Source organism: Ictalurus furcatus, chromosome 3, assembly GCF_023375685.1.
Source record: "Ictalurus furcatus strain D&B chromosome 3, Billie_1.0, whole genome shotgun sequence".
NCBI lineage: Eukaryota > Metazoa > Chordata > Actinopteri > Siluriformes > Ictaluridae > Ictalurus > Ictalurus furcatus.
In genome coordinates, this window is record NC_071257.1 from 22167142 (window position 1) to 22311320 (window position 144179).

General features: G+C 39.7%; 1 long non-coding RNA gene across 1 annotated transcript; it reads right to left on the reverse strand.

The window, feature by feature from the left end:
- Positions 1–17377: 17377 nt before the first annotated feature.
- LOC128605749 (uncharacterized) lies at positions 17378–108529 on the reverse strand. Its single transcript, XR_008385594.1, has 3 exons — positions 108248–108529; positions 68796–68832; positions 17378–17621 (listed from the first exon to the last, which is right to left on the reverse strand). It is a non-coding gene; the product is annotated as an uncharacterized LOC128605749 (long non-coding RNA).
- Between the last annotated feature and the right edge of the window lie 35650 nt (positions 108530–144179).

A 144179-nucleotide genomic window follows, 5' to 3' on the forward strand; every position in this document is an offset into this window, starting at 1 on the left:
ACCGTGCACCCAATTATCTTGACTCATTACTCAGACATTTAAATATAAACTTTTATGCTTTGTGACTACGTGGTACTTACATCCTAACATATCAATCCCTTCACAAACATGATGTTGATGGGTCCTATATTTCCTACATGCCCCCAACACTAGCCTGCTGCATGTGCATAGCCTAACTGTGTTACAAATGCAAATTCAGCTTTGCACTCACCCTTTTTTATTTGCATGATCATATGCAAATGTACTAATTAGCACATTGTCTGGTTTGCCTTAATAGTCAGCATTTTTGACAGTGTTTAACGAGGGTGTTTTGTTTTTTTTTGTTTTTTTTCCAGCTCAGAGTCTGAATACTGGCAGAGGGACTGCAGTGGCAGTTTTCTCTCTAGAAAATACAGCTTTTGGAGAAAATATATATATTACATAAATGAATGAATACACAATTCTACATATTGCTCTCTCTCTCTCTCTCTCTCTCTCTCTCTCTCTCTCTCTCTTTAGATATTTTACATCTACCCCATAACAAACTCGACCCCATATTAAGATTAAAAATTAAACAATGAATTTTTAATGGATATTGATGATGATAACCTAAATGACAAGCAAGGACAAAAGATCAAAAATGATAATGTTCCAAGGCTCATTTCTCAAGCGGAGCCACTGATTGGTTGATTATACCGTGTTGTCTCCCCTCTGAGAATCTACTTTAATAGTCTCATAATGTTGTCAGAGTCCACAATGAGTAAAACTCAACCAATTAGAATAGTAATAGAGCTAATTAGTAACAACAACAAGAAAAAAAAAAAAAAAGATTTTGGAAAGGATGTTTTTTTTTTTTTTTTGAAAATTCATCATTTCAATGTTCATTAATGTTTTTGGTGCAATCTCACTATCCCATAATTTATGGCTGTCTCAGAGGCATCACATCACATGCCTCCTCCACATATTCTCCTTCCTGGTCTCATGCTTCCACAAGATAGACAATATATGAATATACACATTGTTATTTTCACTGTTAAATCCCACTGCATATATAGATGCATAAATACATACATAAATACACACATACAGTAAATGCTATACATAAATACATTGCTTCTTCACACTTCAAACATTCAAATTTTCCCCATTCAAATGCATGCTGTGCTAGACAAATATTACATGGTCAATGTTTACTATTATTTATCCTTCTAAAATTAATTTCTTTCTGTTCTTGAAGTTACATTGTGTAAATGTTCATTTAGTGTTAGCTTCTACTGCCCAAACACTAAACCTGCTTTTTTGCTTTCTGCTCTACTATTTTGTTTTTTTTGTTTGTTTGTTTTTTTTTAAAATTGCATTTGTCTCATATTAATGATTCATTTGACTTAAAACAGAATTACATCATTTTCTACCTCAATGTGTTTGAACTACAATGTGTGTGTGTGTGTGTGTGTGTGGGGGGGGGGGGTAACTATTTACCTCCTCAAAACAGTGAACTGTATAGTCAGTGTTATAGATTTAACCAGCTGTGTTTGTGCCTAAAGCTATTTTGAGTGAACACATGTATCTACATTTGTTTACTGCTGATGCTGTGAGCAGCCATGTTGACTTCATTTGCAGAACTCAGGGTTGACGAGACCATCCTGAGTTAAAGAGCCTGAATTCTAAATTGAGGGAGTGTTTTCTTTGTTTTCAACCTACAAGTTAAGACCTTTAGTTGTATGTATCATAATATCATTCGTATAAATGCATGGCAACCTCTAACCAAATATGACAGCTGAGATATGAGACTTCCTCTCACAGGAAGATCAGGCCTTATCAGTTAGAGCAGTGGTCATCAACCCTCTTCCTTGAGATTTACCTTTCTGCAGGTTTCATCTCCAACCAAAACCTAACACACCTGCTTTAATTGGTCAAGAACTTCTTAAGGCAATGATTAGATGGTGGCCACAAGCATGGTTGGAGCTAAAGTCTTTAGGAAGATAAATTGACCAGGAACAGGGTCGGTGACCACTGAATTAGAGTATGCAGCTCAGACTCATCACATCATCATCATCTCACATCTAGACCACTGTGTATGTGTACTGCAGCTCCCTACAGCCTGATATTTCAACATGCACCAACTGGTCTTCAAGCAGCATGTTACACCGTTCCTCGTCTCACACCATTGGCTCTCAATATTCAAAGCTCAAATGCTCACCTCCAGCTGTCACTGGAACAGCACCCAGCTACATAGAGGTACTTATTTGAACGTACATCCCATCTCATCCAGTCTACAAATTTTTATTTTATTTTCTTCTCACACATGGTTCCTTCATGATCTCTTGCCCCCTTGGAGAAGCATCTTAAGACTTCTTGAACACATGATTTGGCCTCATTGCATATTTTGTAATATTTGGTTTCTATACTCTTTCTTTCTTTTTTTTTTTTTCCAATATATTACAGCTCTTGGCATTGCACGGAAGTTTCGTTGCTTTACTATTACTGTCTATAGATCACTGAAACATACTCTGACCCTCATACTGCTTGGATGATACTTGCCTCACTATAAGCAAGTTTGGAGCAAAGTATAAATGTAAATGTGAATGGAAATGTAATGGCATCATGTAACATCCTTTGCCACACTTCTGCATGATCACTCGCTAATGCAGTTTTCCATCTCACACTGCAAGCCTTCATCATTATTGTATTAGAAAGTGTTGGACTGCTCAGAGAACTGAAAGAAAACTGCTCTCTAGTTTTTAATTCACTATACATGTGATGGAAACCAACACGTTAGCTGCCGGAGTTGGATTTATAACAAGATTGTAGTGTAGATATTTCCTCCTGAATGTGAGGTTTTTAGGAAGGATATGGAGCTGAGTAAATTCATGCATTCATGCTTCCATTATTAGCTGATACTATGTGCTGTATGTCGATAGAAAAAAAAAGTGCTTATTGTCAATGACTGGGTCATGGGTGTGTGTAGAGACTATTTTTTTTTCAGTGGCATTTAAACATCAATTCATCAATAATTTGCAGCCATGGTTTTAAAGCGAGTCCCATGGTTCAACAGCTGCTCTGCTCATAGCCTCAGGTCACTTGAGCGATTTCACTTAAGAACTGCTGCACACAGCCCTAACAGCATACACAATCCTGACAACACACTGGGAAATTCTTCCTCATTCTATCTTTTTCTCTCTGCCTCTTCCACTCACCCCCTTCCCCCACTCTCTTTCCTGTACTCTCACAGTCTGTGCAAGTGTTGTATGGTGTTGCAGGCTGTGCTGTGCATTTTTTTTCTGTAAACCTGACATCCTATTGCTCTTAGCCAGTGCCTGTCACAGTTTGAGAGATGCCGGCAAAAACAAAACCGAACAAAAAGGACAGCAGGTAGCATAACATCCCCTGCTGGCAGTAGAGTCAAAGCCACCAGGTCGCCGTGTTGGAGTCACTGCCATATGGTAACCTGGGGCGAAGCAGCTTTTCTGTTTACTCAGGGTCATGTCAGATTAATTTCTGCTTAACCACAACATGCTTTCTGGTGCCAGCTTCTCCCTCCTACCACTTCCCCTGTCATGCACTGTCCAGGATGTAGAAGGGTAGAGTGGTGTGTATTAGGTATGCACCTCAACACAGTGGAGAACTTTGCAGTGTAGGTCTAGCCCCACAGTAAGTACTATGCCATTCTTTTTAAATCAGTAACAAAGTGGTCATCATAGACTGCCAAGCCGTAATGCACAAAATACATTTAAGTAAAAAAAAAAAAATTCAATCACACACAAACAGGTGCTAATAAAAGCAATTCATCAATTACTTTTGCTTGCAGCCACTAAAGTATATTTAGCTTCCAGGAAGCCTCATGTGACATTTTCCCCACAAATCATACCCAATGGAAATCAAAATATGATTAGTTGATTCCACTGTCACTCCTTAGTTATATTCAAATATTAAAGCATTAATAATCAAACAATGAAAGCATTAAGTTATTTTGTACAGTTCTTGTGTAGTATTAACTTTTTCAGCAGTTTGTGCAAAGATAGCTTTTCTGTGTGATTCTGTGGGAGCCTTCCCTCCCCACACACATCAATGAGCCTTGGGCACCCATGATCCTGTTGCCGGTTCACCGGTTGTCCTTCATTGGTGCACTTTTGGTAGGTACTAACCACTGCATATCGGGAACACTGCACACGACCTGCCATTCTGGAGATGCTCTGACCCAGTCGTCTAGCCACCAAAATTTGGCCCCTGTCAAAGTCACTCAGATCCTTACACTTGCCCATTTTTCCTGCTTCCACATCAACTTTGAGAACTGACTGTTCACTTGCTGCCTAATATATCCCACCCTCTGACAGATGCCATTGTAACGAGATAATCAATGTTATTCACTTCACCTGCCAGTGGTTTTAATGATATGGCTGACTGGTGTATGTATGTCTCTCAATGTCCACTTTAATAAGAACACCTGTACACCTGCTCATTTATAGAGTTATCTAATCAGCCAATCACGTGGCAGCAGCACAATGCCTAAAATCATGCACATACAGGTCACGAGCTTCAGTTAATGTTCACATCTCATTCATACATACTATGAGAGTGAAAAACTGCATTGTTAAGTATTGTATTGATGGCATAGAATCACAAAACATAATTCAGAAATAAGCAGGTAGGCTGTCTTGTAAACCAAAGTATTTAACTCCATAATAGTAAATGGTCTAACTGGAGTCAGAGCAATTTATGGAAGAATGGAAGGACAACAAAACATAGATTTTTTTAAAGAAGCAATTGATGTATATCAGCATTGTAATATATTAAGTATGACACATTTCTGCAACCTGGATAAATTGATGCTGGTTACGGCCCTGAGTACAATAGAAATGGAATATACACATGGTGACTCTTTGAAATAAATACATTAGTAGAATTTTAGGATTTTTATTTCCACAAAATACTCAGGCATTCTGTGAAGTGTGCCCTCTGCCTTACAGTCATCTGCTGGTTCTCTGGTGGTTCCCTGTGCATTTCGGGAAAAAGTAGGGTTTTGCCTTGTGTGCATAAAATGCTATGGGCCAGGCACTCTTTTCTATCAGCAGTCAGAGACAATTTCCCCTGGTCTACCTTCCCTTTTAATAAAGTAATCTCCATCTTGGAGTCCAAGAGGTAAGCAACCTTATGGGATGTTGTATTTCTAATTGTGCTGTCAGCTCATCCACTTAATTATGTCCAATCAATCTCCAAAGGGAAGATGGCCAACCATCCTAGTGTGTGTGTGTGTGTGTGTGTGTGTGTGTGTGTGTGTGTGTGTGTTTCTGAGTATGCCTGTTTGGACATATCTGCCAAGTGTCACATCAGGGGAGCATTTGGAGGGTGAAGAGTCCTCTTATTAGGTCACAAATGATCACAAGTGACCTTTCCTTCTTCTCTGATGCCCATGGCTCAACATCAACTCGCATCAGTCAGGATTCCCATGGTGTGAAAAATCATATGGCAACTGACATAGCAAGCTCTCATCAGTGGCCATGCACAAACTGCAGTGTCTTGAAGTCAACATGGCAGCAGGGTTTTTTTGGAGAACTATTGGTCTCATACTGTAATTAGAGCTTTGGCTGAATTCATCCCATATGCTTCTGTATTTATGATTTAGTTTTGAACATGTTAGTACCAGATGAGTTTCACTGTGCAGACTGCACACACATAGAAAATGCATACATTTATTAGAGAGCAGTAACAAGTGTTTACATGTGCCTGATGGCACATTGCCACACCACCCGCCATCTTGGCAGCCAATGCCACTGAACCTCCCGTCCCATAATCGCTGGCTCTCAGCACCTCTAATTAATTTACTTAGCTCTACAAAGTGGTGCGTTGCAGGACAGCCTACATCTCTGAGCTCTAACAAGCCTGACTTGACAGCATTGTGTTTATTTAACTATTTAGTCACATTATCAGTGTAAATTATGCTATCTTCTAAACACCCTCCTAAACTGATTTGATAAGCCAGGGTATTCTATGTGATGGTGGCAGTCTGTAGAGATGACACCAGCATGTCCACGTGTGGAAAGCAGATATGGTCAGAGACCAGACAATGTTCAATCTTGCATGCTATGTGTGTGTGTGTGTGTGGGTATGTGAGTGTGTGGGTTGTAGCTGTTCTCAGTGAAAGGGTGGAGGACCATATCCCCTTAGCATCAGACACGACAGGCTGACACCCACCCGCCCACCCTTTTTCCATTTCAGATGCAAAGCCAGTGAGCGCTGCATGCATATAGTCACAGCAGCAATCTCATCTATGTCCAATCTGTCATGCCACTGCTTTTCATTATTCTTATTTGGAGATAGGGAGTCATATTTTATAGACACTTGAGCTGCCGAGCGCGGCCGACTGCTCTCTGGCCAGGCAGACGTGCCACTCTCTCCACATGAATCTAGGTCAAGGCGAGAGTGAGAGAATGAGAGAGAGAGAGATGGATGGGTAGATGGATAGATGGATAGAAAAAAGCTTTCTATCTGAGAGACAAATGAACTCATGAACATTTTCAAATTTGATCCTACTACAAGTGGCCAAGAAAAAGCTTATGGTCAGTCTCTGTTCTTCATCTCATCTTCCATCCTCTCACATCTCTCTCTCTCTGTCTTCTACTTCTACTTCTTTGTCTTCTTCTTTTTCTTACTTTCTTACTTGTTTAGGCACACATCATGTTACAAACGTATGCCATATAAGATGGTAAACATGCAGAAGTCTTGAAGGTTGCTGCAGTGGCTGTGCTGTCAGATCAGTCGACTGGCTGCATCCCATGCACGCAGCGCTGAAATAATTCTGCCATAGCTTCACAGAGCAAGTGTGCTTTACATATATACATATATCATCCAAACATATGCTTTTCAGCTCTGTGCCAGCAATGGAGCAGCTTTGGATATATGGGTGTGTGTGTGTGTGTGTGTGTGTGTGTGTGTGTGTGTGTGTGTGCTGAATCCAGATGTCACAGCAGTCTCTCATTCTGTGGCTGTCATTGAAGCAGCAGTGGGGGTAGGGTTAAGGTGACCTGTTTTAAATATAGACTTGGTTGTGATGACATGCCACGCTTTCGACTTATACTATAAAACATATTTGCCTATCAGTCCTTTAAGATTTTCTTTCTTCTCATTTTAACCATATCCTTCCATAATCAGGGAGAAATCGACCAAAACATTGTCAGTTAAATATTTTAATCAGAAGAGTCTTAGAAAAAGTTGTTCTTTTTATGATTCTATAAGGCTTATACAAAGTGCAGCACCAGTACAAGCATTTCTGTCCATGAATATCATTAATACAAAGGCTATGTAGTTAAACCAAGTGATTCACTGATATATATATATATATATATATATATATATATATATATATATATATATATATATATATATATATTTATATATATATCACATGATACAGTGGAGGAAATATGGTAGTTACTTATGTAACCCCAGATAACCACAATCACCTGGCTTCTATCTTTCTGCCTGCACATGCATGCCATGATCTTCCAACAAAGTCACATAATGATGCATGATGCAGATATTCGCAATAATTACCACCACTGTCTTTTCCCAGAATTTTTTCACTGAGCTGGGACAGATTCCAAATAACAAGACACCCTGGAGATTATGCAAGGTTTATAGAAACATTAAATACATAACTAGTACTTCATTTAACCCTTCCTACCTGTATAATGTTTGACAAATATGTCAGGAGGAACCTTAGGACTGCCTTGAAACATGCTCAGAGATGACCACTGCACTCTCTCACACACACACACACACACACACACACATACACACACGCACACACCAATGGCAGATGGAGAAACTACATCATGAGGCCTGTGCAGAAGCAGTGCAGACTTCTCAGCACAGTTGCCCAACTCTAGATAGGGTATAGAGAGACGAGTGGTTTCTCTATAATGATTAAGACAGGTCTTCTATCCATGGGTGTAACCTGGCCCTGGCATTTGGGGCTGTAGCACTGAAGATTTTTTCTTTAGCCCCGAATACTTCTCCACTTGGAGCGGTTTGTCACTATGTAACTGAACACCAGTAAAAGAAGACGGCAGCTGACAGGTCTCTAGCTCACATAGTCAGTCAGTGTGAGGGAGAAATGGATGTATGGTAAAAAAAAAACACCTGAGGCAAGTTTTATGATAAATCCAACATTTTGTCCAATTTTCACATTTTTAAGCAATTAGACATATGCAAGAAAAAATTGCACAGAAACATTCCTAATTTTTTTAAGGGTCTCATACAATAGGTTTACATGCATCCAAGGTCAAAAAACACTTTAATTGTCTCATCATTTACGTTGCAGCATCACCTCTTTTTCCCAGTCATTTCCCAATGACCCGTTCAAGGATCCATTCACTCTAAACTTCTCCTTTCAGAGAGCCTACTCTGCTTTAATTGGTCAGATGTCCCAGTCTGTTGTGATTGGTCTACCGCTCACAGCACATGCCAGAAAGGAAATGCCCATCAGCATATAGGAGTTTCAGCTCCGTAATGTCGGTTTTACCGTACCAATTTGAGCCCGAGTCTGATAATGATGCATCAGAAGATAAACCCGAACCACCATCGCGATGAGAACAGGAAGTTTATATGTAGTTTAGCAATAACGCGAGGTAGCCGGTTAACAGAGCTAAATACTAGCAGCTGTGCACTGGCTATACACATATACAACAAAAAGCCATGCACTTAGAATACTCGGTAGACAATATATACATAAATAATTAATCATACTTACAGGTTGTGATCCAGAGGTGCAAGATGGTCCAAATAAAGTGGGGATGGCCCTATCTTTAATGAATAATTGTTTCGCAAATCCCGCATTGGTGTCAGCTAGATTTGAGAAGCAGTCATCAGTGAAATGACGAGAACACAAAAGGTCAGAGTTGAACTGCTGTGGTATCGTTTTAAAATGAATTCTAACCACTGATGCTTTACATCCTCATCCTTTGGGAGTCCATGCAAAGTGATTTTACTTTCACAGCACAGAAAGCAATGTCTTCTAGACATGAAAACAACTCTTTCAGGATGCAACTACAACTGTAATGTTTGAGAGTGGGTCAATGTACACGTTGTTCACGAGTAGCCAGTGAAGACCAGAGGTGGATTTTTGTTACAAATCCTACGTAGGTTAGTGCAGGAAATAAGTCTGGAATTACTGACGACTCATTTCAGGTGATCAGAATCGGTTGTTTCTTTTGGGAGTCAATAACTCCATTTGTCATCCGCTTTTGATTTTTGAAACTTTGTAGACTTTTTACATTCACAAACAGCTCTATAACACGCTACATGAAAGGTCATATCTGAAAAAGCATAATAGGTGCACTTGAAAAAGGGAAGAGCTGAGTATCGCTCACATATGGTGAATAAAATGATATAGCGCAGACAAAATCCTTATAGATGAACATCGCAAATGCAGAGCGGTGTGACTAGATAGCTAACAAGGGAAAACTCACTCAAAGCTAACAGACTGTGTAGTGTTCTACAAAAAATAATGCAATATCAAATAAAGCTCACTTACAACAGTTTTAAAAAAAGAACAAGAAAATGTTATCCCCAGCTTTTGAGTACAGGTCACTTGTAGCTCCAACTCTGGTCACATTTCACTTCTTTCAGTGTTTTCATTAAAACCATGCCTCAAACAGAAAACTTAAACAGAATTGAAACCTATAGTCTTTTTTTATTGATAAATTAATTTAACTTAAATTAACTCCTATATCCTATCACGTTACTAAAACTATACTCACTATACTGTAGTTTATGTGAAGCCTTTGTGTCCTGTGCATCTGTATCTCCTCCAGTTCCACCTTTAGCCAGAAACTTGTTCTACACTTAGGTCCTGAGTAGAGTTTTCTACTCAGTAACCGTCAGGTTCATAATCTGCCTTATGAGAATGCACTCACTATCTTCACAAACAAGAGGAAGAAGTAAAGAGAACTGATGAATTATTGAACCAAGTGTTCTTGGAATTCGCCTTCAGCCTGACCATACAAGCAATGGGGCAGGAGTGTGACCAAAACACGTATTAACCACCAGTCATGTTTCAGCTCTATGATGAAATGAGTATCTGTCAGCTTCCCGACAATTGTCTATCTCCATGTTTGACACATAACAGTAATTAAGCCAAATAATAATCCTAAATAGTTAGTGTGCATTAGTGCTAGTAAAGTGCATTCTCTGGAGCGTCAACATTCTGTAGCGTTTAGCACTGCTAAGAGAGGAGAGAAAGAAAGAGAACTTCACACACATATATATATACACACACACACACACACACACACACGCTGATGGAGACTGGCAGGCTACACTGGATGATGGTGACAGGCGACTCACTCTGGGTGGTTTTGGGAACAGCGTTTGTGATGAGTGACATAGCGGCACTCCACTCCATCACTTTTCTCCTCACTCCCTGCTGGAAGTGTAAAAGAGGGCCATCGTTATGGACTCATCCTCATAAGAGCTCTCCTAATGAGGCCAGAACAAGCTTCTGATTAGGACCATGGCTAGAACCCATGCTGCATCACTCTCAGCAGCCTGACCACATTAGGAAATTGTGATTAGGCCTTAATGCCTTCATTCTGGTAAACTATGTATTTTGTTGTGGCACAAGCTACAAAGTGCTGAGTTGTATTTACTTTTTTGTTTGTACCCATCCTTTCACTAATATACAGTAAAGCTGGTAGAAGTACACAGATTATTCAAGTAAAATAACAAATATTTACTTAAAAAGTACCCTGGTAAAAGTTCCAAATTCCTGACTCGAGATAAAGTACAAATTGTTAAACTGACAAATTATGATGAAATAATTATATAAAAGTGCCCCACCCCAAACCTGTCAAGTACGGATTGCGGCTATGAGGTAAGATAAACGCTATCGGCTATTTGTAAAAGGCTAGGACCCACTAGATATATCCCATCCAGACTTCCTGTTTCAGTGGAAATTACATATTGAATAATGCTGCCCATTTCAAGTCACTTCACGGGCATCTAGTTTCTCTAACATTAGCTAGCATGCTAAAACTTCTAACAATAAAGCTGCTTGCAGTTATTGAAGCTGAATGAATGAATGAATGATACAAACTGACTAGTTAAAAATAAAATGTCAGATAGATATTTGTAAATATACATCAGAGCTTTTTTAGACTGAAGAAAAGACATTTGAATGCCAAGAGGTCTTTTTTTTCTTTCCAGAAACCACATTTCATTAAAAATAAATAAATAAATAATAATAATAATAATAAACAACATTTTTGAAACATACTATCTCAACTATTTCAGCAATATGATCTGGCGTACCACTGGTTTCAAAGTTATTTCAAGGCCCTTTTGCAGCTGCTTTACTCTGTAATTTTGTAAGGCATTTTGTGTGTGTGTGTGTGTGTGTGTGTGTGTGTGTCTGTATGTGTGTGTTTTACTGATGATAAAGATGTCTGATGCACAAATAATCTTTTTTTTTTTCTTCCATATTTTTATGATTTATAAAAATCTGTAAATGCTTAGCAGGTATGGTGGTGCAGGGGGTACTGTTGATGCCTCACAGTTCCAGCTTGAGATAGGGGGCTTTCATACTGGCAGTTTGATCTGAAACAGAGCACGGTTTGCATGAAAAATGAATGTGATGTGAAAGCTGTCATGCAGATCAGCAAGCGCACCATGGTAGCAAACACGAGACTGCCTGTAGGAGGTAGTCAGAGTTCGGTTGCACTGGAACTGTGCTGTGATTCGTGTGAATGTGAACGCAACTAGTACTCAGAAAGAAAAGTAACCTGCGCATGTGATTTAGCCGATGACGATCGTTAGATTCCACAACACACGTGTACCATGAGTGGAGGGGGATTTTGCAGGATAAGGAAGAGGTCCACTGCTGCACATAATAGCGCCAAAATACTACAAAAAGGAAAAAATATGATGAGTCGCGTTGTGTTCTAAATGCACATTTGTGATGAGCGCAAATGCACCGGGGTTCGATAGAATCAAATGAGTCTGAAACCAGACCAACGTCTGCACTGGGAACAATCGCAATCAGATTCGGGACTGCAGCGAATGTGCCCAGTGTGAAAACCACCTTACAGCTCTGGTTATTGTCTTTGCAGCGTTTCACATGTCCCTCCCCAGTGTCCACATGGGTTTCCTATGGGTTCTCTGGTTTCCTTTCAGCTCCCAAAATCATGCAAGTAGGTTGATTGGCTCGGTGTGAATCTATGTGTGTGCATGGTGCGCTGCAATGGACTGGTTGAATTTCTGATATGCCCCCAGTGTCCCAAGGATAGGCTCTTGATTCACCATGACTAAAGATGAATGAACGAATGAATGAATGAAAATTATGCACTAACCAGGGTGTGAGTAGAAAAAATAGTTATTTTCTCTCCTTGAAACATGTGAGCCAGATGTCAATATTCTTAAGTTAAAAAAAAATCAACTAAAGCCCAGATAAGTCTATTAATGAAGTCATTTCATATTTCCCACCTCTTGCTAATAGCGTACTCTGTGTATTCTATTAGCTTTAGTAAAGAGTAGATCAGATGCCTGGATGCTTTTCCTGTTTGAAATCTGCAGGTGTCATTGATATAGGCAATCTGCGTCCTCTTGACTCCGATTCCATTAACTCGGTAACAAAGGACACAAAGTAGCAAGCACTCCACTTTGTTAGCCAAGAGAATTACTATGGGTGCTGGGTCAGTTAGGCTGTACCGACTCATACAAATTACTGTACCACAAAGTGAATCAGTATGCCCTTTCGTCAGGAAGAACTCATTCCTGTTCAATAGCTGTGATAATGCAGCGAGTCTGAGTGTGTAAATGCCCCCTTAGGTTTTAAATTCATATTAAATCTCATAGAAAAATGTTACATGGGCGATCCCTAAAATTTGATAAGGTGGGTATTAAACGTAGGATTAAGGATCCGAATCTCTCTCTCCATGCTCATGTCTCTCTCCCCACAGGCTGAAACTGGCACTTCCACCATTTTCCCCCGCAATTGTTTGCCCTCTCTTGATGCCTTCATCACTCTCCTGTCCTTCCTCTCCGTCCCTGTCTCCCACCCTCCTTCTTCTCCATTCCTTGGCCTGCCATCAATCTTGCTAAAATGACAGCCGACAGATGTTAGCCTTTGCAAAGATCAAATCCGTGGCTGGAGGGCTGCTCACTGCGGAGCATACTAGTCACTGGGAAGACGCAGGGCCACAGCCGTGGTGTGCATGCACATACAAACACACACAAACACAGACACGACTATGGCATCTTTCCTCTTGGTTGTGTCTTCTCTGTGACCACACACACACACACACACAGACCCACTCATACACGTTTCATTCAGCAGTGACATGCAGTGCTGATGGCTAAATATGATGTGACATCAGGCCAAGGCATGGGAGGGAGGGGTGACAGGACAGTCAGCATCAGAAGGGTGGAGGGCACACACACACACACACACACACACACACACACACAGTGCCAAATCATGATGTAGTAAACCTAGGACCACAATTCTACACTCACTCTATTATTTCTTCCTTAGAAAATATCTTTATATATTTCCATTAATTGTACCTGGCTGTCTTTATTTAGCTGCTTCAGGCTAGCCTGCATATTTACATTAGTAGAGCTCTTCTTCACCGATCCAGTTTGAGCTGTAACGACTCATGCAGCAAGAAAGGTGAAGCGATGGTGGTGTCCCTGCTGGCCATCGTCCCTTATCTCAGTCTGTGTCAGCTGCTCAGTGTGCCTCAGTGTGTGTGTGTGTGTGTGTGTGTGTGTGTGTGTGGTTGTGTGTGAGTGTGTATGCGTCCGCATTCTGCCCACAATGCATCACAGCATACCCAGAGTAATGCAATCCTTATGCATTCAGATGTAGATAGTAAGTAGTTTGACTGAGGCCGGATAATGCTGAGCTAACGGTATCGCCTCGACACCCATCTCTCACTGCAATACAATAGCTGTATGTTCACGCTTATGATTGATTCTCCACTTCCATAATCTGCTTCAGCTCCATTGTTGGTGCGCTCATGAGCCCTGACTACGATTCATATAGTTTTATGATCCGAAACCCTGCCTTCCATCTTGACATAACTGCTGTCTGGAAAATCTTACAGCAGAGAAACCTTAGCCTGTTTTTGGGGGGGGTTTCAGATAAATTTTTCTGCCACAAGTTATTGCTTAAGATAACACACACACACACACACAAACACACACACACACACACACAAGAAAAGTTTCCTGTTAACAGGGTGGCAGATCGTAGCTCTCACAGGAACATGTCATCGCCTAAAACAGTGGAAGGACTTGGCATATTAAATGGACATCTTTCTTCTTTACACTCACACACACACACACACACCAAAAAAGAAGAAAAAGTAGAAAAAAACAGACACAAGTGTACTTTGCGGTTTGGTTAGCAAGTCAGGACGGGACTGATCAGAAATGGCATAGGAATGTGGAAGGCCACAACTCTCCACTGGTTATGAATGTAGACAGAACAACAAAGTGGAGTTCAATGTTTGGGTGCAGAACCCAATGCTTTTGACATTCTTCTGTGTCTCGATTTCCTTCTCACCATGTCTATGAGTAAGTGAGTTGGTTAGATGTCTTGGGAAGTTGGGGTACAAAAGCAAGGAGCACTTTCCCAGCAGATGTCACTAACAGGCAGTGGTGGTGTGTGATACACAGTGGAACAGTGTTAGGAACACACACACAGTCTATAAACACTGGCAGCTTCAGAGGGCAGTAATGTAACTATCCAAATCCACATACTGTCACACACTTAAGTTTGTCTCAGATCATCTAAATATCCAGCATGGAGTCTGTCCACACTAAATCAAACATTCCTCTATGTGAATGTGGGTATAAATTTAATAGGCTGTTTCTCCACTCAAACATGGCAAACTGTACACACCCTTTAACCACTTAGCACTCACAGACACCTGTGACACGGTGCATCACAGCAACAGTGCACAAATCCATATCGCATATCCCTCTTAAAGTGAAGCACCACTGCAAAGCAAAAGTTATTCAGACTGTTCACCTTTATCCTATTATAAACATTACTATCCTGATGCGTGTGGTCTCTTCCAGGATGACTCCGCCCCATCAACAGGAGATCAGGCCTCACTGAATTGTTTGATGATGATGGTGATGAACATGGTCAGTCATATGCTATGACATCCACAGTCACCAGATCTCAACCCTGTTGAAGATCCATGGGAGATTTTGGAGTGATGTGTTAGACAGTGTCACCACCATCATCATCAAAACAACATCAGGGTGAAAATATCTTTTGGATTATTGGTCATCCGTTCAGTATCGTTCCAGTGAATCAGTGCAAAAGGTCAACTGAAGAGTTTTGGTGGCTCATCTTGACCCAACACCTTGCTTACAAACAGTGAGATACTAGTGATCCACCAGTTGAGATACCAGTGATCCTGACCACTTCTGCTCTCCAGACCTGCCTGAACTTCTGGTTGGGTTCTCATCACTTGGAAATCACTCACTGTTGCCGAGGATGGCCCCACATGGACAGCCTAAAAATCAATAAGAGAACTGAGGATAGTATCACTTAAAAAGCATGAAGATGGCTTTGAACTACAACTGATATGAACAGTTTCGCTATGATAGCCTTAGGACTGCCATGAACAGTTCTGTACTCAAGTTTCCTAGTTATGAAGTTCCTGGTTACACAACTGCACTATTTGACCATGTAGTACACAGTTACAGAAGGGAATTATTTTTAATCACACTATCTGGTGTCAGCTGGGTTCCCTATTGAGTCCAGTTCCTGTCAAGATTTCTTCCTCATATATTCCCTGGGAGTCTCTCCTTTCCACTGTCGCCACTGGCTTGCTCTTTGGGGATAAATTTATACATTTAAAATTTATATGCTGAATTTATATATTTCTGTAAAGCTGCTTTGTGACAATGCCCATTGTTAAAAGCATTATACAAATAATACTTAATTGAACTGAACTTTCAATTCAAGACATTTTCATACCTATTGCCCAAAAAACAGACATTTAATAATAATACCTACAGTGCTATGAAAAAGTATTTGCCCCATCCTGATTTTTGCACATACATTTTCACACAGGCCCAGTTGGTATTGGATAACTTTTTGCTTCAGTAAATAACACCATTATTTGAAAACTGTACTGTGTGTTTACTCAGGTTACCTTTGTTTAATGTTGTATTTCGTTTGAAGATCTAAAATTATTTAGTATGAGATGTACACAAAAACAAAAGAGATAAGGATGGGGCAAATATTTTCTTTAAAGCACTCTATGTGTTAACAGCACTGCTATAATGATAATACGTATCATGTCTACTTAATGAACCTGTATGAATTTTCTGAGAATTGTATTAGATGATTAGACCAAAATAGGACACACACAGAGAGAGAGAGAGAGAGAGAGAGAGAGAGAATTATGAAAACACATTGCTTCACATTTGACACATCACACATGTTCACACATTTATATTCACTTTGCAGATGTTTTTTTTTTTTTAGTTCTTATTATGTTTGTAAGAGAATATACGTAGCTTGGCCAGTGTTCATAAAGCATGTCACATATGACTGTCCTTTTCTGCTATGAATTGACCCACATGGGGAAAGTCCTGGTGATGCAGGAGTCGGGAAGGTTAGTCCAAGTGCAGGACAGGAAAGGAGAGACACATGGGACTAAATATTGATTGAGCTCTGACATTGATTAAACTCCCCTTGATTCACAATGACTGGCCACTACTTGCATGCATATAGATCCTCATGTGTCCCACAAGAAAGCCTGTCTTTTTCTCTTCTTCTCCCTCTCTGTCTACATTTCTGTCTCACTCTGGGAGATTAAGGCACTCTTCCTCCACCCTTACCTTCTTTGTTTATTGTTGTTCTTTCGTGTGTGACTGTCGTCCATCCATGGGCATTGGTCCGGATGTGCTATTGTTTTATTGTCTTTGTTTTCAGTCTGTTCTGTTGCCTTTGACATTCTTGTCTGTCACTCAGGACATGTCACTCCAGTTGTATATCTATTCAGTATAGAACACATTTTTGAATTAATTACATGGTATTCATTCATAAGCTCTTTTTCTCACCGTGACCTGAAGGAGGGTGTGCGTATATGTATGTGCGTGTTGAGGCAGGTTAATGAGTGTCCATGAGGGAAAGAAGACAGGAGGGGTGATGAGGGGCAGGCAAGTTCAAGGGCAGAGGCACGGAACACAGACACATAAACATGGTTGATGGTATGTGAGCTATAAAGACATAAAGGTTAGGATGGGGTCAGGCTGTACAATAAACAGCCCCCATTACCTTCTTTGTTTATACAGATAAAGAATCTACTGTAAAATCTCCCCATAGTGCAGGCAATGTTTATCCTTGCAGAGGACAGCTGAGGTAAATGGGGGCCTGAAAGGTGAATCACAGAAGGCAGGACTTCTACCACACAATCTGAGGAAGACTAGAAACAAAACACAAGGTGTTACCAATGACATTTACTAGTTGTCGTACATATACAGAGACTTTATTTGTGATTTGTTGTTAAAATGAAGGAAAAGGAAAATAACGCTGGTGTTAAATTAAATCTTGAAGGTGCTGGAAGGGCAGAGTCTGGCACTTCCATGTTGTCTCTTCCAGTGAGAAAGCACAGACACTGAAAACACACATACACATACTCTTTGTCAGTCTCACATTTCAAACACACAACATGCCTCATGCACACACAGAGCTGGTCAGTGTTCTGATTTGCATTTCTATACATTTAACCCATCACAATGTGCATTATACATTAATCTCACACACATATACACACACCAGCGTGTCAGATTGGACTTCAGATTACTCTGAAAAACAATTAAGTGCGAAAGTCTTGTTTGTTTTTGCTGCATCTATTTTGGCTCATTTAAGACAGGTGAATCCAGTCTCATCTTTTTTTTTTTTTTTTAATTTGTGATGCATCTTGCAGAGTTTTTTGTTTGTTTGTTTTGTTTGTTGTTTTTTTTTAACTTAAATTGGCGATATTGCAGTTTCATGAAATTGTTTTGCATAATCTTTCACAGTGATGTTTGATAAATGTAAATGGTAAATGAGACCTATTATCTCTACTCGTGTTCGTCGCACGTGAATCGGAGAGGGTTTTGGCCGAATGCACGTTGTGATGACGTCACGTGACACGTCTTGGGAGAAATCTGCAGAAAATCTGCTGTAATTTAAAAAATTGTAAGCTCCAAATATTGCCGAGTTTGCTTGATTTTGAGTTAATTTCTGCGATCTCAAATGTGCAAAATCCTTTAGGAACTGAATCGTGATCTTTGTTCTCACTCTAGCAGCCACAGAACTAAGAGGTGCTCTATACCGCCGAATCACTATCTCTATGCTGACTTTTGTGGACTTTCCACATAGTCACAGCTCGAAAAAGTCCTAGACTGTGATAAACCACATGCCAATTGAATAAAAATATAAAGGATTCCTCATTAGGTGATCTGTTGCAGTTGCTGCTGATAACGGCTGATAAGACTCCAGGAACATTATGAGGTCACTTGTGTGAACATTCATAATAATTACTTCCTAAACATCTGTTATTACCATCACTTTAATCATGTGGTAGTATGAATGCAGAGTATGAAATCAGAAATAGCAGAGTTACAGGGTCAGGTTTGCTTTTTCTTCTCCAGTGTGAGTTAATAAGTGTCCAGTGTATACACTAATAAGGTGTCAGAGTTCATTATAGATTTCTGCTCTCTCGTGCTTGCTCCCAGCTGCCCTTTCTTCACGTATGGTGCACCCCCTATCAAGATGGTTGCCATGCCAGCCGGGGAGATTTGCATGTGTGTTATCTATTTAAATAAATTCTCATGGTTTATAACCACTATAATGCGTCTTAGCCAAGCCCAGCTCATTGCTAATTTATAGCCAGTCTAGTGTGTCTGCGGCTGATGACACCACATGAAGCATGGAGTCTAGACGACATTGAGCCCAGTGTCCATGGGGTAATTGTTTTATGCAAATGAAAAAATCCAAGGGTGACATGTTCATTGCGCATCCATGTAATTTGATTGAGGTATGCTGTGACTCCTGGCAGCTGATTCTGCCCTCTTTTTTTGATTATTACTACTGCTGATTTTTGGGTGCATGGTGGACTGCAGAATGTTTTCATGGGAGGGAGTAATACTTATGTCAGGTCTGAGCAGAGTAACATCCTGCAGCAAAGCACACACACACACACACACTTATATATATATATATATATATATATATATATATATATATATATATATATATATATATATATAAAGTCTCCTCATACTGTATTCATAGTGTGATGGATTTATTCATATTGCGTGCTTTGGTTCATGTTGGCAAATGATCTTGCTGTATCCGCACATGCAGATTTTATGTATTGAACCAAAATGTATTGTAATAGCCACGCTGGTTTCCATGCAGGGGCACAGCGGGCAAGCTGTGCTCTGTAAACCCTTTTCCTGAATGCCCTCAGGGCAGAGCCGAAGCAGAGTATCATGTGATGTGATGCCAGAGGTAGAGAGGTGCACAGAAGGAGGACAATGGCAGCAGACCAGTGCATTGTGGGAATCCTGTAAGCAGGGCATTGGGTGACAAAAAGAATGGCTAAGCTCAATTGTTCTTCAGTGTCTCCTCCATACCTGAACGTTGTACGCATGTCAGCCGTTCAATCCATTCTCCTTACCTGGTCTATTATAGCATTGCCACTACGGCAGAGTCATAAAATGTTTATTCTCGTGTGCTCCATTTTCACCTCTGAAAATCCTGAAACCCTGTTGAAACCCAGTTCATGCTAAGTAGAGAGTAGTGCAGCGGCTGTTGGGAGGGGTGACCTCATTCTCCTGGGAGAGGTGACGAACGACAGACCTCCTCAGTGCCTCACTGTGACCTTTCCTGCTGCCCTGCTCTGCATATGCAGCACACATATAATGGCCCCTTTAATTATCAGAGTAACCATCATGCCATGGCAGGACAGGCAATCATAAATCTTTCCAGAGAGTACACACCACTAGCGGCTATGAAGAGAAGGCCCAAGTGCCTCTCTCTGATGAAGACCCCATGCTTGATCTTATGATCCAAAACCCTGATGGCTGGTTTGGGCAAAACATTTTTAGAACTATCTTTTACTATCTCTATCTTTATCTCTGTGTCTTTTCTCTGTCTTGGGCTTACAGTTCTTTTTATCTGTCTGACTTTAGCTCTGGTTCTCTTTACACATGAGCACACACAATGTCAGAGAGACAGACATAATGGGACATAAAGTATCTCACTAAACCTTTCTGTGTCATGGGAGCACCAAGTTCCCACCATGTACTGTGGGTCTACCACACAACCAGCACAGCCAAACCAGTCAAAACCAGATAAAACCAGATAAAAATTATTAAATGTATTATAATTGTTGTTATTGTTGTTATGATGATGATGATTATTAATAATAATAATAATAGTGTTGTTATTATTGTTGTTATTGTTATTATTGTTATTATTATTATTATGGGCACACAGTGGCTTAGAGGTTAGCACGTTCGCCTCACACCTCCAGGGTTGTGGGTTTGATTCCTGCCATGGTCCTGTATGTGCGGAGTTTGCATGTTCTATCCGTGTTGCCGGGGTTTCCACCAGGTACTCCGGTCCCCCCCAGTCCAAAGACATGCATGGTAGGCTGATTGGCATATGCGAAGTGTGTGAATGTGTATGTGATTGTGCCCTGCAATGGATTGGCAGTCCTGTCCAGGGTGTACCCCATCGTGAGCGCTAGGATATGCTCCAGGTTCCCTGTGCCCAAGTAGAATATAGAAAATGGATGGATTATCATTATTATTATTATTATTATTATTATTATTATTATTGTTGTTGTTGTTATTGCTATTATTATACACTTAGATAGGGAGGAGGAAGGAGGAAACCCAAAGAGCACTGAGGAAAGTCACACAGACACAGGGAGAACATGCTGTAAGAAACTTACAGCTCAGGATCGAACCAGGAACCCTGAAGCTGTGAGGCAGCAACGAATCCCACTGTACAACCACAGTGGGATTCGTTGTATTTATTATTACCCAGTATTTATTATTTTTAAGATAATAATAATGATAAGAATTTCTTCTTCTTCTTCTTCTTCTTCTTCTTCTTCTTCATCATCATCTTATGATTATTCATATGATTATTCTTCTTATTATTATTATTATCATCATCAGCGGAATGAGTGTGCAACATGTCACTGGTATAAATATCAACTATTAAATTAGCATTAAAGCAGTAATTTGTTTCCTGTTAGGAGTACATACAGAATGTCTTCATTAGGAATTTAACAACATGTTCTATATCCCAGGGGACCAATTCTAACTAGTCTATATGAAATCCAGGCAGAATACTAAGACACACGTGGGGCACACACACACACACACACACACACACACACACATAGTCCAGAGACAGTAGCATTTTACTCTGAAGTAGCATTTTACCTCTGTGGCCTCTCAACAATTGCTTCCAGCACAAACATATATTGCACTTCTCTCTCTCTCTCTCTCTCTCTCTCTCTCTCTCTCTCTCTCTCTCTGTGTATGTGTGTGTGTGTGCGTGTGTGTGTGTGCGTGTGTGTGTGTGTGTGTATGTCTGTCTCACACACACACAGACATGCATACACACTCACAGAACACTTCCACCAGTGTTATCTGGCAAAAAATCAGAGGGGAGAGAAATGTTGCGGTCCAAGTTTTAAATTTAATTTCATGCTGGATTTGCAGTGCTCATCTGAATTGCATGTGAGCTGATTGTAATGGGCTTCACTCCATGGCCCCTGGAGAGACAGAGCACAGCTCCACTGCCCATGACAGCATCTCTGCAGCTTCTGGAACACCAGGGGTATGTGTGTGTGTGTGTGTGTGTGTGTGTGTGTGTGTGTGTGTGTGAGAGTCGGGAGGGGGCTGGGGTCATTTCTCACAAGGTCATGGTCAGGCCTGCCCCTAACCAGCTGACCCAGACAGTTCTCCCTATTCAGCCCAGCATACACATCCACTGAAGCTGTCATTCCTGCACAGAGAGTGCAAGAGAGCATGTTTCCCACCCCTCACCCCAGCAAGAGGCCCATAATCACACTTCAAGCATACAGATTCTGTTTAAACCCTGTGTTTAGTCTGATCATGGACTTATAGATCACCTCATTCACTTGTCTGCTCTTTGCAATTAAGATGAAGGATTCAATTAATTAACTCATCAGTGTTTGGTACCTGTTTATCTAATTTAGGCTTAAGGTGGAACTGGAGCCTTCTCATGTGTAACAAAAAAAGCTGACACTGTTAAAATTTCAACTTAAATGATCATGTATTAACATTTTGTTAGCTTAAAATGGCTAATTTTACCAAATTTTGCATGAAATGTTGACACTTTGATAATGCAGTCTACTATATGAAGCAATACATTCATCCATTTTATAATTTGTTGACTGAAACAGTACTTAATGGACAGTGCAGCTAGTTACCTAGCTAAACCATTAGCAACACGACAAGAGTATATCTACAATTAGATCCATACTTGATGTCACATTTTCTAATAATTACAAATAACAACAAACACAAACAGGAATATCCTAGTAAACAAGTAATAATAATAAAAAAAAATTAGCAGCCTGTATACTCCATGGCAGCAGCTAAGAAAATACAGTGTCGATTATCTTTAGGCTGACCAATGTGTTTAAGTTAACTACAATTACAATTATAATGTCTGTAGTTTAAAGAATTAGCAATGCTACCACCTTGCTACTGGAAAACATAGTAAGTTAAGAATGCTAGCTAATGGCTAATCTGTAATATGCAGCATCACTTTCAACACTGACAGTTTTAGACTCTCAGAAAAAAAAGAGTGCTTAACTGTACCATTCCTTGTCACTGGGGTGGTACAGTCAAGTGTAGTACCATTAGTACATACTGTATCTTTAATCTACAAAGGCGTGTATAGTGTAATTTTAATCTAAAAGATCATTAAAGATCATTAAAGTCAATTTATGCACCTTAAACTATATTTAACCCTTAAACGCATACCTTGTGTAGTTAGTGACCCAGAACGTCATTCAGTACCCTCCCCCTTGTTAAATTTTTCACATTAGACCTCCTCCTTCTTAGTATTCCTCAATATATGTATTATCAACAAAATAACAAGCAAAAAATATCAAATTGTCAAATAATATCTGTTTTATCATTAATTTATTGTAAAAATGTTATAGGGTCGCTACTGACCTGAAGTATGTAATAGTGTAAATATATTTTTCTGCGCAACAATATTGAATCTCTTCTGACTCAATAAGTGCAATTCACTTTTATTCCTCAAGGTGGGAATGTTTGGCAAACAATGATGATGTAATGTGTCAATCATAATGACCCCAGACATAAAAGAAATGTTACAAAACTTAACATGGTTCAGTGATTTACTATATGAGTTCCAGTTTACATGGACATGATATGAGCAGAGCATAAGGAAAGTTAATGTGCTCTGCATGGCACTGTAGGAGCTACCCATAGGTTAGTTGTCCCTCCCCTTGGCTAGCAACACCAAACTAGCCTATTCTTATATTTTATTGGTCTGGTAATCCTACAAAAAGTGACAACACCCGAGGCAAATTTTATGATAAATCCAACTTTTTCTGATCGTCATACATTGGCAGCTAAGTTACCTCAGCGTCCATAAACCAGAACTTTATGGAAGGCTACTAGCTGAGCTGGAGAAAAATGCACAGAGAACAATCTGGGCTCAGCCTCGGATAATTAACAGCCCCTGTTTTTAGAAAATTATACATGATAAAATGCCTTTAATTACGAAAATATTAAATATTGTAATGATTTAAATTTTGTTATGGTGACTGAAACGATTGAATGAAAATGCTACGATACTTTCACTATTTTAGAGCGTGAATTATAAGTGCGTAATGTTAATGGTGTATATTTTTTTATATGTTTATTGACAAATAAAATGTCAAAATGTAACGAAATATGCTGTATTTTATTATTTTGTAATTGTTAATAAAATATTAGGACAGTTTTATACTATTGGAGTAATTTAGAGATCCATCCGCGTTAGATATAAACTCCGGGTCGCTAACGACTCGAATATGTAATAATGATTGCTGAAACATGTATGCATTTAAGTGTTAAAAATACACTATATCCACATTTCCAGGTGAAATGTGCATATTAAAGGTGGAAAAGAAACAGGTACAAGCCTGGTGACAGGGAAAGAGAGTATACATGTGTGTACAGTTCTGAGAATATACATGTGCAGTTGATACATCAAGAACCTCATGGTGAATTTAAACGACATATTTTTAAAAAATAAAAAAACCTGAAAAAACACTGGCACCAAGGATGGGACAGCTTTCCTCGATTGTGTCTTTTTGTTCAATTTCTGTTCCAAACTCTGTATAATAGTTGTGGTAGAAACTTGGGCATATCTGAGAGTGTACACAGCAGAACAAAGAGCACAAGGGGCAGATGGACATTTTTAAGAGAGCAAAACAGAAAGACAATAAACAGAGATAGCAAGCATGGTTTGAGCAAAGAGTGAGAGAGGATGGAGGGAGCACATGGAGTGGCTGGCTGCTGAGTGACAGGGATGAATAGCAGGGCTGTGGGACGGAGCGGCCTGGCCTCTTGCTGACCCTGCTCTGGCCAGTGTGGGGATTCAACAGCATAGAGTAAACACACTGCTGGCCTTGTCAGAAACGAGGCCCCGGGGCTGGCTTATATCACACACACATTAAACTCAGAGCAGGAGACTACACGGCAAGACCCAGAAAGACAAACTTCATTGGCTTGCACTGAAACTCTTAGGCTACTTTTATGAGACATGTGAGTGTGTGTGTGTGTGTGTGTGTGTGTGTGGCTGTTATAGAATTTCATTTCTCGATGTTTATATGGGTCGAAGATGAGATGTATAATGTTAATATGGTAATATGTATAAATAATACTTGATATCATTTCACTGCTGTTTATATTAAACTGGCATTTACATTAAAAATGTAATGTCATTTACATGTAATATAAAAGTGTTGACATTAAAAATGACATTCAGAATAATGGTTAATATTAAAGTGTAACATCAAATACCTAAAAACTCAAAAAGTCACAATAAAAATATGAGCTGATATTTAAAAATTATTATTATTATTATTACATCTTTATTTTCCAGTGCAGCTCTGTGCAACCATGATGGAGCTGTAATCCAACGAGGAGAAGAACACGCAACGCACATTTACATATACGTTTAATCTGGGCTCAATCAGAGATGTCATAAATCATCAAACTGTCAACGAATAATCATTTTCAGAGCTTCCTTCTTCCTCAAACTGACTGTCCATCTCTGTTCCTTCTTTTCTTTTTTCTTCTACTGTCTAGACACCTCTACAGTGAAGTAAAGCAGAGAGGCGGCCAATTACAGAGGTTACAAGTGGTGCCGCAATTAAGGAAATGTACAGATCAGCAGAGTTCAGGGATTAAAAAAGGCCGTCAAAAACGGAAAGCCCTATAAAAGTATGAGTCATAATTTTTGAACAGTAAAGTTGGTGCAAATGGCCATGTCAGTGATAAGGCGGCTTTTTATGCGCAGAGCAAGCCGCAGCTTCTATAAAATAATTTGCTCGTGCTAATGGTAAACAGCATTACATTAAGGTGATTGTTTAACCCTTTCTTGTTGTGTTTATGACTTCCTGACAGCACTAGGTGGTGCGAAAGGAAGATAATAACACTGCTGATAATGTGAGACATTTCAGAAGTTACACACTTGCACTCCTATTCACCCAGAAAGACACATGTGTCACTTAGGTGCAGATATTTATGTAGAGCTTGAAAACAATGTCACTGTGGCTGGAGAAGAAGTCCTAGCTCTGCTCAGCTTACATTTGAAATTGTTTCACAGGTACCGAATGTTTGACTCAGCGCTCAGTTTTGCATCCCACAGCGATGGATGTGGAACGGAGAGTTGCCGTGGAAGAGCTTTCAGCCCCTATTTGAAGAGCTCTGCTAAATCCATTGACCTCTGCTGGACAAGGACTCTTTGTCTACACATATGTCTCTCCCTAGTCCTCTCTCACTCAGGTAGAGCAAAAAAGGGGAGAGAGTCAGGAGGACAGTAAGGTATCTTGGGAGAGGCAGGAGGACAGGATGATGTATTTGGGAGGGTGGAACAGCTGTCCTGTTGGGTTAGAGAGCAGTGGAGCCTCAGAACTGTGGCCTCATAAAGAGAAAAGGCTGGCCCCTGACACACTCAGATAGAGAGCAGACATGGACGGACAAACATGCCACACACACACACACACGCACACACACAGCCCCTGGCTTGATTAAGTTACAGTAAAGTAAAGGAAAGGGGTAGTAGGGTTGTGTTTATGGTGTATGAGTGTGTTCCTGTTCTTGCCAGGACACTCTCATCTGCTCTCTTGCCACGTCCTGCACACTATTTAATCCATCGCCCTGTTCTGGCACCAGTGTCAAAGGCCACAGTGCTCCATGGGTGGCGAGGCAGATGAGAACTGCCAGCAAGCCTAACTGCATCCAGGGAAGGACATGAATGTTGGTGTGTGTGTTTGTGTGTGTGTGTATGTGTGTGTGCTTTCTTTTGCTGTTCAGTCATTTCCTTTTACCTGGTCTTGTACTTTTTTATGATTTAAATAAATTTTGGTCCTCCAGCAGTGTCACACAGACCTTACTCTGTGGTATACTTTTATTTTGGGATTGTGTTAAAGGATGTAGTTTATTTGTGTATAAGTGTGAGAGAGGACATGCCAGTTTGCCTGTCTTGCCTGCTGACACTAAGTGCAGGACAGTGGTGCTGAGTGGAGCTCCCTCAAGACGGCTCATTAGAAGAAGAGCTGTCTAGTGGAATGGACGGTAAAGTTTGGAGAGGTCACACCCCCGTCCTGCTCCACTCTACTGTAAACAAGCAGAAAGGATAGTGCTGTTTTCACCTGACACTCTCTTATCTTATTAGGAACAAAGGGCACTGAGCTATGTGCACTAACATCAACAGTCATAAAGAGAATGTGTGAGTCTCTCATCATCCTCTTGTTTCTCTTTGTGTAATTTAACAAGCGCATGCATGTACAGGGTTTCGTTTCATTGAATTAAAAGGCGACTTTCATGAGTTTGTGTAGCTCATATCTAATGTAGCTAATACGTAATGTTCTATAATTATGCACACACAATTTAACATACAGTTCCACTATGCTAGTTGGAGCTTCACCTTTAAAGTATGTGCTGCAGCTAAGTTTCTCCCAGCTAGAGATTCATTAGTTTTTGGCCTCTTGCTGTCTGTCTTCGTGTTTGCTGACTGCTTGTGGAAAAAGCCATTTAGCCCGTTGAATGTCAAGGTTAGTGTGCGCTGTCCTTGTCATCCGTCTTGGCGGCAGAAGGTCAGGGATAAGCTTTCCTCAAATGGGCAACGTCAAACAAAAGGGAGGCTGACTTAACTGGCCCAGAGAAAGAAGACCTTCTCTCTCAGTCGATAAACAATCCACTGGGCAAAGGCTCGCGGCAGCATTAACCCTTGCACTACTGTCCTTATGTGTGTGTATGTCAGAGACCGAGAGAGAAAGGCAACTGTAGTGGAAGGATCATACCAAAAGAACAAAGACTAGGCACACATACTCAACGCTGATATAATCCACTTACAGCATTTACCATATTAACCATATAATCATCTTGCAAAAATGGCTTATTTTAAGCATGTAATCGTCAAGCACTGATGAGAGAACTAAAACTAGAGTGAATTTTTGTTAGTGGAGATATTTCATTCTATCAGTTCGATCAGGTAGACAGACATGTGTCTGTGGCTCCTCTAATCCAAACAGGCATGAAAATGTCATCTCCCGCATGGTCCAAGCCTCATCTAACTGCAAGCCTGCTTTTGAATCCCATTCAGCCAAAGGCACTTCTGAAGCAGGAGAGTCTAATAACAGGCAAAATGGCTGATACATGCCGGACAAATATGCAATGCAGTTCTGGCCTGTCACACAAGGGATATCACACTTCAGCACTGACCAAGTGCCGGCTCATCCTCTCTCTCTCTCTCTCTCTCTCTCTCTCTCTCTCTCACACACACACACACACACACACGTCACACACAACCCCAGGTCTTTCACCCCCTTGGATCATCACATTTCCACATGAGCAGTGTCATTTAAAGTAATGAACGCTGAAGGGGGGAAAAGCTACCAGGCTACATCAAACACTCTCCCCTGTCTGTCTGTAACTGGGCCGTGTTTCTGGAGCTCCTTTAATGTGTAGGCTAATTAAGGTGGGAAAGAGCCCACAGACATGTAGGCCCATTCTGTAGTCCCCACTGCACTCTGAATATTTGCTTATTTATTTTTTTATGACCTGGGGGTAGAGTGACCATTAGAATAAATGGAAATGAGTTGCTCTGCTCTCTCGTGGATAATGGGTAAAAACAGATAGCGTCCCTTCCTTGCCATGAATATGCTTGAATATGTTAGGTAATAAAACTATGCTTGTTGACCATTCAATCTGAAATGAATCTCTCACAGAGAAGGAAAAATCAAAGCAATGGACAGGCGGAAAAGGAGCAGGAACCAGGAAAATGTGATTATATCATTGTGCTAATCTGTGACTGGGTATCTAATGAGTATTGCATTACTTAAAAACATGGCCACCATCAGCCAATAGGTCTTTAACAGGCATTTCACAGCTACCATCACAAAACACTGAACTGTATGTTCATCTGTGGTTGCTTTAGTGTTTAGGGTACATGTAAGTTGCAGGAACTGGCTGCTGGGTGCTATTGGTGAGCGGAGGGGTAGGGATACCCACAAACCGCCACTTGTGGTTATAACATTATTATTATTATTATTATTATTATTATTATTATTATTATTATTATAGTAGTAGTAGTGAGCATGTGTGTCCTGGGAGTTCCAGTTTCCTCCAACCACCCAAAAAAATTTCAGTACAGTAGGTGGCCTGGCCTAGTAGTAGTATTAGTAGTAGTAGTAGTAGTAGTAGTAAGAGTAGTAGTAGTAATAGTAGTAATAGTAGTAGTAGTAGTAGTAATAGTAGTAGTAGTAGTGGTAGTAGTAGCAGTAGTGTTCCTAGGGTTAGGGCTGTAGTCTAGACAATCACTCTCAAGTCCAAGACCAGGACTTAAGCAAGTTTGAGTCCAGATGAAAGGGAGGTCAACTAGTTGGCTATGTGTATATTGCACTATTGTTTAGGCTATGTTTTATAGAAGAAGTAATTAATTCAAGTCCAAGTCAATACAGAAAACATCTCCAGAATGCACTTGAGTCCTACAGACCTAACTAGGTTAGTAGTCGCTGTAGTAGTAGTTTTAGTAGTTTTAGTAGTCGTAGAAGTATTCTAGTCAAGTCAAGTCAAGTCAAGTGGCTTTTATTGTCATTTCAACCATATACAGCTGGTACAATACACAGTGAAATGAAATAGTGTTCCTCCAGGACCATGGTGCTACAGACAACAACACAGTAACTACATGCGACGACACAGAACTAAATAAGATCTACACATTCTACATAAAGTGCATGTGCAAACATGTGCAAACAACACAAGGCAGTACAGTATCTACTAAAACAGGACGATAGGCACAGTAAGTGACACTGTAGCAAGACTAATACACAGTTCTAGTGTGAAAGTGCCAGATATAACAGGTAGTGCAAAAAGGTAGTGCAAAAGAATAATTTTTTTTTTTTTTTTTTAAATGCTGTGAATATGAACATCACATACTATGACAGTATTCAGCAGACTGACTTATACCATATGTGGACAGTTATTGTGGTAGCAGGAGGGTAAAGTGTATAATAGTGACAAGAAATTAAACATAATATATATTTTTAAATACATTAGTAGTAAAAGTACAGGCAGTCAGTACAAAAATGTGCAAACATTGCAAGGGGAGCGGGATGGTATTCAGTTCAGTATGAGTGGAGGACGAGCACGAGAAATGTGTGTGTGTGTGTGTGTGTGTGTGTGTGTGTGTGTGTGTGTGTGTGTGTGTGTGTGCATGTCAGTCCAGTCTCTGAGTGTTGTGGAGTCTGATGGCTTGGGGGAGGAAACTGTTACACAGTCTGGCCGTGAGGGCCCAAATGCTTTGGTACCTGTTTCCAGATGGCAGGAGGGTGAAGAGTGTGTGTGAGGGGTGTGTGCGGTCATCCACAATGCTGGTGGCTTTGTGGATACAGTGTGTGGTGTAAATGTCTATGATGGAGGGAAGAGAAACCCAGATAATCTTCTCATCTGTCCTCACTATCCGCTTCAGGGTCTTGTGATCCGATACGGTGCAATTTCTGAACCAGGCAGTAATGCAGCTGCTCAGGCTGCTCTGGATAGTTCCTCTGTAGAACGTGGTGAGGATGCATGGTGGGAGATAGGCTTTTTTCAGCCTTTGCAGAAAAAATAGAGACGCTGCTGGGCTTTCTTGGTTATGTAGCTTGTGTTGAGGGACCAGGTGATGTTCTCCGCCAGGTATTAATGGTAGTAGTAGTAGCAGTAGCAGTAGTATTAGTATACAGTGCCCTCCACTAATATTGGCACCCTTGGTAAATATGAGCAAAGAAGCCTGTGAAATAACAAAAATACTCTGTTCTCATGGATATCAAACACTTGCAAACATAACACAGGTTTAGCAACAAAAAAAATCTATGTTAAATATAAGTGTGCAATTATTGGCACCCCTATGAATTCATATGAGAAAATATACTTGAAGTATATTACCATTGATATTTAAAAAAAATTCGTAAACCTGGGTCACTAGGAACAGGAAATTGTTCCACCATGACTTCCTGTTTCACAGTAACATAAATATGAGGTAAAACATAGGCCAAATTCCCTTAGTCATTCCAATAGGTAAGACCAAGGAATATAGCTGTGATGTGCGGCAAAAGGTTGTTTGCTTCAAAAATGGGAAGCAGCTATATGAAAATAGCACAAGCATTGAAAATGCCCATTTACACCATCAGGGCAATAATTAATAATTTCCAGTCAACTGGAAATTTTATGAATCAACCTGGAATTGGACGTGTGTCTATATTGTCTCAACGATCTGTGAAAAGGATGGTTTGAGTGGTCAAAAAATCTCCAAGGATCACAGCTGGAGAATTGCAGACATGTCTTGGGATGAGAAAGTCTCCAAAACTACAATCTGAAGTCACCTACATCACCACAAGTTGTTTTGAAGGGTTTCAAGATAAAAGCCTCTACTCTCATCCAAAAACTCAAGCATATTCAGTTTGCCAGACACTATTGGAACTTCAAATAAGATCAGGTTCTATGGTCAGATGAAACCAAAACAGAGCTTTTTGGCAAAAAACATCAGAGCTGGTTTTGGCGCACACAGAGAGGCAGCCATATTGAAAAGTCCCTCATGCCCATGGTTAAATATGGTGGTGGCTCTTTAATGTTTTGGGGCTGTTTTTCTGCCTGGATCTTTTGTTAGGATACATGGCATCATGGATTATATCAAATATCAACAGATATTAAATGAAAACCTGACTGCCTCTGCCAGAAAGCTAAAAATGGGCCGTGGTTGGATCTTCCAGCAGGACAATGATCCAAAACATACATCAAAATCAACACAAAAATGGTTTACTGACCACAAAATCAAGGTCCTGCCATGGCCATCCCAGTCCCCTGACCTGAACCTTATAGAAAACCTGTCGGGAGAACTGAAGAGCGTCTGGATAAAAGCGTCTGCTAAATGAATAAATGTTAATGTAAATGTAAGAGGAGAGTCCACCAGCGTGGACCTTGAAATTTGAAGGATCTGGAGAGATTCTGTATGGAGGAATGATCTCAGATCCCTTGCTATGTATTCATCAACCTCATCAGGAATTATAGGAGAAGACTCAGAGCTGTTATCTTAGCAAAGGGAAGTAGCACAAAGTATTGACTGAAAGGGTGCCAATTATTGTTGCACACTTATATTCAACAAATATATGTATATATATATATATATATATATATATATATATATATATATATATATATATATAAACCTATGTTTTGTTTGCAATTGTTTGATATCCATGAGAGCAGTGTATGAGAGTATTTATGTGGATTTTTTTAACAAAAGATCAAAAGGTTAAACAATAAAGCTTATATTTACCAAGGGTGCCAATATTTGTGTTTCTAGCATGAGAATTCATTTATTTATTTGTTTATCCTTTCAGAGTCATACTGGTTGGCCGTGGTGCTCGTGGGGCTATCAGCCCACACTGTTCTCAGTGATCTCCCCTATGTAACAGGCTTATTCTCCACATCTCTCTAATGGCATGTCAGTGTCCACCATGGCTGCAGTCATCTTAAACGGATGACTGCAATTCCAGCAGCGGTCACGTAGCAGTGTATTCCCAGTGTCACCTTGTCATTTGGAGACTGTTTGTGCAGTACTTCAGTAAAATCGAGAGACGTGTGCACTGTTCCCCATGAAAGATCTCGTTTTCCCCTTCCAACACGAAGGTCTGAGCAAACACAACTCGGTCTCTTTCATTAGCCTTCCTCCTGCTCTCTGTCCAGATACTCCTTCTCCTCCCTTTCTCCTTCGTTTTATCCCTCCCACCCTCCCCTTAGCCCTTCACAAGGTTAATGTTTGCACAGATGAACTTAATTAAGTCTTTTTCAAATGACTTTGGCACTTTGTGTGTTTTAGGTATTTAGGGAAGAGACAGGATTATTATGCTTGAAGACTGGGCCTAATGTGAAGCACTGGGCCTTAGCTTCCTGTCTGGGGATAGAAGAAATTGGTGAAAATATGTTGTATCTAACTCTAAACATATATATTGCTAAATTTGTCAAATTTTACTCTAATTTTAAATGAATCAGTGTTTGATTGTCCCTCTTTTCAAATGCTTTAAATGACAGATAGAAGAGTCAACACAGCATGATTATCTGGTAATAAAACTGGCAAAAGCTCAACTTTTGTCAAGCAAACTGACACACCAATGCTACCTGTCAGCTGTAAGCCACAGTCAATCACCAGTGGCCGACCATCACCACAATGACTTTTTTACCTCTGCTTTTGGTTGAAGGCTGGCAGAAGAACATAATTGATTAGCTGTTCAGAAACTTTTCATTCAGTACATCAGAAGACAAACCAAAGTAAACAAAGCAAATAATTGACATTTTCAAGACAACACAAATTCCCATTTTTAAAATTTGCTCAATCTCTTTAGATAATAGAACATTACAGATTCAACATGCTATTAAAATGGAAGCTAGTTATGTCAAAACCATGTAATAATGGAATGATTAATACATAAGGAATAAAGCATGACTGTATATATAGGATAATAATCAAAAACAAGGTGGTGTGATGTAGCGTGATTCAAAACAGAGGGTCCCAAAGTGTTTTATTCCTCTGATGCCATAGACATTTTCCAACAATGGCATTTTTCTTTATTAAAGAACAGCACATTGTATGTTTTATCAGTCTACAGTTATGTGTAATGTTGTGGAACTTGAAACATGAAACAAGTTAGTTCCAGTTATTACTTAGCAGATAAAAACAATCATCCCTTCGTCATCCTCTCTTTTTTTTCTCTCTCTTGAAGTTAATAAGGCCAAAGGTCACAGCTTGTCAAGTTACAGAGAAACTGCCCTACAACCATATCATAAAAAGTAAAGGAACAGCTTTACTTTTGACTATTACAAAGCTCCCACAAATACTAAATAAATGTCAGTACACAGAAAACATAAGCATATGAACAATTATACATGTTTTTTTTTATGGGTGGGCATCTACCATACAAGTGTCTGTATAAGTTGTTATCATAGAAACAATAAAGAGTGCATTAATATAAACCTGTTATTTGAATTACAGCCTGAACTACTGTCAAAGTTATAGAAAAGCAATCAACACCCTCTGACCAGTCAGAACTGTGAATTCAACAGTGCTGTGGTATAAGTCAAAATCAAACACTATAATGATCAATATTAGCAGTTAGTGTACTATTTTGGCATATTTTTTAGTACTGTCTTTCTGACAGACAGAGTCTCAATCAACTCCCTAGCTCCCGAGGTCGTGAATCAGTATATAGTGTACACGGCTTCAGCCACTGGTAAGGACCCTGGCTCACTACACATTGGGACACTGGTGACTCAATTTCCAGAGAAATTTCTTTTTAAAATCATTAAACACTTAAAAGTCATTAGACTCGAAACCGTACATATAACATCAAATGAAGTGAAACACCACGTGTAATAGTAAATAATCATTTGAGAGCTACAATAATGATAACAAACTACTTACATTTGTAGACAAAGTTTGAGTTCATTTGCCATTTTTTCCGAGCTGAAAGGCTTCAGAAAACATGACGTCATTTCCAGTAAGGGAACATAGTGAGCATCGACACTCCCTGGTTTTTGAGGCGCATTGTGGAATTTGTTTTTAGGGAGCGAGCATTCCTGTGCACTGGAAGGATTTTTGCGATTGAGACAGCCCTTAAAATGGCCGACTCCCTAATCAGTGCCCTGACTACTGAACTAGGGAGCTGATTGAGACACACCCTTGGTCTTTTGTATTCCTTTTGTGGTTACTAATACACACTATGATTGCTTCCTTTAACATAGGAACATGCATGCAAACCACACATGCTTTCCAAAGTGCAGCTTTTCAAAGAAGACAAGAGGAAATCATCAGTCTGTCTTGGTTCATGATAGTTTAACATTGACTCGGTGTGTCGTGGACTCTAAGGAGCAGTTATTTGTTTAGTTATTTGTTTAGCCTTCAGATACAGTACTTTGATTATATGACAGTGTACTAAACCCTGAATGTCTTATGGACCGTATGTATACAGTATGTGGCCTTGTATCTCATCTTTTGCACCACACATGACAACTTAATATGCTTTTATAAAATAATTTCTTCACTTCCTATACAACAACAAATGACACACTTCAGCCAAAAGACAGGCATGATCGTGCTGAATAAAAAGATTTCTATAACTGATAATAATACTTTAATCCATGGCATCTGACCATGAGATGGCCTTTCTGTGGCATGTTGCTCTCCTTTTCAAAATGAGCAAATAAATAAAGTTGGCCTTAATGATGACAGAGCTAGCCTGTAGACAGATCATGTGAAGGGCCTGAATACTAGTCACAAGGCTGCTCACCCGAGGCAGGACCTTGCCTCTCTGTGTCCCTTTGAAGAATTAAAGTTCAGTCTTTGGCCCAGCTACAATTTTCTCTTTTTTTTTTTCTTGTCATGCTTTGCAGTTGATCTTTGACCTGCATGATGGAGAACTTTAGGGCAGCAAGAGAAAGGTGCTGAGGGGGTGGCTTGTATAACTACCCCTCACTGTAACTGAGCTGCTCCTGAACTAACACACTTCTGACAGCCCACTAGGTTCCTAACACTTTCATTGCGTTTGTGTGCTTCAGAATCACAGCCTGTTTTTGTTGCATTAATAAAATGCATTTATGTGTCTTCTTCATTAAAGTGAATGGGATACAATTATGCTGGGTTTTATTTTATTCCTTCCTCTTTTGTCCATTGATTGTAAAATCACAGGCATCTGTATTTTGGCTGAAAAGGTTCGCTCTGTGGTAATTGTGTGTTATGATGGTTTTATGCTGATGGCTCTTGTTGTAATGAAAGTCTGCTGGTGAGGGGATGTGGCAGAGCTGCTGGCCGTCTCTAATTGTTTGTTTGTGTTTATCATTGCAGAAGTGAGAGAAGCCACTGGATGACACATGCCAGAAGAGGTTAAACGATCTGCCACTGGAACCATGCATTAATTACAGCATCCAGGTGCTACATTACACTTCCGCCCTCTCCTCCAAAGAATTGGCCTGGGATTTTTTTTTTTCTCCCATTGTACCCTCAAAAAATGGGTTTGATTTTTTTTTCTTTAGAAACAAACTAAACAGCAATTCTTTTGTAATGTCTGTAGGCTGGGTCATCTATCATGGTTAGTTATTCATATCTGAAATAAAGGATGTGTCTGCTTCATTCTTTTTGTCACACATCTACATCTGGGGGAAGACAGAAGGAGGAGAACTATTATGCACAGGGAGGGAGGAATGTCCCTTTAAAACGTCTGGAGGGATAGAAAGGGAGAGTGAGGGACAGAGGGGAGGGAGTGGGTGGTTTTGGGGTGTGCGTGTGTGTCTGCGAGGGTGATAGATGAGGGCAGGATACCCTCAGATCAAAGTAGACAGCAGACATGTCATGTTGCCCTCCATAATCAAACATCTCTACCTGCACAGGCTCTGCCCCACCGCTGCATTCTGCCGTAAATCTCCTCCTTGTCACTTTCAAATTACAAAGATTTATTTGCATATGAACATGCCAAGTGCAGAAAAAAAGGTAAAGGAGGGAGAAAAAAAGTCTCTTTATCTTTTTTTTTCCCTGACCCAACATGGCAGACGCTGCTGGTGTGAGCTATCTGCATATCCCTTTTGTGTAGGAGGAGAGTGGTGCTGGTGGCAGTCCCTGCATAGGGAGAGAGAGAATGTGTTAGCAACAATGGCACCGACAGTTCTTACAGCCCAATCTCATCTGTTCCAGCCCATGCACTCCTCAGAAACCATTTAACTTTCATTAAACTGTGTTTGATATCAACTGAAAGAGAGAAATGCAGCTGACTTCACCGGTAACGCTCATCTGCTCTCATTCATTCCACTAAAGTTGGGTTTCTTGTTTCCCCTCCCTAATGCTCTCTCTCTCTCTCTCTCTCTCTCTCTCTCTCTCTTTCTCTCTGTATATTTCTTTCATACTGGCTATCCTGTTCCCTGGCTCTTCTCTCCCTTTCTCTGTCAGGCCCAGGCTGGTTAAATAGGAAACCTTTGAAGCTGTAGTTGGTGCTCAAATTCATCTATGGTTTTGTACCAGCTTCAGAGTGTTGAAACAGTGATTCATGTACTGCTCATACAGCCTCCATTAATTTCATGTAATGTAGCTTTTATCTCTCTGGCTAGGAGAACTATCTCCAATCCTGTCTCCCTGCCCAGAATCATGCTTGCAGACCTTTTTTTCTCTACTCACCGCCCTCTCGTGCTTGCTTCCTTTCTTTCTTTAAGGCATGCATGTCTTCTGTATGCATGCTTTTTTTTATTAAAGATAACACAAACTTCAAACCCCAACTGGAAATAATGGAAAAAGCAGTGGAGGTGCCGGCTATAGCCTGGGGGGGTGAGACATTTTATTATTTCTTTATTTTTGTCCTTTGCTCTGGCGCTTTGGAGCAAGCAGCCAGATAACGCTTGCCAGAAATGGCAGAGACTGGATCATAGATGGAAAGAGTTTGCTTGAGTAAGAGAACTGCTCTGTGGAGAGGGGATTCCTTGCTGGTTCCAAATGCCCTCTGCTTGACTCACAACAACTTTGCTCTGATGGAGTATTTTGTTCTGCTATCTCACATGAAAATCCCCTCTCTATTTTTTTCTCTCTCTCTCTCTCTCTCTCTCTTTCTTTCTCTCTCTCTCTCTCAGGAAGATGTCAAAAGGCTTATGTTAGGCATACTCTCCTCTAAGATAAGACCCCTGCACTTAGGCATGGAAATGTCAATGATCAAGTTTACAATTTAAAGTTTGAATGCAGAACCATAGGTCACTGTGGCCCACAGTAAAGGTCAACACCATGACAACAGCTGCTGGATACTGTCACTTAGGCATTCCATCTTTATCACTCCTAATTTGCACTGTGATTTTACTGTGCTTAAGTATAATCACAGCTAATGAAAAAAAATTGTCAATGCCTACTGTTTAATTGCTAATCATTCTTGTTTATCCTACTGCCATGAAAACACAGACAATAAAAGATAAACGTTCTCACAACCAGGACAGAATTTATCATGGACAGACATGGCTTTACATTAAGAACTCACATGGCAAACAAGAGCCAGGCATAGGTAGGTTGCTATGCTATTTGTGTATATTTATTTATTTATTTATTTAGCTAGTTAGTTATTTAGTTAGTTATTTGCCTAAATAGGTAAGCCTACTGGTTATCAGTGTTTTACGCTGCTGAAATATCCAGCTTGGTCTGCCCAGCTGCCAAAACATAGCCCAACCTGGTCAAACTGGTGGCCTATTTTTGCCAGCTAAATATTTATTTATTTATTTTTCAGCTTCAATGACAAAACGTATCAATAAATGTTTGAGATTTTAATTTCCTTACTGTTGTAACTTGTCTACAATGTATCATTGTAGCAGGACTTTAAAAACTCTTTCCTTTCTACCAGCACTTAACAGCTGGCAAAGATATTCTACCAGTTTGACCAGCTCAGCCTATGTTTTGGCAGCTGGGCAGACTATGATTCTTGGCAGGTTTATTTATGGTTTAAAATAAGCAGAGCTAGGATTTGGACTGTTAATCACAGTTAATCTGGAAAGATAATTGCTTAAGACCAGTCTGTAAATGATTTTTATTTGTCTAGAGGAGTGAGTTGGCCTAACAATGAGCAATGTGGCCTAGGCCATAATTGTTTCAAAGCATTTATATAGCATATCACATCTTATAATACTTCAGGCATTAATTTAATTTGTAGAGAAAGTAGCATATGCAGGTTTCCCACACTGGACTGTAACTACAGAATCGGCAATGTAGCATGTCAGTCCCACTGTGTGTTCCCAATGTGCTGTCTCACTAGGACACCTGGGTCCCAGCAGGCGTAGAGTCATAAAATTATAATAAGTAGAATGGTTTATCCTGCAAATTATTATTCTGAAGAGTATATAGTCTATGTAAGGTGCTTCCCCAGTCTGCTTTCCTCTAATATTTGATGTTTTCTAGCATCAGAAACTGTACAGTGATAATTGCCTGCTCCAGCTCTGTAGTACGTTTGATAAGGCAGCGGTAAAAAGTGAGCATATTGGTTGTGCTCTGTGCCAAGCATCGGCCCTCTTTCTCACTCTCCTCCTCTCCCCAGCCTCTAGCACAGGCACACTGGTGCTGCTCTCTCCCAGCAGGGGGCCTGGGAGCTGGGCTTGTCCTGACACCGCTAACATATGTAAGGACACCTGAGCGGCGGCCTCCAGCCTCTTGCCACCAAGAGTTAATTTCCCTCCCAGCCGTGCGCCAGCCAGGCCTCGCCAAGTTTCTTGTTGCTCACAGTGCACCGCAAGCTGTGTTTGGGAGCAGACAAGCAATATTAATCTTGTCCCTCTGTCAGATCACATATGTAAAATGTCCGCTGCCCTACATGTTCTTGTAGCTAAGTAGGCACCAAGAGGAAATGTGGAAGGGAAGGCTATGGTACAGTGAGGGAACAGGATTGTAAGACATGTGTGAAAAAGGAAACCAGAAGAAGACTCTGCAGAGTCCACTTTATCACTCCTCTGTAAGTCTCAATCTTTCTCTTGCCTTTAACATTTGAAGCTTGGAGGTTTGCCACACCAGGAAAGGTCAGGTTGATGATTTATTGAACAGTTATTGAGGCTTTATGTGTAAGTCCTGTTATGGGCCTGAGCCATGCTTTTTTGGGAGTCACCAGTCTGGCAAGGACCAAGTAGAGCTAAGAAAATATGACCAATTCTGAATTTGACACCAGGACAGTACTAGAAACTGCATACGGTCTTTTATTAAGAAGAACTGGCTTAGTGTAATTGCCCAATTGTACTATATAATCTAAGAGACCAGGGGATTAGAGTTTAGCTTCATGTCCACTGCTGTTCCACAGTTTTACAGCTTCTCCATCTTATTCCACTCATTCAAACTGACTCTACAATCACACTGTGAGTGTCATAGTGCTTTGCTTAGTACTAGATCTTCATTCATAGTAGATGTCCTTGTGCTGTTAAATAGCTCAAAATATGAGAGAACATCCTCATTACATCTGTCTTCCAAACCTTGAATAAGCTGAAGGAAGTTGATTTCTGTCTGATTAAAAAAAAATATGTTCTATTCATGAAGTTGTGTGGATAGAGAATCTCTTAAAGCAAGGGCTTATTCATGCCTTTCCCACAAATGCATTGATTTTACATTGACTTCACAAGGTCTTGACTATGCCTGGCATTTATTTTATGTAAAGTTGAAATATTTAGATATCAGTCAGAATTATTAACATTGAACATTATTGAGCGCAACAGTTAAGTATGAATAAGAATTATGCATGTCTCTTTCAGGCAATAGGCATTAGCCTGTGGTATGTGTATTAAATATCATAATGCATTATCATTCATGTATATCAAATGCACTTCTCAACAAGTATTACTTGTAATGCATTTGAGGTGAATTCAAATTATTCTAAATGGTGAAAACTAAGTTAATCACTTTGTCCTTTCATTCCATCAGAAGCTGGATAGTCACATCCCAGAAGAACAACCTAGGAGAAAATCTAACTAACAAAAAACAGCATTATTTCAGAAACAATAATGGATGACAAGAGGTTTTCATTGCAGATTAAAAATCAATGATCTTTTCAACTTTCAACAGCTAGGGCGAAAAGAAATGGCCTTCACAACAACCATTTGATTAACCTGGATGATTTCATGTGCTGATAGCACCCACGGTGAGCAAATCATTATTAGATCTCATTTTCTGCACAGAGAAAACCAGTCAAGCTTAGCTTCACACTATGCCCCATGTGCATTGAATTTCTATCTTTGACTTAAACAGGAATAAAGATGAGAAGCTAAATGGTGTGAAAAGCGTATGGTGGGGCCAGCGATAAATGAGGGGAACTGGTTTTCTGTATATTGCAATAGGAGCGCAGTGCACACTGTGCCATTACAAACTCTCAGTATATAGTATATGCAAGTGTATATGTGTAGGTGTGTAGGTGTGTATGTGTGTAAAATGTAGAGCTGGGATGACCGTATAAACCTATTGCAGAAGAGAGCTGTGAGTAATGGATCTTCTGTGTGCAGTTCGTATACACTCATCACTCCTCTTCCTCTGCAGCTAAGGTCACACACAAGCCAGTCCTTTACATCTCTTTCTCTATCTCTCACTTGTTCCCTCGATGATCACATTGCTCCTTCAAGTTTCAGTAGGATTGTTGAGCGTGTGTCTCAGAGATTCTTCTGGGAGCTCTTTCTTTGGACAAACAGAGTTGATATGGCTGTATTGTCACACTGCCGGCAACTGGGCTCGTGCAATAATAAGCTTCTATACCATATTTAACTGCTTTCACCACATAAAAGCCTTTCACCATCTATGCTGACATATAGCTCTAAAAAAAACCTGCCCTCTGGATTGATTTCCTAGGCTAGAAATTGGACATAACAGTTATCTGAAGTGGTTGGAGTTAGTATTTCTAAAGTAGAAAAAAATGGCTGACTATATCCAGAGAGGAAAATAAAGAACTACCACATCTTGTATGCTTTAGAAGCACCCGAAAAAAAAAAAAAAGTATATCTTTCTACACTGAAGTTTGGTGCAAATCTCTGGTGCAAATATTAGAAAAAGAAGTGATTTTGCTCATCAGACATCGGCGATGACCATAGTGTCACATAGGCATGTCAGATATGCCGGGTGCTTTAGTGTGTTATGCCTTATCCTTACTGTTTCACCTGAGAGGGAGACAGTGGATTTGGTACTGGACTGACGATGGCCAAATTAAAGCTACTATTCATAGCACAGGAGCCAACAGCATGGAGAAAAGGAGTGACAGAATGAGAAGAATCAGACGTCCCTAGCAGTCACTGTAAAACTGTGTGTCACTGGGAGCAGTGATTAGAGGCAGTAATGGAACACAATATAGCTTTGTACAGAGGCAGATATAGACAGATAGAGAGAGAAGCAGAGCAAGAAAAAAGAAAGAACGAGTTTTGGTGTCTGTGTAAGTCGACAGCCAAAGTGTCTTATCTTCAGCAGCGATCGCATACTATACTCTGTTCTGGCTGAGCAGTCCTTTCCCAATCCCAAATGATAGAAGTGTCCAGCAGCAATAAAGCAGCCTGTAGATGAAAAGATGTCACACTTTCATTCTAAGTATTAATCAAATTGAAGTCTTTCAGAAATGGCATTTCACCTTGAGAGATGTACGGCTTCCCTGTCATTATAGTATGGGCTAGGGCTCATAATGGCCTTTGCATAGTGCCAAAGGACTTGATTTAGCCTGTCGAGTCAATACACTTGTAGGGAAAATATATATAATTTAACTGGGATAATACATGAAAAGAAGCTTAAACACGAATTAAGGAAATACACAAGGCTGTTATGGTGTCTAACATATATTACACTGAACGGGACAAAATGGGGTGGGGGGGGTGAGTAATCAAATGCTACCACAGAATCTTCCTTGCTGACTATTTTTTTTTTTTTTATATCAAGCACACACCTCTTGCCAGGCACTGAGGAGTGGAGTACCATTTTATTTCTGAATCACTCTGAATGACATACTACAAAGGTTGGGTGTGCTACTGCCCTTTCCATCTTAAATGGTACATTGGCATTTAACTTTACTCATGTCAGCAGAACTTCACTTACAAGTTATGGCTTAATGTATGTGTATTTGTTCACAATCATAGTTGCTTTCCTCAGTAGAGAGTGGCAATGTATTTAACATCCAAAAGTGAGAGAAAAAAAGATACACATAACTTTTACATTATTTCATATGTGCATGCTGATCAGAGGTCAATAGTTATTCCCCAAGTGAGGTTTAATAGTTTAAGAAATTAACAGATACAGATTCACAAACATTAAGCAACATTAAGTGCTGTGATGTGGCTTGGCTTCAGGGGGAAAGTTGACAATTTTCCTATAAAAGCATGTCCCAAATGTTTTTCTAAATTAATTTTTATTCTTTAGGCTTCATTGTTTAACCTTTGATCTTTTGTTAAAAAAATCACAAAATTACTCATGGATATCAAACAATTGCAAACAAAACACAGGTTTATACAAAAATATCTTTGTTTAATAAAGGTGTGCAGCAATTATTGGCACCCTTTCAGTCAATACTTTGTGCTACCTCCCTTTGCCAAGATAACAGCTCTGAGTCTTCTCCTCTAATGTGTGATGAGGTTGGAGAATACATGGTAAGGGATCTGAAGCCATTCCTCCATACACAATCTCTCCAGATCCTTCAAATTTCAAGGTCCATGCTGGTACACTCTCCTCTTCAGTTCACACCACAGGTTTTCTATGGATTTAAAGTCAGGGGACTGGGATGGCCATGGCAGGACCTTGATTTTGTGGTCAGTAAGCCATTTTTGTGTTGATATTGATGTATGTTTTGGATCATTGTCCTGCTGGAAGATCCAATCAAGGCCCATTTTAAGCTTTCTGGCAGAGGCAGTCAGATTTTCATGTAACATCTGTTGATATTTGATAGTCCATGATGCCATGTATCCTAACAAAATGTCCAGGTCCTCTGGCAGAAAAACAGCCCCAAACATTAAAGAACCAGCACCATATTTCCCATGGGCATGAGGGACTTTTCCATATGGCTACCTCTCTGTGTGCACCAAAACCACCTCTTGTGTTTATTGCCAAAAAGCTCTATTTTGGTTTCATCTGACCATAGAACCCGATCCCATTTGAAGTTCCAATAGCGTCTGGAAAACTGAAGACATTTGAATTTGTTTTGGATTAGAGTAGAGGCTTTTTTCTTGAAACCCTTCCAAACAACTTGTGGTGACTTCAGATTGTATTTTTGGAGACTTTCTGACCCCAAGACACAACTAATTTCTAAAATTCTGCAGCTGTGATCCTTGTAGATTTTTTGGCCACTCAAACCATCCTCTTCACAGTGTGTTGAGACAATATAGACACACATCCAATTCCAGGTTGATTCAAAAAATTTCCAGTTGACTGGAAGTTCTTAATTATTGCCCTGATGGTGGAAATGGACATTTTCAATGCTTGTGCTATTTTCTTATAGCCACCTCCCATTTTGTGAAGCTCAACAACCTTTTACCACATATCACCGCTATATTCCTTGGTCTTACCTATTGTTATGAATGACTAAGGGAATTTGGCCTATGTGTTACCTCATATTTATACCCCTGTGAAACAGGAAGTCATGGTTGAACAATTTCCTGTTCCTGGTCACCCAGGTGTACTTAGTAAAATATGTAATATATCAATGGGAATATACTTCTAATATATTTTTCTCATATGAACTCATAGGGGTGCCAATAATTGTTGTAAACCTTTGTTGAATTTGCAATTGTTTGATATCCATGAGATCCATGAGAGTATTTTTGTGAATCTTTTGAACAAAACATCAAAAGGTTAAACAATAAAACAATTTTCATAGCCTTCTTTGCTCATATTTACCAAGGGTGCCAATAGTAGTGGAGGGCACTGTATATAATGAGTGGATTGATGCAAAACTGTGACATGTGGAGCTGTGCTGTTATGGAAACTAATCATCACCTTCTGGCCATCAGAGTTGAAGTCTCAACAGCACTAGAGTATAAAAGGTGTTAATGCACAATTAACATCACCTTCAGATCATGGCACACATAAGCATGCCAGGTTATGAGTCATGAGTCATGTTTTTCAATAGTGTATGTGTTGGCAGTTTGTGGCCATCACTGACTCTTCTCCTTGTATTAAAAATAATGAATTTGTGCTCTTCTGATTAGCTCTGCTGGAGATTTCTCCACAATATAGAAAGGTCTGTCTAATAGCTTGCTTTATGCTAATTTGGCTGGAGAATGACCACCAGTATTTTCACAGTGCCACTAGTGGATTTAAAAGGCCTGCCATTATTATTTTACATACAAACACAGTTCCATTGTTGCATTTTGTGTCTGTTGGTACCTCATGATTGATTGACTAAATTAGTTCACTTTCCTTGAATATTGCGGGTATAGCTGCAGGTGTCTCCTCTTGCTAGTGTTACCTTGATTGGTCTATTTCAATTCCTTAGTCCATCATTAGACTGCTACTAAAGAAACCTCACATTACTATTGACTGGCTTGTCACTGGACCTTAGAAGTAACTACTGGGTTTGGATTACGATGAAAGTGAGGTAGCTGATTCCATACATTTAATTTTGAGGGCATAACAGAGACTAGAATTGACTGGCCAATTTTCTGTTCGAGACTATAACCTCTTTGGATAACCAACAAAGTTATTGGTAACTGTAAACTGTTAACTTGTTTAAAATAATTGATTTTAAATCCTGTTTACATTATCCAGTCTGTAGTCAAAAGTATTTATCATTCTTATGGGTTAAGTGGGGGTGTTGTGTTTCTGGCATGCACAAAGCATATCACATATAATCACTTAAAGTAAGTACAGAAGAGGCTGGGCCAGACATGCGCTGTCCTGTCTCTCATTAACTGACTGTCATTAACTGTACCAAAAATGTTCACTGCTTTCACCCAGGCATTTGGGACAGCCGAGTCTGAAAGAGATCCAGAATCCCTGGTATAGCTTTCAGTAATAACAGAGATGTTGCAATAATTATTGTAATTTTCTTTGATTTAAAAAGGCTGTCGTAGTTTTAATTGAGCGGGCAGATTTAGTTGTTTTTGGACCGAGTTTACAGAGGTTTTTTTGTTGATAATTTGTGCCAAATCCTTGCCCAGTAGTCCATTAAATTGCAACTTGGTAATCAGCATGTAGATATTTATGTCTGTTTCACAATTTCTGTTATGCACAGTATTCTTTTGCTACTTTACTGAATGCATAGTATCTATTAAGAAACTCACACAAGCATCAGAACACATTGTTTGCTCACAGTATTTCCCTCCCCTCATATTCATAATGTATGTGTGTGTACCTTGGTCCATCTATGACTCCATCCTGCTCTCTCAGGGGCACCATTCTGACTGTGGCTTTGCACTATTTCTAGTACTCCTGTGGAATGGTACACTGTCAGTAAAATAAGCTAGTTGGGATGTATTTCTTATCATCGACACTTTCTAAGGCCGTCTGTTTTCAATGAGAGAGCCTGTAGCACATTACAATGCCATCAAAGCCTCGTTTTCTGGCCTCATCCACAAAAACAAGGGAAATTGAGTCGCGTTGGCTCCAATCAGGATGTCAGATGAGATGTGTGCCTTTTGACATCCTACTATGGCACAAACAATTACTTCCCCACTATTTACATTTTCTGGCATTTTTCCAATGAATTTATGAATGCAGATGTGATAGGTTTCCATTTCCTTAGGCATAAGTAGATGGGCTGTTTTGGCAGTAGAGAATGGTGCAGCGTGACGTGGCAGTGCAGGTAAGGCTATAATCCCTGATGAGCTGGGCATTGCGAGTGGCTTTATGGCCCTTGTGGGCTCAGGTTGTCAGAAATGAGAGGGTGCTTGCCGAGGCAAGGCCAGTCTTTTACCCTGACTGATAGACTGAAATATAACCACACAGTCTATCCATTCTGCTCATACAAAAATATGGCAGAATATATTATGGCTGGAGGCATTTAGTTAATATCTGCTTTTAGTGTCTGCGATGTGAATGTTGCTCTGAGGAAGCATATTACTACTGCCACTCGTAGGTCTTTATGACATTGAAACAAAGTAAACCTAGAGTTTATTGACTAGGGTGTTTGACATGAATGTTTGTTTTGAATAATCTTTTTTTCTAGCATTGTTCAACTCTGGATCATTGTATTAGATAAATGGTTGTATATGCCTTGAATTACAAGGAGTTCAGTTTTTCATAAAGCTTGTCAGTATTTTTGTGTAGTTTCAAATGATTTGTTGAGGGCTTGGTTTGCATGCAGAGGGTCCAACTGGCAAAGCACATGTAACCAGAGAACTGGTAAAATTAAACTCCTTTGCCATTGGTGTATCTGGAAACACTTATCACAGAAAATTCTGCTTATAGTGAAGCAAATCTAACAGAAACTAGCATTCAGGAGTTTAATGTTTTTCATTTTAGCCTTTCCAGTTTTGACATCTGGCAAAAAATTGTACACGGTACTAATACATCTTACTATGAAATAAACACAAGAAGGCTGTTATTCTAACAGTTTGGCTACTCTATGGCATCACCTTATCGCTGTAGAACAGTGGGCTGTTAAGTACAAGCGGGGAGTTCACTGAAGGCCTGAGGGCTGTGTGGATATGGAGGATCACTCTTGTTTCATTTCTCAGTAAGAAATGTTTCCCCCTCTTTTCAATGAAAACAGACCACGAAAGCTCTCTTTGTCCATCCAAGTAAGAAATATATTATCTTCAAAAAATGGTTAAAGACCCACATCTTCCGTGAACACTTACGTAACCCCTAACCGACCCCCTTATCTGCACTTACACTGGCTCCTACACCTCTACTCTGCATACTTTGCTTCTCTAGAATTCAATTAAAAATCTTGTATGGTGGCACTACTCGTATTGTTCTCTGCTTGATATATCGCGTTGCTTGTATTTCCTCATTTCTAAGTCGATTTGGATAAAAGCGTCTGCTAAATGAATAAATGTAAACGTGGTGTACTTCCACAAATAGAAGAATGTCATTAACTGGTGTATGTTCATATAACTAGCTTACTGCTGCACTAACCATCATTGCTCACACCTTTTGAACAGTTATTGTCAACTCTTTGTGCCGTGCTAAAAAAAAACAAACAGAGTTTATTCATTGATTCATTCATTCATCTTCAGTAACTACATGATCCTGGTCAGTGTGACGATGGATCACTGGGCGCAAAGTGCAAAAACATCCTTGATGGGACACCAGAACATCGCAGAACATCGCAGGCCACCATGCATACAGACATTCAGACACTCATTCACACCTAGGGGCAATTTAGTCTCATCAATCTGCCTACTGTCATTTTTGTGGATGGAAACCAGAGAACCCGGAGGAAACCAAGGACTAAACTCTACACAGACTGAGAACTGAACTTGGGCTCATGGAACTGCTGCGCCAATGTGAAGTCACACAAATGAACTTATTTGGTGTTATTTGGACTATTACCATGTGATATGTCTTTCATATCAGACACTCACTGTTGGATTCTTCCCACCCAAAGAGTTGGGATAGCTGGTGTGTGGTGGGCGTTCTGGTGCACTAAGACTGCCGTCGCGTCATTCAGGTAGATGCTACACACTGGTGGTGGTTTAGATAAATCTAAGGAATTCTTATTCTTATTCTTAATCTTATTATTCTTATTATTTTTAATCTTATTATTCTTATTCTTGTCCTTCTTCTTCTTCTTCTTCTTCCTCTTATTATTATTATTATTATTATTATTATTATTATTATTATTACTTTTAACAAGCTGACCATGCTACTCACACAAAAGACTTCAGCAAAGATACATAAATATTCCAATTAAATTACCCCCCTGCTCAAACTATATTTGTTAATAATTCTTTTTTTTAAGATTCTTCTGTGATTAGTTTTATGTATACCAGTTATGACAGTGAGACAAACAAAGTAAGTATATAACCCCTTCAAAAAAAAAAAAAAAAAAAAGACAGAAAGAGAAAGCTGATGGTGGGATGTTAAAAAGGGAAAAGGTTAGTTGGGTGGCCTTTATAGATCTGAATGTCTGTGCAGGGGATCAGCAGGCATGGGCTGATGAACTGCACTTTCTATTAGCAGCTATCGTGAGGATGTTCTTTCGCTGCTGATCAATAAGTTGAAGGACAAGCTTGTCAGAAAAATGGAGGACCCTTCTCATTCTTGGCAGGGCAGTGTGGGAGAGGGTGAGCCGCTGAGTGCCAGCAAGCCTGGTTCCCTCTTGAGGCACTTTGACTGAAGGAGCCATTTGTGGCTGGGATGATGTGTGGAGGGCATCACTACGGTACTGCTCACATCAGCAGCATGTCCATTACCAGCCTCAATGAGTATGAGATATGGCAGCTATTCTCACTCTGATACTGAGGAGGACCGATATCCAAGCAGGGTTTTCCTGGGTTTACATTTGCAGGCAAATTTGATAAAAATAGTGAAATTGTCTATCTTGGGCCAATGCAGATATTGCAGATACATACCTTAATTAATTTATTTCAAAGAAAACCTTGTCAACCCTTGAAAAGTTGCAACCTGACCTCTGATCCTTGTTCATTACAGCTCTGGCTGTTTTAAAATTCTTAATTATTGCCATAAGAGTGGAGTTGATTTATGAAGTTTGACACATTTTTGTCTCATTTCATTTATGTCTTCTTTAATCTTCCATACATCAATGAATGAATAAAATAATTTGGCCTCACTTATTGTCTAACCTCATATTTATACCCCATAGAAACAGAAGTCAAAAAAGAAGTTAAAAGTTCCTAAACACTCAAGGGAACTTACAAAAGTACAAGATAAATAGGAAAGTGTTTCAGTTACTTTTTGTTCATAAGAATTGTGATGCATGGTTTTGTTAAAAATATAAGGTTTTTTTTCTCAGTGTAACTTTACTTTAATTAAAGGTTATATTTATCTCATATTTTTAATATGAGATTAAGTTAATTAACCACTTAGATGTTTCCATCTTTTTCGTGTCCATGTTTACAAAGGGTGCCAATCATTCTGAAGATGACTGTACCAAAGTTGGAAAACATGTGTGCTGACTTGCCTCATATAAGATATCTAAGTAAGCACTCAACATACACATATTAAACATACAGTATCTCCCAGCTAAGTATGTTTGCATAAGATTCTCTGCTAATAATCTCTCTCACTCTGTCTCGATCTCAAGCTCTATACACTCTCTTTACTTGCTGTCTGTTACAAGCTGTCTTTAACATTGTCCATCTATTTATCCGGGTCTGCTGTTCACTAAACTGGCTCAGCTCAGGAGAACAAACAGCACACTAAAAGGAGCAGATTAGCCCATCACACTCTGATTCAGTGACAGGCTCTGTACACTGGGGGCTGACAATTTACCCTGAGTCCTGGCACTTTTCTCCATTCCAGACTGCCGAATTAAGCACTTCCTCTCCTTGTCCCCTCAAAAAAAAAAAAAACGCCCCTACAGCCCAGGGTTGAATATGAAATTAGCATACCGATGTTGAAAGGTAGCACAGGATAATTTGCTGCTGAAAGGTCTGTAATAGGTGCACTTTACGCTCAGCAACTGATTCCTCATATTAAAATCTCTCTCTCTCTCTCTCTCTCTCTCTCTCTCTCTCTCTCTCTCTCTCTCTGTCTGTCTTTTTTCTCTCTGGATTAACAGCAGGTTTAGACATGACCGGATGATTTTCCTTCTTTCGTATGAGGCTTTAAATTAAAATCACAACAACGCTTATTTCCATAATGTATTCTAATGGATCTGGGTGAGAGGTTGTGATTTTAGTCAACACAGCGGACTGTCCATTATGTTTATACCTGTTGTAAGCTGTGGAAATAAAATGCACATAATTAGTAATTTCAGCTATGATCTCATTTGTCTGCGGCCTTCCTTTTTTCCCCCCAGCCTTTTGTTTGTTGACCTTTTGTCTTATTTTTACAAGCCATCAGTCAGGCAAAAGATGCATTATTATGTATGATGTCCCGTGTCACACCACTGGGTGTACCTGTTTAGAGGTGTACACCGGACAAACCAATTCAACACGGATTAGATGGGGGCATGGTATCATTTTGAGAAAATCTGTTCAGACACATGAAGGCTGTCACTGAGTTTTCTGCTCTTTTTTAATGAGCCGGTCCTAATGGAATGACTTCTGATATAGTGCACAATATCAGACTTCCTCTATAGTTGAGAGGCTGTTTGTATCACATGGTAACGGAGATTCTGTCAGGAGGGGAAAAAAGAAAACTGTAATTTCAGAAGGATAAAAAGGCAAGACGCAGTCACTGAAAACTTTTGGAAATCTCAAAGCTTGTTTAAATCAATTGTATAAATATATACGTTATATTATATTTTAATCATTCATCATTCATTTATCTTCAGTAACTGCTTTACACTAGTCAGGGATGTGGTGGATCAAGAGCCTATGCTGGGAACATTGGATGCAAAGCAGGAATACACACTCATTCATACCATGAGTATGCAATACTTTATTTTTAATTTATGCAAATGTGATATATTTAAAATAATACGCCAATTCCACATCTTGTAACTGCTTCCTTAAGCTCCTTCCATGCTTTTGGTTCATTTTAACCCAGAATAACAAACTTCCGTTCCACTTGTGGTCTGTGCTAAACTGATTTTCATTTTAATTAATACTCGAGCACACCACAAGTGCTCTCAAAGGCCTCCATTAGAGGTCTTATAAATGTGCCCATAGAGAAAATACAGATATCCACATCCACATATAGTGGCCAAAGTTCTCAGTGGACACACGCATACAGTTAAAGTTCACATGCGCAAACACACCCACACACACATTGTAATTGTGGCACAATTCAGGTTCATGCTTGAAAGTCGTCACATATGGTTTCAACCAATGCCTTCCTTTATTGCAGAAGTGAACACTGTTCTTTCTAATAAAGCCTCGCTCGGGCACTGCTCCAGATGGAGGTTAAGGGGCAGGGAGGAGTGGAGATACTGAGTGGTTTCAGACTCTGCCTGCACCTTTATCCGCAGCCAGTAGAGAGCTGGCTGTTAGTCAGCTTTTCTGTGGTCTACACTTTGGGTTTCTGTGCGTGTGTGTGTTTGTATCCCTGCTGCCCATTTCCTGTGAAACCCAATCTTAATGCTTAAGGTTCTCCTCTGCCCGGATGTTTGCTCTGCTTTTTATTATTTGTCTGCCATTAAAGCTCTTTCTACTCATTTAGACACACTCACACCGAACCTACTCAGATCTACTGTAGCTCCTCTAGTGTCAGTGGGTAACTGGGAGTGCACTCCAGATGCACCTATATTTGAGCTGTTTTTACTGTAGCCAAACTTCTTGGTAAAATGAATACAATATGGGGACCAAAAGAAAAACTGACATGCATAAAAGGACCCATCGAATGAACACATATAGACCAGAACACTGTCAAAAGTGTCAAAAGTGAATCTGTTTTCTGTTCTGTCATGTCTCCAATCTCTTATATGGATATGATGCACAAAGGGCAATGAATAAAATGCACTATTACTGCATTACTATCGCATGCACTTCAATTTGTTTGATAAATAATTATGTTAGAATGAGTGTCACCATTTCACTATATGACTTGACTTATAAATCATTATAGACAAACAGTTATTTTATTTTGTTTATTCATAATCATTTCTACTTACCTATACTATAAATCTTGAACTCTAGTATAAGACAAAAAATCATATTACAAGAATAACAGCTAAAAAGATTTAATGGAAGTGACCCTATCACTAAATATCAAGTGGCATGCTGTATAGCACTACAGAGGAACAATTATTCCCCAGTTTCTATTGCAATTCATTGTCATATTGTGGGTTTTCATAAATATACCATTAATGGTACATCCACGTGAATCTGTATAATCTTGACATTGTCCTAGGCTGGTTTTCAGCCCTTCCCTCTAACCCCATGCACGACTCATTCTCACCCACTGCCCCTTTTCCTCCACCCCTCTCTCCTCTGCAAGACCTCATTTCCTTCATCAGCCCCTACAGTCTCTCTCACGCTTTACAGAGAGGGCCAGGAATTCTCCTTCATTGTTTTACACAAAGAACGGTGGCTATTGATTGGTTCCCCTTTTAAATATGGGCACTCTTCATGCTCAATTCATCCAAATTAAATTGGTCACAACCCACCTGGTGTTACTCTGTCCTCGGTGTGTCTGACAGAGCATTCAAAGGAGCTCCAGCCCAACTTCACTGACCTTTGCTGACCTCCAGTCTTGGTGATCTCGAGCTATTGTGGCTCGTTCTACAAAAGAGGGCATCTCGAATAGAATGCCCTCAGCTTTCTTAAAGGGTCACCTTTAAGACCACTAGCAGAGTCCTCTTTCACCCAGCCCATGCCTCAGCCCGCCGCCAGCCATTCTTTTAATTATCATCCTCCTCTCTTTCTCCCCTTTCTCCTCCTCTTCCGGAGCATGCCTCTTGTCTTTTTGGACCCAGTCTCGCCATGTCAGAGAGTCCTAATGTGCCTGCATCTTCAGCAACAGCCATAATGCTGCACTCACCAATGTTTATTAGCCAGATCCATTTGCCACAAGTCCCCCTCCCTTGCCTCTCTCACTCTGCCTCTCTCTCCATCCACCTCTCTCCTTTGTGCTGCCATATGAATGCACTTTGATGGTTGATAATTATGCCTGTCCTTTTGACATGAGGATCCACGGTCTGCCCTTGTTAAGCCAGTAATTAGCCTGTCCTCCTTATTTATTGAGAAAGTACAAATTATCCCTTCTAGTGGGCACTGGCCATTCCCCACTATCTCCTGCACTCTCTCTGTCTCTCTTTCTTTCTCTCTCTCTCTCTCTCTCTCTCTCTCTCTCTCAGTCTCTCTTTTTCTCTCTCTCTCCATTCTCCTTGTATCCCTCAGCACTTTTGATAGGCTGAAAGCAGCTGCACTAAAGCAAGATAAAGCTCCACCATCAAGATGATGAACAGTGTGGATGAAGGGGCTTCGCGCTGAGCACAAAGGCCGGAGCGGAGAGGCTGAGGCAGCGGCGAGGACAGCTGAAGAATGCCATTGCGGGCAAGGATGAATAGCTCTCATTTGTGAATATACAGATCTGCATGGTGAGGACAAGAGAGAGATAGAGTGAGAGATGGGGGGTGAGAGAAGGGGTGAGGGAAGTGAGATACAGTATGGAATGGAGGTACAGCATTTTTTTTTTAAAGGTTATAAATTAGGAAAGGGTCACAATGAAAAAAAACTGTCTACAGTTCATAATATATTATAAATGTAAAGATTTCAATGCCGATATGAACTTACTATAGAAGTATGCATGAGTATGGGAAAAGAGAAAAGGTCTCATTTTCTCTACTCATTTTAAAGGCGGTAATTAAATATCAGTCCTAAATGGCCCGATATATTAGTCTAACAATATGCTCCTGTGTCCCAGGTTCAGCTTGTGTTTCTTAGCTAGGTTTCCCTGTGTGGTGTCATATGTCAGGTCAACAACCAGTATAGATGGAATGGTCAGATTTTCCTTAAGTCAGTATATCAGCACTGTATACCTGCTCACTAACCATAAAATAGTCTTCAGTACATTGTTTACCATTTAGAAACACCTTTACAGACCTGTGTATTTATTACTATTGCATGTCCTTTCTTTATCTCCTTCATGTTTTCTCTTGTTCTCTCCTTTTAAAGATGTCTGGAATATTAAGCTGTGACCCCCTGCTGCCCTCTCCCACCATCTCACGCTAAAAGCACAGTGTCCTTTTGAGCCACAACAAAACCCTTTTGCTCCAGTGTTGCAGGAGTGCTACATTCAGAGGGGATACCCCCCCACCTCTCCCTCCAGCCCTGTGCCCTAAAGAGCCTCCCGATTAATAGAGATGTAAATAAGTTCAGACAGTTGCCAGACCTTTGTCTACGGCTTACATTGGAGACGCATCACAAGGATCTCTTTTTGTCAGTGTCCCTTGTTTCGTGTGCTTTCTTACCATGTCTGGGCAAAGATTTTTAATCTGTTCAGGTCAGTGTTTATGGGATACAATATGATTTTTTTTTTAATTTTTTTTATCCATGTCATGATATCACCTCATCACTTGTGTCACTGATGATTTTTTAAAAACAATTCTTCCTGCGTTGATGAGGACAAGCGCACAGCTGAAAGCCCATCCAGGTTTAGTACAAAAAAAGCAAAAGTTCGGAGTTCACAGTACAGAAATGCATTAGTAATAACCAATAATTAACACTAATCCCATGGGCTGCTTTATGGACATCATTTTGAATGCAAAAACGTTATAAACCGCCATCATTCCCAGGTGCTAAGTGGTTATAAAATCAGGTTTCCAAGCACTAAATGGTTAAATATGTTTAATCATTTCAGCTTCATTACCAATACTCCATTATATCAGATTATGTGAAGCAGAGCTGCAATTTCCAAGTAATTGTATCCTCTGAACATTCGAGTCCAGCCTATTTGGAAGATGTGAGATGATTTCAAAATACAAGTTTCATTCATGAATAAGAAAGCAGCATGGATGTGGCCAAAGTGGATGGCTATTGCATCGCTACCACCCAGCTTCCCTCCTGTGCCCTCATTTTAAATGCCATCCTTCCCACAATCAATCACCTCCACTCCATTCTGTCCTAAAGTCAGATTTGGTTCGGTTTCAGATGTCATCACAGCGATCGTGATGGCTAAAATTAGCATTATGTATTATAGTACATCAGTATTTATTTATTTATTTATTTTGCTATGCTTGCATTTTAGTTTTTCCTCTATTTGCAGGATTTTTTATTACAACTTCTTGACTGTGTCCGATATTTATTACTACTTCTTGAACACATTAATAGGCTGAAAGGTTTTTGTAAGTCTCCTTAATAAACCATTTTAAATAGAATAATCACAGAGGCTTTGTGATCTTGCACATCATAATAACACTTGAGATCAGAAATACCAGGTTCACAATTCTTCAGTGTGAGAACGAAAGCTGCATAGAAATCATGGCTATAGTTGTTATTAATAGCTGTAATATTTCACATCAGGATAATTATTTATCCATAATAATGTATTCATTGAGTTTAGCACCTTGTCCTGTCAGTACCCCAAGAAAACTTGAGCACATTGTTTTTGTCTTTATCACTAGGTGTAATGGTCAGAATGACAGCTATGAAGTAGCTGTTGATGCCATAATGTGTCACCGGGGCAGTTTTCTCACTAACACCTACTCGCAGTGCCCCCTGTGAACATGTGTTATTTCCACGGGTGCTGCATACTCTTCACACCTGAAAGTGCAGCAGAGACACCAACTCGCTTCCAATTAGCATCTCACTCCCATAAGAAGCCTCTCTCTCTCTCTCTCTCTCACACACACACACACACACACACACACACACACACACACACACAGTGATACAGATATGCAAACCTTCATAAAATATCATAAATGACTCCTGGGGTTAACAAAGATTTTAAAATATATGGAAGATTAAAAACTCTGAAAAAAAATAGATTCGCAAATTTGGAGCTCTTTAGTCAGCCAAAGTTTACTCTAAACTACCCTCCAGTTCCAGACTTAGTATATTATACATTCATTAATGAATGAATGAATTCATTCATTCATTTATTCATTGTCAGTAACTGCTTTATCCTGGTCAGGGTCACTGTGAATCTGGAGTCTATCCCACAAACTCATTCACACACTCATAGTGCCAATTTAGCAGAGCCAATCCACTAGTGGTGTAAAAATGATATGATAACATTTCAGTTCATAAGGCAATGATTTGATATTTGGCAATACCTCTGAACCTGCTATGATATGATTCAGTTCAGTAGCTTCCAAGTGATATGTGAACAGCTTTGTTCAGAATCTTGGCTAGGCCTACCGTTAATTCCTCAATGATGATGATGATGTAAAGTAGCACGATTTTAAAAGTATGATTTATGAACAAATTACCTTGCTATTACACCTATTACATCATTTACACATCAGTTTAAAAATATAAATTATTTTTTACACACCAGTCGTTATAATAATAATAATAATGCACATACCTAAACACCACTACAGTCCAAATACTGGAATGTTTTTGGGAGGTGGGAGGACACTAAAGAACCCAAAGGAAACCCACACAGACATGAAGAGAACATGCGAAACTTCAAACAGACAGTAAGTAACCCAAGGTCAGAATCAAACTGAGGACCCTGGAGCTGTGAGGTGGGAATGCCTTATGCACATACAGTAACACTAAAGTTTTTGGAACCATTACAAAAACAAGGAATATATTAGCGTCCATTGCTGCATCCCATTTCGAGGAGACTACTGGTTAGAGTTACATACACCTTTGGAGGCATTTGGAGGGACAGAGAGATTAAAACATAATCAAATAAAACCATGAGTGTTTCATAAAAAGTGTTGCTGAGTATATGACGATGTGCTGAAAAGCTGAAGGCCTGTAATAATCCATATCTAAGCACCCTGCCATTATACTGCCCAGACTGTTTACATTTATATCCATCTCATTCTTAATTTGTCTCACAAGTCACCAGAGATTAGCCTGTCCAACACAGGTCAAGCGTAGTGAAAGACCTTTTTGTAAGTTAAAATAAATAGGTGCACAAACGCATAGACAGCTTTTTCATTTCAGATGATTTACAAGGTAAAATAATGCAAGGAATTAGGCACATGGAGCACATACAGTAACTGTGTGTGCTTAATTGCAAGTGTCCCACTGCACACTATGCCATGCAGTAGAGCCGGGAGCACATCTCTTAAGCTTTTATGTCTGGATCCCATTACCAAACCCTGCTGCGATGTGGACATAGCCACCACTGTGTGTGAACGTCTGTGGGCCAAGCAACCCCACTGCCACCCAGGTCTTCAATGCAAGTTTTTCTTGAGGCCATGGAAACATCTCACTGTGAATATGTGTGTGTGTGTGTGCGTGTGTGTGTGTGTGTGTGTGTGTGTCTGTGTGTGCGTGTGCATGTGTGTGTGTGTGCGTGTGCATGTGTGTGTGTTTGTGTGTGTGCGTCCATTTCAAAGTAAGACAGAAAGAAAGAGTGGATTGAGTGCAGAATATGAGGGATTGTGCTAGGCCACCACCAGAAATGTAATTAATGAGCAAGTTTCTAATGATTAACTTTTATTAAGCTATACTCCGAAGCCCAGAGCTGTCAGGTAATGGGTGAGAGCTGGATAGTGGTACAGAAAAAAACACAAGCACTCCCACTGCTTGAGACAACTCGTAAAGCATCGCTACACTCACACTGTAATTAATGCCAGGTTACCTGGACTATATAAATCTGCTAATATTACATGTTATCAACATGTTGTCCAAGTCAATGCACATTTTGTGCAGAAATGATTGAAAAACAAATCAGGTCCTGAGACTTTAAAAGCGTCATTACTTCTAATAAGTGTTGCTCAAAACTTTAGAGAAGTTGTATGTGTGTGTGTGTGTGTGTGTGTGTTCACAGACGAGATCACAGTTGGACGACAGAAGGCCCTGAAGGTGTTCCTGACCTGGGAAAAGAGGGAACACTTCGGCTTTTAGTGGTAGAGGTTGAATCAAATTTCAAAATTGAGGCTTATGAAATAATGAAATAAAATCCCTCCAGCAAATGCTTGGTGGTGCCTGCAGCTGACGAGCTTAAGCATGTGGCATCAGGCGGGCATTGTCTTTATAAGATGGCGCCTCATAAAATGGCATTAGTCGCTAGCGCGAGGGCTTGAGGCTTCATCCTGGCGGGTTTAGGCCCAGCATGTTCACCAGCTCCACATTATTAGAATGACATCTGCTTTACAAGTCCTGCACCCAGGAGCATACCTTAAGAACTCATTTCAGCACTGCAGCCTGTACCACCCCCCTCCTCTTTCCCAGCCAGGATTACTCACTCGCCTCTTTCTCCATTATTCCCCATCTTTCTCCTTTCCTCACTCCTCTGTCTTTTACTCTCCATTTTGCTTTACATTTGTCACCTTCTGTCATCTCAATTTGTCTTGTCTGAATCTATTTTATTATCATTGATACTGCCTTTTCCTCTACCTTCTCTCTCTCTCACTTTCTTTCTGTTTGTGGCCCTCTGGCCAGACATGAGCATTGCACAACAGTGAGCTCCACTTTATCAATCAGCCCCTGCCACAAATACTGAGTGCATTAAAGGAGTCATCCTTTATCCACCCACTCTAGAGGGAGGGGGCATGCAAATGTCTACTGCGTCAGCCGGCATGACAAAGGAGTAAATTACTGAACACACACAACAATTTCTGAAAGCATATAGATGAGTTTGACTGCAGCTTTTGTGTCTCTGTGTCACCATGCCACGTGTAAATGTGCACTCATGAAGCAAGTGCATTAATAAAGATGGCTGTGACATGTCCAAATAAAGAAAAATTGGAAATTCATACACGCATTGTTATATATTTTAACCTGCTGAACACTGTTTTATAGAATGTAGTCCAAAGTGGAAATGCTGCTTGTAGTAGAGATCAAAGTAGCCTTTGTACTAGTAGTAGGAGTTGAATGCTGGAGGCTTATATAAGACTTACACTAAGGACACAAGACAAAGCAGGTGACTGTTAGGAGCCTCACAGTAATGGGTAAAAATGTGTAGTCAGTGCAACAAGCACGGCACATTACAAAAACATTTAATTGACCTTACAGACACAAGCTAGACAGATAGATAAATGCACTGATCAGCCATAACATTAAAACCACCTGCCTAATACTGTGTAGGTCCCCCTTGTGCCACCAAATCAGTTCTGACCTGTCAAGGCATGGACTCCATAAGACCTCTGAAGGTGTGCTGTGGTATCTGGCATTAAGACGTCAACAGCAGATGCTTTAAGCCCTGTAAGTTATGAGGTGGGACCTCCATGGATCGGACTTGTTTGTCCAGCACATGTCACAGATGCTCGATCGGATTGAGATCTGGGGAGTCAACACCTTGAACTCTTTGTCATGTTCCTCAAACTATTCCTGAACAATTTTTTGCAGAAAAAAACCTACAAATCAAATCTACAAAAATACACTACAAAGTGAAACTCATAGTTCTTTCAGTAATTTTAGCACGTGTCAATGTATGATATGATCAGAAAAAGTTAGATTTGTCATAAAACTTGCCTCGGGTGTTGTCACTGTTTGTAGAACTACCAGACTGATAAAAAAAATAAAACATGTCTAACTAGGGTAGTTTGGTGTCGCTAGCCAAGGGGAGGCACAAGCCTTGAAAAGCCATGAAAAGTACATTATCCTTCCTTATGCTCTGCTCATATCATGTTCACGTAAACTGGAACTCATATAAACATTTACACAACTTGATTTCCTGCTCAGCATCAGAGGGTGTTAGTGTCTCCGTTTCAACCCCTTTACTGGTTTAAAAAAAAAAAATTGGCGTATATCCATTTTTCCTCACACTGACTGTGAGCTAGCATTTGGCAGAATTGAGAGATGTCAGCCAATAAGACACGAGTGTTTCCATGTATTTTTCTGTAAACCCTGTCTGAAATAAAATTACAGGTGATCTTCTTTTACTTTACATTCAGTTACGTAGTGACAAACCGTTCCAAGTGGATAATTATTCAGGGCTAAAGAAAAAATCTTCAGGGCAAAATGTGATTTATTTTAAAATGCATTTTACTTGATATTATTTTCTTAACAATAAAATTGTAACACAAGTAACATAATTTTATTGACATCAGTAACTGTAATCAAATTACACAAATTTTAAATGTAATGCATCACATTAATGTGTTATCAGAAAAAGTCATTAGATCGGTGCGGATCGATAGATACATACATATATACATACATGCATGCAACAGTAGCCAAAGAACACAAACCTTAAATACATGACACATTTATCCATGCAAATAGTTCAAGGACTTTAGAGTACAAGCCAGAAAAAAGTGCAGAAACAACATCACAACATGACCTGGAACATATTCAGTGTGTGTAAGAAGAACATGTACAAAATTAAGCAAAGGAACTGGAAAATGACTGTAATTTTACTCTGATTGCATTTCTCAAATTGATCTACTTTGTATTTTCTTTCAGTTTATTTTAGAGTCAGTTCTGTGAAAAACAACCACAAACCTTGAATTTTCTTCTTTGATGAACGAAAGAAAGACTTTTCACTTAGTAACTGACTTATATAGTTTAGCCTGACAATTAAGCTTCCAAAGCTTGCTTTTTGCTGTTACTGTTACCTTTGCTAGCTAGTGAGCTAACTTAGTCCTATATGTTTGAATGCTTATTTCAAAATGCTGTTGGAATTTCATAAGAAATTGTATTTGTTTTTGTCGCATTTTTTCTATATTGCTAATCAATATGATTCCTTCTCTTCTTGTGTGTATGATATACTTCTAATGACTGATAGCTACTACTGTTTACTAGTCTGTTTTATTAGCAGTAAATCAGTTGGGCTTTTATGTTGGTCAAACTGAAGTTCACATTTTTTGACCCTAAAAACAATCATTTTATATAGTATTAGATCACCAATATCCAACAACAACATTAGATATCTGGCAAAGTTTTTCCCAAACACAACTAGCTAGCTAGTAATGTAAGAAAATACCCTTAATATAGGAAAATATCATCTTGCTTGGATGTCCTTCATCTGTCTAACTAGCGTCCTATACATGATTATAGACGCCTAAAGACAAATTCAGTCACTTAGATTAGAGGGCCAAGTCGGCCAAGTTTGTATGTTTATTTTACCCCAGACTGAGATGGAGTTCTTACACTATTATGTGGTTATGATACTCTGAAATTTCTGAAAATCATACCACCCCTGCCCTACATTCACCAACATTCTTTTTAAATAAGTATGAAAAGGAAATGATTTTTATACTGTGTATGCATGTACATCTATCGTAATATCATAATAACACTACACTGTCCGGTCAGAAACACACTGTCCAGTCCAAAACGTCAGCATAAATCTTTTTGTAGCAGCTTTTGCATATAAATTTCATGCATTTTTGGAGATTACCTTGTTATTTTCATTAGATATATAGTTTTGTCCATGCCAACATTAGTTAATCACTTGAATCACCGCTTCATCACCACACACTAGAAATGGTAAGATCCAAGACTAATACTTGCATAGTAACTTTTTGTATACAGAGCAACATTGGAATTTACACACAATAAAGAATGATATTATGTAACACTGTGGATTAGACCCACTGGGAGGAAAAACCGTATTGTCCTTATAACAAATTAGTTGGTATTCCTCAGGTAGCATGATCATTTCCATGAATAGCATTCTTTCATCATCCAATGGCCTGTATACCTTGTTAGGCTTTGGCCCCTCCACCAAAGAAGAAGGAGAAATAGAGATAAATAAATAAATAAAAAGGTGCAGAAGAGAGAGAGAGAGAGAGAGAGAGAGAGAGAGAGAGAGAGAGAGAGAGGGGGCTAGTATGCCAACACCTTGACGTAGATGTACAGCTGCTCACATCGTGTGTGTCTCACCTTTAGCCCTGTCTGTCTGCTGTCGCTTTTGATTTTTTGCATTCATACATCAATGAGCTTCACATGCTGACACCTCATTTTGCAAGCTACTTTGGTTATAGAGGGCCCGTTTTGCATATTGCTCCCCATCCCCTCCCGACATGCTGCCGATCTTTAAAGAGAGATGTAGAGGACGAAGCATGGAAGACAAGAAAAGAAAATGACTTCTTTTGCTTTCTCCAGCATGCGTCCGTCACATCCTCTTCTGCCCCGCTTCCTCCGCTGCATGCTTCGCCTGCTCATTTCTGTAAAATGGGGCTTAATTGATTGATTTCTTTCTTTCATTTTTCCACGTCCATCAGTCCAGGTCCTACTTCACTTTCTTTCACTTGTTCGTTCCCTCTTCTCTTTGGTCTTGGTTTGACAGTGTTGGTAAGTATATGATTTCCTACAGCACCACCCTACCCACCCCCCCGCCGCACACACACACTCTCCTCTCACTACATTCACTATTGCTAGATAATATTGCTTTGCTATTGTGTTGAATAATGGAGACTGATTTCCATTTGCTCCAAAATGGTAATTATTACTGGCTAATTAGTCAATAACTGTACGGCTAAGATAGACAGTCCATGCTTCAGTGTGCTGGACCCGTTATACTTCTGAAAAATGTCAAATGCTTGAGCTTGAATGTGAATGTGTTCAGAACATGAGTGCTATATGTATGTATGTATACACACACACACACACACACACACACATATATATATATATATATATATATATATATATATATATATATATATATATATATATATATATATATATATATAGCAGTGATCTTGCATAAATAAATGGCAGCTCACTGAAAAATATTTTTTAAAAATGTTGACAGTATTGTCAGCATTTGACAGCCAGCTGATCCTAATCATCAATGTATAGACATGTATAAATGTATAAAAAATTTGACACTAATTATTAGACTTTAACCACTGTTTTCATAGTGTTGAGAACTTTCTTCTTCAACAACGTGAAGTTCTTCAAGTCTCCGCAGATTTGAAATGATAGCAATGGATATAAATTTAATAAGATAACAACAAAGCATTCAACTAGGTCAAACATTTATTTCATAATTTTCTGACATTGCTCTACATTCTAAAGCTCAATTATATATAAGAAGGACAAAATGTATAGTATAGGAGTATCCAAGGACGAATTTTATTTCTCAAAATAAAGTGGCATGGGTCAAGTATTTTTCAATATTTCAGACATTAGGACTGATCTGTTCTCCATAGTGAGCTGCACCTGCTTTTACAACCACCCCCCATCCCCACACCCTGAAAAATACTTTTGTCCCTTCTGCCTTACAAGCGTCTGTGCACTAATTGTGAATTAAGATCCCACCAAGCAAACACGGTGTTTGGTAGCGGAGAGGGAGACAGCAGTAAGGAGGTGTGGAAGGAGAACGAGTGGGTGGGCTGCAGAACGAGGTGATGAAGGGAACGACAGGACGAGCGCGAGAAATGTGTGTGCGTGTGTGTGTGCGTGTGTGTGTGTGTGTATATGTGTGAAGCATGGAGTGACGGGGTGGGTGGGTTGTTTGAGCCGTATAGGTATCGTATGGATATCTGCCAAACCTAATGTAATAAATTGATGTTTTCCTGGGCCTGAAAAGAGGGACCCTGGCTTTTAAGTGGTGAGGGGCTGTCATCTCTTTGCATTTTGTGAGTTGGAGACGGGAGTGTGAATGTCACTTTCAAGTGGAGCTGCTCTGCTCTCCTAATGAGAGATGGGGTCTGCCTCATAGCCAGCCAAGGGGCCAAGGAGGAGACGCCACCCTCCCATAGCCTCCAATCCTCCCAGGGGCTGACAGCCTCCGATAAATCAAACCACTCACTTCCCTTGCCGCCTCCCCTACACCACCTGCAGTGGGAGGTGAGCAGTCATTTTCCGCAAAGAGAGAGAGAGAGAGAGAGAGAGAGAGAGAGAGAGAGAGAGAGAGAGTGACAGAGTGGGGGACAGGAGTAGGGGAAGGAGAGTGTGTGAACAGGGCAGGTAAAGAAAGTGAGAGAGTGGGGGATAGGATCAGAGGAAATAGCGAGTGGTGGGGAGTGAGTGAAAGAGAGAGATAGAGAGAGAGAAAAAGTGGACGGATATAAAGAGAAATGTAGAGAAGGCAAAAAGGGAAACAGTGAAAGGGAATGCGATGCACTGAAATAAGAGTGAGAGATCGAAAAAGCACGAGTGAGGACAAACAGAGGGCAATAAACAGTAGTTTCCCAGAAATAAACTTCTCTCAATTACATATTAATGGTGTTTGTTGAGTACTGTGGTGTGTGTCTATTACTCTGAGCACATATTCACAAGGTCTTGTTGTATTTCCTACTCATACGCAGAATATTTTTCTTCCTTCTGTGTGATTTCAATCTTTCAAGGTCCGTGCAGCCAAACTGCCTCAACAACCATTAACACTACTGTTGGCTTCTGAAGAAATACTTGCTATTGAAGTGCAGTATTTAAAAATGGATAAAGCTTTCATTATAGCAGTGTGTGATATTTTATACAATGCATCTTGAACCAACTTTGAATACTAGGGTACTCTATCAATGGATTCGATAATTGTGTTCTGCAAGTGAACTCAGACAGGTTAGTAAGCAATGTAGATTGGCAGCAAACTCCAAATGTAGAAAACTTTGTATTTACTTGATTTAGTGCTCCAAAATGAATTTAGGAAAGCTGAATTTCATTATCTTAGCTGCCTAAACCAGAATTGTTTCTATAACGCTAAGCTAAAATGATAAGTGCACTGAAGAGGACCATTCCTTTGCATAGGTAACACAGGAAACTGCTATGTAGGGTGCCATTTTATTGATCCTTCAGCTGTACAACAAACCATATGTACCACTGCCACCCTCACTGGCCCAAAGTCTCTATTCCACAAAGACCATCAAACAATATAATGGATATCACTTACCCTGGATTCCTTACATTATGTCCTTTAGAGAAAAGTCACATAAACTTCATATGCAATTTTTAAAGCACATTCACATATGTTTCATACGTACAGTATTTCACATTTATTGGACTTTTCACATGCAATGCATATTAAAGCACTGTGCTACAGGAAATAAGCTTACCACTTCACATCTCCAGGGTCCCCGGTTTAATCCTGACCTATTCACATGTTCTCCTTGTGTCTGCATGGGTGTCATCCAGGTTTTCTGGTTTCCTCCGGCCTCCCTTTGGTGAATTGGCTACTTTAAATTGCCCCTAGGTATGAATGAATGTGTGAATGTGTATGTATGTGCATGGTGTCCTGCTTTGGACTGGTGTGCCATCCATAGTGTATTTTCACCTCATGCTCAGTGTTCCTGCCACAGCATCCACCATGTCTCTGAGCAGGAGAAAGCAGTGACTGATGTGACTGAGTTATTATCCTTCATGGTGTTTAAATATTACTTACATGTCTATCTCATATGAAAGTTATGTGATTTTTTCACTAATGAGTATTACTTCTATCTATCTATCTATCTATCTAAATTTTCCTTTTTCCATTTTGTTACTGATTTTCTATTGTTTATACATGCAGGTTAGAAAGTGTTTTTATATCACCACTTGCAGTAGACCATATGTACAAACTAGAAAACATAAAACATTTGTCTCTTGTCATTTAGGTTATGAATCTTTGCAGATTTATGAGATAATAGGTATCACAGAGCCTTTAACTGCTAAGAGCATCTGCTAAATGTAATGCAAGTATAAATGGGAGGGCCTGCACTGGCACATGTCCAGCCAATATCTCCAGGAGTTGTAAACTGTCTGGAGCAGTTCGGTTTCTGAGTTGTTATAATGGAAACTGTAGAATACTTTCACTGTACTGCTTATGTCTGTGTCCTGGCCCGAGGCATCTAGTTCCTCAGTCCTGCAAGCTGCTAGGCCTACAGACCATGTGGACTGTTTAAATAGTATAACAATACAACTACTTTGTCTCCCTGAAAGATATAAATATCTACCTTGCATTTGTCTCTTAATGTGAAGAGTAGGAATCACTCTCTGATTGACTGTTGTCATATTGATGATGGTAGACCACTGGGAATCCATTTTCACTGAAAAAGCATATATGTTTATCGTCATTTTTGTTTCTCCATATTCTTGTCACTAGTTGGTGTTGTTTGCACATGGAAGACAGAACATGTTCAGTGAAAATTTTATGCTGACACATGTCGCAAGCAAAACTGCTCGTCATTGAAAATGTGTACAAACAAGTTCACAATGAACACTAAAAAAAAAGAAAAGAGTTCAGGTTAAAAAAAAAAATGTTAAGCATGCTAAGTAACTAAGGAAAACACAAGATTAGTGTTGGGGTGGTAGAGACAGACGTAGATGAATTCAGTGAGGTGGTGGGCCCAAAGCTGCGTGGATGCAGATTAAAGCGTGAGGTGGCAGTGTGAACCTTAGACAGATGGCAGCGCCTCCGCAGAAACGAGGAAGGAGGAGGGATAGGAGGAGAGGAAAATCCAGTGATGCGACCTGCAGGAGTAAAAATTGCTCGCATTGTTGTTTTCATTATCTTCCTTCTGTCATTTCTTGAGCTTTGTATCTTTGAAATGAAAGGAAGGAAAAGGGAGGTGGGGAAAAGAAGAGGAATATAGAGGAGGGGAAGAGGAGATGGGGAAAAAAAACCTGTGAAATTAATCTTTTGTGCGGGTCCTGATGGAGCAGAGACATGCTCAGACAAAAGGTAGACTGGGAAAGAAGCCTGGTGATTGATGAATAAAGTAAAGGTGTCAGAAGTGTATTATGTAAATGAGTGGAGCCAGGGAGCATTGCAGAAAAGGAATGAGTGAGAGGAGAGTAGTGCATGTGTCACTAGGGCTATCGTCCCCCAGTGTCACTCCTCTGCCATCTTTCATCTAGTCGGACAAGCTCTACAAGCAATCTGCCTGCTACTTTAGAGATGGCACAGAAAGAGACCCACATCTGACTGAATTCACCAAGGCCTGCTCGACCAGTACAGAACGGCAAGTGCATATTTACAGATTTGGGCAGCAGAGTGGCGGTGCTAAGATAAAGGCTGCTCATTTATCGTGAGTGTCAAGGATATTTGTGCTCCAGTGATACTATGTCTATACAGTCTTAGTGAAAATTACTGTCTAAGCTATATAGGTAACACAGAAAAAACACATTCACACACGTGCACACGCACACACATGAATTCTGGAAAAGACCAAAAATCGGGATTTGATCAAAAGACGTTTTTCTGCTACTAATATACTTTGACATTTCTGCTTTAAGAAAACAAATATATTTTACCCAAATGAAGTTGAAAATGTTGTAATTTAGGCTAGTTTCTAACTTTGCATTTTTGTTGTTTTTGTTGTTGTTGTTTTTTGTTTGTTTTTTTGTTTTTTGCCTGCAAAGGTTGTCAGATAAAAAAACAAAAACAAAAAACACAGTTTAACAAATGCAGCAAAAAGTTCAGTCAAACTGCCTAAAAATGTCTAAAACTTTACTAGCTAAGTGTGCTGTTCTCTTGATTTGATCAAGGTTAGGCTAGTTACACACCATACTGAAATGGTCATAAGCCTAATCAGTTCAGTTTGTAATCAAATACCAGGTGTTTGCAATGCACTCGCATCGTTAAAACAGAGAAGAGCACTTACACACTCTGTACAGATGACAGCAGAAAAAGTTTTAAAAGTGATTGAATTACTTGATAAAAAAAAAAAAAAAACATTAAAAACAATACATTTAGTCATCAGAACTGAACTCACTGAATGAATCAGCGATTAAGCGACTATTTCCCCACCGATGTAAGAGTAGACAGTCATCAGTGAGACACAGATGAGGCTTGTGTTTAAATGCCATGAGTGACTTTTACAACAGGCTGATGTGGATGATGCTGATAATCAAAGTAATAACTCATATCCCCACTGTTAGCATATAATTCTTTCGAATTTGCCATTAATGTTGTTTTTGCATGTAGACTATGGTATAAATGTAGAGGTGGGCATCTTTCGGTGGACTTGGGATGGAATCTTTAAATGTGATTTTCTCCCGTTTCCCTTTTGGAGGTAACCAGATTTTAAATGCTATAATGTTACATCTCGTAATACATGCAAATGGGAAACATATTTCAACAGATTTCAGTTCAGGAAAGCCTGCACTGCAGTTCTCAGGACTATATATACAGTAATAGAAAAAGTAAAAAATAAAACCAAGGCTGCCACACATATCCATCATGCCAGTTTCCCTTTGTCCAAAATGTGCCATTTATTCTAAAATGCATGCCCAAGTGCAAAAAGGCAAGAGAACGTATCATGGAAGTCAAATGATATAGAGTATATCACAAATAACTATGCAATATGTGTATAGAGGCATATTTGTTGTGAAATAACTGCATATAATAAATAACTGGAAAAAACTGGATTGACAAGTAAAGAAAGGGGTTTAGCTGCTGGTGATGGAGTCAGAATGTTTACTGGCCAATGGCTAGTCAAGACATAGTACATGCTATTTCCTTTTTTGATCTACTTCACACTTAAGCCCTTCCCTCTCTATAGACTACCCATCTTCAGTTATAGTGCTGCTGTACAAGGCTTTTGGGTATAGTTTCATATACATTGCAGATTACTTTTTGTTTCATATACATTGCAAATATTATTAAACCATATAACAACATGATTAAAAGCATACTTTTGGCAGGTCTATCATTCAATTCCCTCAAAAACTAAGTAACTTGTCCCCTGAAAATGAGATATAACCCCAAACCCCTTGTCTCAAATGTCCTTTTCCACTTCTGACCCAGAGCTACACCCTGCCAAACAGTATGCTAGTGATGAAAAGCTATTCGATTGTGCTGAACTAGAAGTCCACAAATCGGCTTACTTATGCTCAAAAATGACAGCTTATGACACAAATGTATTTGAGTATAAAGCAGCTCAGAGCTTTCACACAAGCCAATAACATGCATAAATATAATGCTTCACTGGGGTCTTGTTTTAAATGCATATAGGATTTCAGAATTAAGTGCCTTGCATTAGTTCAATCAATAACATGATGAGGAGAGGACTCACCTCCAGGAGAATCACTTCCACTTCCACTTACTGCCATCTGTAATACGTAAAGAATAAAGAAAAAACTGTTTTATTGCTCTCATGCTGTTATGACCCCAGAGCTCCAAAGTGTTTTATTGCTCTTATACCACAGCAACTTGCCAAGAATACATTTTTTTATTTATTAATGAAAAGACAGGCCATACATTTTAACCATTTATAATTACATTTAATCTCATGGAACATCAGTAAGGCTCCTGTTATCACTTACAGTCAGACAAAACTGAAGACAGAAAAAAACCCACAAACAAGCAGCAACTAAAGGTGGCTGCAGTAAAGGCCCGTCAAAGCATCTCAAGGGAGGAAACTTAGCATTTGGTGATGTCCATGGGTTCCAGATTTCAGGCAGACATTGACCGCAAAGGATATGCATGTAAGTATTACAAATAATCCTATTATTTATGATTGTGTTAATTTGTCCAATTACTTTTGCACCTGTAAAAATGAAGTGACTCTAAATAAAGGGCTGTAATTCCTTGTAAATTGCAATATTTTGTTAAACCCCTTGAATTAACGCTGAATATCTACACTTCAATCACATCTTGGTGCTTGATTTCAAATCTATTGTGGTGGTGCACAGAGGTAAAATAATTAAAATTGTGTCACTGTCCAAATACTTATGGACCTGACTGTATGTAATAGAGGTTATTAGCACCAAGTTAAATGCACCCTCAAAGACATCTTTTTTTCTCTCTCTTGAAGTTGATAAGACAAAATCACATTGTTTGTCACATCAGTGAGAAACTGTAACAAGTGCAAAGTCCTCTGTCTTGAAGGCTTTCCCATGATGGATAACCTACAGACTATTATAAAGCACTGACACTGGAGACTCCTTCCATAAATTATAAATGAATGTGTCCTCATCATAAGCTTCAACATATCAACAATTATTTGTTTTTTGGTTTTTTTACTTTATGATTATCTTTTTTTTATAACAACACTTTTTTTATTCTATTCTTATAAATATGTCTATTCGTTGCTTTAGATTATGTGGCCCGTCCACCATTGTCACAGATTTCCACAAGCACTGACTGCTGGAGCATTCAGCGCACAAGAACTGACTTTGTTTGTCACTGACTTTGTTTACTTTTTGACACGTGTGTTGTGTTATGTATTATGTCATGTCTCCTCCCCAGCTGCATTGTTATTGGTTGTCTCCCTCACGTGTCATCATTATTCACAGCTGTTTATGTTTTACCTTTCATTTCATTGTATATTTAAACCCCGTGTGTATTTGTTCTGGTGAAGTATTGTGCGTTTCTGTGTTTTGCCACCAGAGCCATACCAAACCAAGCCTTTCCTTGTCCTCGTTTCCTCGGTTTTTGATCCTGCCCTCGTTTCCTTCCTTTTTTTGATTATGCCCTGTTTATGCCCGTTTGTAGATCACCTGACCCACGCCTGTTTTTTGGAATTGATATTGCCTCACGATTTGGATTTGTCTGCCTGCCTTTAATAAAAGCTTTAACTGCACTTGCATCTGTCTCCAACCCTGATTACATGACAACCATACAACTGCCAGTGAAAGAGTTGTTACTATAGAAACAATAACACATTAGAATTTGTGCATTCATATAAACTTGTCATTTGAAATAAAGCCGGCACTACGGCTATGCTGTTACTGAAAGTTAATCAACACCTTTTGTCCAATCATATATGAGAACAACTCTGTAAGATTAACCTATACCATAAACACAAACACAGAAGAATGGAAATGATTTAAGAAGAACTGATGATGTCCTGACTTTAGCTATACACCACTCAGCAGTCTTGGGTGACTAAAAATAACAAAGATGGATAGGGTCACCTCATAGCAAAAGCTCAGCTAATTACTAGCAATCTGATTGCTAGTGTGTCTGTAGCTTTGTCTAAGTCACACAGGTTAACTAGATATCTCTTCCACTTGCACACTGTTTATTCAGCAAGTGCACTGCTGAGAAAGCTATTTTCATCAAGTGTCTCATTATTAACGGATTCATAAATAAACACACTCTAATATTTCTCTCTGATCCTATTTATTGCAGGTCTACAAAGGGCCATGGTTGTCTTTAATGAATGAAAGAGCTGTGCATGAATGAAGCTTATTAGGCCCAGATGAGAACCAGTGACAGGGAAACAGAGAGGTTAGAGTCTGCCAAGCACAATTTGCTTTTCAGACTCTCTTTATTAATTTATTCATGACAAAGCAATTCCAGTAGCTACAAAACGCTAATGCTCACGTATTTATTTTCTAGACATATATAGTTAAACCCATATTGAATTCAGAAAAATGTAATCACTGTATGCATCCCAGATGCCTAGAGTATTCTAAAAATGCACACACAGCAATCATAAGAAAAATTCCCTACATTTCTTAGTAAGCTGAGAGATAGCATGTGTAATGTCAGCCTGTCATGATCTTTACAAACATCCATCTGACCTCTCAATAACACATCTTGCCATTTCAACCAGTAAGCACAAGCAAGTGAAGCCTTTTTTAAACCACTGAATCATAGGCTTTCTTCTACTCTTACACGTATAAGCACATTAGCAGGGAAACACAGTAACTAAAAGAGATTATAGTCGATAATGTATTGATTATATAGTCTGTAAGCATGCAATTTAGCAATAATGTAGTGTCTATCACAACTAAACTTATCATCCACTTTAATAGGAAGACCTGTACACATACACATTCATGCAGTTAACAAATCAGCCAACCATATGGCAGCAGCACAATGCATACAATCATGGAGATACAGGTCAAGAGCTTAAGCTAGTGTTCACATCAAACATCACAATGAAGGAAAAGTGTGATCTCTGTGACTTTAACTGTGGTATGGTTGTTGGTACCAGATGGGCTGGTTTGAGTATTTCAAAAACTGCTGATCTCCTGAGATTTTCACACAAAACAGTCTCTAGAGTTTACAGAGAATGGTGTGAAAACCAAAAAACATTCTGTGTGCAGAGCATCTGCAGGCTGAAGCACTTTGTTGATGAGAGAGGTCAGAGGAGAATGACCAGACTGGTCTGAGCTGAGAGGAAGTCTATAGTAACTCTAATAAGCACTCTTTGTAACAATGGTGAGCAAAAAAGCGTCTCATAAAAAATCAACTTTGAGGTGGATGAGCTACAACAGCAGAAGACCACATCAGGTTCCACTCCTGTTAGCCAAGAACAAGAATCCGATGCTATCATGTGCACAGACTCACCCAAATTGGACATTTGAAGACTGGAAAAAGACCAGGTGATTTTTCTTCCTAATCTTCAACGGTCCAGTTTCATTGATCCTGTGCCTACAGGATGTTTTTCGTTTTTCGTACCATTCTGTGTAAATTCTAGACTATTGTGTGTGAAATTCCCAGGAACTCAGCAGTTTACTAAATGCTCAAACCAGCCCATCTGGTACCAACTTCCATGCCATGATCAAAGTCACAGAGACCACACTTTTCCTTCATTCTGATGTTTGATGTGAGCATTAACTGAAGCTCTTGACCTGGATCTTGCTGTATGCACTGCGCTGCTGCCACATGATTGGCTAATTAGATATCTGCATGAATGTGCAGGCATACAGGTGTTCCTAATAAAGTGAGCGGTGAGAATGTTACTCTAATGAAAAAAGTTGCTCTGTAATATGGGACATGTACAGTCAGGGCCCCTTAATAATAATAATAATAATAATAATAATAATAATAATAATAATAATAATAAAAGCATCATCGTCATCATAAAAATAATGAGTGAGTCTTTTTATTGGTCACATATACAGTAGAGCACAGTGAAATTGTTTTCTTCGCATACCCCAGCCTGTCAGGAAGTTGGGGTCAGAGCACAGGGTGATGATACGGCACCCCTGGAGCAGAGAGGGTTAAGGGCCTTGTTCAAGGGCCCAACAGTGGCAGCTTGGCAGTGCTGGGGCTTGAACCCCCGACCCTCCGAACAGTAACCCAGAACCGTAACTGCTAAGCCACCACTGCTTGATATGCACAACTCATAAACACAAATCATGGGCCATTCTAATCTCCAAGCATTCTTTATTATAATTTTCAATATTAGGCACATTATTTAAATGCACACAATATTTTTGCTTATTTAGTGGAGCTAAAGATTTGCATGTATTTTCTGTCCCGCTTATCCTACACAGGGTCACGGGGAGCCTGGAGCCTTTCCCAGGGGACTCTGGGCACAAGGCAGGGGACACCCAGGACAGGGTACCAACCCATCACAGGGCACAATCACACACACACACATTCACACACTGCAGACAATTTAGAGATACCAGTTAGCCTACAATACATGTCTTTGAAACCAGAGTACCTGGAGGAAACCCCCAAAGCACGGGGAGAACATGCGAACTCCACAAACACAGGGCAGAGGCAGTAATCGAGCCCCCAACCCTGGAGGCAAACGTGCTAACCACTGTTTTTATTTCATTTTATTGTATTTTTATTAACTTTCCACCAATAAAACTATTTTTTTTTATTTAAATAGACATTATTTACATACATGTATTTAAAGCCATAATAACTTTGATATTGGTGGGTTTTAGGTTCCACCGCTGTAACAATTATAAAATCACAGATCCCCTGGTTAAGCTTCGTGAGAGTTCCCAGACACTGATCCCACACTGATCCATAGTTTTGGAGAATCAAAGGACATTATCTTAGATTTGTTCATACTTACTTATACTCTAGGAAAAGATTGGGTTCATCATTATTTCATGATGTATGCAATAATTAGGTCATATTTTATTGTAAGCATATTTACTACATATTGAAGCCTATTTTAAACACGTCTACTATCTATACTCCTATTATTTATGTTCCTTTACTTCTTTCTTCATCCCTCAATCGTGTTTTGACACCATACTTTCCCGCACCTCTCCATCTCCGCCTGCTCTGTCTTTCCTCACCTTCGTCCACTCTGCAAATGGCTGAGCTAGTTAAATGTATACACCTGGCTATTTTTCAATAGAGACACTTCTTTATTCAGCTCAGAGAAAAAAAACAGTGCCTCTCTTTGGTTCACTCTCCTCCTCCCTTTCTCCTCCTTGTGTCTCTATTAGTCACCCTGTTTTATTTCTCTCTTCCACTCCTCTCTTCCCATGCTTCACTCTCATCCGTGCTCATGTTATTGTGTGTTAGTGGGTATCTCTCTTATGCATGCATGCGACGACGGCAGCATGTACACGCATATTACTGTGGAGTGACAATATCCTCCTTCAGATAATGCCATAAATGAGGGGCATTTACATACAGCACGCGGCATGCAGCTCTCAGGCTGCGGGAACACGGGGGCGCTTAGCGTGCAAGTGAAGCACGCTTGTGCAAGCGTCGCCTCTGAAGTGGCTCTCCAGCGGGACAGCCATTAGAGCCATCTCAGAGTAATGACACGAGGAAAGCTGCCACAACTTCCTCTCGCTGCCTTATGGCCCTGATGTTAACTAAGCCTGCTAATACCACAGTACCAACCACCAGGCCTCCAAGCCATGCTCACACACTCTCTTTCACACAGCAGGAAAAAGAAGGCCTAGCATAAGTAAGCTGTATTTACAGCTGTACGCTTCCTTCAACGTAGGTTTCATTCTGGTTCATTTCATTCCGGCTGCGTTTAACAGCTTCTTAGAGTTAATGTTGCCTAGCCTGTGAGCAGCATACTCAGGTAGAATGCATGATTTTATTTTATTTAATTTTTTTGCACTAGCATATTTGTTTGCTGTTTTGTAGCATGTGGCACTCTAATTGAGTGGTGGCCTACAAAAAAGCATTAGCCCACCTGCATGTAGCACTCAGCAGAATCCGAGAGAGACCTGCAAAATTAGCTCAGTAGCTGATTGATGCGTGGCTGTTGACTGGTGAGGGCACGGCCAGTGGAGAACTGGCTTTTTAAAGCATCCGGCTCTTATGTTGGAAAATGGCGCAGATTGGCTTGAACTATGTAAATGGAACAAAACACAGACTCGGTTAGGTATACTGTTTGTTTTTGCTGTCACCTTGCTAATGAGGGGTCTTTGCCCAAAACGATCTGCTGACGGTGGCCCACATCACTGAAAGTAACCCTGCTTACACAACAGATGAAAGCACTTTAAAAATCACTCTCTCTAATGCAAATGACTTTCCTGATAGTTCTCTGAGCCATATGTGTTGTTTTTTTTTTGTTGTTGTTTTTTTACTTTATTTTGTCCACACAAAAAGCAACACATGACATCTCATCGATCCTGGCGTTTTATTTAACCATGTTCCTTCATCCTATGTTCCTTTTTAAGGTGTTGATAAATTTCTCGCCTCTCACGAAACCTGTGTGAAAGTATTGATGAGTAGCTATTGCATTTGAAAGCCACTGTCTGGACAGTACTTAGTTCATTGTGTGCAGAAGGCTCTACTCACTTCATCTCATTACTATTGAACCACAAATCCCATGAAACCTACCTATTACTGAGTCAATAGCTGCTGTTTATCCACATGCACAGATCATTATTCGACTCAGATTCTTCTCTGGCCAAGCGCTTAATTAAGACGCTGAGCCGGCTGCTTGCCGAGCTGAATTGGAGGTAAATTATTCTGTTGGAGAGTGCTGTTACAATTTGGTATTGTTTATCTCCCTCTCACTATTCTGCTGCCAAAATATAACTGAAATAATTAGTGGATTTTTACTGAAGGCTACATTAAAGGAATAGTGAATGATTTTGTCAATAGACTCTTCCACAATTCGTGTATTTTTTCTTTAATATTTTTTTTTTTTTTTTCAGAAAAGTAAGATATTTGTGCATCTGTGTTTTGTGTGTGTTTGTAGGAAGGGGGTTTTGCTTTACACAGTTGAGATGCCAACAGTCATGTAAGAACAATGGCATCTTGTATCGTACCGTATATGTTTATTTTCCTGCCACACACTTGTCTTGTACTTCAGTCCAGTGATCTTAATTTCACGCATTGTCTCTGCTTCTCTGACCTGCCTTAACACTGTCATACACAAGCATTCTGTAGTGAGCTGAACTTTGATCCCTGTCTATGAATCTAGATATGTTTTTTGTCCAAAAAAAAAAAAATCAGCAGGAAAAAATTAGATGACTGAAATTAGATACGTCGAAATATGGATTCTAAGGCAGGTATTCTTTTTTTTTTTAAGTATAAATGAATAAAATTAAACAAAAATGTGTTTTTGCTGTTGCACCATTGTCCATGATTAAAGGAGTGTTTTATAAAATAATATTCTTAAATTGAAGCATTGTTTCATGAATATATGCAAAGTATTCATCTTACTGGTTGTAAGGGTTGAGTGCTTTTAAATTGGGGAGATCACTCATGGCTTCACCTTTTCATGGTAGATAAAGCTGTAACACTGCAGTGTCACTCTACACACATACACACACAGAGAAAGAGAGAGAGAGAGAGAGAGAGAGAGAGAGAGAGATATGTTGCCTCCAGTATATGTTTGGTCCCCATAATCATTTTAATGCTTTCACTGCATTTTTGACTCGTTTCTCATTACCATGATGTGATGTTTTACCAAACCTGAAAAATATATCTATCCCTATTCACCAGTTGGTCCTTCATACTAAACATCCTGGTAATCTATGAACTATTATATGTCTATGAAAGTATGACATCAAAATATTGACCCCCAACAAAGTCAACAGAACACTCCCATCCATTGTGTTTGTTTTCTTGTAAACTTGTTAGAACCTAATCCTTTACGGGCAAGCCTTGTGTGAAAGGACAGTTTTTTAAACGGGCCACCGCAGCCATTCATCAGAGGTGAGCCAGGTGATTTGCATGTTAAGAGGTTAGTCCCCCTCCCTCCTGCTTTATTGCAAAGTTTCTCCATCCTGCCTCTACGCCGCCAAAAAACTAATATCCAAAGCAAATATTTCCTTATTCATACACCCAGATTAACAAGTATAACCACTATGCCTTGCACTGCATAATAGCTGGTGGAATCAAATTCTTTAGATATGAATTTCCAATGTAATATGCTCAATATTTTATGGTAATGCAATAAAAATGTAAAGTTGAAATTATCTGCTTATTTTTATGTAAAAGGTATTCTGAAGAGCACTATATTACACATACACATGTGGCAAAGGCAGCACCAGGGGATAGGCTGTTGCTAAGAGACAGAGGAAGGGAACGGACCATTTCCAATGATGAATTAACTCAAGGAGGTGGCTGACAGTAATCTTTGTCACTAGATGCACTAGCTGTCTAAGTCCTGTCATTTTATGCATCTCATGCAAAACAGATGTATCCAGAGTCTGGAGAAAAAAAATCATTCACAGGGTAGAAAAAAAATCGTTATACGTTACAAGTGCTGGAAGGCTGTCACAAAGAATTTTATTATTTTTCATCCTTTAACGAGAAGGTAGATTGTGCATATTGTAATTTTCACAGAGCCCACTCTAAATAATTCTGTAACTTTCCCAGCTAGAAGTTTCCTCACTCTAGTGGATGCTCATTACAATGGCACCATGGCAGGGTCGCTCAATCACCCAGAGAAAACTCTCTGCAGCACACACACACACACACACACACACACACACACACACACACACACACACACACACATTCTGTACCTAGCCAACACGATGCTGTCTCTGAACCCTCCCCAGCAGTTCCTCTCTCTCCTTCTCTCCTCCCCAAAAATTAAACCACACAAGCCTGGAATTAAAACAACAAAAAAAATAATCAGCACAACCTCTGTTTTTTGTAGCTACTGATTCTCCATTAGTAGGATATGTCTTTATAGTTATTTTAGTATTGCTTGTAGTAAATGTGTAACACAACATTATGTGTTTCTATGGTGATATAAAACTAAAACTACAGCACTGCACTGAAAGTGTGTTACTGTGACAAAGGTGAAGCCATGAGCTGATTCTCGGAGGTGAGTGTAAAACAACACAGCATTTACAGAAAGCACTGGACCAACTGGAGAGTTAAAATCACTTCCTAGATGGATGTTAAAACACTGCTTTTTTTCTAACTCCCACCAGCAGTGCCCTCATGCATCATCTGTGTAAATTCTCAAGAAAGCAGAGCAGAGAGAGAGAGAGAGAGAGTGTGAGAGAGAGAGAGAGAGAGAGAGAGAGAGAGAGAGAGAAATCTAACAGGGTTCCTAAGAGGCCTGGTGTTGCAGCCCTTCCATCTCTGATTTACATTCATTGTAAAGATTTATGAGTTACCTCCCTGGAAGAATTCGAAGCCGCAAGAATTTGGGGGGTGGATTATTCAAAACAGTGATTATTTTTGGCGGCGATTATGCATGCACACCTGATCAGGGTGTCACCGCTGCCTCCATGTCCGGCAATGATGGAACGGACCAATTTTCCAACTTTTCACCTGCCTTGCATAAATAGAATTTGTGCGCACACACCCACCCACCCACCCACCCACCCACACACACACACACACACACACACACACACACACACACACACACACATACACACTGCCCCTCCTGTGTCACTTATTAGACTAAGACTAAGGGCCTGAATACATCAGGCAGGAAGAGAGTGGGTGAAAGAGGCACTTGGCACTGGTGCAGTAGTATGGAATTGGGCCAGTGCACATTAAGATTTAACAAAGAGGAAGTGATGCGTTTGTCCTAGCCATGCTCCCCTGGACGCCTGGGGTGTTTCCTTGCTCTGTGGCATGGTCATTACTTTGGAAAGCTGCAATGAGATATTGGCATGTGTGTTCATCTGTGACACGTGACACTGAGCCGCAGAAGAACATGGAGTAAAATCACTTCATCTATAGTGCAGCTTTTACACAAATACATAGAATGCAGTACTGAGGGATTGATTTGCAAATGAAACAGGAAAACCAATTAAAATAAACTCAAGAAAACTATTTATATAAATGAGTAGGATTTTGGAAAGTAAAACTAAAAAATACAAAGTGATAATTAGTAACTAAACAATTTTACAAAACTTATAACAGTATTTAGGAATGCTAAATAAAATGATTTGTTTTTTTGTCCCATGTGACTATTAAAAATAGTTTTTCAGACCTTCAGAACATTAAAACAAAGAGACACTTTCCTACTTTTTCTGCCCTTTTTTTCCTTCAGAAAACGGTATATGTTCCTGTCTTCCTTCCCCAATGTCAACATGTTTGTCCACTGTCAGCTACCACAGTCTTATTATCTACTTATCTTAGCACACACAGATGAGACAGAACACTTTCCAGATGATCACGGTGTGCATAAAGAGCTGAAGAAGCACTCATATTGATTGGCCTTTAATTGCGATAGTGGAAGAAATGATCGGGTAGTGCAGATTAGTAATTATATCATGGGACGTGGACACTCATACACAGTGTGACCTCCTGAGTCACCTACATCGCCACAACAGTCAGATCCATGTAAAGTGTTCTGATGTTACTGCACTCATGTTAATGTGCCGCATGCTACTAATCTGTCCCTTAGACTGTGTTTAGACTCTATATATGTAACACTTTACAATAATGTTCAGTAATTCATAAGTATATACAGTATGCAGGAACTAAGCAGGAAAGAATGAGTACCTCATGAACACCTATCTTATTCTATAAAATACTATAAACCTACTAGACTGTAAAACATGATAGCCCCATTAAGTTATGTGAACTTCTCTTTAACTCCAATTGTCATAACAAGTTTGGGATTTTGAACTCAAGTTTATAAGTTTTCAAAAATTACATTTAAAGTAATCCATTGTCTTGACTACTTGTGACTATTTTTGAGTTGAAACAAAGGTTATCTTCAAGTTGAGTTTACTCTTGTTTTTAAGGCAGCAGGTGAATTTTGTTTCTATGTTTAACCAACTTGAAATGTCTTACAGTGTAGTTAATTCCTTAGCAAGTATGTTAGTAGGCATTCATTATTATAAACTGTATAGTAATAAATGGTGCAGTATAATAATACCTGTGTAGTAATAAACTGAGTCTTAAGCAGTAATTATGGAATCTTACAACTATGGCTCTTTTATAATAAATACTGATTAATTGCTGATCAAATCAATATTAATTCTCAGTAGTAAAGACTTTCCTTCCTACTGGAGATCCTGTATATCTCAACCCATTCCAATACCTCAGTATCTAAAATATTAATATTTATATGACTTATTTAGGAGGAACACAGGGATGGAGTGTTGTTTTTATTTACCAAGGCAGGGTCTAAAGAGAGAAATGGACAACAATAACCTACAAAGTACAAGCCTGCAATGTCGCAATCAGTAACAAATTCTCACTCATCCTACATATTTGTTTGTAAAAAAAAAAAAAAAAATCTTTTAAATAAGACAAATTTGTAATGAATTACCACGTGTAATACTGTTCATCATTAACTACTGAAGAACAACACAGTAACAATTAAGTTATAACTAATGAGTTTCCATGTGTTTCACTTTACAATACTGTTCCACATCATCATTAACTACTGAAGAACAACACAGTAGCACTTCATTAGTCATTAGTAATGAGTTTCTTTTGCTAACAAGTTACGCTTTCTTGTTTAAACTCATATCCATATAGTTCAAATACATGCACACAACATTCTTATACATGGAAGTGTCTAAGTAAGTAATCAGCATAGGATGATGCAGGTCTTAAAGAACAATAGTCATGAAAATTTCATTCTTAGGTCCATTCTTATTGACATTTTTGTTTGAAGATTAAAATCATTGAAATTACAGAATCTCATAAAAGTATCTCTGGTTTTGGTCATATCATATCACATCATATCTTATATTGATTCTAGGCTAACATGCTTCCACCTGTCTATCTCCAAGATGATGTTAGACTTAAATCATGTGCCATAACATCACTATGAACTAGTGACTACTTCAGCTACTTATTTAATTGACATACTTACAAAATCAGTCACTGCAGTCATCTATCCTGAATGTGTGCAAACATCCATATAGACAAGAATATGTATTTGTCCTTGGATCAAAACAGAGGCAGCATACGTAACCTGATGGATAAATATATTGTAGCATATTGTGTAGCATTCTAATTATTCATCTAATCATCCACTAATTATTCGCTAAAATAGTTTAACTCATGTTGATGTTATAACATTGCTCCTAGACAATTCAATAACACTAATGTTTTTGTAACATAATTAAAATAATAGCAGGTTATTAAGTGACTCCCACTATTTGAGATGGTTATTAACATGGAGATTCTCCACTATCAGATTTTTACTATTAGATTTAAACGAATATTAATACATATCAGATAATGCATTCTAAACAAATACAAATACAGATATGAGTAGTAGCAAAAACTTTTTATAAAGTTTGCCCACGCAGGGCAACCTGGCTGACGATGAAGGCGTACAATGGAACTGGGATATTTTCAGGCAGACCAGCAGTCAGCTATGAAGCTTGTGGGCACAAATGTGAAGTCAGATATGAAGCTTGTGGGCATGAATGTGAAGACAGATATGAAGCTTGTGGGTGCAAGTGAGCAGTCAGATATGAAGATCATGGGATCAAGAAAGACCACATTCATTAACATGTACAGTATGTGAGTCGCTGTGGGATGAATTTATCCTTCATTCATCCTTAGTACCTGTATGGTCAGTGTCATGGTGTTTTAAATTAGGCTACTAGTTTGTTTATACAAGAATTCTCAGGCCATGCTGACATTGTTGGCAATTCTACCTATTTTCCCCGAAAAAAACATTTTCCAGTGTTTTTGGGGTCATAGTGGTAGGGATCATATTTAATAAACAAAACAACAACAACAACAACAACAACAATAATAATAATAATAACAATAATAATAATAATAATAATACATTTTCTGTACCGCTTATCGTTGTGGAGGAGCCTGGAGCCTATTCCAGGCTCAGGACACACGGCAAGGGACACCATGGACAGGGTGCCAACCCATTGCAGCACACAATCACACACCCAATCACACACTATGGACAATTTAGAGATGCCAATCAGCCCACAACGCATGTATTTGGACTGGGGGAGGAAACTGGAGTACCCGGAGGAAACCCCTGTAGCATGGGGAGAACGTGCAAACTCTGACTACACAGGACAGAGGCAGGAATCGAAGCAGGAATTGAGGCATCATCATCATCATCTTCATCATCATCTTCATCTTCCATTTTAAGCCATGGCCAATTTAAAGCCAAGACTAAATAAATTCAGATACAGATATAGATTGCATTGCATTACCCCCTACATGTAAACCTATTGTTGATGTGTCGATGACTGGCAAGAAAGTACTGTCTTGGAAATCATTTGTACATGAATACATCACGGTGTCCAGTGATGCATATCGAGTGTGTCAAAGTGGGTTTAACAGCAGGAATAAAAGTTAGTGGAGTTGCTTTTCAGTAGATTTATGACTCTGACATTCAGCTGATTTCAGGGCCTAGACTATGCTGAGAGGGTCAGGGGGATACAAGAAAAGACATGGGAGAGAGAGTGAAGATGGAATGAAAGTGTAAATGAGTAAGGGAAAGGAAGAGAAAGCCCTGTAGACCATTGTCCAGATATTTACAGATATCTGCCTCCATCTTGGGCCAGGCAGCTGGGGAGAGCAGGTGGGCTGAGCAGGTCAATTCATTAACACACTTGCTCATGCACACATGGCACACACGCCCACACACAAACATGCACAGATATTCACACACTTCCATGTTATCACTTTCTCTCACGCCTGTACCCTCTTTGATTGTTTTTTTCACACTTTTTTTCTCACAACTGAGAAGCATGTTGTCTGTGATGGCACCGAGTTTGTAGTGCAGCTCTGAATAGTGCCAGTCATGTTTCCTGAGGTCATGTTGCTTCTCTACTGACTTTAACAAACTAACTGCCTTTATTTGCATGTTAAAATCTCTTTCTGAAAGCAGAAGGTGGTGCATTCTGGGTCGAGTAACTAAAATGTCTTTGAAATGTCCGTTACTATAATACAATGTGGTCTGTAGAGTTCAGAGCCATTTGCATTCTTCCTCTGCCTCCAAATTCTCCCAAAAAGTCTGAGCATGTGTTTTGCTGCACCTCCCTCCATCCTGTCATCCCTCTAGCTGGAGTGAGAGTCAAAGCCAGCTTCCCCTCCATTAGCAGCTGCTCTCTGCTCCCTCCCGAGCAGACGGCCAGCTCAGGGAGAGCGAGACAGAGCAGAGTAAGGTTGCGCATGTTGGTGCGGGTGTCACACTGCTGTAATTGGTGGCAGTTTAAGGTGTAAACAAGGTGGCAGTTCAGTGTGTAATTGCCCCTGTTTGCAGAAATGGAGGGAGGAAAGGAGGGAGGGTCTGGGAGGGGGTGCAGGCTGACAGAGTGTTAGACCTCCACTTGCTCCTCTTAAATTGGAGTCACAGATGCTGAGGGGTGATGCTTCCTCAGTGATGGAGAAGAGAAGAGGAGAGAAGAAAAGAGAAGAGGAGAGGAGAGAAGAGCTGAGAAGAGAATAGAAGAGAAGAGAAGAGAAGAGAAGAGAAGAGAAGAGAAGAGAAAAGAGAAGACACTCATAAACAGATGTAACAATATTGCCCTCATTAAACTTCTTAACTTTTTAATGACTTCCATGGAAAAATTTCACACTGTGCAAATGACTAAGTGTGTGACAGACAGGCCACATGCTCCTCAACACACATACACAGTTACACACAGAAATACACACCTCATTGGCCTACCATGGCAGCGAAGCCTTTTTTTCTCCTGCTCTCTTTAATGGATGCTGAAATATGGAGTGGAAGTCACTGCTCTCATAAACATTGATGCGCTGGTGTTTGTGTGTGTGTGTGTGTGTGTGTGTGTGTGTGTCTGAGTGATTCAGCTAGTAATGATTGCAGTACTAAAGGAGGATATGTCAATACAGGAGCAGGGCTAAGAGATTTAGGAGAGACTGGAGCAGAAGGATTAGGCTGAGAATGGGGTTTAGCTTTATTTGTATTCTCAAGGCCTAAGTTGTACACTCCTACAATTCCTACAGGCTGGGACTAAATAGGCTGTGACTGACAGCCGTGATACATTTCCTACAATGTACATTATGAAGGTGTGCTTGAGTTTGGGTGGGATGGAGTATAGGGATTTCCAGCTACCCGCTCTTGTCAAATAGAGAGACTGTTTTCCCTTGTGAGTTGGTTTGCATGCACACCTGTGTGATATATATGGGACAAAGTATGTCAAAGTGTTTGAATTGCTCAGGAGGATGAAATATCGTCCACCATCACAAACAAAGAATTTTTTGTAGTTCCCTTGACATCTCTCTCCAGCACACTCTAATGTATCTGAATCAAGGAGTCAGTTGGTTATACCCATGTGCATTTGGATGTTGGTATGCTTCAGACAAAAAGGGGGGTGGGGGTGGGGGGGGCATAAATGTACCTTTTTATTTAATAAAAACTTCTTATTTTAAATATACCTCATAAAATTTTAAGAAAATTCAAATGTACACAATTTTATACTTATACCAAATGACCATCAAGCCAAAACATGTTTGGTGTCTGAAGTCTTCTCCTTAGATTTGTACTGAACTTCATCACACTTCCAGGGTCACTGGCTTGATGGTAAGCTCTGGTGATCTCCTGGTTTCCTCCCACTCCTAAAAACATGATAATAAGTGAATCAACTATGCTATATTTCCACTAAATGTGAATGAGTGTGCATGTTTGTGCGTGCACTGTGCTCTGCGATGTGTGTATTCCTGCCTCACAACCAGAGTCCCCAAGATAGGCTCTAGACCCACCATGACCCTGGCCAGGATAAAGCAGTTTCTGAAGATGAATGAATGAATGTACTGTATAGGTGGCTGAGGGGGATACAAACAACCCCAACTTCTCACCTTGTGCAGAGTAATAAAGAAAAACTTATTCCATTTGTTCAACATGGCTGCCCCAGGAATGTTATATAGTATATACAAAGGTTATAAGAAGAGTGTGTTTTGCAGCAAGCATGTATAGACAGTATTTCCAGCATAGTTTCCCAACCGTGGTCCTGGAGTACTCTCTGTCCTGCACATTTGAGTGTTTTCCTAATCAAATACATAAACAACTCAAAAAGAGTTGTTAGCTGATTAGGATAATCAGGTGTGTTAGAGCAGGAAAAAGATGTACAAAAAAATCTGAAAAGATTTACAAAAAAAGATTTTGGTGAGATGTACTTCAATTATTTGTTAGCAATATTATACATATAAGCATGGTGCTTAGTGGTTTATGTCTATTTGTATGTCTGCATAGTTGCATGAGAGGTAATAGGCAATAAATCAGTTATTGAAGATAAAGTACCAAGTGGCTGTACACACCTACCAGGCCTGCAAAATATTTGGCAAAGCATGTCTAACCCCAATCAGTGGGTCTGCCTTAATGACAATACACATTACTGTCTTGTCCATCTGCACCAAGCCTCCAGCACCAAGTCCAAGTTCCAGGCTCAAGCGCAGCTGATGTTACAAAACTTGACAGGCTAGAGAACCTCACTCTCATCCTCACAAAGCTGAGACCCAGAGACCCACAATGCTCAGAATGTCAACCTGCTGGAGGTTTTCCACGGGAAAGAGAGCAGACAGGCTGAAATCTCCCTCTCCCTCTGTCTCTTGATCTTTCTCTTTCTTTCTCTCTCCTGTCTGGAGCCCATCTTTGACTTTCCCTTTCACCCTCTAAATTATGTATTCCCTTGGAAATGACCAAGTAATGGCTAGAGGGATTTCATCCCTAACATGCTTCTCTGTTTGCATTTGTTTTTCTTTTCCTTCCCCTCTGCAATTTTCATGTGGCCCCTCATGTCAAGCGCCAATCACTGCTCAAAACAATGTACTCACCCTGGCAAGTTCTGCGTACACATGAGGAGAGACTTTATGGAGATAAGTAATGTATTTTTGCTTGAGAGGAGCAAACACAGAAGAATGTTAAGATCAGGCAGGCTGTTCTCATCCTTACACAGCTCAACTGCATTATTTAGTAAACAAACTCCATAGACTGCCTTGTTTTCCCTGGCCTGTCCACTTGCTCTGTTTCCTTCATGTATCCATCATCCTGTTTTTTTCTTGGTTTGTTTCCCAGTCTTTTTTTTTTTTTTTTCCAAAGGCCACATGAAAGCAGGACATGGCAAAAAGATAAAGATGAATTGGCTTAATGTTGCACTAGTCTGTAGAATTTGGATAAAATACTATGGCTCTTGGTTTTCATATAGATATTTCAGAAACATTATATCTATAGTAAGTGTTCATAGGGCTACATGTGTCAAAAGGGAGTCCAGCTAGGTGGATACAAAATGGAGCAGCAAGGTGTGGCTTCTGCTTGGTTGGAATGAAAATCTGCACCCACAACAGCCCTTTCCAGATAAGATTGTACACCCCAGGCATAAACTGAACAATTACAAATGAGAACTCAAACAAACATAACCTGACTTGATGCAATGCTCCAGTAATTGAGGAGAAAAACCAGAGAACTTAAATAGAGCACTAATCAATCAGGAAAATGAACACATGAGATGAAGGGAGACAACAGAAAAAGTTCTACAATGGCAGTCAGGGTGGCCAAAGATGGAATTGTTCCTGGGAGCCATGACAGAGCCCCCCTTAATGCACAGATCTTGAAGTGCCACCAGTCCGAGAAGCTCCAAGCAAGCACTACTGCGAGGCTTGAGGGGGAAGCAACAATAACAAAACGGGGAGGCGGAGCAACGTCCCCAGCCGAGCGGGAACAACATCCCCAGCCAAGCAAAGGAGCAGTGCTGTGCCACCAACAGGGGTGGTTGGGAGGGAGGGTAAATAAACCAGCAAGGAAGGGTTGGGGCAGTGGCCATAACAGGACCATGGAGCAGAACAATGTCTTCAGCTGAACACAGAGGCAGAGCGACATCCTCAGCAGAACACGGAAGCCTAACGACGTCCCCAAGGGAACCCAGAAGCCAAGAAACGACCTCAGTGGAACACGGAAGCCAAGCGGCATCCTCAGTCATTTGGGGGGGGGGGGGTGATCTCAGTGGGGCAGGATGGGAGAGTAGCAAAGAGCCTCCAATTCAGAGCTCAAACCCTCTCCTAGTCCAGTCTATCGCACTGCCCCAAAATTTCCCTCCTGTTGCTGAACAGGCTCTTAAGGTATCCCTGCCTCACCTCATGAGTGAAAATCCACTCCCAACCCAGCTCCAAAGTTCTGCTGCATCCATGAGTGTCTGGAGCATTCTGTCAAGAGGAAGACCAGGGAGGCGGATAAAAAAAAAAATGAAGAACTTCTTTATTGGGAGACAGACACAGGGAACAGGCTCAGGGAAACAGACTTGGGAACAGGCTCAGGGAAACAGACTTGGGAAACAGGCTCAGGAAAACAAACACAAGGAATAAACATACTAGGTACGGGACTATCAGAAACTTAGTAAAACTAGGAAAGAAATCCTAAGAACCCAATAAATAAAAACAAACAGTGCAAAAACTGAACAATAACAAATTTGAGCACTCAGAACCATAACCATAATCTAACTTGATGCAATGCTCCAACAACTAAGGAGAAATACCAGGGAACTTAAATAGAAGACTAATCAATCAAGAAAATGAAAACACATGAGAATGGTTAAGACAAGAAACAGAAGAAAAAGTTCTGCAACATCAATCAGGGTGCCCTCTAGTGGACAAAGATGGAATTGTCCCTGGGGGCGATGACAACATGACACCCGCATAAGTCCTTCATGACAACTGACTTAAAGTTACATCACCTTTTATAAAGGCTTATTCCAAGACTTATTGTGAGGAATGTGACAACCACATAACTGGCCAAAACCATTTCAACAAACAATCTGTGCATTTCCCGATCTTCATCTTTTAAAGTCACTACGATCACTGTAAACTGTGGCAGGGCAGGCCAACTAAAAAAGTAAAAATGGTGACAAGTGCAGTAACAACACCCCACTGGAGGATTAGTCCGGAGGCATCACTGTAACTAAAACTACCATATGTAGAAAACTTTACTGAGAACTAATAAGAAAATTAAGAAGATTTTGATTTAGCATTCAACAGTAAACAGCAGCTGGCAGATAAATTATTCCCGTCATTTGTTATACTGGCTATCAAGCCAGCTAATTTTCACTTTAGATTTGTCAAATTAATTCCAGATAGGATGTATACCTAACATACAAACTATCACACATAACCGAGATATGTGACGTTTCACTTTATTACACATAACTTTTACACATTAATGTCGGGAATTCTTTATATTTCCAGATTTCTTTAGTTAATACTGGTGTCTGGTGAAAATTTCATGTGAATAGCCTCATCGGAAATATATTTACTGAAAAAATGTTGGCACATCCAATACCTATTTCCCCCACTGTGTGTATATATATATATATATATATATATATATATATATATATATATATATATATATATACAGCACATGGCCAAGTTTGCGAACACCTAACCATCACACCCATATGTGCTTGTTGAACATCCTATTACAGATTTAGTCCCCCTTTTCTGTTATAATAACCTCCACTCTTCTGGGAAGGCTTTCCACTAGATTTTGGAGCGTGGCTTTGGGGATTTGCTCTTTCCATTACAAGAACATTAGTTAGGTCAGGGACTGATGTTGTGCAAAGAGGCCTCAGGCTCATTCATTGTTACAGTTCAACCCTAGGGTGTTCATTGGGGTTGAGGTCAGGGCTCTGTTCAGGCCACTCGAGTTCTTCAACTCCAACCCTGGCAAACCATGTCTTCATGGACCTCACATTGTGCACAGAGGCATTGTCATGCCAAACTTTTGGCCATATAATATATTAACTATTAGTAAACCTTGTGTACATGTTAGTTAGTAAAAATTAATTTCAGATGTGTTTTGTGTTCTTTTACACTGAGAAATCTTTAGAACATGGAAACGCATTTAACAGTCAGTAGTGCAGCTGGAAATAAAAATCCAGGATGAGTCCTGAGAATACCCTGACTTTGAACTTCAACATTAAATGTAATAAAGCAATAAAGGATATTTAGAAATAAAATATACTTCTCTCTGTCTTTCTGGATCTGGCCTTATTTCTCTGAGACTTTTCCCATACTGGCCCTCACACTTTATTTTCAAGACTCTGTCTCTGTCTCTCTGTCTCTGGTTGAGATTGCCTCCCTCCCAGTTGGACTAGACTCTCCAGAGATGCTGCTGATACAAGGCTTTGGGTGTCTGATCCCTCAATCTCAGCCTTCTGTCTCTCCCCCTCATCCTGTCAGCATGCTCATATGTTTGATTTGGACTGTGCTATCTCTCTGGATCTGCCACGGCTGGTTGGTGGTGGGGGAGTGAGCGATGTTTGGGGTTCATTTATATTAAGTTGTCCCTGACATCCTGCAACCTAATCATCCTCTATAATACAGGCTCTGATACATCAGCCTGAGTCAAAGTCACAAGTCAATAAATCCATTTCTTCTTCTCCTCTCCAGCTACCTCTCGGTGCCCAGTCACAAAGTCCGGCAGTGTATCACAGCAAGGTCATTTGGTGTCGAAATAAAGAACAGGAGAAAGAGAAAGAAAAAGGAAACTCTACATAAAAAGAGTATAACTTAAAAAAAACTTCTTGTTATTCTCTAGGCCTCAGTGAACCACTGCAGCCTGGTACAGCTCAATTTAAATTCCAATTAGAATGGCCCAAACATAGGCATGCGCACTGCCGCAGGTCAGGGGGGTTCATGATTGTGGGTGCAAAGTGTTTTCCACCTGGGTGCCTCACCTCTTAGAGGTGAAGCACACTAGCAGAAGTTGTGTTTTCCACAAAGCTGCATGTGAATGGTACACAGCCAGACAGCATAGTTGCCTGCATGTAAAGCGAAACATTTAGTTATCTATTACAGATGAATGGATGCAACAGGGTGGCTGAAGGTTATTTTGGTAGGTGGAGGATTTATGAAACCTTCCTACCTAAACTTATTTCCAGACCAAGACTTAATATTCTGGAAGTGTCATAAATCTTCTCTTCTGTGTCATGGATCTAGCCACAAAGTCAAATTTGCATTGGCAAATGGGAAAATTGCGTACAGTTATTTGTTAATCTGATCTTTGTTTATCCAACAGTCTTGTAATCCACTTTTAATTAAATATCTCCCCAAATATGTGTGAGCAGCAGTTTGACTTTGCGCTCATGCTGCCAGGATTCATAGGCTTCGCTCCAGTGAGGTCTCTCACTCCCACTGGTGTCTGTCCCCCAACCATCCCCCCCCCCCGCCCCACACACACACACACAGATTGACACATCCACATCATCCCACTCACCAACCTTTATTTAAACATTCAGGATGCAGTACCCATGTCACTGCCAAAGTGCATACTTTTAAACACGTGTATGTATTCTCAATTCAGCACATACATATAAACATGCTGAGAAAGTTTGGACATGTACAGGTTGGACTGCCAGTAGGCAGATGGGGTGGTGTTATTTTCCTCCCCTTGTTCAGAATGAGCAGATCATGTGACTGTAAACTATACCACATTTTATTGTTTGGGAAAAGGAACTCCATTCTGCCTGCACAATGTTCCCATATAATGTCATTTATCAATTTACAGTAAATACTATTGCGCACTAATAATGCAGGCAGATACCAGGAAAGCAATTACTTGCAGGGATACCGGCAAGGAATAGGGTATATTTGAAATAGAAGATGTAAATAATATCACCATGAATATACAAGAATATGCACCAAATAATCCAGTATAATACAATATGAATTGACAGAATTCATTCATAAAATGTAAGGTATAAATGCATGTAAAAAAGAGTCATGGAACATTGTGGTCATTTCACACTACTAGGTGTTGCAAAGCAATAGTCCTGACCCAAAACTCTTCAACGACTCAATTTTCCTGTTGTGTACTGTAATGCAATATGGTCATTGACATTCTGTCATTATTCACAGCACATTTTGTGTTCATGGGACAACTATTGTGACCAGTTAAGTCATGAATGCTTGTTGGACACTTCGATTACCTATCCTTTCAAAGGTTAATTCTGTTGCCATTTTGATGGCATACTAAATGTTGGAAGATGAGACGGAGAAAAACATGGCCACAGAAAACAAGGCAACTAGTAGAGGAGAGAAAATGCTCTTCTTGTTGATTTCATACATCATAATCTCAATTACCTCTTAAACAAAACACAAAGAGAGGCAGTGCAGATCCATCTGTCATGTCACAGCAAACCTGCGACTCCATTTCCCAGAATGCATCACAAACTACAAACATGGCTGACGATATCTACAACTCCTAAATAGACACACAGACACATTCACCCTCTCCGGAATTCTAATCTGCCACACCTGTTCACAATCTCACTCACACTCACACCACCCTTTAAAAAAGACTGCTCATTCACAATAACTTTGTGAAGTAAATGCTCAGTTGCTTTACTCTCTGTCGTTACTAAGCCTTCCTCTAGTTTTGCAATTCTGGCTGTCATTCTGTTTTGTCCTGGATTCTGACTATCTGCCTTACCTGCTCTAACCTGTTTGCCTGATCACCTGACCTTTGTCTGTCTTAGTTTTTGATATCACGTTGCCCTTTGGATTATATTATCTCATTAAAGGGGCAATACCTGCATTTGCTTCCATCTCCACGTCCATTACATGACAGACTACTTTGCCTTAACACGGATGCAGCAGGTCCTTCGGACTGGCAGCAAGCTGTCAGGGCCCACAGGCAGCTTATGGGAGAACATCACCAACAGCTTGTCGAGCTCACTGCTCAAGTCACTTGACTTTCTCAAGCTCTGGTTATCACACAGACTCATACTCCTCTTCCTCCTATGCCGATGCCGGAGAAATATGCAGGTGATACTGCACAGTGCAAGGGCTTTCTCCTGTATTTGTTGTATTTCGCTAGCTACGAAGAAATGTCTGAGGCAGGTAAGAAAACACACTTCATGGAGCTGCTGACCAGCAAGGATCTGACCTGGATGATGGCGGTATGGGAACGAGGTGGCGAGCCCATCTCCTCCTATGAACAGTTCACAGGGTTGTTTTGATGTGTCTTCAACCACTCACCCGAAGGCAAAGAAATAGGGGAACAACTGCTCACCCTCACCCAAGGTGCATGCCATATAGCGGAATATGCTTTAGAGTTTTGCACCACCGCTGCAAGAAATGGATGGAACAAACCCGCTCTAAAAGCAGACTTTTGCAATGGTTTGAACCCAGAAGTGTTGATGGAGTTAGCCTGTCGCGAGGAACAACTTCACCCTCGATTCACTTGTTGACCTGTCCATCTGTCTCGAAGCCATCGCACACTACGGAGTGAGGGAGCCCCTATTATCACCAGCACCACCTCTGAGCCTTTGCAGCTGGGGCACCCTCTGAGCCTTTGCAGTTGGGGCACACTCGGTTCAGTGAAGAGGAGAGAGAGGTGGCACTGAGAGTTGAGATGCTTCTACTCCGGCAATGTCCCCTCCATGCCTGTACTGGTATCAGGGAGAGGGGGAGCTCCATACCACACTTCCAAAGGGTGAGTCCTTCCCAGTTTTTCTCTCAACAAGCCTTCGTCCTACCAGTCATAGTAGAATACTCACGCATGTTGTCTGTCCTGAGAGCACTGATTGACTCTGGGGCAGCAGGGAACTTAATTGATCAGGATGCTGTCACACAGTTCAACATCCCTGTCCATCCACTACAACAACTGCACAATATCTAGGCCATTGATGTAGCACCCATCAGAGGAGGTACCATCTCGCACTGCACAGAACCTCTCACTCCAGATCCGTGTTCTCCACAAGAAATCCATAACCCTCTACATCACAGTATCTGCTAGACATCCCACCATCTTGTCCTCCCATGGCTAGAGATACACAACCCTCTCATTTCCTGTCCTGACAGGCAACTCACATGCTGGTCTACTTACTTATTGTCTCCAAACCTCAGTCATTACTCTGGCTGCCACCGCTGTCGAAAGCCCTGACCATCTAGTTCCAGTCCAGATTCCACCAGAGTATCAGGATCTCAAAGAGGTCTTCAGTAAGGAGAAAACCAGCAACTTACCAACACACCGGTCATATGACTGTGTGATTGAGCTGCTTCCGGGAACTAGTCCACCTCATGGCAGGGTCAACCCTCTATCAGTGGCAGAAGTTATAGAGGATTACATTCAAGAGGCCCTCCAGCAAGGCTTCATTAGACCTTTTACATCCCTGACTTCTGTTGGCTTCTTTTTTGTGGAGAAGATGTGAGGTGGCCTCAGACCATGTATAGATTACTGGGGCCTTAACCAGTGTTTTGTGAAGTATTGTTATCCTCTGCCTCTGGTTCCTGCAGCCCTAGAACAGATCTTCACCAAATCTTCACCAAACTAGATCTTCGCAGTGCATACAACTTGGTCTGAATCAGCGAGGGGGAGGAGTGGAAGACTGCCTTCAGTACCACCTCTGGCCCTGGTCATGCCATATGGGCTCTCTAGCGCCCCCTCAGTGTTCCAGTGTCTTATAAATGACATCTTAAGGGACCTGTTGTGGAAATATGTAATCATATACATCGATAACATCCTGGTTTATTCCAGTTCTCCTGAAAAACACATTCACCACGTACACCAAGTTTTACAATGACTCCTTCAGCATTAGCTCTGTCAAAGCACACGTGTGAGTTCCATCAGAACACCATCTCATTCCTGGGTTACATCATCAGCTCTGAGGGAGTCACGATGGACCAAAGCAAGGTGAGCGTGGTGGTGGAATGGCCTACCCATCAAACTGTGAAGGATTTGCAATGATTCCTGGGCTTTGCCAAATTCTAGAGGTGCTTTATATGAGGATTCAGATCAATAGCACACCCCTTATAATCCCTGCTGAGAGGCAAGCCTAAACGTCTGACCTGGAACACAGCCGCCAAAGCAGCCCTTACTCAACTCAGAGAAGCATTCACCATGGCTCCCATCCTCAAGCACCCTGACCCCTCCAAGCCCTTTGCCATTGAAGTTGATGCCTCGGAAACAGGAATTGGATCCATCCTCTCAAAGAGGTTTAGATATAAGCCCAAGCTTCACCCAGTTGCTTTCTTTTCAATACAATTGTCCCCAGCAGAGCGAAACTATAATGTAGTCAACAGAGAACTCTTGGCTGTCAAACTAGCCCTGGAGGAGTGGTGACCTTGGCTGGAAGGAGCTACTCATCCATTCATCATTTTCACAGATCACAAGAACCTCAAATATGTACAGCCAAACGCCTAACACTACATCAAGCCATCACTAGCGAATGTTGTGTTCGCTGGTCACTGTTCTTCTTCTTATTTCGAGTTCACCCTGTCTTATTGGCCAGGGTCCAAAAACACCAAGGCTGATGGCCTCCCCCGCCTACATGGCACAGTAGTCAAAGAAAACACTAAAGAATACGTTCTGCCCCTTCATGTGTTGTAAGTTCCATTGAGTGGAAACTGGATCAGACCCTCACATGCATACATCGATCTCAAGTCCCGTCTTCATATCCTCCTAATAAACTGTTTGTTCCTTAGCAATACAGGCTAGAGCTCATCTCCTGGGCCCACACTGCTGGAGCCACAGGTCACCCTGGCATCCAATGTACCTACCATCTGTTGTGGGAGAAGTACCAATAGCCAAACCCACTCAGGGATGTACATTGTGCAGTATCTTCATGCTCAAAGTGTGCCCACTCAAAGGTACCGCAAACACTACCAGCCGGCAAACTCAACCCTCTACCCATACCCAAATCCCCCTGGTCACACATCTCCACTGACTTCATCATTGACCTATCAGAATCTCAAGGCAACACGACCCTCTTAGTGATCAGTGAGCGATTCTCCAAATCATTGTCTGATTCCACTACACACATTAGCCTTCACAACGGCTGAGCTGCTCTTCCAACATGTCCTCTGATACTTTGGAATCCCAGGGGAGATCATCAGTCACAGTGGACCTTAGTTCACTTCCAGGATATGGTCCAGTTTTATGGAAAAATTGGGAATAACCGTCAATCTCACAGGCTAGCATCCACAGGCTAACGGTCAAGTGGAATAAGCCAATCAGAAACTATGGTGGTTTCTTCGGACATTCTGTGCAGCTAATCCTGAAGATTGGGCCAAGTTCATCCCTTGGGCTGAGTATGACCAAAACTCCATGCATCATTCGGCAACTCATCTCACCCCATTCCCCCATTATAGTATGTATTAGGCTACCAGACTCCCTTGTTCCCATGGAACACCAACCCCACCAACTCTCCGATTGTCGACCAGTGGTTTCAAAGAAGCAAGCAAGTCTGGGAAAGTACCTACCAATGTCTTCAATGAGACACGCACCTACAAACAGAATGCCGATCCTTGTCGCAGAGAAGATCCCCAATATCAACCAGGTGATGGAATTTGGCTTGCTAATAGAGATCTACACATGCAACTCCACACATGCAAGAAACTCTGCCCAGATATATCGACCCATTTAAAATCATTAAACAAATTAACAAAGTCACTTAAAAGCTGGACCTACCTCGACACAGCCACATAGCCCCATCTCTCTCCTCAAACCAGTCATCCCTGACCCACTAGCCACTGCAACCCAGTGACTCCATTTCCTAGAATGCACCACAAATTACAAACATGGCCGATGACAACTACAACTCCCAAACAAACAGACACATGCACCCTCTCTGGAATACTAATCTGACACACCTGTTCCCAATCACACTCAAACCACCCTTTAAAAGAGACTGCTCATTCACAATACCTTTGCGAAGTAAACACTCAGTTGCTTTTGTCTCTGCCGTTACCAAGCCTTCCTCTAGTGTTATTTATTCTGGTTTTGATTCTGTTTTGTCCTGGACTCTGATTATCTGCCTTACCTGCTCTAGTCTGTTTGCCTGACATTTGCCTGTCTTAGTTTTTGATTTTGCCTTGCCCTTTTGATTATATTCTCTCATTAAAGTGGCAATACCTGCATTTGCTTCCGTCTCCACTTCCATTACATGGTACCATCCAGGTTGTGAGTTTTTAAACACCTATAGATGGTGTTCTGCTTTGTTGTAGGAGGCAGTTTGCTGTCATTGTTTGTGCCCACTTGTCCCCATATTTAGTATCCAGTCATTTTAGTTTATTAACCAATCAGGTTTATTAATTCAGAGCAAAACTGTCTAGAATCATTACAACTTGTCATCGGCCATGAGCTTCACATGCTGCACAATGTAATTACCACTATAACTATCTGTACATGTCTGAAGATGGATAATAAAGATGTAAAGGACTACAGTATGGAACTTGTGCATCCCTGGCACTACCTCAGTAGTTTCAGTATGCTGGAGTAAACAAAGATTCATCCAAAATTAGGTATCCTCTAGAATTTTGACGTATCATCAATATTTCACTTAAGTATCATTTCTCAGTACTTTGCCCACCCCTGCTAATCACCTTTATCCTATGATGAAACATTTCTATCCCGATGAGAGTGGACTCTTTCATTATGATAATGCCCCTATCCACAGGGCATGAGAGCTCACTGAATGGGTCAATGAGGAGGAAAATGATGTAGTTCACATGCTATGGCCTTCACAGTGACCAGATCTCAAACCAGTTGAACACTATGGGAGCAGTAGACAGCACTGCACCAACATTATCAAAACATGAATTGAGGGAATATTTTTGGAAGAATGGTGTTCATCTTTCCAGTACAATTCTATAAATTTATAGGATCTTCCAAGGCACAAAGACACTGTTCTGTTGGTTTGTAGTGGCCCAACATATCACTATTTACGCATTATCTTTAATAAAGATACAGCCAATCTGAGCTTGCAGAGCAGTATCAAAAAGGCATTTAAAATTTGTGTAAGGTGCCGTAAGTAGCATGCAAACAAAGGTATTCGGTGACTTGATAATGCAGAGAAACTGATGCACATGAGAACAGTTCAGTTCTACGAGCACTGACCACTCAGACATGTACTTCACTTTCCATTCAACACCAACATTTACAATTTTTGAGATGTATATGTGGGAATAAGATGAATGATCCCACTGAAATGATTGATAAGTCTTAACCAACCCCTTTCCTTCATGAAACACAGAAGTCAACTCTGAAACACAGGATTACATACTGTTTGAACATCATAAACTTTTTGCTGATTATGTAAGAGCATATCTAAGTACACTTTACATGAAACACATCCACAGAAGGTTCATCCATATGCCTGTATTCTAATGTTGCCAACTACAACAATTCAAAAGTATTTACTGGTAAGCTGTGGAGGAGGTTGGAAATAAACTAGAGCAACACTTAAGACAGTCTTTCACATGTTAAATGTTGTATATCAGAGCCAGCAGAAAGTGAGACATTTCAAAACACCTCAACACAGTAGTAATCCTCCAGAGTGAAAGATTAAACAATGATTTAATAAAAGCATATTCTTTCACCCTCCCATTGTCTGTCTATAAACTGCAATGAGCTGTGTGCAGTGCCGCAAGTTTTATGTAGTGTTAATGCGGTGAGCATACAGGTGACAAGTCTAATTTAGTCCCTCCCTTCACCCAGACAATGAGAAAAATAAGCTTTAATCTCCTCCTAGTGTTTCCATATAAAAACTGCTTTTGTCTTTCTCTAGATGGTATTTAAAAGCAAGTACAGATGAAGAGCATCGTACAGTACAGTGTACAATACAGCATACAATACATGTACTATGTATGTACTCTATATATAAAATATTAAAAATAAAACAACTTTTTTATTAATGAAGTGGAAAACGTTAGTAGCCTGACGCATTAATCATTTAGCATAAATTTAGGGGTTACACTTTAAATAGCACACAGTGTGAATTTATGGTAATTCTTTATATAAGCAATTAGGAAAAGCTCTGATGGTAATTTATGTGAAATCCCTCACAAAAAAATACAGAAATGAGTGGCAGCAAAACGATGCTGTAAATCTGCATATTAATGAGTTCCTGTGAATCTCACTGATTGCTGCCACAATTAAAATGCCGGCAAAGGGGCACCACTCGTGCGCCACGTGCTACAGCAAAAACGAGGGAGGGAAAAAGCGACAGAGGGGGACGGCTAATGGCAGCCTTTTAAATATATTTTCTTAGAGAGCTATTGATTTGCAGCATGGAGTAATTAGCAGGTTTCCTTGAAGACGTCTGAGTCCACTGCTTAAAAAGCTCGTTTCCAGATCACCATCATTACTGAGTTTAAGAGTGCCAACTCACTCACAGAAAAAGAGAATGAGAGATATACACTTCTGGGAATTAATAAAATTGTAACTAAAATTACATTCTCTGTCTTCTCATTCTCAGAATTTTAAAATGTAGAGTTAATGAGATGGAGATTTCATAACATCAAAGTTTTGGTTTTTTTAGTTAACTTTTCTGTGGAGGGACAGAGAAATGGACAGAGTGAGTGGTAAAAGTGTGAGCACTGGATTGTGAATGCTAAATTCACTGAATGTTGGGTATGGATCAAGGCCAGGTCAGATGTGGTAACTGTTTTTCAGTCCTTGATACAGAGTGTGTGCAGATGTTCTCTCACCAGCCTTCTGGCCACAGTCAGCTCAAAGGGTCAACCTAGTTGGGGAATTGTTCTTCCTAGGCAATGCTAATGAAACATTCATGGTACTCTCTCTCTCTCTCTTTCACTCTCTCTTTCTCCTTCTCTCTCATATGCACACTTGGCTATTTGTGTTAGCTGCAATGACCATGACCTCTTGACCTGCTAGGCCTCTCTTTTGTCTACTTTGTGTTATTCCAGAATTATCCCTTTAATCCATTCATTTTAAAAGCATTGTTATCCTTACAGACCTCACCATACATTTATGCAGTTTCATGTGTGATTTTATCTTTTTTTTGACTCTTGCAGCAACTATTTGAACTGGGTTTTGGCCTTTGTGTCTTGGATGTTTTGTGACTAAATTAATACATTCCACATTACAATTTTTTTTTATTTTGAAATCTCTTCCACTGCAGAGAAATACATGTGAAGGTACACCAGGCTATCGATCAGAGTAAGAGGTCAATGTGTCTGCCTTCACAAGCCATATGATCTATGTCGAGATAAGTATTGTTTATTTGCCAAAATGGTGCAAGTTAACTTGATTATGGTGAGAATTTCTCATTGCTCTCCAGACCGGTGAGGCTCCAAGGGGCAGAGTGTGTCCAGGATGTGCAGGGAAATCTAATTAAACTTCATTGCACTCCCTCATCTGTCCCAGAGACGAGCCATGTGAGCATCTATCGCTGTTCTGCAGCTGACCCTATGTAACATACACACAGACTCTTTGTCTAGCCACTGTCTCTGCACTTCTTTTTAAGCGTATTAAACCCAGTGTGTGGATTACTCATTGGAAGAGAAAAATTCTCTTTGCCTTATCCCAGCACTTTTACTTAATCCAGAGAGATTCAGCCTTGATAAAGTGTCACAACATGCAGCTGCAAAATCATCTGTGGCATAACCTTAAGGGAAAACTTTACACCAGCAAGACAATAAAGAATGGGGAAGATCTCAAAGTCTGTGTCTTAAAGACATAGTCGAGTGGAGGTTTTTTTGTTGTTTTTTGTTAGAAAAGCCTAACCTCATCTCGAACATCAATAGCATATGCACAATTAGTGTGCATAATGTATAAGCAAAGTTACCTCATACTGAGAAACAACCTGCTTATTCAGAACTCTAAGAGCAGTTAAAATGCAGTCAATAGACATTTGTGGGGAAAAAAAACATTTTTGTAAACAACTTTCATGAATTCTTTAGTCAAATATATATTTAGAAATTAAGCTCTAAATATATAATAATTAATTCTTTCAGAAATGGGACTACATTTGAAGAGAGAAGAGTCTGTGATTATGATTTCACTATGCACACAAATACAGAGGTATGACACTAAATCATAATATATATATATATATATATATATATATATATATATATATATATATATATATATGTATATATATATATATATATATATATATATATATATATATATATATATATATATATATATATATATTGGTGCATTTCTTTCCTGATTGTTTTAGACCCTTCTTTGTCTTTTTAAGCCATGTAATGCACCATCACATGTATTAAAGGTGTTATACAAATCAAGATTTTTATTATCGTCATTATTTTTTAATTATTACTATTTATACTCTTACTTAATTGTTGCAAAATGCACACAAAGTTATAAAACTGCAATAACTAAAAGAACAAATTCAGTAACATGTTCTCCTTGTCTCATGCTTTATTGTAGAACTCTAATACCTGTTTTGAAATCATGTAAAAAAAAATAAATAAGTAAAATAAAAAATAGACACATTTCCAGTATGAGTTTAAAATAACAAAATTAAAATGACAAAATTATTCTTTTAACCACTTCAGCTGTTATCAATATTTATTTTGTAAAAGAAAAATAAAATAATTTACTGTGATCTGGCAGAATGGATGCCAGAGCTGTTGGGTGAGACTGAATAAAAAACAAGTGTAGTGTTGTGTAAGACATGCTGGTGTGTACACCCTAAGTTACCCATGTCTCCATAATTTCATGAGCTGTGCCGTTGTGTGCTGTAGATTTGCGTAGATTTGCTCCCAGGTCATCGCAACCTACTCGCTTTAGCACTCATACACATGCATGTGCTTTCCCGTGTGACAAGGTTCATTACCGATGGCTCCCAGGAATGACCTCATTTCAGCTCCTTCACACTTTGAGGACTCCACTTTGTTCAATTGCCCTACATGGGAACTTTCAGTAATGGGGACAGTTGATTATATTACTTTGGTTATTTTACTTAATGCCCAAAACAGGAGATAAATTTAAAAATCTAGGGCAACTAATCGTGCTCAGATTTTTTTTCTCTTCCTTATCTTTATGTATCTATTTCTTCTCTTATGCCCTTTTTCTTCTCTCTGTGGTATCTAGAGGAAATCACTTCATTTGACCACTGACACACTTCTCTTTCTCTCTCTCTCTCTCTCTCTCTCTCTCTCTCTCTCTCTCTCTCTCTCACACACACACACACACACACACACACACACACCCACACACACACAGATGGAGATGGTGGTCTCTCTGTGTGACCGATTATTTTTTAACCCCATTATTTTCAGTAGACACAGCTGCATCTCTGGCACGGTGTATGTGAGTGAGAGAGCAATGTTGAGAGGGAGAGTAACCCGAGGGTCACGTTCGCTAGCCTTAAATTACATTTCTCAACAGGTCGGAAGCAGAAGTTGTGCAGAACGATTGTTTCACTTTGGATTTGTACAGGGTGCTGAAGAGGCCCAGAGCCTCATCCTGCCAGTGTGTGTTAGCAGCAGTGTGACTGGATTCACAGGGCTGCAGGCCACAGGTATATCACACATCGCTGCAGTGTGGATAGACTCACAAAGAACCCTGTATCACCTTCTCACACTCAGTCTCACAGATGTGTACACACACCATGCTGTTGGTGCATTTGTTTATATAGTCATAGAATCATGTCCAGTGTGGGTGAGCCTGTGCCCATGATAGCCTCAGATTCCTGTTCTTGGCTGATGGGAATGGAGCCTAACGTGGTCTCCTGTTGTTGTAGCTCAACAACCCAGAGGTTCGATGTTTTGTGCATGCTGAGATACTTTTCTGCTCACCATGGTTGTAAAGAGTGTTTATTTGAGTTACTATATCTTTCCTGGCAGCTCAAATCTGGCCATTTTCTTCTGACCTCTTTTTTCCACCACAGAACTTTAACTTACTCAATGTTTTTTTGTTTTTTGCACCATTCTGTGTAAACTCTAGAGACTGTTGTGTGTGAAAATCGCAGGAGATTAACAGTTTATGAAATACTTAACCAGCCCATCTGGCACCAACATCCATGCCACGGTTAAAGTCGCTGAGATCACACACGTTTCCTCATTCTGATCAGTATCTGCATGATTTTTTGTATTTCACTGCTGCCACAGGATTGACCAATTCGATACTGTAAATTCATACATGTGCAGGTGTACAGGCGTTCCTAATAAAATGGACGGTGAGTGTTTTTCACAAACCAGATTACATTACTCTTCTCTTATGTAAGTAAAAAAAATCTGTTGAGTATTTTATAAAGAAGCTTTCATGTATTACTATTTGAATTAAATACATAACAGCACAATTTTTTAAATGAAGCAACTGATGTGCAAACATGATATTAATATATTTTTCACACAAAAATATATCAAATGGCTAAAATGTGGTTTGTCTTGTTTTTGATAAATTACATAAATTTTAATAAAAACCTTTTTTTTTTAACGTATTGGCAGTAGACCCATCTGCAGTGTATATATAATGTCTGATCCAAACTGAACTCCTTTTAAAGCTCCTATCTGACTTTTTATTTTATCTATCCTCACCTCACCCCTCTGTTCTTTTTTTCAACCACACTCCAAAGGTCCCAATCTGGATTTCATTGGAAGAGCTTAATACTTATGGGGGGAAATTTTTTTTTTTTCAAAACCATCTGTGCCATTGGTCTTTGCTGTTCCCGAGGAGCAGTCTGGTGCATGCGGTAAAAATCAAACACAGTCCTGTTTACCTAAGCAGGGTGAGGGTGAGCAGTCTCTCCATCAGCTGCAGCTGTATCTGTGCCAGACCCTGGTTTTACTGTCACCAACCACAGGCACTGATTTCTCACGCAACATGATTCGGTGGGTTCTGCATAATCGATTTTCCTTGGCTGAACATCACACTGCTGGCCAGCCCATATCAAGTTTGTCTTTGCCCAGAAAGAGTTGCCAGTACAGAGGGAAAGCACACTCTGGTCTGTGTGGTCTGTGTGTGTGTGTGTGTGTGTGGGTGTGCATGTGTGTATGTGTGTGTGTGTCTCTCTCTCTCTCTCTCTCTCTCTCTCTCTCTAAAAGTAGGCTGCAACTTTGCTTGCTACAGATCTACACATGTCAGAGATTGAGCCTGGCCAGAGCTAGTGTCAGAGTTGTGAAAGTTTCTCTCTCTCTCTCTCTCTCTGCCTGTTTTTCTTTGTTTTGTGTTGTGGATGGCTCGTGGCTCAGAGTCATGCCAGATAAAAAATCAGGCTAAGAGGAGGAGAGGACTTTGGCTAAACTGGCAAGAAGATCAGAGTCTGGAAGGAGGCCTCAATCTGCACATATTCCCTTATAAGTAATTAATCTGAAGAGGCCACATGATCGAGGGCCTAGGGGCTTTTGCCCCACTGTTTGCAGTACTGTCTGCCCCTGCCTGTCTCTGCCTTACTATCCTTCACTCTGTAAGTGCAATTCAGCTCCAATCTCCTAGACCTAGCCTCCATCTCTTCTACAGGACCCTCTGAATGATCCCCAAGCACGTCATTTATCTCTATGCATCATCATACCTGCATAGTGGACTGAACTAACACTTAAAAGTAAACTGATAAAATGTAATTACTGTTGCCTTATGTGAATGTCAAGAATTTCTCTGCATGTGTTTGTGGGTGTGAATAAGATTGTTTCAAATAGGCTTCGGCATGGGCTTGTGTACAACTCACTTTGGATATAAATGTGTCTGAGTGTGCTAGAGGTTATGGGGTTCAGACGATTTGCTACATTCTACCCTGAACACCAAGTTTTAAAATTAAATTGTTTTTACATATCATGGCATATCATCCATTTTATAATGCGGAGAAAGGAGGGTATGACCCTGAAATAATCTAAACATTCAATCTTCATTTCTAGAGCAAGAGAATATCATTGGTGAAATTAACAGTGTGATAACTGATGCAGTTTTACTACAAAACACATCCACTTTAAAGCGAAATCTGACAGAAGAGAAATAAAATAACTCATTTATTTCACTCTCCCGTGCATGAGACACTTTTGCATGAATTATAGCTCCAACCAAGACTGAGATTGTCGCAAGATTGACACTTTCCACAAAGTTCAGCACCACTGGCTTCCCCAGGTCTGGCTGTCTTTTCTCAGCTTCCATCACTCTATGCTGCTGCTTCCCGTGGGCCTATGGAAAGAAATCAAATCCGCTGAGTCTCGCTATTAAATCAAGCTCTCGCTTTGGCTTGCCTGATCATGGCTGTTTTTTCCTGCCTCCTGTCACATGAGAGCAGCTGGATTGGACGTGGCAGTGCCCATTGACTGCACGGCTTGATGTGGTGAGGTGGCACTCTCTGTGAGGCTAAAGTTACGGTCTCTGCAGTCTTCACAGCTCTGCTGCATGCATGCATGTCCCACCATGTGTGTGAAAGTTAGCCCGGGATTCAAGTGGGCTCACTGTAAGAAGGTGTTGAAAGGCTCTGAATGCTCCTTGTGGTTGATTAAATGAGTGCTTGAGAGCGGCAGAAGCATTGAGAAGGGGAAAGGCCTCCTAGCGTAAACAAACACACATATAGAGACATTTACATTGTGGGCTGAGGGCAAAGTCATCATGGACTGTCATATCAACATCTGTTTAACATTATGCGTACAAATATTTTAGCAGTGCTAGTTCCAGCATTAGATGCCTTAACTCCTCCTCTAAGGACTTCCAAAGAAGCTACAGAGGTCAAGAGTATGAAGAAAAAGTAAGGGAAGAAACAAAGAGAAATGGGGGTGTGTGGAGAAAGTTTACAGGGAAAGATTCCTAGAGAACTGTGTGCCAAATTTTCTGCATAAACACGGTTGGCTGAAGGCCTTGTAGTATATGCGCCAGGATGAAAAAGTGAAGTAGCTTTCCGACTGTGAAACTCTGGGACCTGAAAGGGCAATAGACAGAAGAAAAAATGAAAAAGCATGAAAGAAAGGAGCTGTGGCATTCAGTCCACTTTATCCGCCAGAGAATGTTTGTCCAAGTGTGGATGTGTTTCGACTTGTGTTCTGTGCTAAAATGGATTTGTTCCTTCATGGCCATGGGCTAGTCTGGTTCATGATTGGCTGTAAATAAAGAGGTGAGGCAGCTGGGGGTGCATTAATAAGCCTAATGTCAAGTGGCACAGTGTGTGCCTGAAGATGTGAAGAGGCAGTCCAGTACTAATGAAGCTCAACTAGGACATGGAAACATTGTCTCGTTGTCAGACAAACATCTTTCTGACAACACCACAACTCCAGAGTGAGAGAGAGACAAGAGTCTTGCAGTGTCTACAGCAGCCTACCCACTAATTCACTAAGAGAGAGAGAGAGAGAGAGAGAGAGAGAGAGAGAGAGAGAGAGAGAAGCCTGGGGATGCTGGAAGGGTCTGACATTGCATTCCTCCACAGCTGCGCTTCTAAATCAGGTCAACATCTAATGGGCAAATATGCATCCCCAGGTGACAAAAGAGTTTTTTGTGTTCTGGCTCAGACTCTCTCCTCTTTTAACTCCGTTGATTGCTTTTCCTAGTTTTGTGTTTAGCCCTTTCTCATTTCTGTTTTTAGTTAATTTTAAATACTTAAAATATTTTCTACCAAAAAACTGGGTTCGATTTTGAGTGTACGTAGAAACAACTTGGAATTATTCTACAATTAGAAAGATGCATCCATCCATCCATTTTCTATACTGCTTATCTTTTACAGGATCGTTTTGGAGCCTGGAGATTATTCCAGGGATATTGGGGCACTAGGTAGGGGACACCCTGGACAGGGTGCCAACTCATCATAGGGCACAATCACACACATATTCACATACCCATTCATACACTACAAACAATTTGGAAATGACAATCAGCCTGGTGGGGAAACCAGAGTACCGAAGTAAACCCTGGAAGCAACACAGGGTGGAGGCGGGTTTCAACACCCCCCCCCCCCCCCCCCCCCCCCCGATTTGGAGAGATGATAATTTCATATAAATTATATTAAATATGAAACCCTACAATTAGAAAACAATTTTGGTTTAAATAAATAAATAAATAAATAAAATACTACACAAAATTAAATACTCTAATAGTTAACAACATGTTATTTGCTGTGTTTTTCTTTTTTCAGAAATCTACAAGCATGATGGTTGGCTATTGAAAGATAATGATAAGGTTTCTTGCCATGCAAAATAGCTCAATCTCAAAATTCAGGATGTCCTTTCTCTAAGATAAAATATTCTTATTTCTCTTCTTTTTCCTCTAATTGTGAAACCACTTTAGAAGAATGCCTCACTTTGTCATAAGCCATTTTTCCCATTGTCCTTTTTTACCTAGCAGGGGGCTGCCATTACTGTCCAAAACCTCTATGAGAGTCCTTGTTCTCCTCTATCTTTCCACATTGTTCTCCTATTGATCTCCACATGGACAGCTATAAATCTAAATTAAATAAGCAGGCCAAGGTTCCACAGTAAGAGCTCTGCCTATTGAGATCACGAAAGTGGAACAACAGAATGCTCTCATCCAGTGAACTAAGCTTTTTTATTAACTTTCATTTAAAAAGGAAACTCACCAGGCTTTTGTCAGACCATATGAATGAATCCTGCAAACCTCAATTACTTTACATTTTCATATAATTCAGTAATCTTTCCTGGGGTGACCATGTGTAGTGGTTCAATTCAATTCATATTGTCCAAAAGTAGCTTTGCAATGTCTAGTTTTCTCATTCATTTGTTTACTTTTTATTATATAGTCTTTTTATATAAACCACTTTACAGACTGAATTCAGATAATACATACTAGTGAGCGCTCCAGAATCAAAGTATCATGACCTGCCATCACATAAACCATCCAAACACTTAAAATGACCTCCCAAACTAAAATAACAAAAATACAGACATAATAAAGGCTATTCTCTGTATTAAGTACCTGCTCTACATTGTGGTAGTAAGTAGTGTGCATTGGATGTACACTGGATTTAGAGTGTACCATGGGTAATAATATAGTGAACTATTATAAATGATTTGTCTACTGAGAATTCAGACAACACTACAAATAGCTAACACCCTAATAATATCATATCCCACGTCTGGTTGCTCAACGTCTGAAGTGGGAAAAAACAAGCTAACCAACTAAAGTTAGTCAAAACTCTAATGTTGATGATAACCTTCTCAAAACAGCTATTAGTATGGTCAATGTTGTAGATTTAATCAAGTACTGTGTCTGTACATTCACGAATCTAAAGAAAATACTGCTATAAAGTCATTTAAAAGTAGAGAAGGGGTAATTTACACTGTTCACTGGGTGCGGCCATGTCCATATGATGGCACTCTGAAAACGGGGAAGGAATTGGTAGTTGAGAAGACTACCCCATGTTGGTTAGTTGAAATTTTAAGCTGAGAGGATGTTTCAGTGGTTTTTATCGATTGTAGGCAGAGAATTACAAGTTGCAACTTTGCCTTGAACGCAGTATAAGTTTTTTGTATTCATACCTGCTTGATGGACAAGTTGGCTCAAGTGTAGACAAGTATAATCATGTTTTTCCTTCTCTTGTTCAATGACCAGGAAAAAAAAACCTTATATGCTACAGAATTTTATTATGTATATTTAAACAAAATGTGCTTCACTGTGCTCGAATTTGCATATGATACAGAAGGAACCTTGAAAGAACCAGACAGTAAAGGAAACCCAACTTCCTCTGGGAAACATCAGACAGTAAGATTTTGATAATTATGGTATACAGTCAGTACAGTGAAAGTTACAAAGTCATTTTCAGAATATGGTAATGATTTTTGACATAGTCTAACATTTTTCAGGAAGTCCCACATCACTGTATAACTTTAATGGTGTCTAAACAATAAAAATGGATTGAATCTTACTTGTTGTTTACTTTTGAAATGCTAAGTGCTGGAAAAACAGCTTGTCCTGCAAGCCAGTTGTATGAAATTTAAATGCTTGTAGAATTTTTTTTAAATTATTCCTTATACATTTTAAATATCATAGGCTGAACATATATGTACGATGTCTATCAAATATGTAAATTAGCAAAATAACGTGTTTTTAACCATATAAATAATTTCAATGTCCTTTTATTAGCTAATTTAAAAACTTGTATTTTGAAATCACAAAAAAAAAGTTGCGGATAAGTCCTTCCAGGGTCAAAGTTCATAAGAATGAGTGGCCTTTTGAACCAGCACCTGTAGAGTTCCACACTCGATAAGTTATTCATTTACTTGTAAATTCTTTTTTCTTTTTCTTGTGGATAATTTAGATTGGAGTGTCTTTGGAAAATAACATTTACTGGGGGGAAAAAAGGATTTAATATAATAATAATCTGTGATAAATTATGCGTGCTTTGAGATGCTGTTGACGGCATCTTGGAAAATATGTCTTTAATGTAAATTTGTCGGTGGTGTCCAGGGTCTTACGCTACTGCAAGCAATGGCACCACATTAAAGATCAAGAATACTGGTTATTCGTTTAAAGAGAATTTGATTACAGTTACAATTTTCTAAACAGTATATGGAAAAAAAAAATTATTCTTCCAATATTTTGCCACTCACCATATTTTGAGAATGTTACAGTATTGTGAAAGAATTACTTGAAAGAAGTGCATATTTCAATTTGGATGTTGTTTCATTGTCTTTGTTAACTGTATGTGCTACACCTAGTGTATAGTGGCTAATATAAAGTGTGTATCGTGGAGGAGTCGAGAGTAAATGATCTGTTTCTGTTGTGTTGTCCCAGTTGAACTGCTTGGCTGTTAGCTCTATTAGCTCTGTAACTACTCTGACAGGCTCTCTCACCTCAGCTCCATATGAGAGTGTGATGTTCTCCCAGGGCAGTGTGTTGAAAGATCCGTGGTGTGTATTTCATCGTGGCCAATGTCCTGCTTACAGGTGAAGTTGAAGTGACAGTCTGTTGCGCTGTCCATGTCACAACGGCTCAATCAGTATGTGTATGGACATCTCTCTCTCTCCCCCTCTCGCCCTCTCTGTATGTTTGTGTGTGTGTGTGTGTGTCAGCACCTACTATATGTGCTAGTGCATGTTACTGTGCATCGATTCAGTCAATGTCAGCAAAGGATATGTTCACGATGATGTCTTTGTTTATATATAAAAAAAAATTCCCTATTACTTCCTGTCACATGTTGCGAAAAGCTGCATCATGGATAATATCTTTCAACGAATAATGTGCATTATAGTGACAAACTTCTATTACACTGTGTACACAGCCTGAGACCATGGCAGGACACTACTTATATAGATGTATGGCCAAAACCACTGAGAGATGTTCCGAGCAATAAAACATGATGGGTCAATATTACAGGTATAGACCACAAGCGTGACAATTTACTGTAAATCATTCAGTGATGTGCTTGCTTCTTTGCTTCAGAGAACTTTTCAGCCTTCAGTGACATGATGCTATCAAGCTGAGTGAACTTGCTTCTATATTTATGTTTATTTGTCTTTTATTGCTGGATTTGAGTCGATGAACTTCAATGCTTTGTGTTTAAATGATGTTTCTATTGATTCTGTTGACTTTTTAGTGTCTCTTGTGAGTTAACCAATTTATAAGGTTAGATCTCGATAAGTTTCTCAAAAATGAAGTGAGGTGAATACATTTAATAAAAACAGTTTCGCCACTATTTATAACCCTAAAAATGCACATAAAGCATATGCTTCTCTGCATGGCATTTTTTACTCAACCTATTTCCTACAGTATATCGCCTGCATGTGTGGACTGTATGTAGAGGCTTTAATTGGGATAATGATGTTGCTAGAGTTGTGAAAGAGTTCAGATGATGGAATTATGAACCCTGTTCCACAGCAGGACCTGGCTCTGGCTCTCCTCACAGTCCTTAGGAACCTGTTGCCCTTTAAAACTTCTCCTCTCAGGGCTTACAAAGACCACGGGAAGACCCCAGGAAAAGAGAAGGGAATGAAAAGAACGTATTTTGAGTTTATAGGACTGCTCACTTCCTGTGTGAGAAAAGAAACAATAGTAATCCATTTAATTGATATCTCAGGCTCCTCTGTATGATGTTGTATGAAGTATCTTCTCCCTGTTGCCTCCCAGTTCCCAGTCACTAGGCTGTGAATGCATATTCACACACTTTCTCTCTCTCTCTCTCTCTCTCTCTCTCTCTCTCTCTCTCTCACACACACACACACACACACACACACACACACACACACACACACACACATATTAGTTGGCCCATGTCACAGCGATGGATTGGTCCAGGCTTGAGTAGAGGTTAGAGGCAGCGTCCTGAGACCAGCGGCAATCATTTGAAGGTGAGTGGTGCTGACAAAAAGAGGTGCCTGTGAGCCCCTTCATCCCTCGTCCTCACATTGTGCTAAGCAGCTGCTATTCAGGGAGTGCCAAAGCTGGACAAGTTTAAAAGCATATGCAGCATAAGCCGTCACTTAGGCTGTGCATGAAGGCATGTGAGATGAAAGAAGACTGATGATGCCACACTGAGTTTTGACATGACAGGGACTGTATAGTTCCCAAGCAGTCGTATGGACATGTTTGTGTGTACACTTAGACATGTGGGCAACATACAGCCTTGCACATGGATGTGTTTCAGCTGATTTGTCATAAAAGTTCTGCTTTGTGCACAGAGAGTGTATTGAGATCAGATTAGGTCACGTTAAAGTCCTATCATAGAGTGTTTAGTAGCTCAGAAGGACTGCATACAGTAAGTACTCAGAACATGGCGTGTGAATCACAGCCAGGAAATGCTGTAGTTACCCAGTGTATCTGTATTCTGTGATCTTGCTGTATACACAAGGAGAAATCTAAAGGAATCTTTAAGATTTCGATATTGCTGTACGATTTTGACTTTTTGATGGAATCATCAATGATGAACAGTCAGTTCCTGAGTGATGGCTTTAATTTTAGACCATTATTGAACAAATTCTGTGTTCAGTTTAACCAGTTTGATCATTGTGCTTATATTCATACAGTGGGGTCCAAAAGTCTGAGAGTACTAGTGAAAATGCTTCTATTTTGCATTCTTTTCTAATTTAATACAACCATTTTTCATTATGAATTATATTATTGCATCATCTTGAGTGAATCTTTGAAATATTTACGTGGATTTCAGAGTTTCCTAGTATTTGGTACATCCCATTTTTTTTCTTTAATGTCAGTGTGCACTTGAGCTGGCATGGACTCCACAAGTTTGTGCAAAACTGTATGATCCATTTTAGTTCAAATCCATCAGAGTGTTGTCTACACAATTAGGCATGAGGAAAATCTGACCTTTTGTACAAAGCAGCTAAGATGGTCAATATCACAAATTAGCTTACATTAGGGACATAGAACTGGTGCCGAATCTTGAATATTAAATATTCAAGATATTGAACATTTACATTCTTTGTTTTAAATATTTCACAAAAAAAATTCTTAAATTTTAAATGAAAAAAAAATCCCAGATTTACAATGTGGTCTCAGACTTTTGGACCCCACTGTATATACATATGTTATGAATAACATACTCAATAATGATATTAAGGAGATGTTTTAAGTTAGCTGTGTGTCTGCAGGCAACATAAACACTGAGCTTCAGAAAAGAAAAGAAAGAAAATACAAGCCTTTTAGTAGTCATGTAGCCTCGCTGTTATCACACAACACTGCTATCAAATTTGGAAGCTAAGATAAGCACACAAGGGCACACAGTGGCTTAGTGGTTAGCATGTTCACCTCACACCTCCAAGCTTGGGGGTTTGACTCCCACCACTTCCCTGTGTGTGTGGAGTTTGTATGGTCTCCCTGTGCTGTGGGGTTTTCCTCCCCCAAGTCCAAACACATGCATGGTGGGCTGATTGGCATGTCCAAAGTGTCCGTAGTGTATGAATGGATGTGTGAATGTGTATATGATTGTGCCCTGAGATGGATTGGCGTCCCATCCAGGGTGTACCCCACCTTGTGCCCGATGCTCCCAGGGATAGGCTCCAGGTTTCCTGCAGCCCTGTAGGATAGGCAATATAGAAAATGGGTGGATAGAAGGATGAGCACATAAATATAATAATAAACAAGTTTTGCCCAGCAGGATCAGTGATATTATTGTACCATATTTACATTTACAGCATTTAGCCTCTTCTCTTATCCAGATGTGACTTAAGCCTCTGGTATACTTAGTATTTTTTACGCGTACGCATAGCCTTTCAAAGTATACTCCATTTGAAATGTACGCATACACAGGTTGTTGACATATGCGCATTACGACAACTTACACTACCCCTCCTGGCCTACAACAGTCAGTACAGACCAGTAAAGCAGGTTTTTTGGTGTGAGGGATGACAATGAAGAAGAATCACAACAACACAATGAACAGTGCTTGGGCAATCTCTCACCATGATTAGCACCCATATGCAAATCCTTATACACTTTAAAGCTAGCCTTATACAAATGGGGGTACTTTCTAACCTGTACTCGTTTCCGTCTCTTCCATTTTCTCTTCAGCTTCCTTGAGAATCAACTGCCCTGGGTCACTGTTGCCACCTTGTGAAAGAACTAAATAGTGCAAAATAATTAAATGCGCATGTGTGACCTGTGCATTCAGAGCGTGTACTCTGCTGATTAAATTTGCATCATGTGTACTATACGCTGTTCCTAGCGTATGCGTGAAAAAGTGAAACATACTTCCTGCTTTACAGAAGTGCTTCTAGTCTCTATCAAAACACATCCTCATGCTAGTTCACTTGATCATGGACTAAGAGTACCATCAGTCTAAAGTCCATGTTGGGGAGCGCTTTTCCCCCCACAATAGCAATGTATCTATGTTTCTTCAAGGGGGATTCTCCAGCCATTTTCGCCCTCTGAAGTTTCGGTGTTTTCTTTATTGTAATTACCTTGCTGTTATAATTAAACCTACAATTTCTTACCTATTAGCAAACAAGGTCTTTCCTCTCTATTCGGGCTTTAGCAGTGGCCCAATACTGTCACTGGCGTGGCTGGTGCTACATTACTCATCACACTGGGCTGGACTGTGTTACACCGCCCAGAGGAACAGGAATAAGCAGACCAGCCACCTCAACACATACTCATACTACACCATACACAACACTATTTCAGAACAAAGCTCAATGTAACATTGTTTCATGATCAATGATCCAGCAATTATTAGAAGAATTCTTATGGGAATACAGCATAAGAAAATAAAAGTCCAATTAACACTATACAATGATATTCAGTGTAATATGAAGAGTGTAATCACAGCGACATTTCATCATGATTGGTATTCATGATTAGCATTGTTCTTTCTTATTATACACATCCTTCCAGAGGAATATAAGAGCATTGCTTTGAGTCTTTGAGAATTGTTTGCTTTATGTGTTATTTAGCTTCTCGCCTTGCTGTGCAATTATAGCGCAGTTTCAGCAGAGGTATTTCCAGGCCTAGCAAAGACGATGGGGTCTTAACTTTCCCTTCATCTACTGGCCAATCTGAGAACCTACTTTTTCTCTGCCAGTGCTGAGCGGATAGGCCAACAGTAGCTAATAATAGGTATTGACTGGTTCAATGTAGGATGAATAGGGTTCAGTATTGGATCTCCAATGTGCCCCAGGTCACACAACCAGCTACACTGAGAACATGTCTCACAGGACCAAACAAAAAAAGAAGACGTTTTAAACTTTCATGACTGAGACGAAATCTGTACTGTTTTGCCTTTCAGGGATTAACTCTTTGTTCTCAAAGCGCTAGGCAATCAATAAGAGAAAGAGGGTCCAGACATCTCTATTGCAAAACACACATCGGAAGAGAGACCCTGCTGCTCTCAACACACATGTGCTTATATACACACTCTCGTTCTATCCTGAGAGTTCTCACTGCTTGCGGTGGTTCCTATGAACAAAGATGGACATATAGTAAAGAGCAAAAATCTGAGTCTACTACCAAGAGCTGGTGTAATCTTATCAGTCAGAGATTAATACAAAATACTAATTAGTTGGTGTGTCTGCATTGGTTTTCTCCAAGTTGTCCGGTTTTCCTCACACCTCCCAAAACATTGACAGTAGGTGGACTGGCTACTATAATGTACGTGTTAAGGTGCGTGCGAATGAGTGTGGAACCCGTGATGAATCCAGTCTCACACCCAGTGTTCCTGGGACAGGCTCCAGATCCTCCACAATCCAGACGAGGGTAAAGTGCTTAATGAAGATGAGGAAATGAATGAATGAGTTGATATTTAGAATTCAAGAATATATTATTAAATTTAAGATAAAGATATTGAAGATTATTTAAAATATATTATTAAAATAATATTATTTAAAAATACAATGAGATAACCCTTTCTTTATTTTTTCTCTCTCTTTGAGAAATGTGTAATATGAATTTGACTGAATATCTTGTTTGTCTATACACCATATATTTCATGAAATTGAATGTATTAAAATGTAAAAATGTTAACATTTAAAATAAAATGTAAATAAAAAATAAATAAAATCATGTCCCTGACCAGGATAAAGTGGTTACTGAAGATGAATGAATGACAAAATGTTAAATGGAATGTTAGTTACTATTAACATCAAACATTAGATACATTTGTATGAGTCTTTTTATGCTTATGTATTATATATAATAATAACCTATTTGACTTACATGTATAGTGTGGAATGAAGAAAGAAATTCAATTTAATCTTGTTTTACAGGTGATGAAATAAAAATATTTATTTAAACATATATGTCGTTGACTAAATTTTCTATAAAAGGTTTTAAAAAAAATTTTTCAACTGGATTAGCATCTATATATTTTCTTACAACTTCATCAATAGAAAAAACAATTGATTTGCTCTCTCAAATCCATACAAAATGTTCATGTTCGGCTTTCTGAATGTATGATAGATACAACACAGTCTTACAATTGCAATCAATCTGTACCAAAAGTTAACCCTTAATGGAAATTCTGCACAGGTATAAGGAGTGTAGACTATCAATAAATAGTTCTGTCGCTCTCTTTCTTTCTAACCCTCCATCCACCCCATCTGTCCCTCTCTCACTCTTGCTTAAGCTTTTCCTATTCTATCAAGCCTGTCACTCCTGATTATCAGATTTCACTTCAGCACCAAACTCCCACAGCCACTGACACTCAGCCAGAGAGCAAGAGAGAGAGAGAGAGAGAGAGAGAGAGAGACAGAGAAAGAGAGCGAGTGTGTTCAAAAGACCTATTCCATGTGTGCCAGCTACGCACACGCCACTGTGTGTCTTGCCACTATGTGGCAGTTGCATGTAATGAGTGTGACGTCTGTGAGTGTGGGTGCGTGTGTGTGTATAAAGACAGGGACTGTGATCATGAGTACTGACAGCCACCCCCCACCCCACCCTCCTCACTCTAGTCTCTCTCGGTGGGAAAGAGCCTAATGAGGGGTTCACAGGCTGTGAACTGATGGCCCCTCTCAGTCCACCTTCACTTACTTACACACACACACACACACACAGACACACACCGAACCTGAGCAGCTGGCCTCCACACCACCACATTGTCACACATCTTACTTTCTCTTTTCTTCTCTTTCATCTGAGTGTGTGCCACCGGAGATTTCACCCAGTCGACTAATAACTGCTCAGCCTGCACACACATACACACACACACACACACACACACACACACACACACACACACACACCTCCATGGGGTAGTGAAGCTGGGCTAATGAGTATGAGCACTCTAAGGCCTATTGCACTGCTCTTCTGTGTTGTAGAGTTTGTGTGTGTGTGTGTGTGTGTGTGTGTGTGTGTGTGTGTGTGTGTGTAAGTAAAAGCCTTGTCCTCTGTCTTATTACAGGTGAGAATAGAGGGTCAAGGAGGGTTAATGTGGCAGTCTAGCGCCAGAGTTTATAGGAGGAATAGGTCCATTGTTTGCACCAGTCTCAGGCCGCAGCTCTCTTCTGCGTGAATTTTCACAATATATCCATAAAAGGCAATACATTTTGTTTGTGAATGAATAACCTGGCTCCATATACCTTATCTGAAAAAAGAAAATCATCAATTTTACACTTTTTTCAAAGCATTACCACATACTTATTCACTCATCAATCTGAAAATATATATATATTTTTTTTGCCATGTTTGTGAGTGGAAAATGTGACCCAGGAGAATAAGAAGGTGTGATGGATGATAGCAGGGAAACATCAGCAGGTGGATTAAAGACAGGAGAGATGTCAGAGGGTGTACTTTTCAGCATCACATTTTTAAAGCCCTCATTACTGTAATCTTCGCTCAGTAAAGTTGAAACTTTTGAGTAAAACCAGAAGTGGTGGTGAAAAATATATGTAAATCTAGAGTGAAACCAGAAAATAAAATTAAACAATCTACACAGAAAATCTGATTCTCTAAAATGGTCTTCTGTCTAGCAGCCCCTGGTGGGGTGGAAACCAAGAACAGAGAACCAATGCATGGATGACCAGGTGTGATGCTAAGCTCAGCTACTGAATGTATTTTTAATTGAATGGTTTAATGGGTCTGATCTAATCTGGGCCATTTGCCTGCTATAACATTGATATTCCACTGAATTGTTCCATGTTATATGCGTAAGACGTAACGAGAGTAATTAATATCACCATAGTAGGCCAGAGTCATTTGGTAAGAAGGTCAAAAACTGATGAGATCCCTAAAGAGTTGACCCAGATGAGTGTCATTATTTGGAGGCAGTTTCTTAGGGATGCTGTTTTCCAAAGTTGTTTTCCAGCTAGTTGTGGAGATGGTCATTGTTTTCAATAAAATGAAGCATTTAATAAAGTTAACGCAAGTGGTTTGACAAAATTGTTGCAAATTGGACTCTTTCAGCATCGAAGCTACGTCCTCATTAATCCGGATAAATTTGAAAACGCATCTTTTTCTCTACATTTTGAGTCTAAAATGCCATTTTTGTCCAGCAGAAAGGAAGCTTTTCGAAAACGCTTTCCCAAGTGCATAAATTTGAAAATATTGCATTTTTAAATATACACCTGATGGAAATGACACAGCCCTGAGCTTCTTACGTATTACGTATATACACAGTATAGGGATATAAGCTTTTTCAGCCATTTCAGTGTGGACGGGCAGTTTTTAGAAAATGCCAATGGTTTCAAATTAAAATGCAGTTTTCAGATCTATCCAGATTAATGTGGATGTAGCCTGAGAGAATAGATACATACTACAATAACACACAAGCTAACACATTCAGTCACATATGACTGGTTGTGGTGTTGTTCTTGCTGCTCGAATTAAGCCGGATTTACATTGTATGATTTTCAGGCCTATTTTACTCTCACAGACAAAAATCACACATCTTAAAAGATTTATTTATTCCTTATTAACTCATCCGCTCAATTTGAGGAATATTTCTGTTTATGCAACTCAAAAACTCAAAAAAAAAAAATGATATCTTACTGAGCAAGTGAAAATAATTTGAATATGGACAACTTTATCTAATATTTATTATTATGAGATTATTATCAATCAAATCTAAGAATATTCAGCTTGTTTTTAGATGCTTTTACTCATTTCGAGCTTAAAAATATAAATCCACTTCTTTTTAGAAATACATGCTAGAAATCAGAAATATTATCTACAAGTAGAATAAAATGATTTTAAGCTTGAATTTAGTAAAATATGTCTAGAAATAGTGTTAACAATCATATAATTGTTATCTAAATCTTATAATTAATATTGTAATCTTATAATAGTAAATATTACAGTAGATTAATGTGCCTTCACTTACTAAGATGTCTTTTTTGCAGTGCACACTGATTGATGACATAAGCAGAACATAGTGATTTTCTTTAACTGCAGGTCTATCATCAGAGGATAGAAGTTAGAACACATTGTCACAAGTCTGTTATAGAATTTGGCAAAGATTTTACTGGAATATTGTACAGAGTGTAATAAAAATATAAAATAAAAATTTTACTGGAATATTGTACAGAGTGTACTAAAAAAAAATAAAATAAAATAAATTTCCTGGTTACACAATTGCAGTTTTTGACAATATATAGCACACACTTATAGAAAGAAATTATTAATAGTCGCACTATCCAGCGTCACCCTGATGAGGATGGGTTCCCTTTTGAGTCTGGTCCCTCTCAGAGTTTCTTCCTCATTTCATCTAAGGGAGTTTTTCCTTACCACCATCATCTCTGGCTTGTGCATTAGGGATAAGCTTATAAATGTAACAATTATATCCAGAATTTATGTTCTGTGCCCTCCACTAATAATGGCACCTTTGGTAAATATGAGCAAATAAGCCTGTGAAAATTTTTTGTCTTTATTGTTTAACCTTTTGATCTTTTGTTCAAATAATTCACAAAAATACTCTATGAGAGTAGAGGCTTTTTTTTTCAAGCAAACAATAAAAACAATTTTTCACAGCCTTTTTTGGTCATATTTATCAAGGGTGCCAATATTACTGGAGTGCACTGTATTTCTGTAGAACTTCTTTGTGACAATGTCAATTGTTAAATTTGTCCATATGCTATTTTTTTACTCCATTATATTGTCCCTAATAGAATAAACAGATTCTACAGTATTAACAGTATTGACTTGTTTAGAAAGACATAAAGAGAGTTGAATGCATTGAGTAGATAGAGGTGCAATAGCACTGGTTTCATTATGCTATCTATTTATTTCCTTCCATGATTTCCTTATAAAATATTATACTTTTCATTTCATTCTGTGGTACTGTGTTTTATTATCTGGTTAATTATTGCAGTTGGCTCTATAGTTCTACATTGCCTTTGGGACAAGATCTAGCTAACAAAGAAGCTTTTATTTGCTTATTAGTATTGCTAACATGTATTGCTGCTGCTTTATGTCAAGTAGGTTACTTTCTTTTGTTTTGTTTTGTTTTTTGTTTTTTGTTTTTTTGCTTGGGTTTTTTTTACTCAACTTATTATAAGTTTACTATAATTATAATTCTATGACATGGTGTTTACTGAAATGCAGGGTTTCATTTACAAAAAATAAAAATGGTATTGTTTGTGTGTGTGTGTGTGTGTGTGTGTGTGTGTGTGTGTGTGTGTGTGTGTGTGTGTGTTATGGAAACGCAAGTTCTTTGATAGTAGTTTTTATTCTATAGCTTAAGTTAATCATTTGAGACAGTTTGTTTTTTGAGTGTAGTTTTTTTTCCCCCCCCAGAGCTGAAATATAAATAGCAAATCTCAGGCCAATATACTGCTACATCTTAGCACACTGTTTTTCAAATCTTACTGGGCCACACGTTAGGTCTTCATCACATACTTGGAATGTTCCAGAAAAACACATTTTACTGAAGCTATGTTTCATTAAATGCCATCGGGCCAGCAATTCACATATAACCTTTGTTCTCTTGATATCTGTTGTTTGGGATAGGAAAGTACGAAATCAAATAAACACTCACAATATCAAGTGAAAGAGCATACAGAAAAAGCTTATTATAGACAAAGCAAAATCATATGATGGATATGAAAGCGTTTCAGTGTTTATGTGCGGTGACATGAAGCTATATTAAATTTATTAGATGGTCGAGTTCAGACTGGCATGTGTTTGTTTGTGTGAATTTTTCATATATACATATATATGTGTGTGTGTGTGTGTGTATATATATATATATATATATATATATGTTTCATGAGGGAACTAAGAATTCTCATCTTGACACAATTTGCTGAATTGGTACAAACTGTTGCAACATTTGCTTTTGTCTCTGGACAGTGGAAGTTCTGATTCAATAAAGGAGGCTAAGGAATGTTATCATAGGAATGGTGCACACACACACACACACACACACACACACACACACACACACACATACATACACATACATACATGCATTCATGGATCCTAAGCGTGTGTGTGTGTGTGTGTGTGTGTGTGCGTGTTCCTTCAGGTGCAGAGCAGCAGCTGTAAGGCGAAAGCCAGCTTAGGGGACAGAGGGCTATAGGGTCACCAGAGAAATGGCCACAGCTGTGGCCCCCACGCACTGTCTCACATACACACACATAAACTATTTTAGCCTGTCTTACACTGGGACACATAACCATGTCCATAATAATACCACACACATGCACACGCACACACATTTTCCATTTTTTCCAGAGAAGGCAGGAAGTCCATGCTCAGCAGTAGTGTGCACTCTCTGTGTGGACCGGTCCTGCCCTCCTGGCTTTCGTCTGTTAGTGGACCATGGGTCAGCTGAAAAGATAACAGTATAAGTGAAGGCAACATCACTGCTAAGAGACCAACATATGTGTAAAACATTAACCCGTAAAATGTTAGCTCATAAATTAAGCTGTGTTTTACTTGGACCACAACTGGATTATATAAAGGCCCTCCCAGAGAATAATACTCTGCTGCTGTGAAAAAAGCCTCTCTATATCTGCATCGTGTCTCCTTTTTTTCTATTTAAGCACTTTCATAGAAGTGCATAGAAGAAGATGTGGGTTAAGAGTGTCCTGAGGATGTGTTTGTGTGTGTGTGTGTGTGTGTGTGTGTATAGCATTATGAAAAACACACACTCATGAAACACTGCACAAAGAAAGAGAAGATTGTTTTACCCACGCTGAAGCTTTAGCTCATTTGCATAGGTATGCTCATTAGCATTAGGTCTTTGCACTATAAAAATGGAGCTCAATCCATCGTCTGCTTCCCAATAAGCATAATCCAGACAATGAACTGTGCTAATCTCATCTAATATGGAAATGAGCTTATCTAAACTCTGGTAAACATTATAGCTCCATTCCCCCACCACACCAAAAAAAAAAATGGTAGACAGGAACGTTTACTATAAAGAAGAGACCTTACGCGTCTACATGACTACTGCAGACTAAACAGTGGTAGGAAGGCAATTATATCCAAGTTAAATAACAATGTCTCTGAGTTTAAAAGCTTGCCTAACAACGATGAATAGTAATTAATCATAAAGCCATATCATTAAATCCCCGTACTTGAGTCATCTTTGCTTTGCATGTTTTTACTTCTTCTTTTTTCACTTTACCCTTTCTTTCTCTTGTTCTCTCTGCCTCTCACGCCACATCTGGAGTGTCCGCTGACAGGCTCTTGAACTGTTGACAATAAGTTGATGGGCTAAAGCCCCCCAATAAACATGACTGGTGCCAGCCCAGCTCAGCTGCGAGTGGTTAAGGCCGAGCTGAAAGCGGACCAGCGCAGGGGCCTGAGCGCCATTAGGCACTCTGTTTATGTCTGCATGCATGTGGCCTGGCCTGAGATCTGCGCATTTCATCACATTCTTGGGTTGCCTCTGCAGGCCTTCAGTTGCAAAACACATAAAAGCGAGGTCCTTATTGGAGTGGCTGGCAGTTCAAGTACAGAGGTTACTCAAAGCTGTAACTCTATCACTGCATTAAACAACATTCATGTCGTGGCATATATCTACAAAGCATGTGTGTTAGAGTGTTATTTTTGCTGTTTGCCGTTTGCCTGTTTTCAGTCTCTCACTTTTGTTGGACACTGATGTGTCCTCATTGCTCCTCAGAAAGATAACATGACTCTGTTGTGGCTCTCATACTCAGATGGTCCTGGCACTAGAGCAGGTTGGGGAAAGTTCTGTGAAAATAGATGAAAAAAAATGAGAGCTGGAAGTGAAAACAGACTCATGCTCCAAAGAAGAAAGAGAGAGAGTACTAGATCCATTAAATAGCCCATGTGCGTAGAAAACAAAAGTATTTCTGCTTGTTTGTGCTGGTTGTTGAGAAATTTCATTCATTCATCTTCAGTAACCACTTGATCCTGGTCAGGGTTGTGGAGGATCCAGAGCCTATTCCGAGAACCTTCAGTATGAGGTCAAATACACTCTAGACTCTAACACCAATCCATCACAGGGCACCATGCACACACACGTTCACAAACTAATTTGCACCTATTCACAATTTAGCATAGCCAGTCTACATACTGGTATGTTGTTGGGATGTTAGAGGAAACTGAGTACCTGAAAGAAACCCACGTGGACAGTAAATCGAGCTCTGGAGCTGTGAGTGCCACCTTTTGCAGTGGTTGAAATATACAACTAGCACATCTTTCTTTTTTATGTCACAATCATATCAACATTGAGCCAGACTACTCTGTGTGTATGTTGCACGTGTGTGACGATGGATGCATCAGCATTGAACATTGATGTGACCTCTAGTTTCTTTTGGTGCCAAAAACTATACAGCAGACCAGTGGCCAAAGGACAGTTCTATATTTCAGATGTTAAAAGTTGTGGTCCTCTGTGCAGTGGAAAAAGGTCCAGAGAGATTCTATGTCAATTTTGATGGTTATAAAAAGGCTAGGACTGGTCTGGGAATCATTTTTCTCTTTTCCTTCTGTTTCTCTCTGTCCCCCCATGGGACTGACCTCTGTCTCTGTACTGTCCAGCCTGTCCTGTTTGAGACAGTCTGCGCCTGACAGGAGGTGCTGGAGCAGGACTTGGAGGTGGAGCTGGGTTATGGCTAAAGCTACCACAATGCTTCATCATCCTCTGTCAGAGTGACCCTACAGCTCACATCCCAGCAACAAGCTTCATTTCAGAGCAATGAATCTTCTGTAAGGGTATAGGTGGATGGGTGTGGGTGTCCTCCTTAGCCTGAACTGTCTCTTGACCTTTAAGTCAGCTATGCGATCAAGGTGGCCACCTGGGCTTCTTATAGTCCAGGAAAATGATAATGCTAGGAGATTAGGAGACAAGGAGATTACAGCATGGACTTTAATGCTCCGTCCTTCTGACTCACAGAAATCCGATGCAAATCCGTGCCACTTCTAGACCCAAAACACACATGCGCATACACACGGCCATGTCAACACCCACACCAGATGCTGAGGGGGCGGTTTGAGTGGTCAAAAAAAGATTAGATGAAACAGTAATGGAAATGATAGAGGCTAGGCTTACAGAGACACAGGGAGCGAGAAGGAGAGAGAGAGAGAGAGAGAAGAGGTGGAATGGAAGAGGTGTTCCCCATATAAAAAGCCTCTTCACTGGTTTGGAAAATTAGCAGGGCTCTGTGGTCCACTGGAGCCTTTTATTTATTGATGTAAAGAAAGATAACGCCATCACCTTGCGCACTCGCTCCATTTGCATGAGCAGGACGAGATTAAGAGTGAAAATCAAGCCAAATAAATAAACTGCTGTCTTCCTCCCTCCGAGCCACATTCTAACCGCACCATCATAGCAAACACTTGTTCCAAAAGTCACTGCAAAGTTTATTTTTCAAACATTCACTCCCAGATCATCCGCAGCATATACAGTTATTAATCTTGGTGATGAAAGGGAATTACGCAGCTTTGTTTATTCGCTGCTGATGTTGTAATGAGACTACTGATATACAAAGGATTTTCAGCTTTACCACCAATTAGGCAATTATTAACATCTGTAGCACAGCGTCCCACTGGACTGCTATGAATACATGTGTGTTTGTGTAACTAAAGTGTATGTGATAATCTGAAGGATACTGATGTATTATCTGCATGTGAAGTCAACCTCAAGTACCTCAGAGAGATTAATATAGTCATGTTGAATAGATCTAACACAGTGTCTGCATGGAATGGGTTGAATTTTTCATCATGGGTTGAAATTAAAATCATTTTCAATTGGTGTCAGTGTGATATTTTTTTTTTTTTTTTTTTGGATTATCACTGATCAAATCTTCCAACCCTCAACTCCATCAGTGATTTTGTTGGGGTTAACATTAGATGATCAATCTGTATTATTAATCCAGTTGTTTCTACCATATTAAACTTAACAGTGACATTGTTGTGTGTTGTAAAGAAAATGCATTCATTTTTACAAACTTTTTTTTCTACTGTGATTGTTCCAGTTGTCTTTCAAGATCAAGATGGTGGAGAATAAACCCCAAGTACTACAGCTAGAACGCCAAGTACTATTAACTCCTGAATGTGCAGAGGAAAAATGCCCTGTGTGCATGTAGGATAGTGGGCAGGTTTGAAGTACAAGCCAATGAATAGCCATCAGCTGCCACTGCTGCACTAAAGAGTGTTAACTCGTCCTGTTGACAGGAAGGTATGGTCAACATCAGCATGTATAACATACGGCTTGATGTGTGACTTCAGCGTTTTAGCTCAGATGAAATCAGGCCAGTGTTATATATTTACACATCAATAAAATAGGAAATTCAGCTGCTCACACACACTAGTCTACAGACTCTGCTAACTTGAGGGCAGAGATGTGCTCTTAAGTGGCCATGGGATGGGCAGGAGCAGTCACGAGTGTGGTGTGTGTGTGTGTGTGTGTGTGTGTGTATTCTGCTGGAATTCTGGGACTAAGAGTGGGGTACAAGGCAGTGAGGCAGGGCAGTGTTCCTCCAGGAGGCCTCAACAGGGCAGAAAATTGGCATCTGCTAGTGATTCAGTGAGGCTGTGTCTGAGCACTGCAGCCGCCTCCACTGTGCCTCACACCAGATGTGGCCTGAGCGCCTCTTTGGATTCCGATTTAAATCATCATTATTTCAGCTTCACACAATGCTCAGAGCCAAGCACACATGTAACCTCCTACCCTGCTCTCCCAAGGCTGACCCACCTCAATCACATGGCAAACCAGGTCAAGCACAAAGTGTGTTTAATGACAGAGGCACACCCACCGGGAACCAAGCGCACAGGAATCCCTGACAACTGAGACAGGAAAATTCAGACCCAGCTCACTCTGGCGCCAACAGGACTTGGGTTTGATACTTTCCATCGATATATTTCAAAAAATGTATGTAATGTATTAGCAGGTTGCACATTTTCATAAACTACTGGTATATAAATATTTTAAAAGGAGCATATACCAAGCATACGCATGCATAAAAAGACTGGAACTTTCATTAATCAATCAATCAACTGTAAAAGCTCTTTATTGCATTGCACACACACATCAATAATTTGCAAGTAACAGTCAATGCCTTTAGCATAAGATTGTGTGAGGTTCATGCACCTGTACCTTCCTGTGACATTTTCTGACAAACGTATTTGGTTCTATTTCTGGAAATATATATATATATATATATATATATATATATATATATATATATATATATATATATATATATATATATATATATATAAACCACAATGACTCTGCCCAGGATAAACTAGTTACTGATGATGAATGAATAAAAGCAATGAACGTGTCACAGCATGTGATCACCATATACACTATTATGTTAATGAATTTTGTCCTTTCTTTGTCGCACGAGCTCAACATCTGACCTTTCAGTCCTGCCCACAAGAAAGTAAAAAATAAAAATAAAAACACCCACTCCTGCATCTTTTTTGTTCGGTCCCACAAGGATTCTAATCTAGTGGGAGGAGTGATTGTGGACGTGTAAGGGTATGAGAACTTCTACAGTATTCTACTCAAACCAAAGCATTCCTGAACTCCAGTCACATTTTTTGAAGAGAGATGGAGATAAGTGGGGAGGAGAAGGGAAGGAGGTGTGTGCAAACTTTTGGAGCAAACATGGTAGCTGGGAAATATAGAGAGAGGTAATGAGGAGGTAGGAGGACTTTCAGGGATGTTGATTTCCCAAAACTTCTGTGATTTCATAACTCCATTAAAATTAAGGGGGGGGGGGGGGGGTGCATGGAAACAACACTCTTCTCTCTCTCTCTCTCTCTCTCTCTCTCTCACACACACACACACACACACACACACACACACACACACACACACACACTTTCTCTCTCTCTCTCTCTCTTGCTCTCATGCAGAACTCTGATGGAGCCAATCAGGCCATCACTTGAGTGGAGTCTGGGAGAGACTGGGAGATGTAGGTCAGCTCACTGGTGGTAAGGACTGTTCCTGCTCCCCAAGACAATCTGAGTATACACACTGCACAATGCACTCATTTCTTCTGTGTATGCTTGTATGCTGCATCTGTGTGTTCTTATATCATGCATAAAATTTCCCATCTTGAATTCCTTTTGTGATAATATTTGCCACTGGTTTTTTTATCATTTAATTCTTGGGTGAGAGCTGGAAGCCATAGAGGCCTGCTCCTGTCCTCCTCTTTCTCTTCCTACTGCACAACTCCCTGCTGCTTTTAGCCAGCGCTCTTTCCCACCACTAGTGATAAAACACTGAAGAGGAAACAAAGGATGACACCTCGTAAAACATCATGGCATTATTGCCCGCTTTACGTCCCACACACAACACATTTTACACACACACACACACACACACACACACACTCACACTCACTTTCAGCAGGCGCAGGCACAGCAGCAAGGCATGGATACAGAAAACATAAGTAAAACTCAATCAATACATGAGGCCTTAGTGATGGAGAATGAATTTGAAAGTGATTATATCTGTATACAGTGTTCAATACACCTACGCTTGTGCAAGCTGTGGGGTGGTAAAACCACACTCCATAAATTTTACGCTCCTCTTGAACTCATGACTGCAGTTTACAACTAAATATTCTCAGCATGCAGCATCGATAGAACACCACGACACTAGAGGGGCTGAAACTTTTTTTTTTGTAATGTCACATGCTGCAGGGCTGAAGAACATTGTGGTGATAGATTACTAGGGGTTCTCAAACTTTTGCACAACTGTAAAATAAACTCCACAGAAACTGTCTATACAGATCTATTTTATGACCATAATCCAACTCTTCAATATTATACAACAATATTTTGGCTTTTTAAAATTATTATTATTACTATCATCAACGTTATTATTATTATTGTTGTTGTCATTATTATTGTTATTATTATTGCTGGTGTTGTTGTTGTTGTTGTTGTTGGTGGTGGTGGTGGTGGTTGTGGTGGTTGTGGTGGTTTGTTTAATTAATTCAGATCTTTCCACCAACAGAAGTTGTTTTTGATTGGTGAAGTTTGGATTAAAACCCATTCAATTTAAACAACAAGTTAAATGGCATAATAACTATAAAACCCAATAAATATAATAAATCTGAAAATATTTGGCTGTGAAGTCCACCACTGCAATAATTTTTATTTATTTATTTTTTTTTTTTAAATTAGACCCCCTGGCTATGCATCACAGACCCCTGGAGGTCCCTGAGAACTATAAGAACCACTACTATACTAGGTCTTATGTTGTGTTTGAGTAAACCTCGGAAAAGCTAAAGAAAACACCCCCTCACCTTGGAATTCCGACTCAGAAAATCAAGAAGATCAGCTCTACACTTGAGTTCAGCATGTGACATCACATCAACGTGGCTGCCCACAGCAAGACCAATAAACAAAAGAGCACTTTTATCACATTATAACAGTTAGGTGGCTAGGTTGTCACTAACAAAAGATATGGGGGTGTAAAATCCCCCCCACACACACACACTTTGTACTCATTGAAGAAAGAAAAATTTCCGAGTTCTGATTTACTACTTCCAAGTTAAGTAGAACACAGTGCTAGTGTGGCTGTTGACGACTTTAAATACAGTTGGGCCTCGCTCTTTCTTCTTTATTTTAATTATTTTTTTCCACCCACTTGTTAGTTCTCCACTATTGTCAGACAGCTACCATGTTGACATATTCTTCCTTTGACATAAGTGAAGCCTTTGCTGAAAATATCTGTATATGAACTAATCGACACCCAGGATTAGCCAGTGTCTGGCTGATTGACAGAGGAGACAAGAATTCCATGTTTTCCTCCCAGACAGCAGGACAAAATTTGCTCTCCTGGACTTCTTTCCCTGGATGAATGTAATGCTGCACCATCTTGATTTAAATTCATGAGGATTCATGATCAAAAAATACTTTTACTGTTGAACCATTCAGGATCCTCATAACCTTTCGCTTTCATTTGAATTTTCAATATAGTGGATGACCTCCTCCTTCTCTCTGTCTAACTAGTGAAGGTGTGTGTGTGTGTGTGTGTCTGCAGTATGTGATATGGGCAAAGATGGTAGACATATGACAGATCAGGGCATTCAGGCCAGTGACATTCCTCCCAGCGAGCAGATCCATCCTGAGTTTAGGTTGAAAAATACCGCGCCACGCTGCTGCTCAGCCGCAGATGAATGGAGCGATCTGTCTTGTCACTGAGGGTCGGCAGGAGAGGTTACATCCTGGTGTACCTGGTCTCCGGTGCTGACGCCTGCACGCCTTTACTTTCATTGGAGATACAAGAGAGAGTGAGAGATAGAGAGTAAAAGAGTGAGAGAGAGACAGAATACTGCCCCATCAAGCACTTCTTCAGTCCCTCTAGAGCCCATATCACATCCCTTCATCCTTAAGTCCTGCAGCCATGAGCATCAGGTTTGACACATCTATATGTTTTTCCCTCTGACCTTTCGGCGTCCTTTCTGCCAGCGCCTGTAAACCATAAGCTGATATATGAAGGCAATTTTTAGCGGTGCCACTTGTATCTGAGTGATTGTGCGCGCTTTACATTTCGGGGCCTGCCACTTTTGCCACTTCCTCAAGATCTCTTTATTTGCTTTTGCCGAGACTGAAGTGGAGAAATTGTAAGAAAGGAAGAAAAAAGACAAAAAGGGAGGCCGGTGTGGCCCATTCCCAACTGCCCCCGGGGCAACAAGCCTGCAGTTCATCAGTCTAGTGAGCCAAGCCCTGGGGCCAGGCCTGACCAGTCGCAGCTGAGCTCACGCATACACTCCCACACAAACACACACACCAACACTCAACCACTCAAAGTCAAAGCACGGGTCTATCTAAACGCAAAAAGAGGATGAGTGTGACACAGTAACATAAACAAGGGTTGAAAAAAAGGTTCCCGAAAAGGTTTATGAAGGGCACATATCACTATTTCTGCAGCTGAGTCTTTGGGATTTCTCTGTGAACTAAAACTATGAACTATGAAAGAATAAATAAATAAAGAGTCTCAGGATGCAGAGTTTTTGACTTTATAAGAAAAAAAAAAAAGATTTTTTGTTTTGATCAACGAGGATCTGGAACATATGCACAGCAGGTTCAAATATGATTCTGGCAATAAAGAAGTTTTACATGTGAGATCCCTGTGAAGAGCCATGACTGTGCCCCATGACACTGCAAATCAGAGAGAGCTTGGTTAACAATCCGGCTTTCACCTTCAGCTCTTTTCAATTACACATGTTCACTGTCACTTCATAAAAGCCTGGGTCAGCTACACTTCCATCTCTTCAGCAGCTGTAGTGACATCCCAACAAAGCAGTCATTAAGGACTGTCTTGCACTAGACAATTTCACTTTATTTGCTCTAGGGAAAGCTATCATTATATACGAACCAAAGAAAAGCTGGGGAAAAAAATTAACAATGCTAAAACGTCCAAAAGCAAAAGTACTTACACAAATCAATTTCTGCTCCCTCCTTTTTATCTTGCCTCCTCTCAGGATTGTCTGTCCTTATTTCTCGTTTAGCATGCTGACACTTTAATCTTTTGTAACAACTCGTAAATGGCACTTTCGTTCTCAGGGATATAAATATGAAATGATGTGCTAAAGAGAAAATCTTTCATGCTTTAGTAGGTTACGACTAATACAAATAAAATGTGCATCTTTAACTAAAAACAAGGGAACGAAATAAGGGAAAACACCGCACATTTCAATATCATTTGCATTTCGATTTGGCGTCTGAGTTTTTTTATTTATTTATTTATTTTAGCAAGTTGACTATGTTTCTCCCCTCACTCTCACACACCCTCACTCTCTCCCTAATATCTTTCAGGATCAAAGGCTTTCATTTGGTTTAACTCCTTGAAGCATTGTTTGCCTCCTAGGACTACAACAAAGTTCTTTTACTGTGCCAGATTCAGGAGAATAAAGAATTAGTTATTCCTGGACTAATTTGACATCAAACAGAGGCGAGCCAGGGTGGGAGAAGATAAAAGTGGTGATGGTGACCGGGAAAGATTAGCCATATGTTTCCACAGGCAGCGGAGCACCCAGGGCACTGTAACTCACACACACGCACACACTCACACACCCTCTCATCACACTCTGGCCTAGAAATCACACCCCTCCAACACACAGTAGAAAGCAAGCCAAACCTCAAACAATAGGAGAAGAGAGCAAATTATTATTATTATTATTATTATTATTATTATTATTATTATTATTATGTACATTACCACATAAACAGTAAATGAATGTAATAATGATCTATTCATTCATCTAAACCTATTGTAAATGTTCCAGGCTGTCACCGTGTATAGAGATATCATATAGGTGTGGCCAGTGTGTAGATATCTCAGTGGATTAAATCTCTAACAGAGCTGTCTAAATGACCTCTTCATTCCATATACTTGCTGTGCTTATAGTCCTGTAATATAATTAGCGCTCTAAATGAGAAATGACACAACTTAATCTGTAACATATTTCCAGTTCCAATGCCAAGATAAAGATTAGCTGCTACCAAAGCAACAGTTACTGTCCGTGACATTTTTTAATAGCATTTCTAACACAAATATGTCACCACGTCCAATCACCTGGATTCTATATTTGACCATGTGTATGGTATGTGTGTAAGTGTGTGTGATCTGTATGGGTTTTTGGGCATGTGTGAACATGTTGTAAGACACTACACACGTACAGATATTTCTGAAAATGCAGTTTTTTTCTGTTTTCACTATTTTCATGTGGATGGGGGAAAAAAAACGTGATTTTGAAAAAGCCGACATTACACCTGCACATGCCCATTAAGGTTTTGGAGATTTTGAATAAAACCTGAGCAAACACTTTGTGTTCAAGTGTAAGTGTGAAACATAGTAGCACCTCACTGGTAGTACACATGTATGAATATGAATCCTTGTGTTTGTCTTTTCTTTTCTTTTTTCTTTTCATTTTAGACCTTTTTACTATGTTGTTGTTTTTCCAAAGATCTTCTTTTTCACTCAATACACATGCTCTTAATTCTTTTCATGAGATGTTTGACATAGCAGTTTAGGCTGACATGCTCAAGTTAGTATTTTCAAACTGTTTTGCGTTTTTGTGTGAATGGAGCTATTTTTCAAAAAATTTTGTTAGGGTGGACGGGAATGTTTTTGGGGTTTTTTGCAAAACAAGAGGTAAGTACTGTGTTTTATTTTTATTTCAGTTAACTAAAATGAATTTCGTGATAGTTTTCATTAGCGATAATAACCTTGATATTTGGATGTGAGCTAAGTGTTCAGTGAAGGTGGTCACAGAACCTAAATCCTTAAACTACAACAAACTTAATTTAATTGTCTCTGAAAAACACACACACACACACACACACACACACACACACACACACACACACACACACACGTATGCAATGTCTCTCACCTGGAGAACCCAAATATGTGGACACAGGAAAAACACACAGCTGAACACATGTAGAAACAGCCTATTTGCATAAAACTACACAATGACAACTGTGTGCATAGGATTACTTTCCTGCTCTTTCTTGCACATGAACGCTGTGGAGAACGAGCCAGATTAGTTAAATGGGTCAGAAGGGAAATAATTGCCTGGAGTCAAAAAGTGAACTAAGATACAATGGTCAAATATCCAACAGCTCGAGAGCCCCTCCACTGGGCTGGACAGAGTAACAGGAGTAATTGGACACTACATCACTTATCTAACTGTGCATCATAGATCTTCTTCCAGCATGTATAAGTGAATGGCAAATGATTTATTCACTTACTGTAATTTGGCAATGAACATGCATCCTCACTCTAAATCTAATTAAAGTATTATTGTACAGCTCTCTTCCCAAACACACACACTGAATCCTAAACCACTGATGAAAATGTACTCTTACCCCTCTTGACATTAATGGCCAGTTGAATTCAGCAATGAGCAACCCTATAGCATTGTATGTACATAATTCATTTCTCCATTGATCCATCTTTATTTTTTCCCTCACTTAACAGTTGTGGCAAAGGGACTTTTAGCAGTCATTGTGTCAGAGAATGCGTGTTACTCTGAATGTATCTGAGTGAAGGAGATGCTGGTGTCAGCATGAGGGGAAATGAAAAGAAGGTATGTTGGCCTTGGAGAAGATGAAGGGATTCATGGGTGTAGAGTGGTGCTGGGGGAGGACATGGGGCAGAGAAACTATCAGATGAAGAAGATGATAAACTCCATCACCCAAATCTGCCAGATGGCACGGGATCAAACCCTCCAGAGAGATGGAATACAAACACAAACGTTTACTCATATCTTGCACTAATGCACCCATACTCTCTCACACACTTTTGTCTTGCTATCCTTGTAAAGACCTTCGATTGACATAATAATAAACGCAGCTAATTAATGCAATGCACACACCTAAATCTTACCTTACCTTTAACCTTAGGGGGGAAAAAATAAACCTTTTAGCTGTTTTTTTTTGTTGTTGTTGTTGTTGTTGTTGTTTTGTTTTGTTTTGTTTTGTTTTGTTTTGTTTTTACAAAAAAGCTACAGTTTTTTGCAACAAAAAATAAAGTTTTCCTCATGGGGAAAAGTCCCTACAAGGTCAACATTGTTTACATGCACATCAGTATTCTGATAATAATCTGAATTTGCTAATATTCAAATTAGTATTGAGTCTGTAAACACTGCAATCCGATTGCCCAAATTCTGATTCCCACCACAGGAATATGCCTGTTTCAAGTGGAAATTTGTTGCATGCAAATTCCTTATTCAGAAAATCCACTGAAAGGAGATATATACGCATGCTCAGTCTGCAAGGAATTGTGGGTACTAACCAGACTTGGGGAGTAATGGAATACACGTAATGGCATTACGTTAGATGCATTTAAAAAATAAAAATAAAATAAAAAATGGGAATACTGTCAGGATTTTAAAAAAGTCATTTAAAACCAACATTACACAACATAGCTGCTTGATTATAGTTCTGGTTCTCTCTTGCCAGTCGTGGCTCACATGAGCAGTCTCCTGGTGCATGAGCAAAAAAAATTTGTGCAGATGAATTTTTGAGAAATGAAGACAAATTGTTCTCTGAAATGCTTTTGTTAGGGTGACCATACGTCCTCTTTTCTCAGACATGTCCTCTTTTTCGGACCTTAAAAAATGCATCCGACTGAGATTTCTAAATTTGAGAAAATGTCAGGGATTCGGTTTTAGTTTCGTTATGATGTGCTTCTGGTCACACATGCATCATGTGTGTGCATGTTTGCATTGCTTTAACCCCTCTGTGTAATTCCTGCCTTCTCGCACACCAATTGGTTGATTATAAAAGGCTTACAGCAACTATTGGCCAAATTCTGCCTCTCAACAATTAGCCTTCTCTCAGTTGCTTGACAATAGAAGCAAATGACAGCTGAGTCAAAACAATACCCATGTCCATATAAGGTAATGTTTAATTTCATGTTATCACATTGCATGTATTACATGGCCATTCACATGTGCATATTATGGCAGAAGGTATACTAGTGTCATCTAATATCTTATTTTATATTATGGACATTCAAAATTCAGAATGTAGGAATATATATATATATATATATATATATATATATATATATATATATATATATATATAGTGGCATATATAATTGAATTATAAGTAATTCAAAAGTAATCAGATTACATTACTTTCATATTGTGATACTTGGATTATATTACTGATTTAATGTTTACTGAAGTAATTTGTAACAGATTGCATTTTTAAAGTAACGCACCCAACCCTTATCTGTAGGCTAGGTATTTAGGAGTTGCAACTCAGGCATGCTTACAACAACCATGTATACAGGAATATTCCAATGACTGCACGCATATAAACATTGTATTCAGAGTATGGCTGTAGCCCAAAGATAAACCTTAAATGGAATTTGATGTGCATGTAAACATGGGGACCCACCAAAAGTGCCAGAATATGCTACGTGCTGCACTGTTCCTGAATCCACCACTTGGGCAGCATTAACCCTAAAGCGGATGGAGATTTCGTATAAGATCAAGCACAAGCAAACATTTTGTATTGAAATGTAAACATTGTTTTTATTATTATTATTATTATTATTTTAGGCCCTTTTACCTTATTAGTGTTTTCCCCAATTTTTATCTTCTCTTCCTCTCAATACACATGCTCTTAATTCTTTTCTTGATTTAGGTATATGTCCCATACAAGGTCAAAGTGTCAGATATTTATATCCTTGTGAGGACCCACCATAATGTAAACACCCCCCACCCTCCGACCCCCAAAAAACACCTAGCAATACATGATATCTCACATACATGACATTTATCTTTCTATCTTTCTCACTCTTGTGCACACAAAAGTATACTCATGCCCTCCTGAACACAGACAAAGCCCACATTTCCCTTGTGCCCACATGAAAAAGCCGTCCATAATCTGCTCTCCTGTAGCCCATGGCACAGATTCTTTATCTATTTGATATTCATATTTCTCCATGCAGCTGTATCATTTCTCTAGGATGTTTATGATTATCCTTTTTGAATACATTAGCATAATTATTTAACTTTACATAGTCCATCAGTTCCCCAGTCTTATGGACACACATGGGAGGATTCTGTTTGTCTTTTGAGTTCACTGTTAAAGGGCATGACAGCAGAGAAAAACTATATACACACTATTTTTCCCCCTGAAAAACACAAAATTATGCATTTCTAGCATAATTTCCTGAGTAGTGTTGTGCATGAACACAAATTTATGGATTTCCCTGCCAGCAGAGTAAATTATGCATAGTATTGTGCTGCCATCTGAACAATGATCTTGTTGATCTCACTTTTAGAGGAATGAATGTCTATGTCCTTCATATCGCTATAAACGTAGAGTTCAAAGGCCTAGCTTTGTCTTTGGGAGAGGAGATCCAGTGATTCCTCTTCCTGCAGAAACCTGTCCCAGGTCTGTGATAAGTTGGGCAGAAATTCATGGAAGATTACCAGGTGGGCCTGCCAAGCTCTGCCGCAGTGCCCGTAATAGATACTTGCGAGCTCTAAATCCTAACAGGCCACGCTACATCTGTCAAGCATGCCCTGAGAAGACTCCCCTAGTTCAGATGTTATCGCTATTATGCCTGCATCAAAAGATTTAGTGTCCACCCTGGAGGATGGTTATGTAGTGTGGTTTGCAAGGCAACACAACAATCCAGGCAGACCTGGGGAAATGGAAGGCAAGTAGGGGAAGAATGAGGGAGGAAGTGTTGGGGTTGCAAAAAAAAAAAGAAACGAATTGATAACAGAGATCATAACATAGCTAAAATGAACATAAACTGCTAAGGGATGCATGCAGGATGGGAAAAAAGAAATGAAAGCAGAGGAAAAAATGAGCATGGTGGTGGTGGCATTGTGAGCAAAGTGTTGTGCACTCATCATTCCCTCATTCTTTAGCTTCCCCCTTTCTAGTAGTACACCTGAACCATGTGGGAAAGCAGTGGCACTAGAGAGTGGAAAAAGAGAAAGAGGTAGGTATGAAGAGACAAAAAAGTAAGAGAGTGTGAGAGATAGAGATAGTGTAGACAGAGCGAATGAAGAGCAACTGGCAGCTTTCTTTCCCCCCTCTTTCTTGGACTCCAGCTCGACTTTAATCTGTAGCCTTACCAGATCATTACAGGGCTACTGGCCCTCTGGGAGCCGGGGGAAAAACTGACACGAGCTGTCTTCTGCTCTCCGCAGCAACGCTTCATCTGGGCTCTATTAAAAAATTTAAAGAGCCTCCAGCAGGTTCTTAGCCCTGAAAATGGACAGTATCCAAGTGGCAAAGGGAGAGAAGACAGAGAGAGCTGAGATAGAAGAGCTGGCGGGGGGGTCTGGAGAATCAGGCCGGGGCCTGAGCACAGCGCAAGCCCAGACAGCTGCACCAGCGCCTAGGAGGCCCGCTGTGGCTCTGCCTGGCCTGGCTGCTATACATCGCCATACCAAAACATGAGTATATTATTATTTCACTGTCTGCATGGCCTGCTCCTCCACACACGGGTGGGAGGGAACCGGAAAGGCATTTAGGGGATTAGGATACGTAGCATCCCCGTGGGTCAGCTGCTAATCAGAAGCCTCCCGAGATTTCTCCAAGATTTTCTCCTTATGAATAATTTCACCAAAGGCAGAGAAAACGGGGCACATTATTTAGAGAGGGAGAGAGGCTTTTGATGTATTTTTCCCTGAATAAGCACTGGTACTCGAGGATTTCGAGCCCTTCAGAGCAAGAGGGACCGGCTTATTAAATGCTCCTGCTGCAATGCCTGCGAGCTAGTCGAGATTAATATCAGCGTAACCTGTTACTTAATTCATTATGGGGATACAGGCTAATTTGATTTGATATTATTTTAATAAAGTTCTGTGATATATAAGATTGTTTCAGGCTATCAAAATAATTTTCCAGTTATTACAGTTATTCATGCAAGTCCTTTGATAGCAGCAGTTGGTCCTCGCCTGTCCTGAATACATTAGTCTTCGAATGATTCATTCGAGGCTATGTTGAAATGTTAAGGCAGGGAAGCATTGTGTCAAAGCAGGGCTGTATTCTGGTGGACTGGAATGGGCAAAGAGGCCAAAGAGAGATAGATGAAGAAGGAGAATTTTTTTTTTTTTTTTACGCTTTCACTTGTCAAAAAATTTTAAGATAATCTCTTATGGAATAAAGCACTGTACCTCCCTTACTTCAAATTATATTATTATATTATTATCAGAGAACATTTTCACATAAAAGATCTCTGTTGTGTACTACAGTATTAGCCTCCACACATACTGAATTGGCCTTGTACTATTGATAAAAGAGAAAATACATTTTCTCCATGCAGGGGGCATGTAAGTCAGTGTCATATATAATTACACAGTCCACAATTCTGTAATGTTAATTTATCTGACATGCTGGTTCGAGCCTTTTAATATATAAGATGCTAGATCATATTGATTTCCATTAGGAGCAGTGTTACATGTAACCTACATTTGCTATCTGTCTGTGTGTTTCATATGACAACACCGAGGGTGAGTGAGCCTCAGGTATTTTAGTTGCCAGTATCCATTCTAATCAATACATTAATATGGTGTATAAACTTTCATATAGAGTGAGTCTATTTTATTGTGGTATGGCATACAGTTTTTTAAATTATTATTATTATATTAATATTATATTTGAAAAAGAAATATGTAGGTAGCTTGCAAAGTATATTCATTTTAATAGGAACACCTGTAAACCTACTCGTTCATGCAGTTGTCCAATGTTCACATCAAACATCAGAATGGGGGAAAATGTGATCTCAGTGACTTTGTCCATGGCATGGTTGTTGGTGTCATTTTTGAGGTTTTCAGAAATTGCTGATCTAATGGGAATTTCACAACAGCAGAAGACCACACTGGGTTCCACTCCTATCAGCCAGGAACAGGAATCCGATGCTACAGTGCCTCAATGAAATTTTGAGTCTGTGTAAAATAAACATTACAGATAACAATAATTCAAATGATCCACTCAACCAAGAGTAGGAGAAACTATTTATCTATGTTCTAACAAAAAAATAATTCTGGTTAGAACTATGTTTTTAAGTAACCCTATTTTCTCTCTAAAGTATATAGACCGAATCGATTTACACCACTAGGCTTTGGAGTTTGTGGCTGGTGGTTCAGGAGCTCTTTTGAAGATTGATGGCATCATGAATTTTGCTAAGTATCAGGATTTTTTTTCAGCCCAAAACCTGGTTGCCACTGCCAGGAGGTACAAACATACTTCCAAATCAACATAGTTAGGGTTGAAGACGCACAAATCAGTGTTTTGCAATGATCACCTCAATCTCCAGAACCCTGCAAACCTGCAAAAAAAAAAAGAGAGAGAGAAACACTTTTCCATACTTACAATGTTTTACATGGAGGAGTGGACCAAGATCACTCTACAAGAGTTTCCAACCTTGTTAGACATCACAGAAAGTCCCTCTAAGGCAGAAATCACAAAATATTAACTGTATAGGAATTCACTTCATATTCCTCCTATGTGATCAATGCCCTGATATATTTGGATAAAGAGGCAAAGCTAGATTTTTGTGACAAGTTTTGCGCAGTTAGCCAAATAAGATGTTAGCATGCTTCCTGCTAGCAAGGGCTAATGTTCTTAATAGCTTGACAAAAAATAGCTTACATAACTACTGGTTTGTTGGAAGTTGGGTAAGCTTGACATTTTGGGCCTCTCTCAACTATTATAACATTCCCCTTGATAATCTGCCTTGAAAAGCAAAACCCACAAGTACCAATGTTTTAGCCAGTTCTGGTGTTATTTGCTACATTTGGAACCACATCTTGTTAAGTGATTGGTCACTCATAAGCAATCATCTCGCAGACCTATAAAGTTTCATTGCATTTTCCTACATTTCACATCCCAGTGAAGCCTTTAAAAAGCTGCCTTGATATGATGTGTACTGTAACTCCTCAGGAATTATGTGATTGGACCGCAATCATTCATGCAATCAAGCTAACAGCATAATTAATATTTTGTGTTCAACTCTTCAAGAAAGCCCAATAAGATTTAGAGAGTACAGTAGTTTGGGAAGGTCTGTGAGTGTAGTAATTTAAAAGAACTCTATGTGTACAGTAAAAGCCAAGCATGAGGTTTCAGAGGGACTGAAACTTTTAAACCCCTTTCATCTGCAGAGAGAGAGAAAGGAAATAGCATCCATTAAACAGTCTGCTCAGGTCTGTGTTCTGCTCACTAAAACAACACTCACATTGTATGACCCTGACTGCAGTCTTCTATAAGCTTTCCTCGGAGACTAACCCCAAACCCTCCACTCAGACTATAGGTGCAGTAGCACACTCCTTTGGTAACTGGGATTCTCTTTACAGGTTAGCATAGAATTGGGCTAAGAAGTGAGGGTTCATTCATCTGTCTTCTGATGTTAGAAATTCTTCTTTTTAACTTTGCTGTGTGGTCAGAGAGGAATGGAAAAGCCTGTTCCTTTTTTTCCCCCAAACCTTTTTGAATCTACAAACTACTCAACTCAGCAAACAAACAGCAAGAATTTCAGTCCATATAAAAGAGTAGTGAGATGAAATACCGCCTTCCATTTTGGTGACTGATTTAGTAGAAAAGGAAAAATTACTGGGCTGATCAAACATGATTTACGAAGAAAAAACTTCCAAAGAAAAGCATTCCTCTGTGAAGAACAATAAAATATTAAGCCATTTCCCACAAGTCGTTCTTTTGAAGGGAAAAATGTTCCATGGCAGGAATCAGTGATGTTGCAGTTCTTTCTTTACATGAGGCAAGTCCAAGGTGTAACTGACCACAGAGACATTAGTCAGATGAAGGCTGTGTTTGTTTCTGTCCCTTCTGGACTGGTTTACTGAATAAAACTCTCACCTCAGCCTGTAGAATTGGGCACTGAGTTTCCACCGATGCACTATCGTGTCAAAGCAGTAGCAAGATTTCTGTTGAGCCTTGTGATTAATTTTGGAAATACCAAGAACACACTTCCTCCTCCTTTTCTAGGAATTTGATATACACAATATACACTTTCATTTATTACCAGCATACTGAATTTTTTAATAGCTTACTAGTAACACATAGTGAGCTCTTTATTTAGAAAAAAACTGAGAAGAGATGCAAAGCACAAAGCAAAACAGTCACTGTATCTTTTAGAAAAGAAGTGAAGAAAGCTACAGAGCAAGACCCACCTTGTCTTTTAAAAAGATGCCATGCTCCTAATACAGAGTGATAGTAGCAAGTAGTGTGCCGTTCCTCTCTCCTCTATGCTTGCAGTGGCAGGTGATAAAACAGTTTTACAAGCTGTAATAAAGCACCACTTCTGTGCCGCTGGACAGAGAAAGATGCCTGTGCCTTTTTATGTACTATTATAATATTATTTTTGTTTGCATCTATATTTATTGCGTCTTGGTGTCCTTCAACCACACTGCTGCGGTTACAGCAGGCACAGATTACACTGTAAATGTGTGCCGGATGTGCCGTTGGGACAGGAAGACACCTACTGTCACCAAGGCCACTGATACACAACTTTGTGTTCTCATTTCATCATATAACTGGTCCACTGTGAGAGGCCCTAATCTAAATAGTGGCCTGCCTACAAGAGATGAGGGAAGCAGAGTTATGGTAACCTGCTTAGCTAGAGCAGCTCTTGGAGCATCAAAGAAGGGTGCATACTGAAATATCATACAGTACTTTTGTATGTTGTGTTTTGCTTCACAAATACTTGAATAAATTAATTGGTGCCAGATAATGCAGCTTGAGCTGAAAGTTCATTTTAATTATAAAATATGTTTAAAGCAGACCACATTTGAATTGCAAAACACATATTTCCTTTGAGAGAAACTACATTATTGTAGTTTATGATGGCACACAGTTCAATATTCTGAGCTGGTTGGACAAAAATGTATTTCAACTCCAAAATTATTTTGCTTGCAGTGATAGTATAGTAATAAAGAAGTTATTGACCAAATCATATTGATCCGTTAGTCCTGAGGCACATAAAGCTGACCTTGGAATCCCTCAGTACCTTCCTCTTTGCTGCCTTTCTCCTCACCCGCCACTCAATAATATATTATTTCATACATTTAAGCAGGACAACAAATAGTTCTGCACTACAAGGTGAAGAATTGCTGGTAAATTTTTCATGGCTATTTGCCTGTAGGAATTTGGCAGCTCTGTGTGAAGAGTGATTAAAATCGGGCCCCAGTCAAGACTTGATTAGGGGTTGCCATTCAATGAGCGCGTGAGGAAAAAAAGAACGAAGGATAGCAAACTGAGAGCAGGAAAAAGGCTTTTTTCTTTGCCTAAATAAGATAATGACCTTGAAGTCTAAGCTGCAAGAGTAGTAGTGCTAACTCCTTTCAAGCTGAAGCTTGATTTATTCGCAAGGTTAAAGGCGTAAAACAATTGCCATTGATTTGGTCCAGGTAATTGCTGCATGTGATGGCATCTGGTAAGACCTTTGTCCTAATGGAGAGGAGGGCACTAAAATGCCTAACAAAGCCGCTTTCCACAGCCAAGATTAAAGCCCATCCTTACTTATTCTTCTGGTTTATACCATCATAGTGCTAGGCCCCAGTTGTGAGCTAGAGAAAAAAAGAGGAGAATCCTGTCACTAGAAGCACTTGATTGATTGTCAAGACCGCCATCATGGGCCAGTATATGGTTCTCAATCTCAGTCCCATGGATCCAGTGCTCTATATGTCTTTTAATTTTGGCTTTTAAAGGGCATAAAAATTGAGTATATTGGATCATGTGTATGAAAACCATTCCAGAGCTTGCATGGGATTGAGAACCACATTTCTAGGGTCCATATGTAGACCCCTTCTGGTGCTGTTGTCTGGTAGTTGAAGGTTTGCTGAGTCCTACAAGGAAATTACAGGGGGTTGAGGTAAATCTGCAAATATTTTTTTATTACAAACTTCCCTGTATAAATACTTTATTAGTTGTACCTTTGTTGTAAACTTCCAGTACGCTTTGATCAGTACATTGATACAGTACATAGCACGGCTATCTTACAGCTCCCTGGTTTGATCCTCAGCTCCAGTTACTGCTCATGAGTTTTGCATGTTCTCCCAGTTTCCCACCTTGCAAAACATGCCAGTGGATTGTGATTCTAAATTGCTCCTAGGTGGTAAAGTGTATGTGATGCCATATGATGGACTGGGTGTCACATCAAGGCTGTATCCCTACCTTGCTCCCAGTACTCCTGAGAACTGAATCCACCTTGACTCTGACCAGGAAAAAGCAGTTACTGAAGATGCCTTGGTCTCCACAAGCCGAGAGCAGTGGCCCTCATTTTCAGATTAAGAAATCAATTCTTAAGTGTAATGGTGGTTATTCTTTGTGAAATATTCATCCAGTTTCATGACCATTCAACTGAACCAGTTACTTGACATACATTTTAAACAGAAAGGATTCCATCTATTATCAAAAGGCATGTTGACAATTTATACAGGGTAATAAGAAGTATATCAATTTAAACCTGATAGAGCTAAAACATCACCATCTTTCTCACATTCTGCTTGGCAAATATGCTGTCATGCTGTATGATTCACTAGTGCATACAAGATCATCTTAGAACTTTGACATCAGCACTTGTGTTCACAGTCCTCTCTCATCAGCTGTGGCTCATTTTACTAATGGTGCATGAAAAGGATCAAGTCTCCTTAAGTTTTCTATCATGGCGATGAGTGTTGTCTTGTCACTCCCTATGTCAGGCCATGATAGGAAAACCTTTCTCCTTGCCCTACATTTCATGTATCTTGCACAGCACTAGGCAAGTCTGCCGGAGAAGAGCTCCTCATTTGAATCAATTATACATAGCTGTCTCCTGAAGTTGGCTTGCATTTTTCATGTGGATGGAAGGTAATGTATGAGCTAATATGTCAGTTCGGCATGGTGGTAAAAGCAGTGTCCTGTCCTTTCTCTGGCCTCAAGAGTTGAGTCAACATGTAAACACAGTTGAATCACCAACAGGCTGCATCTCCTTTTCCCAGTATAGCAAGCTTGACTAAATACAAATCATGTGTGCAAGTGCATGTTGCCTCCCAGTTCACACCTGCCATGGGTTTGGCATGCTCTGTCTTGCCTGCTTACTGAATGCTGGCCAGTTCATTAGCTCCACCTGTTTCTCATTAGATTACTGTATGTAAGCTCTGTTCATGGTCCATTTGTGCAATTATATATCTAGTGTGGTTGCCTCTATTGTTGTCTTTATGTTTATATCTTTGGTTAATAGCCTGTGTTTGTAACTTCTTGCTCACTCAAGGTTATGCTGTAGTGGGAATATTGCTGGTGTGGTTTGCATCCACTTGGTCCTTAGAGGGAAAGTTCCACTGCAAGTCAATATAAAGTTATTCTAACTGATCACCTGTATCTTATAATGAAACTTTTCTATCCTGAGGGGAGTGGTCTCTTCCAGGATGAGAACGTTCCCATCCACATGGCATGAGGGCTTACTGAATAGCGTAATGAGGATAAAAATGAGGTAAATAATATGCTAATGTCTTCACAGCCAACAGATCTCAACCAGAACACCTGTGGTAGATTTTAGACCAACACTTTAGAAGCCCCTTTATGTTGCCTTTTTCTGTAACCAGTCACCTGTTGGTGTGTATACTATCATGTTTCAATGTAAGTTTATGAGGTTATTAGTGTCTGTGTTTGAAACAGCATGGTGATGAGTGGGTACTCACAGCTCCAGCATCCTGGGTTCAATCCTGAGCTCATGTTACTGTCTATGCAGAGTTTCTGTACATGTTCTTCCCATGTCTGAATGGGTTTCCTCTGGGTTCTCTGGATTCCTCCCACCTCCCAAAAGCATACACACCTAGCAATCCTGACCAGGATAAAGCAGTTACTGTGAATGAGTAGGCTGTCTCGTTTTATTTTATTAATTTAATTGTTGTCTGTCTTATCTTTTACTATTCTCTTGTATGTAGAGGCTGCTATCGCTATTTGTTCTGTATATCTGTTTCAGAAATGATTTTCAGTAGTCTTTTTACAACTCCTACCATCTGAACATATGAATGAAGGATACAAAAGAATGTGGGTAGATCTGTGTGAACCAACACATTCATAAGGATGTTTGCTTACTATCAATGATATATTTCATCGTCTGCGGGATGCAACATCTGGTTTTCTGCTTTTAAGCTTGAAGAATTAATCAAATAAAAGGAGTGCATTCAGCTGCTCTCTTCTTTCTACAGTCTCTCACCCTTGCACCAACTTTTTCAGAAGGTGTTGCCAGCATCTGGCATTTTTGCATAATGTGTGAGGTGTTTGGAAAGGGGGTTGTTGTTGGATGGAACAAATGGCTTTTTTGACCTAGTAATTAGCTCAAGAAGATGCAAGGAAGAGGCTGGTGACGAAGCTTTGTGGCCAGATTTTTACAAGACTGCATAAATTATCATTTATGAAACCATAATACCCTGTTGTGATGTCGCAGACCCATTAGAAGACAAAGCAGCATGATGGCTTTTGTGTGCAAGGTGTTTATCCCTTCCAGTGTCTTACACAGTGCACATATATTACATAAGGTGAAAACAACATATAACTACAACACGCACAAGAATACACGTGAAAACTCACATTAAAGACATAGAAAAGATATGCACTGTCGTGAGATTTGCTGTGGATATGGCAGATTTGACACAGGAAGCGTTTAAGTTTGTCCTCGAAACAGCTGTCATTACAGAGAAGTAAAAAAAAGGGAACACAATTAGGAATGTCAGTCTGGTGATTCATCACCCTCCATTAGGATGCTCCACTGTGTGAGGAGACGATACCATTCACTTCTGGCCACAGCTGCACCCAGTCAGTCTGTCAGGCCTAGTGACACTACATTAATATACTGTCTTCTACCCAACATTGCACTGCAGTACTGTCCTAGGTGCCAAGTCTACAACTTTGTGCTTCTTTTATTTTGGAAGTTGCCACATCTGGCTTTAAACGATATAATTAGGTTAATTAGGTTAAATTTAACAAATTGTGTATAAATTGTGTAAATTACTTTCAGAAATAGAATAAAAAATGACCTGTCTTACATCTTAATGATGGCATTGTTGTCATCAAATACAAGTTGGACCTATGAGTTTTTCCATTTTTAGCACAACTAGACCAAATATTTTTAATGTTTACATGCATTTGATAGAAAACAGAAAAGCCTATAGCATGACTGGATATCCTTTTCTCTCTATGGCATTCTCACACTGTCCTTGTCTCTCACCTGGTGCTGATTTATTGTGCTTATATACACTAGGTTTGTTGTTATACCATTGAACCACTGTCCACTGATTATCACACGTATGTTGCAATGACGTTATTTAGTGTACAATGAAACTGTCAACATTTGAAAAGTATTGTAGCTCAAGTATAAAGTGCTTTGTTGATTAGATGGTCACTAGACAATCACAGATCTTGGTAAGCTCATGCATACAGAACAGGACTGTTAGCGCTCTCCTCCGAGCACGATCAGCCGCC